General features: G+C 41.5%; 9 protein-coding genes across 10 annotated transcripts; 5 read left to right on the forward strand and 4 right to left on the reverse strand.

The window, feature by feature from the left end:
* Positions 1-1,974: 1,974 nt before the first annotated feature.
* Positions 1,975-6,949, reverse strand: cbx7a (chromobox homolog 7a). The gene is made up of 6 exons (XM_073495103.1): positions 6,611-6,949; positions 5,442-5,485; positions 5,190-5,255; positions 4,980-5,046; positions 3,680-3,989; positions 1,975-3,581 (listed from the first exon to the last, which is right to left on the reverse strand). Exons 1-6 carry the CDS (start codon positions 6,677-6,679, stop codon positions 3,043-3,045), a joined length of 1,095 nt encoding a protein of 364 aa, XP_073351204.1. The 5' UTR covers positions 6,680-6,949; the 3' UTR covers positions 1,975-3,042.
* A 5,915-nt stretch (positions 6,950-12,864) lies between these two features.
* top3a (DNA topoisomerase III alpha) lies at positions 12,865-30,787 on the reverse strand. The gene is made up of 19 exons (XM_073495280.1): positions 30,214-30,787; positions 29,241-29,300; positions 29,051-29,124; positions 28,887-28,962; positions 28,311-28,419; positions 27,316-27,459; positions 26,982-27,152; positions 26,764-26,864; positions 23,796-23,870; positions 23,531-23,613; positions 22,939-23,149; positions 22,325-22,510; positions 22,058-22,187; positions 20,506-20,619; positions 20,225-20,390; positions 19,920-20,066; positions 19,474-19,596; positions 15,662-16,401; positions 12,865-13,820 (listed from the first exon to the last, which is right to left on the reverse strand). Exons 1-19 carry the CDS (start codon positions 30,439-30,441, stop codon positions 13,657-13,659), a joined length of 3,102 nt encoding a protein of 1,033 aa, XP_073351381.1. The 5' UTR covers positions 30,442-30,787; the 3' UTR covers positions 12,865-13,656.
* A 964-nt stretch (positions 30,788-31,751) lies between these two features.
* On the forward strand, positions 31,752-40,502 carry smcr8a (Smith-Magenis syndrome chromosome region, candidate 8a). The gene is made up of 3 exons (XM_073494869.1): positions 31,752-32,923; positions 34,580-36,349; positions 37,866-40,502. The coding sequence occupies exons 1-3, from the start codon at positions 32,322-32,324 to the stop codon at positions 38,323-38,325; spliced, it is 2,832 nt and encodes a 943-aa protein (XP_073350970.1). The 5' UTR covers positions 31,752-32,321; the 3' UTR covers positions 38,326-40,502.
* Positions 40,503-41,192: 690 nt separating this feature from the next.
* bud31 (BUD31 homolog) lies at positions 41,193-43,914 on the reverse strand. The gene is made up of 4 exons (XM_073494313.1): positions 43,741-43,914; positions 42,811-42,933; positions 42,221-42,387; positions 41,193-41,691 (listed from the first exon to the last, which is right to left on the reverse strand). Exons 1-4 carry the CDS (start codon positions 43,832-43,834, stop codon positions 41,641-41,643), a joined length of 435 nt encoding a protein of 144 aa, XP_073350414.1. The 5' UTR covers positions 43,835-43,914; the 3' UTR covers positions 41,193-41,640.
* Positions 43,915-44,348: 434 nt separating this feature from the next.
* On the forward strand, positions 44,349-48,198 carry pdap1b (pdgfa associated protein 1b). The gene is made up of 6 exons (XM_073493586.1): positions 44,349-44,492; positions 44,790-44,881; positions 45,182-45,283; positions 45,502-45,623; positions 45,740-45,891; positions 46,886-48,198. Exons 1-6 carry the CDS (start codon positions 44,480-44,482, stop codon positions 46,939-46,941), a joined length of 537 nt encoding a protein of 178 aa, XP_073349687.1. The 5' UTR covers positions 44,349-44,479; the 3' UTR covers positions 46,942-48,198.
* A 395-nt stretch (positions 48,199-48,593) lies between these two features.
* Positions 48,594-54,099, forward strand: shmt1 (serine hydroxymethyltransferase 1 (soluble)). 2 transcript variants are annotated; one of them, XM_073493584.1, is made up of 12 exons: positions 48,594-48,714; positions 49,631-49,757; positions 49,914-50,059; positions 50,195-50,310; positions 50,507-50,667; positions 51,688-51,769; positions 51,935-52,147; positions 52,303-52,416; positions 52,525-52,647; positions 52,766-52,882; positions 53,043-53,153; positions 53,506-54,099. In XM_073493584.1, exons 2-12 carry the CDS (start codon positions 49,665-49,667, stop codon positions 53,676-53,678), a joined length of 1,449 nt encoding a protein of 482 aa, XP_073349685.1. In that variant the 5' UTR covers positions 48,594-48,714; positions 49,631-49,664; the 3' UTR covers positions 53,679-54,099. The 2 variants fall into 2 exon arrangements, with proteins under 2 accessions (XP_073349685.1, XP_073349686.1); XM_073493585.1 differs by having other exon boundaries at positions 48,696-48,727.
* Positions 54,100-54,794: 695 nt separating this feature from the next.
* cpsf4 (cleavage and polyadenylation specific factor 4) lies at positions 54,795-59,497 on the forward strand. The gene is made up of 8 exons (XM_073494740.1): positions 54,795-55,218; positions 55,406-55,456; positions 56,706-56,858; positions 56,959-57,054; positions 57,171-57,264; positions 57,395-57,467; positions 57,594-57,755; positions 58,639-59,497. Exons 1-8 carry the CDS (start codon positions 55,116-55,118, stop codon positions 58,705-58,707), a joined length of 801 nt encoding a protein of 266 aa, XP_073350841.1. The 5' UTR covers positions 54,795-55,115; the 3' UTR covers positions 58,708-59,497.
* Positions 59,498-59,608: 111 nt separating this feature from the next.
* Positions 59,609-61,988, reverse strand: atp5mf (ATP synthase membrane subunit f). The gene is made up of 4 exons (XM_073494741.1): positions 61,913-61,988; positions 60,590-60,697; positions 59,895-60,011; positions 59,609-59,766 (listed from the first exon to the last, which is right to left on the reverse strand). Exons 1-4 carry the CDS (start codon positions 61,926-61,928, stop codon positions 59,738-59,740), a joined length of 270 nt encoding a protein of 89 aa, XP_073350842.1. The 5' UTR covers positions 61,929-61,988; the 3' UTR covers positions 59,609-59,737.
* An 18,005-nt stretch (positions 61,989-79,993) lies between these two features.
* On the forward strand, positions 79,994-95,435 carry slc29a4a (solute carrier family 29 member 4a). The gene is made up of 10 exons (XM_073494891.1): positions 79,994-80,240; positions 83,806-83,937; positions 84,054-84,167; positions 85,082-85,210; positions 85,845-85,919; positions 86,031-86,299; positions 89,133-89,253; positions 89,441-89,628; positions 93,055-93,295; positions 94,979-95,435. The coding sequence occupies exons 1-10, from the start codon at positions 80,006-80,008 to the stop codon at positions 95,122-95,124; spliced, it is 1,650 nt and encodes a 549-aa protein (XP_073350992.1). The 5' UTR covers positions 79,994-80,005; the 3' UTR covers positions 95,125-95,435.
* Positions 95,436-103,490: the final 8,055 nt, after the last annotated feature.

Here is a 103,490-nt window from a genome sequence, read left to right on the forward strand (position 1 = left end):
AGATTCAGACATGTGAAAGCCCCTCCAACCCGTGTCTCACAATCTGTCCATGGCTTTAGGCTATTTGGAGTCACAAATAGCAGCTTTAAATTGATATAAATTCATAATAGAATATTGAAAGCTGTTAAATTGGCGTTCATTTATTGCACTAAAAAACTAACTGTTTATTATTGCCAAGAATTTGAGTCTTCACACATTTTCACTAATTTTATAAATATGCCTCCTCATCAGCAGAACATTATGAAGAAGCACTGCATGGATTACTGCTGAGTAAACCTTGATTTCCTTCTTCTGGCAATCAGTATTTAAAACCTTTATCAGATGTTTTGGAAGTATCCCTGGAGGAGCTCCACAAGATCTACTGGACATGTTAGTTGCTAGGCCTTTTTCCTTTAAAACTTTAAGCCATGGATTAAAGACTCAATACATCATTTGACACTGAAGAAAATTTCCTTTATTATAAGAGGATATGCTCTGAAATTGTATGCTAATGGCGCCACCGATATTTCAGCTTTGTTGTATGGTACCGTTATGTTATAGTAATCTGTTTATTTGTAACTTTTAAATTGGAATTAATTTCTTTTTATTGTTTTTTACCATTACTTTCCTACTTTACACTATTATACATATATTATTACTATCAATTTCTGTCACATTCAATTTATTTATATGTACTTGCATTACAAGTAAGTTTGATTACTCAACAGTACAAAAGGAATGGGGCTCTGTTGGAATAGAAACTTGGGGAGGGGGGGGGTGTATCGTGTTTATCCAACTGCATCTGTGATTTATAGAATTTTGTAGGATTTTAAATACTTCTTAAAGACCTTGAGCAAAATACAAAACACACAGCACTACAAAAAAAAACCTTGATTCCCTTCAAATGTTAGTGTAGGCCTACTTAATCCATAATCGAAGACATCAACTTTTTAGAAATATTAAGATGGTGTTAATTTGTTGCCTTAAAACTTAAGCAAAAGACAATTCATTCACCATGTAGAAACATTTGATTCGTAACCCTACACAGTAGATTCACCTTGACCCCACAAAGGTCTGATCCAGACCCCTGTGATCACAGCTGCTTTACATCACAGAGTTAAAAGGAAGAGCAGGACAAACAGCTGCAGCACCGACACGATGCTCACTGATCTTGTGATTCTACACAGGTGTATTTGTGGCTGAACAAGAAGCTTAATGTCTCCTAAATGATTCTTGTTAGTTCCCCACACACTCCACCCCCTCACTTCCACTGCTGCACAGTTCAAATACACTGAGCTGATGATTCACACTATTAACTTGATGGCGTCACTTACAGTAATATGTCTTTCCTGAGGGGAACATGCCCTCTAATGGTGACACATGGCAGCACGCTTGTTCAATATGAAGGCAGTAATAATAGATGGACAACACACTCAGTGCTTTTACAGATATTATCCAAAAGAGTTCAGTATTTTGTTTTGTTTTAAAAATATACTTAAAGTAAAAAGGTAAAATTAAAAAAAGTTATATGTCAGAATAGCAGGTTTGAAGAGAAACCCAGATGACTCTTCTCCTGTTTGCCGACAGATCATTGACACAGTTTAAAGTATCTGATGCTGACAAAAAGTGCGCTGTACTCCCACAGTAAAACCTCACTTGAATAAACTAGACTGTGAAGAAGCTCTCCCTGGTTGTGCTGCTCAAGAGTGCTCCAAATTATGATGAATAAAACAGAAGAAGTAGCTTTGGGATTTGGGGGCGCTGTTGACTGCAAAACAAACTCTGTGTAGCTTGCTCTGATGGGTTCATATATCAGGATTGCCTTCATGCTTCGGTGCACTTTGTCCAGAATCACCACACAATAAGGACTGTTTGAAGTAAAAGTGTCTTAAAGTTGTGCTGTGGTGGGAGGTTTCTATGTATTTTCTTCCTCGACCTTCTATCTGATATTTAATTTACATGAGAACATAATAAATATGCTCCAAGAGGCAGAAATATGGTTTTGTACATATTTATTGGAAATGCAATGAAAATAAAAATTCATTTTTAAAGAGAAGACATGTTTGACAGCTCATCTTTGTCAGAGAAAGACTGATTCACTGACACATTAAGTGACATAAGTTAGTTTAGCTTATACATGTGACATGCAATAAATAATAGCTCACTACGGTCTGACCTAACGTACATTTGCTTCCATTTGAACATTACCTTACACAGCGTGACATCAGCTCTTTTGAAATGCACAAAGGCTAGTGAAAAGAGTGTACTATCAATTGGTTATACAAAAATAGAACCAGGTACCATTTCATACTTGAAAAGTAAAAGGACAGACAGACAGACAGCAAACACAACTGTGTACTTCTTTTTGTGCATCCATCCTCCTTGAAATACAGAACTGCATCTAAGCGGCAAGCATTAACTCTCTCGCTTTGTTTTTATTCCTTTTGTGACAGAAATAAACCTCTTCAACAAACCACAGGACAGGGCTTTGTGCATGTGTGGCACAGACTGACAGGGCATGCGGTTGGCTCTGTGAAAATACTGAAAAAGAAAAGAGCAATATCTTTACAAAATGTTACTGGTAAGAAAGAGGAGCGGCTGAAACAGGGCCCCGAGCAGTGATCTGAGGGTGAGAGACCGGTGTCTGGCTGGAAAGCACTGAGGACGGCTGGAAAAAGTAGCTGCATGGAAGTAGTATTGTGGACTGTGACGTTTTGCTTCAACCGCTGTCTCACCATCTGTCTCCCGCTTTTGGTAAACCCAGCGGCCGTGCGGATGAAACCTGCCACTGAGATCCATTTAGTCCCCTGGATTGCAATGGATGATTAGAGCCCATTTTGGGGGCCTCAGGGTTCCTATCACAACTTATAAATGAGCCACAATGATAAAATTACCACTCATTTTTGGATTCAAAGGCAATAATGTCTTCATCGAACTCAGTAGGAAATGAGTTTATGTAAACATGTGGAAATATCTCACATACACGACTATTTACACGTACAAAATGAGTGGCAAGTCTAATTATGGTTGTTTTGATCTCCCTCCATTTTGTTTTGTCACCATTCAATATCCCTTAAAGAAGCCTTCAGCCACCGTGGCCTCTTTAAAAGTCACCGTCAGAGAGTTGATAGTCACGTTTGTCACAATCACCTTCCTAGCATGCTCTGCTGCAGCGGGAGCAGCCTGACTGAACGACTGATTGTCACCTTTCACTTCCTCCTTCCTCGCCTCAGCAGTGGAGCAGACGGTGGCGTCACCTGCCATCTCGCCGCTCCCCTGAACGCACACTATCACAGAGGTCTGACAAACGCACCTCTCTAATGTGGGACACTCCGACACTGACTCCGCGCCCTCCTCACCCAACCTGTCCCAGTCTGACCCGTCACCTACTGCAATCGCATCTCCTGCTTTGGCCTCAGGCGCCGAGGCATTGTCCTTTGATTGGTCACACGCAAGTGTCTGGTTCTGTCTTGTTACGGATGTCCCTCTGCCTGTTCTGTCACTCCATGTCTCTGTGCCCCCTGACAGGTCAGCGTCCAGCTTCTCCTCCACCTCTAAGTCCTGTCGCTCCAGCAGGGGTGGGGAGCTGCACTCTGACTGACCTGAAAAAGAGAGAAAGAGAAATGTACGTCATCTTTAAAAAGGTCAAAGTTCAAGACCAGGCTACTGAGTTTCTAAGTGATCAACTTGACAAACCAACCATATAAGCTGTCTTCATGTCTCTCCTCAGTGGTGCATTCAGACTCCTGCTTGTCTTCTTCGCTGGTGCGGCCCCAGTCCTCCTCCATGGGCCCCTCCTTCTTCCTCAGTGGACGGAGGGGTTTGTGTGAAGGTCCCTCCGACCTCCGTTTGGTTGCCCTCTGCCTTCTCTTCCTCCAGGCCTGACGAAGGGATATGCCGCCCCGCTCGCCCTGGTCCACATCTGTGCTCATGGCACGGGTGAGAGAGAGACGCAGGCGAGGCGGGGGCTTCTCCTTGTGGGCGCTGCGGAGGTCCATGGCAAAGATGTTCTGGGGGGGAGCAAAGGTGAAAGATTAGCTTTGTTCAATTTGAGATAACAGCTACAAAAGTTTGTCTCCAGGAACAATTCTGTTATCTGGGTTGGAGTTCTGAGGAACTGGCCACAAAAAATTTACTTGCTAAAACAACTTTGTGACAGAAATGACATTTATGGGAAATGTAGTCCTAGTCCTGTGATATTTTACAGTTTTCTTACTCTAAACAAAACCCACGAAAAAAAAATACTAAAATGAATGGATCAATTATGGACTGTAAATCAAAAGCCTGACATAGTTTGGTCATTGCTGTATTATAATCTGGAAACCAGACTAAACTACTGCGCCAAAAATAAATGAATAAAATAATAGCGACAGTTATATAAAATAGTAAGTGTTTCTCCTGCTAGCCCTGCCTGCGAGTTAACGCTCGGTCAAAGACTTTACAACGTGATAACATCAGTGGTGCCAGAACTCCTTTCATTAAACTGTCTTGAAGAGGGTGTAATCGGAGAGCAACAGCCGTTGTGAAAGTGATAGTAACACTGGAAGAGCAAGAGTGTCCGTTTTACCACACCCCTCGCTCCATAACGCTGCACTGCATTCTGGTCTATTGAGGCTGTTATTAGTTGTATAATGTCTCTGTGGTTCTGGAAGGAGTTTGCAAAGATTTAAGAAAATGACCCTGATGATATCATATTTTTCTTCAGACTTAACATTTATAACAGACACCCTGCATTAAACGTATGGGGTTTGAAAGAAGTTAGGAATAATCGAGCATATAGGGATACTCTAAAGTTGCATTTTGGGAAATGAATTTGACCCACACTGGGGACTAAAAGTCACCTCTGCTGCTTCAGTTTGACTAATCTTGCTTCCATCTGTCTACTGTGAGTCCCTCAATTTTATATAAGAGCACTACTAAGTCAATGGCCCTTCAGTGCTTCACACAAAATAGGATAGAACAAAGACCGGTGAGACAAGAAGAAAGGTAATTGTCGCTACCCGCAGGACGAGCCTCCTGGGTCTGAGACCTTTCCTGCGATAAGCCAGAGCTCTGATCTTCTCCTGACTGGGAGAGAGGTAGGAAAAGGAGGGGCAGGAGAGGACAGAGACAAAGTGACACAGGGAAACAGACTGTGAGCGAGAGAACAAAAAGAAAACTGAAAAAAAGTGCTTTGCAAGCATAAAAAAGAGCTTTCTATGATTACTCACTTCTCTTCGTAGGCCAGGACCAGGCGCGGGTCCAAAATATTGTCCTCTGGTTCCCAAGTACTGTACCTGCCAACACACACACAGAATAATAAATAATTCTATCTATCTATCTATCTATCTATCTATCTATCTATCTATCTATCTATCCTCACAAGACATGGTGTTCAGGTATCAATGAGCATGTTTTTAAAAGGCTACGGAGTGTATATTGAGGGGATGAGGTCACTGGATGATGACTCAAGGCTTACTCACTTTGGGGACCATCCCTGCCACTTCAGTAGATACTCCACATTACCCTGAGGACAGACGGACAGGAGGGGGCAGTTAGAGGAGATACAGCACACAGCCGGACACATTCACACAACCTGCGTCTCAGATCGGATCCAGCACGCTGCAGGAACAAGCTGCTCCGAGCGGCTGAGGGAGAAAAGGAGGACTGTCGCTTTAACGTGTGGAGGGAGTAAGGAGGGGAGGGTCATGGACATTTTTCTCCCTTTCAAACGGTGTTTTTCTGTGGGATGACGTCAATGACAGCGGGGCTGGGTGGCCTCCAAACACCAGCTTTTCTCCCGAGTCGCGGTGACGTGACCGCACATGGCCACGCGAGCCGGTCTCAACCACGTCGTCGGCCTGGATAGGTGGGGCATGAACATGTAAACAACGTGGCGTTGCGCAACGCTCAACCAGCGAGCCTGACACAATCACCACAGTCACCCCGAGTGAGAAACAACTGGAACACTCACCTGGTGTGGAGGAGAGCCGCTTGTTTGTGAGGACTCGTGTCGCTCACATGCTTTCAGCATTTTATAACATCAAACCAAACTTTATCACAGGCTCCTACGATCAGAGGCAGGGGACGACGCTTGTCATTTTGTGTTCGCATTTACAGGATGTACAGGATGTACACTATGTTCACATGCTGCGCCAAATACGCACTCCTCGCACTGTGGAGACAATCTGTTTGTCCACATCTCATCCACTGTAAACTCAGCTGGTCACCGTTACGCAGCAGTCAGTGACATTACGCAGCAGTTCCCCACAGGAGCCGCCGCTCTGCTCGCTGGCGCAAGTTAAATCAAGTGCGCAGCTCCCCCGGTCCTGACCGTACACACACCCCCTTTAACAGTTTACTACAGCTGCGTAGGCTCCTCCAAAACACGCTCATGCTGCAGCATCTCAGCGGCTGCACAGGACGGGTACAGGATGTGACTCAACAATGTTAAACTTTGGTGCAGTTAATTCAAAGCATAGACTGTTCGAGCATCTAATTTGCGTAAATAGTTGAGAAACTGCGTAGCCTAGTTTCGTTGCGCATGAGGACGAAAGGCGATGCTACACTGCACACCGCGCTCCGTTAGGACCAAAAACACACAGGGAGACAAGTTGCGCGTAAGTTAAATGAAGTGCAGGTGCTCTCTTACCTTTCGCACTCTCTTCTTCGTTATTGACTCGACTGCAAACACTTGGTCGCCAATCGATGACAGCTCCATCGCCGCGCGCTCCTCCACACGCTCCGAACAGGACACAAAGTGAACGTGTGGATGTGGATCTGCGCTGTTGTTGTTGTCGAAGAAGCGAAATGAAACTAGTTGGAGGGGACGAGGGGAAAACCCTCGGAGCGTCGCTGCAGCCGCTCGCTCCCGCTCTGAACACTTTGTTTTGAGCGCCGAGCCTCCGCGCTTCCTTCTCACCAAACTCCAGCTGCCTGCCTCCCTCACTTTTTAAATCTGCGACACATCAACACAGGACAACGCGCTGCTTTAAGCCGGGCGCGCCCCCTTTCCATTGCGTAGGGCCGAGCCCCCAATGTGCATGACCGCGCTCACGGGGCCGCGCACGCAAATTAGAGCAGAGTGCAGGAGAGGGACAGAGGAGGAGGGAGGAGGGGTCAGAGAGGCAAGGTTACATGAGACTGAAGTCAGAGCAGTAAACACTGAGGCACAATGAGGGACGGCACCAAAATTCCTCCATTTAAAACACGATTAATAATTGAATTGAGTGTCAAAGGCACTCTCGTTCACTCATATTTGTATTTCCTGAACTTTTCAAACCTTGCTCTTTAGCAATATGACTTAATAGTTGGGATGAGACTGAACAATCAACTGTATTTCCCCAGGGAGTTACATTTTGTTGCTTTAAAGGGGCACTAGGTAGTTTTGGGAAAGGAATTCAAACTCAGAATTTTTTATATTTATTTAATAAGCTGTTCTCAGAGGAAAATTAGGTCCTCAGAACGGGGTCCGCCAAATGTAAACAAAGTAAAACAGCATGAAACTTATTTTCCTTTCGGGGTGCCTCAGTAGCTCAGTTGGTGGAGCGTGCGTCCCATGTACAGAGCCCTTGTCCTTGCTGCACCAAGTCCAACCTGTGGCCCTTTGCTTCATGTCACAAAAAAATGTGTTCCCCAAAACTACGTAGTGCACCTTTAACGAAATTCTTAAAGAGTTTAGCTTATTCTAATTCATGGGGAGAGTTGAGAAGATCTATAAACGCGGGTTTACAGGGTAAATATAAGGTGGATACAGCAGCCTGTTAGCTTAGCTTAGCATAAAGTCAGGAAACCACACAAGAGTCTGGCCTGGCTCTGTCAAAAGGTAACAACATCGGCCTATTAACCCCTCTAAAGGTCAAGGTAAAGATGCTGCTGCTTGAAGCCATAACTCTGCAAAAAGGTAAATAAGCGTATTTCCCAAAACGTCGAACTAGTCCTTTAAAATATGAAACAGAACAGCATGCTGGTATGATAATACTATGATTGATCCAAAGGCGTTCTGCTCTTTCACAGGTGAAATCAGTCAATCAAGGTTGTGCAGTTGAGAAACTGAACTCCAGTGTGAGCTGAAAACAGAGTGTGAGCTCATGTATTTTTATGTAACACTAGTAAAGGCAGGACAGATCAGAATCTGCAATTGAGATGAAGGCCTTTCTTCACTCTCTGGTGGAAATGTCCACCCCTCCAGTTGTGTTTGATCCAAATATGGAACTAAACAGCTAAACTCTTGCTGAAAGTCTTTACATCTCGAATGCTAAGCAACACATCTGCAGAGAGGCGAGCTGGTACAACACAGATGAAGATCTCAGTAATGATAATGAATGCTGATATTCTGCAGCCGACATTTATTCATCACAGAGGACTTATTCTTCAGAATCTCTGTCCGGTCTTGTGATCACAGCCACCGGTCACATTCACATACACACTTCTAATTTTTTACTTGAACATCCGCTCGTCCTGCCCCCAGGTGAGACCAACTCAGGAAGGTAAAATGACTGCTGTGGAAAAAAGGCCCAGAGCCAATTTCCTATTGTCTTTTATTGAGGCTGGCGTGGATCAGTTTACAGTAAAACTCTCTGTAACTACACACACACACACACACACACACACACACACACACACACACACACACAGTCCCTCCACACGGTCCGTGGTCTCTCTGCACCTGGAACACTTGCATCACTTACGGGCATTGGGTGTCATGGCAACTGTTTCTACGGCGACCGGTGAAAAGCTGGGACGATGATGATGAGACAGCAGGAAGAGTTGATGAACAAGTCGGGGGTGAAGAGTGATCCACCTCCACTGACCCAACTGTGACCTTTGACCGCTTAGTTCTGACATTATGTAAGCAGCCCAAGCAGATACTCTTGAAATACCCAACGACATAAGTGGTGTTAAGTCCAGTAAATCAGTTTATAGTGATTACAGGCTTTAAAATAAAAAATCTGTAGGCGTCTGTATCCGTTCTGGTGAGGTAAGATATAAATTAGAGTGGCAACTAATGATTATTTTCATTATCAGTATAATCTTGCAGATATTTTCACAGCCCTGACCTGTTCCAGGAGTCCAAGCTGATCTATTAAAATTGTCTGCGACACAATTCCCTTCATCAAGCTTTTATTAGAACCCAATACCAAGAAAACCAGAAATATATTAACAAACATTAAAGAGGCTCTATGTAACATATTGTAGCAATTTACATGTATTAGTCACTATTTTATTGGCCATATGTGAGCAGATTGTAATGTGACGTGGAAAATGAGATCGTCACTCTCAGTTGCCTAAACAAGCCTGTGGATGAGTCATTTAAAGGGACGATGTGTAGTTTTGAAGAAGGAATTCAAACTCCGATTTTTAATATTTACAATATTAATGAGGTAATAATGCAAACTCAGAAATATATATATTTTTCCATAACTGAATAAACAAGCTGTTCTCAGAGGAAAATAAGGTCCTCAGAACACTGTTTGAAGCTAGAAAGGTGGCAGGGTCTGCCACATATAAACAAAGTAAAACAGTATGAAACTGTGTTGTCCTTTAAGGTCAGATTGTTTATTTAGTTTATTCAGTCATGAAAACAAAGAGAGTTTGTTTATTTAGTTTGTTTAGGCAGAAAAAATCGGTCAATGAAGATCTTTCTCTTCTGATTCATATTTCTTTCCCCAAACTACAGAGTGCACCTTTAAGTTGTTGACTTTTCTGCAACACAGAATTTCCACAGAGCCTCTTTACAATGTGGGAAACTGCAATCAGAATTTTGCTTAAAAATGACAAAAAATATGGTTAATCAATGATCAAAACAGTTGCGGATTAATTTTCTGACACTTCTTTCAGCTTTAATTTAAGTCATCATGCTTCAACTCTAATGATGTGACGTTATTCCTGACGGCTTTACAGTGTACATGGTGGCATACTGAATTGTTTGCTTACCTCACTGGTGTCTGCATCTCTTAAATGGGCACTCCGGTGAGTCAGTCACTTCCAGAAAGTAGTTAAAAACAACGAGAGTGAAAATCAATGCAGCGGAGCCGTGATTTAAAGTCCTTAGTATTGGTTACTCTCCAAAAACTATAAATCCTACATTTCCCACAATACAACTGGATAGTGTCTTTTATCAGATCCTCCCTGCCTGGTAAAGACCCACATCTTCCACGCTTCACACCTCCAGGTTGTGACACTGTCTCTGCTGAGGATTTTCTTGCCTCAAGCCTGAACCGATAAGACCCTGATGACATCACCATGACATCATCAGGGTTATTTTCAACAACTTTGCACAGCTCTCTTTAGCAGCACAGAGGACATAATGCAAATATTTTTACATGTAGCACTAATCTCGGGGAGAAAACTGAACTTCATGTGTAAAATTGGTGGAGTTGTCCTTTAAGTTGCAGAGAGTTGAGTGGTGGCATTAATGTAGACTATCTGACCAGAGATAATAGCGATCCGTGATGCTCTTCTTATAGCTCATATAGTCATTTCTGGTGATCTCATGGTGCATTATAGTGTAGTAGTGTAGTCCTATAGTGAGACCAGGGGGAGCAGCTTTACCGTATCAGTCTCAAATGTAATGCGGGATGTATAAAGTGTGCGTTTCCCGTCAGGAGGAGGTTATCTGCTGCAATTCAGAAAAGAAACAGGGCAATCACATGACTTGTTATCTGCCTGGATACTACTGTGGCGGAGTTGGGAGCTGAGGATGGAGAAAACAACACGGCAGGACGGATCACAGCGCTCACTCCCACCCACATGTAATGACTCACGTATGAGTCACCAAACGTGACGGTAAAATCTCCGCCACTTCTCTGGAATATCAACAGAGAGGGAAAAAAAACCATGAGGATAACTTACAGCCTAATGCCGGGAATCCACGCGTTTCTGGTTAAATTCCCTTTGTCCCAGCCTCTCTGCCCCGCGGGGCTTGCACATTATTTGGCTCGCCTGTTCCACAGTTACAAGCAGCACTTCTGGGAAAATCAAACCATTTGAAATCGTGCAGTGAAACACGAAGCTGCAAACTTTGTGTGAGAGGAGGCTTCAGATCTGATAACATGTGTGATCTCCAGACCGGTTTCTTTTTGTGCTACAGACTTATTAACATTCATTTGGTGTCAGTAAGACCCACACAGTGAGCATGTTCGCAGGAAAAATACAGGAGCAGTGGTGGAAAAGTACTCCCAGTATTCCCACTGATGCTACTTCCACCTCACCACAGCTCAGAGGGAAGTGCTGTACATTTAACTCCACCACATCTGACAGCTGTGGAAGATTACAGGTTTACATACAAAACACTGGATTATCATCAGCTGGAGCAGTAAAATGCTGCTCTAGCTGGTGAAAACACATGAATGCGTCAGTGCTAATAATGATCCGATAACACAACTCTCTCTCTCTCTCTCTCTCACACACACACACAATCTAGGGAACAAACAAAATGACTTAACTGCCATATGATGATGATTATTATTATACTTTTTAACTTGGCTACTTATATATAGGCTACTTATATATTTCAGTATTCATATATTCACTATACATTTTACATTTCATTTTAATGTCTTTACTGATTCAGATTTAGATATTTAAATAGAAAACTTACATTACATGTGCTGCAAACATGACTTTTAATGAGGCGAAACCACTGAAATACTTTTCTTCCTGCAAACTGGCACTAACTCTTGTGTGTTTCAAAAATAAATAAATAAATAAATAAACAAACATCCAAATAAAGTTTGAGATCAGAGATCAGTTTAAAGGTTATAAGACATTAAACATTTAAAAGGTAACTCCATCAATTCCTCACATTAAAGTGTCTACAGGTCTTAGGAAGAAAAAAGTAGTTAAAAGCCTTTTGTGGCTCCTGAGGAAGCTGTTTGTAATCTAATAAACTGACTCCGGCGATGTCACTCAGTGGCTGTGTTGCATTGTGGGTAATGCAGGCTATAACTCCTTATGGACAGTTTAAAAACAAACGATCAAAATCGACAGAAGAATCAGAGATATCACTTTTTTTATTACGTGTATTCTTCTTTTTCAAAACCTGGCACCTACATTACCCACAATGCAACTTAGCTACTGAGTGACATCACTGGAGGCAGTTTTTTCACATATGTTGTTGTGTTCCCCAAGATCTATGAACACACTGTGTAAAATTGATGGTTACCTTCAATACTGATAGTTGATGTTACTCTCCCCTCTGTCTGGGCCTCCTAGTGGTGAGGAAGCCCTCGTCATGTTCCTATAATCCCAGTGCCTTTATCCAGCTGCATTTCTACTTTTACTTTAAAAAGGATAAAGGATCAACATATCAGTACTTCTTCCACGTCTTGTCAGGACAGAAAATGTGATCATATAACTGCTTTCTGCTGCATCTTGACCATACTAAACTCAGAAATCAATGATGAGTATTAGTTATTGGAATCTGAATATGTTGTGCAAAATGCATTATGGGACAATGGGTTTTTATTTACTCATTTTGTTACTCACAGGTGTTTTGAGTTTGGTTTCTTTCCAAAGTTTAGCAGGCTGAAAGTTGTAAACTCAAAATGTAACCGAAACCAAAACCAGTGGAACAAAAAAGGGAAAATTAAAAAAAAAAGAAACCAAACCAAAACCAACAATCATATAAATAAACATGGAAGTTTACAGCATTTTAATTTTTATTAGCATCATCAATATTAAAATAGAAATCTTTGGCACTGGTAATTCCCCAGATTACCAAGAGAGGAGCCAGCCAATTAGCTTTTTTGTTTGTACTCATTATATTTAGAGAGCAAAAGCACAGTTTGCAGTTTCTTCCAACAAATCAACACATGTAAAATACCTGGCTGATCATTGAGACACATAATGATGTTATTATGAATACTCAGACCATTAGTTATGAATAAACTGTGTGCAAATAAGTTTGTTTTTTAAAATACACATTTATTCAGTCAAGACAGCTTCTGTGTCCAAATCACCCTCCTCCAGCTGATCTCAAGATTTCAGGATTATGGATGCAGATAAACAGAACAGACAGGGGATTCATCTGATCCAAGAGCAGCTGACTGGAGCTCCCATTAACTGTTCAGGTTACTGCAGTTGTTTCTTATGAGGTTCAACTTCTCAATGTGCTCCTCTTGCACTCAGACCTTTTCCTGTGGCAACAACAGACTTTACAGCAAATAGCACGTAGTGTTTATGAATGCTGCACTAAGCTTTAATGGAAAAGTTTGACATTTTGGTAAATATGCTAATAAACTTAACAGTCTGGCATAACCCCTCCTTGTGAAACTTCAGTATACACAATACATAAAGTCTTAGAAGTCCTGGTAGGCAATTCTTTCTTTTACTTTTGGACACCGCGTGGCTAGCTATTGGCATTGCTTCATATTTACTGTACAGACAAGATAGTGGTATCAATCTTCTCATCAAACACTTGGAAATAGACTGAATAATCGTAATTCTTGAAATGGCAAATGCACAACTGCAGGTTTGGGATATAAAGTCATTACAAGACCCCAGTCTTGTGCTCAAAGCTGTTTTTGCCCTCTTAGAACCATTATCAAAATGTAACTTTACAGGAAGGATACAGTCTTTGTTATATTTGTGAGTAGGTATTTACAGTCTGAGCTGTTGCATATTTGAAAAATCAAATCTCACTCCACACTTTCAAGTCATAGACTTTGATAACTCCACAGTGTCTCTAATGAGCCGTCACCGCTGGGGACAGGTGACTCGGGTGTGTCCCGGCATGTGGCAAATGCCGCAGGTACGAGCTTTCTTAGCAGCTGGGGGTTTGTTCGCCATGGCATCACCCATGATCTTCCTTCCCTTTTTCCCTCCATCGCCACCGCCATTAAATCCACCACCAAAACCACCTGACATGGGGAAAAGAGGTTGAACACAGCATGAGGCATTAGAGGTGACTGGATAAAAAGCACCAAAGATTTTTCTGTGTGCACTGGGACTGACGGCACTGTGTCAGCCTGGTAAGTGGATGCCTCAAGGTCTCAGTGGGAGTGTTTGTTTATGAGTCGTGACAGCTTTTCTTTATTATTGTGAAGTATGGAGGTGAGAAGGATCTGTCTCTCTCTACGGTGTTTGATCCGAGTGTACATCGTTTCACCTTTATGCGCTTGTATTAAAATATATTTAAAAAACATGATTTTAAAATGCATATAGAAAGCATCAGCTATCACCAGGCTCATGGTGGAAAGGTTTTGACAGCCTGATTAATGCAGTCAGGCACTGTGAATGTATGAACGGGTGTTTCCCCTAAATGTAAAACAGGACCCGCTTGTGCTGCAAGGGAAATTTCAGAGAAAGTAAACGGTAAAGAGTAAGTACCTGAGAAGTACTACAAACCAAAACCAAAAGAATATGATGAGGGATTTTCTCAAAGTTCCCTCTTGGTCAAAATAAGCTTAGGAGATGTACTAATACCAAAACTCTTATTTTGAAAGGAGGCTATAGTCCTTTATGCAACCAATGTGTTTCAGTGATCTATTTTTAATACAGTCAGAATGAGTAGCCCAGTTTCAACTCAATGTAGCTGCTAAACTTTTAAAGTAAATAAAGAATAACATCTCACTAAATAAGACTAAGCTGTCAAGGAGGTTATGTTTTCACCTGTTTGTTTGTTGGTTTGTCAGCAGGATTACACAAAACCTACAGAATGGATTTCCATGAAAGTTGCATGGATGATGGCTCTCAGCCCAGAATAGACCACATGAACTTTTGGTGTAGATCCGGATAAAGGAGCAGAATGAGGGAAGTTTACAACATTTTCATTGATTTCTCAGGGAATAATTCATGGATCTTAAAGGTGCCGCTAGCTACATTGCTAACCCCTTGATTCCAGTAGGCACGTCTCTGTTACCTGTTGTGTACACCGCTGTTTTGTTCTGTCCTCCTTGTGTCTTTTTATATCCCACCGGGAGCATTTCAGAAGTGGAGCATCATGCCTGCCTGATATTGCTGACTTGTCGATTTTTGTGCTTCTATTGTGGTTGAGAAGGCTACATAGGTGTGTCGTTTAGTTATTTGTCTGTTTTAAGTATGTTTATTGTTAATATTTCCCACTTTGTTGCGCTGTAGAGCCCAAGTCGGCACCGGGTGTTTCATTTTAAAATGGACGGATGCACTTTGCCGTTCCACTAACTGGCTAGATCTGCTTTGTGCAGGTTGATGTGGCTGCGGTCCTCTTCGGTCAAAAATAGACTTGGCGCGTGTTCTCCGCGGAGCAGAGCGGAGAGCAACTTGTGGGACACTGCTGAAACGCGCCATGGCGTAACAGGTGAAACATGAGCATTGTGTATCCCGGCCATGACGGGCCCGGTGGAAACTGGGGGTAACTGAGCAAATTAGCCGGCAGCAGCTACTACACAAAGCAGCAGTTAATGGCTACTGGTGATATGCTGCCTCCCTTTGAGTATGAATTTGACAGGTGGCCAATTCTTAAATATTACACCTTGTATGAAAAGAATCAGGTGTATTTAGGTGGCTGGTATTAATGAGTGAGTACAATTTGTTACAGATCCTAGCTCTGATGAGCTTAAATTAAGGTTAAGAAGTTATGGGTGGTTTAAAATTTTGAGTGATACAGAGCTATGAAGACTGATATTGGATTAGACTTGGCCGAGTACTGGAGATTATTATGTGTTTGTGTGTGTGTGTGTGTGTGTGTATGTGTATGTGTGTGTGTGTGTGTGAGCCCTGCCTGGTGGAGGTGCGTTCTCATCGGCCCACTGGAAGAAGCCACACTGCTGGTCTCTGGGTTTCCCGCAGGTGTGGAACATCCGGCCCTTGTTTGGACCGTCCTTCTGCACTGTACGCGTCACTGCCGTCTCATTACAGTTACACATCGTCTGGCCCACATGTTCCCCTGCACCCCCTTGCTGCCCTATGCCTCCTCCAGGGGTGTTCCTGAAACCCAAAGAGGGCCTCGGGGGCTGGGAGGTCTGCGGCGAGCCCTGCTGACTTGGCTGGTCCACCCACAGAAAGAAGTTGCAGCTGCCAGCGCCGCACTTGTAGAACTGGCGACCTTGATTAGGACCGTCTTTTCGCACGGTCAGGAGGAGTGCATCCTGACCGCAGTTGCACACGATGGCATCACTGTTGATGTCTGCAATAACACCTCCGCCACCTGGTGGAGGTCGCGGTTGCGGGGTCCAGGAGGGGATAGGAGGAAGGGAAGGTCGGGGATCTGAATTTGGGGCTCTGGGTGGCTTTGGTCTGGGGGGCCACGGAGCTGGTGGACGAGGGTCGTCTCCTCTTCCTCCCCCTCTTCCTCCCCCTCTTCCTCCTCCTATTCCTCCTCCTCCTCCTCCTCCTCCACCACCTCGGAGATATTTCAGGTCCAGCACCTCTCTGAGCGTCTCATCACATCCACCGATGCAGCCAACAAACTCTAAAGGCATCATGGGGGGGAGGCTGCCCCTGCGGAACTTGAACTTCAACCTGCAGAATGTAGGACACACGGGAGAGGAATGTTAAAGAAGTCAACCTCAACAATAACAAACCAAACCAGTCTACTTGAAACTGAAATTACTCTCTGATGCCACCTTGTCATAGATATCAGATACAGATACACGTGTTGTATTGATATCAAGGTATTTACATTATTATCATATTCTGACATTTCTGTCTCGAATGAGAAACAGTGGTTGGTCTTTTCTATTTTTTTTTTTAAACACGTTGTAGTACATTGCTGTCTAATTAACAGTAATTCTGTGTTACATTTTTTATTTTTATTTTGTATAATGTAACTGTTTATGTGACAGGTGGACTGTAAATTCACTGAGTTTTGGTGTTGGTTGAATTTGAATGAAAATATAATTCATGAAATTTGAAAGATTTTTAAAGAAAAATTCATGTCAGCACAATGCAAACTGATCCAAACAACACCCTGGACAGGTTCCCAGTTCATCACGGGGCAGACAAATAAGTGACAAACAACCATTCACACTCACATTCACACCTATGGGTGTCACCAATTAACCTGCATGTCTCTGGACTGTGGGAGGAAGCTGGAGTATTCAGAGGAAACCCACGCAGACACGGGGAGAACATGCAAACTCCACACAGGGAAATTGTAATATACCCTCATTTAACGCCCACAGTACATGCAGTAAACTCTGCATATATTGTGTAAAAGCAGCTTGTAGAAACCTGCTTTGGAATAATACTGTAAGTATGTTTGTTTGCACACATCCAATGTTAGCAGCATGAAGTTATCCAACAAGCTCAAACTGCTGGGTGAGACCTGATTAAAAAAACAGTGATATTGTTTTAGAGTAAGTGCTGTAGTTCAACTTTGAGCTTGGTACCAGATTGGTTGCTATGGTAACAGATGCTGGTGTGGAGCACTTTGGCTGGATGCGAGTGAGCGTGCCCTATATTTGGACTGAGCTGAGGCACGTGCTCAAGGGGTTAACGCCCACTTGTGTAAACAAGAATTTGGAGAAGTTTCTTGCACTGCCGAGGCCACTGAGAGTCTCATCTGGGTTTGCTGATGTGTTTGCACAGCACAGTGTGCAGCCTACATACACTTCTCATTAATCCGAGGCAGGGAAGCTGTGTGTGTGCTCATGGTAAAAAGCTTGGCTTTGAAGTGACCACTGACAACAAAATGTTTTCAAAGTCTGTTACATATAGTTGGTTTGGTTCTGAAATGTGCTGAGAGAAAATGATGTGGACCAAAGGATGAAAAATCTCTATCACACAGTATTTATAACACAGTGCAGAATAAGAAGAAACCAGGGCAGAAACATTCAAACCAATAACCATAAATTCTGCTTTATTTCCTGATCGGGTTAAACATGACAACCAGGGACTGAAAAAGGAGCGTTTGTTGGCTGATGGTCAACTTTTCAGAACTATAATATTTAGATGTCTTGCTTTTATATAATTCAATTCCTTCTCTTTAAAATGTTCTCAAGAGTTGCTGTAACAAACAGACTGTCGACTGCTGTCTTTCACTTTGTCATTTTATCTATTTGTTTATTTAACAGGGACCAGGCAGGTAAACATCGTTACACAAAGACAAGCAATTCAACGGATGTATGGCGTCTAGCTGAAGCTCATTTGCAGCCTGAGGCTTTTACATCTAGGTTATTACGGCCAAACAAATAAAACCATGAAGTTGGGGGATTCACAAGAGACAGATTAAACGAGAATAACCACCTCGCGGTTATATGCCTCCGCCAACCTGTCAAGTTGCAGTTTGCTTCCATGTCTGTTCAGACTCATATAGTATGTGGTAAAGACTTTGAAGGAATTTAATAAAAAAGTGTTTTCTGATGGAAATGGAAGTTAACACTATATTGACATGATTCCAGTGAGAGACATGTTGTCTTCATGTAGAGACTACCTTTACAGAGGAGTGCAGAGGACTGATAGAGAGCTTCATCACGTGGTGCATCAAAAGTCACCTGAAGCTCAACATCAGCAAAACCAATTAATCAAACTCCTTGTAAGTGTTTACATGCTTGGCCGATTCTGATAAAATATGAAGAAGCTACAAATTGTAAAATGAAAAAGCTTCACAGATGATCAACCTGGCAGCTCATTAGATTTAAACAATAACCAGTTTCAAGGTGGGCACCCAAAATTAGTGTCATCAAATCAGTAACCAACCAAATGTGAAAAACGGTCACAATCTCTCCCTCTGTTCATGAGTAGAGGCGTTGAATAATGGCCAGAAAAGTGCTTCATGATGTCACAGTGAAGCTGACCTTTGACCTTTTGGAACTAAAACGCCATCACTTTATGACCTTATCCTTTTAGACATTTTGTGTGAGATTTTGTCAAAATTAGCACATGAATTCCGGAGTTATGGAAAAAATTGTTTTGTAAGGTTACAATGACCTTTGACCACCAAAATGTAATCAGTTCATCCTTGTGTCCAAGTTGACGGATGTGCCAGATGAATAGAAAATCCCTCCAGGCATTCATTGAGATATCACTTTCACAAGAATGTGGCAGACAGACAGATGGTCAACCTGAAAACTGCCTCTGGCTACGACTGTCACCGCTACGGAGGCATAGAAATAGTGTGAATGCTGTTGAGTCTACACCTATTTATCTGCTCTGTGAGGCTGTACTTTGGCAGAGTGGTGCTTTCAGCTACATGCTAATGTGCTCACATTGCTAACACGCGGATGTTAAGCAGGTATAATCATTACCATGTTCACTATTTTAGTTTAGCATGTTAGCATGGTAACATTTTCTAATCGAATGTTATTTTTTCAAACTTTAGGCAGCTCCTTCCAGAGTCACAGCACACATTATACAGCTGTTTTCACAGGTTGAGGAGAACTTGTGATGGTGAGTGAACTGAATTTCATGTGTAATATTGGTGAAGTATCCAGATTACTTTTTTTTCCCATTAATATGCAGGTGGGACGAAAAATCTTTCTGAAAAATGTCAGGTGAAGAGTCTTAACTTCTGTTGATCATAAATGGTTGTGTGTCCGGCGTTTGATGTATAGTGTACAGCTGTGTGAAATTAAATTAAACGTTCACACTTACATGTGAACAGGATGCGGCTGACAGGTGGAACAAACGCTGCTGTCTCTGCTGACCTCCAGCGCCGTGTCAGGGAACCACACTGCTGTCTTACAGGCTGGGAAGCCCACGCAGGACAGGTACTTACTACAGGGGGACAGAGACATGGTGGAGAGGACAGAAGAAGCTGTGTTGGTTGTGGATGGGTGTGTAAGAATAAAACACAAGTTAGATAGACTGCTGAGGTAGAAGGGTGCTGTTGTGGCAGCACCAAAAAGGAAACACTACCAAAGTAGAAAATCTGACTTAAAACTAATACGTAGTTAATGGGAACAATCTTATGAAACCAACTGTATGGTCCCTTAATGTGTGATAAGTCAACAGAAACATAATATTTAGGAGACAGAAAGCATCTTTCTGTTCCTGTGATAATATAGTTTAAGGCTTTTTTGCTTTGGGTCTGGCCTCACCCGTTTCCCTCCCTCTTCGTCTTCAACACCATGTCCCGCCCACAATTAGGGCACTTCCTGACCGGCAACGGGATCTCCATATCCTGCTCCTCTGCTTCAGGGATCTCTTGAGCTGCACCCAGATATGGAGACAGGGCTTCATCTAACCTGGGGAGACAAAAGAAAACAACTTCTTATCAGGTTCACCACAACAACCAGCCTGCAGTGATTACAGGACAGGTGTAACTAATCCATCATCGTAAAATATGACACATGATTCTGCTCATTTTGGTACAGGCATCAAAAATTCTACAAATGTAACTAACTTCTTTGCCTTCCTGGCAGACTCGATGAAGACAGTTTTGTATTTCTGGATGTGATGCTGCAGCACGCTCCGTTTGTCCTTCCTGCCCTCTGATACCAGCTTGAGATCAGCCTCCAATTCAGCACGCAGGTTTGGTTTGGACATCTCATAGCCCATGGAGTTGTATCCTTAACACACATACATATTTGAATGGCAGGGATAGCGGAATAAGGGAGCCTCTCAAGATATGCATGTATTAAAACCTGCTGTATAATGTAGTATGCAGTGTGTGTGTGTACATACCCTCCACCAGTCCCATGCCGAGCTCTCCAGGGAGAAACCTCTGGTCAGCTGTCAAGCCCACATACATGCGACTCTTTATAGTCTCGATGTGCTCTGCGTGGGTTGCATCTGTGCCTGTCATATTCACAGTTCATATAAGAACACACATCGTCAGACACCGAACAGTTTGTCCTGAGCAAAACAATTCTATGTTGACTGGACAAAAGGGTCACTAATGGCTTGAACACACTACACGACGTCCTCAGATCGTCGACAGGTCAATGACTTATTAGCGACACACATGCGAGACGTGACACAGGAATGACGCGGTCCAAACAGTACAAATTGTTTTTGTGCTGATTTGCAGTAAAAAAAATAAAAAAACAAACAAACAAAAATGAAAGAAAAAGAAAATACAGGTAAAAACATTGATTATGATGCACAAAGAGCCAGGGTGATTTTTGTACTGGAAATGTACGATTGTCTGCTCGGGGACGGCAAGGCATCAGGGCTAAAATAATGTAGTTGAACTTGGTATAAGTTGTTGTAAGGTTGGCATTTGGTAAATGTTTTTCTGCTTTTAATCCAAAAGGTGCTGTAAAGTAAACCAAAGACACCCCAATGCACGTATAAAAACTTATCAGGCCATGCAGATGTGGACTGAAGTCCAGGGGCACATATGTGGTCCAACAGGGAAACATCTACAGACTTGAAATGATGGCCATAAGTGCAAAGCTGATGGGAATGTATTAAATAGTATTTATCGAATGTAGAGCACTTTTTGAATCAGTGTGATGAAATACGTCGACTTATCAGGTATTCCATTGACCAAAACAAAGTGCCTTTTTAAATGTAAATGTTTTTCTCAGTTAAATTTAAAGCAACAAAAATTTAACTTCCCGGAGAAAAATAATTGATTGTTGAGTCTAGTGCTGGTGCAATGTGGAGGATGTAAGATGGCTGCACTTAATCAGAGCATAGACTCCACTGATGAGCAAGCTGAAACAAAAAAAACCTTGCCCACGATCATCTAAAGTGTTCTAAGCAGAGACCGAACAACAATGTGCTAATGTGCTCTGCAAATTAGAAATGGCTTATCACAGCAGTACTCCCGCCATGCTCGAGCACTCGAGGCGGAAGCATCCGGGGGTGATTTTTCAAGACGGCAGCAAAAGCAAGATGGCACTGTAAGTCCTGTTTACTTTTTGTCCCCACCCAAACGTACTATATATTAGGATTATAAACACAAGGAATGCGGGGCTGCTGGTAGTAATTGATTTTCTAATGTTAGATTACCAGTTAAGACTGGGCCATTTTTTGTTGGGGAATAACGCCCTGCAGTGCATACTTTGGGCATACTTTGGGCTGCGTCCGACCTGGACTTCAACCCAAAGCGTTAGTATCAATGTGTGTCAATGTCATAATATACAGTATATTGATGATGTAAAACTATATATAAGGTTATGGGAGTCCAATTTTCGACTCTTAGTGTTCATACGCAAGGATTTGTAAGTGGTCGGGATCACACAAAAAAACCCACAGTTTCCATCTGTGTGTGTGTTTACACTTGTACCAATGCCATGCTTCTCCATCAGTGATATTAGGTCAGCTTCAGTGAGCAGCTGCGGAGGACTCGTCTGTCCGTCCACCATCTCGATAGCAGAGGGCTGGAACTGGGAGCCTTGCTCGTACACTGGAATCAGCTGGAACACACACACGGCAGGTTTACAAGGACATATCTCACAGAACAGAAAGATTCAGCAGGAAACTGGTGAATGTGTTCAAACAAAAACATCAGCATGTTGAGTGCATAGTCTATTATCAAACACAGACTCCATACCTTGGTGCTCCACTTGTCATACGGGTAAACATCCAGGTAGTTCCTTGCAATGATCATGAGTCCTGAGGCAGAGAACTTCTCCTGGGCAATGTCTATGTCCACCACGGTCTCCTGCCCCAAAGCATCCTGGGATACACAAGCCAGGAAGTGCCTGACAATGAACTCATACAGACGTCCTTCATTGCCCTGGACACAGAAGAAAAAGTAAGTCATTACTTCACACTGTCTGTGCTCACTTACGAATACCAGTTTGTGTGATATGCATAAAATATGATCATCTTTTCAAGTGTGTTTATGTTTGTTGAGACACTTCACAGACATTCAAAGATCACAAAATAAATTAAATCTTTTTTTAATCGTACATGAATACAGCTTTTGTGACCTTTGAGCTGACGTAGGCAATCTGTAAAACCTTTCAGCCAATTGTTTTCATCTTATTGTTAAACAAATAGCAACATTTGAGGGCATGACAAGGACTGGTTGACCACAGAAAGACCTGCCAGCAATAATTCACATTTTATTAAAACATTTGATTAAGATTCAAAATGGAAAAAAGGTGGAAAAGAAAGAAAAAAGGGGGCAAAAATTATGAGCTCATGTGTTCGCAGACTTACCTGCAGTGTGTTGCTGTACTTGGTGGGGTGTATGGGGGGATGGGCTTGGTCAGATTTCTTGCCTTGCCGTGGGTTGGGACCCCCAGGCTGGTCGAGCACCCGCTGGGCGAACGTCCCCCAGTTCGGGCTCTGTCTCTGCTGCTCCACCAGGGGGCTGAGGGCCAGGTTTTGGGGGAAAATGTTTGTCTCTGTACGAGGGTAGCTGATATACCTAAGTGGAAAAAATAAACACACACACACTGTCAAAAGCCATCTTCACACAAACAACGCAGAGTGAACGCTTTGGAGAAGTGACATTGCGGGTAAACACATCTATTAAACGCCTGCCAGATGGTGTCTTTTCATGTATAAAAATAGGCTCGACTTTGAGGTGGTATAACAATCCGGTAAACAAAAACTACATTTGACCGTTTCACTGACACCACAAAGCCTCTAATAAGGTGGCTGCAAGCCAGTTATCTGAGTTCAAATGAAACATCAGAATTACTGTGGGAGGATAAACTGATGAGGACATTTAGCATATGGCTGCACCGAGACAATACTTTGCTGTGTGGATAGCAGCATGCATTCACATTACCTAACATGCACTCACCCCTGGGTATAGAGTTTCTCTGCAATTTTCATGGTCTCTTTGGCACTTATTCTTAGCTTGCGAGATGCCAGTTTCTCCAGTTCCTGTTGGTCAGATAAAGGTAGAGGACTGTTCAGAGCTGGAATGGGTTCTCAATACAAGGACCCAGGACACTGAATAGGACAAAATACTGTTCTGGGAAAACACCTACACACACACTTTATACCATAAACAGATGTGTTCTGAGATGCAGCGTGTGTATTTGTGTTTGACTGTATATTCTTACCACAGTGTCCAAAGGCAGCGGTCTCCACTTGCTCTTGGGTTTGCTGGTTACTGAGGTGATTGTTGCTATGGGATCCTGAAAATGAATGAAATGATATTCTCTTGTGTACCTCTCTACATGTATGGCTTTTAGCCCACTTTATTGAGGCGGATCGACAACACATCCAAATTTACTGCTGTGTCCTCCCAAGGTTACAGCTGCAGGTGGAGAACAGGTTACACATGTTTGGATTTACTTACTAACACATACACACACACACACACACACACACACACACACACACACACACACACACACACACACACACACACACACACACACACAGAGTTTATTTTTTGCATTTATATCAAATAAATACACTAATTTGCATGATCAGGACAACCACACCACTCAACCACATCAATATGTTGTCAAGACAAATTCACTCTCCTGCTGCTTTGCTGCTGCTGCTGCGTTTCAGTATGAATACATTTTGCACCTGTTATGCAAGAGCTTTGTGGCTGTATTTGTTAGCAGTGGTGCTCCGTTTCCTAACAACAGCTGAACTTCTTTGAGATCACGAAGGGTTCATATGTGCATAATTTCACTCAGTGGTAACAGGATCTGTCAACAAATACATATATCTAAGACTGACCAGTCCAAAACATCAAAGAAGAGTCAGCCCTGTGGAAAAATCAGAGCCACCACCTTGTGACGACTGCCTCCTTAATGACTCTGTGGAGTATTTGACCACTAGTAGCCAGTGATACAATGGTTTTATGAGTGGGGGTCTGTTTTGTTTGAAATGCGCTGGTCTGACTCACAGGATGTAGGCTGTGACACGACACTATTTTGAAGGGGAACGCCGTTGCATTCCGGGCTTTGCGCCGCCCAAGACGATTGTGATTCGTTTGAAGAAAAACTAACAAGCCAAAATGTATTTCCCTCATTAGACCACTGGCACAGTGCTGGAAATAGGTCTGGCCATGTGAGACTAGAAATGCACAACATACGCGATGGTGATGCGATACACAATTCCTGCCAATGGTTTCATACAATTCACACTAATCAACAGGTGGCAGTATTGCGGCAAGAATTGCAGAAATGTGCCAGAAGAAGAATGCTAGCACAGAAATATGAATGGAAACTGCAGTTTTCAAAATGAAGCTTTGCAAATGTTTTATGGGAAATTAAGTACAAATTTGTTAGGCCTTAATTATACACACAATGTGTTTTGGTAAAGGCTAGTGAATGTAAACAAAAAACTCTGTTTACAAGAAAACTCTACAGGGAACCTCTAAAGTGCCATTATAATTGATTTAAAAAAAAAAGAAAATTGCCAGTTTGATACAGAAATGTGCTAAGTAGAGAGGAGGGGAACTGCATAGTTTTGTGAGGAACTACTTTGATCCACTAAGTGTAAAAACATTAATCGATGCAGCTTTAATCTAGAATTATCGATAAAAATAAAATATTAAATATGCACAAATGCACATGATAGTTTTATTAATATTTCAGAGTGTTAACACAAATATACACAATGTTGTTATTGTTTTCCTTCATTATGTATTACTCAAGAAACCGAGGGCAACAAGAAGCTCTTTTTCATCTTGTCGATTGAGCCCTGGTGTACAGGGACATAGTGTATCTTTTTTTGTCCGACCTGAGTTTGGCTCCTGACAGTCACATGGGTGAAGTGATAATTACACGCTCGTCAGCTATGAGCATCTCGGCGAATAATGAGCCAGAGTGTTTTGCAGTCATAGATTCAGACGACACCTCAATCCTGTTACCAGTAACTGAGAGCATGCAGGGTTTAAAACAAAAACACGTCGAGGCGAGATCAACAAACAAAAGATTTCTGAACAACAAAATGTACTGACGCTGTCAAACAAATCATAACAAAACCAAAATGTAATCATCATTGTAAATTATCAAAAAGTGTGTGTGGTTGATATTAACTGTGGCTGTGTTTTCAGACTTCAGTATAGTATGATAACAATTAAAGATACTGTCACACTTTATTATCATCATAAATGCAATATCACAAGAATAACTGATGTGCATAAATTAAGGTAAAAGATTTGATGAGATGATGGAATAATTGACTACTTTGTGAGTGTTTTGACCTGATTTGGCGAACATAGTTTTGCGGTGATCCTTAATGGTTTATTTAGTGTGTAGGGTTAGAGTTAGGTTTTGTTTTTAAAATGTTTACTGATCTTGAGATGATGTAAAACCTTCTTTCTATTCATCCAATATTTTGTCACTAAAACTTCAATGCTGTGGTAAAAATAAAATAAGGTAATAATTCTTTACTTCTTCAATGACGTGTGTTTGATGAGGCTAGTAGGTACATGTTGCGTATTCACAAAGATGTAAAGTGGTTATTTATTTCCAATTTAGTTTTGTAGAGGCAGAGTCTGCCCTGTGTTGTTGTAAACCAACATACGTGGTTACAGCGGGGTAGCATGCAGCTGTAAGCATCACTGAAGTTTAGGGAACGTTTAATTAGCATAGGGCAAGATCATACCATAACCTACTAAAGGATAAGGAGGCAAATAAAACAAAAGAACTTCAGTGTTAAATTTGCGAACATGAACCACAAAACGTTACATAAGAAGATTAATAACATGACTGTTTTTACAAGACTTATGATAGTCAAGAATATGGCCTCTCCTTGCACAACTCATTTGTGTTTAAACCTTTGCTCAACAGCACACACAACATATGAAATCAATGAAAGAAGCTCAGGCTTGTCCAGTTAACTGTTCTGTAGAAAGACAGCATCAGCTGACCTACAAGCGTACTAAGGCATCTTAGATATGCATGTGTAAAAAACTCTATTACATTAGAGGATCTAAAGAGATTTCTAGGCCTGATTTAATTCATTATAACGCTCTAAGAGAGCACATGACATAGAAGAGATTCATATTTACCCACAAGAATGTGCTCAGCATAAAACATACACACACAAACAGGCACATACCTCCATGCAGATCTGGTAGAGCACCAGGCAAGCTGTGTGGTTGAAGAGACGGTTTCTCTTCCAGCTGAATTCTACGGTGTCCTCCTCCACCTCGTGCAGCACTGACACAAAGACAGACACACAGAACGGAAGAAACGAAGACGAGTGAGAGTCAGTTTACAACCTCAATACTTGCATCTGCGTTGGATCTGTGTGTCTGTGCAAAGACGAGTTTGTACCTTTGATCTTGTAGAAAGTCTCGGGTATGAAAGCCTGTATGGCTTTGAAGCGCTCCACCACGAAGCCCAGAGTGGGAAACTGACAGCTGCCGTATGAGATCAGCTGATTGGCCAGAGACTCGGGAAAGATCTTCTGCAGGCGAAGCGTCTGGAATCGAGTGAAGGACGCACCTGATGAACATGAGAGATGGGGTCATATTAAGAACTTTCCATAAAGGTCGTCATCCAGACTTATATACTTATGCCATTATTTGTCACTATTTGTTGATATTATCTGTTGACAACACCCAACATTAGTGCATCCTGATGTACTCAGTACAGAATGCTACCGTACCTATCCGCAGGTCCAGCTCCTGACGCACATCGACAGCATCACTGATGTTAGCATCTGGCGCCATTAGAGTCTCACATGCTCTCCGAATGGAGTTGGGGGTGATCTCAGAAAACTTTGCCCGAAAGACTTGTAAATTGGGCCTCACTACAAAACAAAAGCACACAGACATACACACATTTTTAGCAGAGGCAATTTGTAGACATACACAAAAACTGCTATTTTTTTGGTTTACTCAGTCATAGGAGTGGTGCTAATTCCACATATTCATTTATAGTATAAACATTTTAATTCTACATGCCAGAATGTACATTGTTAAAGGGATAGTTCATCCTTTTGGGATGAGAAGATGTGAAGACTAATACCACTCTAGTGTCTGTACAGTAAATATGACACTACAGACAGCAGCCTAGCTAGTTAGCGTAGCTCACCTTACCTCAAAGTACAAAATAAGGAGAAAACTGCTGCCCTGGCACATAATCCTCAAGAAATTATAACATGTCATTTTTACTCTTCAGTTTTTGATCATATTAAACAAACAAGATATAACATTTTAAATACTGAGCTTTAGAAGCACTAGTGGGTGGATCTTTGTTGCAATTGGGCCGAGCCAGGCTTTCCACCTGCTCCAGTCTTTGTACTAAGCTAAGCTTACTATATCGACATAATCCTAGAATTTGGATATCACTATATAGCGATATGGCACAAGTTTTGTCTTTTCCTGGTTTTAAACACTGGATTACAGTAATGTGATGTAATTTTCTGAATTTACAAGACTGTTGTACTAATTGTTCCAAAACTTGCCTTTATATTAGCCACTAAGTCATTATATCCACGTTACTGGTGATTATTTATCTCATTGTGTTAATATTTTAGTACCAATAGTCAATCATGCAACATTGTCGCACTACTGATATTGAAGTATTTGGTCTTTAAAAAATGCACGCTCACTTGCACAAACACAACAACAAAACAACCCACACATATTACTATCATACCTGCTTTGCAGACATCTATGATTTCAAAGCCAATGTTTTCTCCCTCTCTGTCACAATCAGTCCAGATGACTAAGGCCTGGCACTGCCGCACCTCCTTTTCTAGTGTCCGCTGGAGAGGCAGAGAGGAAAGGGGAAAAGAGGGAGAAAACAATGTAAGAAGGAAGATTAGACAGAGAGTGAGGGAGTAAGAAAAATCTGTAGTCCTTTTCTATTCGCCATATTCATCATTATTTCCTTTGAATAACAATTCAACAAACACTCTGTATACATAAATGGTGTTGCTTATCCCGGTTTTATAACTATTAAGTAATTCTGAAACTGCACAAGTTATTTTGAGGGAAAAGTGTACTGAAATTTGGTTACAAGTCAATATGTGTCCAAATACTAAAATGACCACAATTAACATACCAATATCAATCAAACAACACTCTAACACACACAGTGGGGCTACAGACAGCGTGACAGATCCCATAGGTTCATCTAAATACACGGTAAAGATTTATTTTTTTATTTTTTTATTTATTTATTATTTATTTATATTTCTGTGATTTTTTAGAGGACAGTAAATAAACATACCTTGATTTGCATCATGTTATCTGGACAATACTTCTCTACCTCTGCATCAAATAACAGCACTGGATTGCAACTGTGCCTTTGGAGGGGAAAAGTACAAATAATATTGGCTGTTGTAATACTGTGTGACGCTTCAAAAAAGCGAAAAAAAGAAACCTGTCACTTACCATTTCTGGAACGGTGCTTTGAACTCCAGACCGAGTAAATGGCCTGATACTGACGTCATTGTTACTGTCACATTCTGGAGCAGGATGAAGACACAATGAAACGAGAAAAATCAGAGACAACATGAAAGACAAAAGAACAGACACACATCTGCATCTGAGCGTATCTTATTATTTCATAGGATTCACTCACCTGACCAAAGAGATGATATTCATACTCATAGATTTTGTTAAACTTTGACATCCCTTCCCTCTAAAATAGAAAAGAAGACAATCAGTGCTCGAGCAACCGAAGGGAAATAAAAGAATCTAATTCATTCATCATTTCTATTAATATCCGCTGTTTTCGGGGAAAATGGGAGAGTCTTTTGAGCTCGGTGGAAGGAGTGATCTGCCAGGTTATGATAGAGAATATTTAATATGGATGGTAAATGATCAGATTTCTATTGAGGGATGTGTGATCAGTTGTTTAGTGACAGAGGTTAGACAAAATAATTGAGACAATTTCTTAATTTATTTTCCCAGAAAAATTTCTAATTAATCTATAAATAAATCTATAATTACATAGACAGTAACTTTACATTTGCTGTGAATATTGATAAAGATAATTATGCATGTTAGGATGCAACTTACACTTGGTTTAACCAGTTTAATTAGCAGATTATTTTCTCAACTTATTGTTTGGTCTATAAAATCTACACTACAGTTTCTCAGAGTTTAAGGTCACAAACATATCATATTTGCTCTCATAGAGGACAAAAACAACTTGCCATTATTCACATTTCAGAGGCTACAACCTGTGATTCTTTTGGGCGTTTTTTCTTATAAACTAACTATGAAACTTTTTATCTAAATCACCCATTCCCATTGAGTGTTTGGGGGAGGATGTGACTTATATCAGTGAATATCAGTGAAAGCGTAGTGGATTTAGTATTTAAGTTTGCATGATGCATGTAGTTATGTCCGGGTATGAAGGTATGTAAAGGTGATCTTGCAGACAGTGTGGGGTGGGCCACAAATTGGAAAGGCTCACTGACACTGAGGAAACAAACTGCTCCCTGAACTGTCAGTCAGCTGACTTGGCAAAAGTAAGTCACCATCACAAGTTACACTATGTGCATTACGTGTAGGACAGTGCCCTGAGATGGTGTGAAGACATGACTGACCCTCCTGGACCTGCCGCTGGACATGATCTCTGAGATGCCTTTGGCTGCATCGTTCTTCTCGGCTACGCAGAGGACCCTCTTGATCTGAGTCCGGTTGCGGATCATGTCTGCCTGATGAGGAGTGTCCGTGTCCAGGACACTCTGCGCCGCACAGAAACACCTCCGTTGGAGCCCTAGCCGCTGTAGTCCCGATCGAAGCAAGGATCTCCCCAGTAGGTACACTACCATGCCTGGCCGCTCTCACATGAAGGAGCCGGTGTCCTCCAGCCAGCCTACTGAAGCTGTCACGCTACTCTGTTAGCACGTTACATTGACGTAGTTAGCTAACGCCATGCTCCCTAAAACTTTCACAGAAGAGCTGAAAAGTGGTCACCAGTTGACTAAGTTCACTCCCGATAAATTTAATAGAGAAAAGTAACTCTAAACACGTGAAAATGCTGATTTAAAACTATAATGAGGAGCAATATCGAGCTCTACAAGTGAAGCTGTTAGCTCTGTTTACAAATTCCCCGCCCGCCTGTCAAATACTGCCGTAATCCAGGTCGCAAAACTGTCGTAAAATCATGTCACCAGCAACACGTTCAATTAGAAAAGTATATAATTAAAAGTACCTAAGTTTATTTAAATTGACTATTGTTTAAACTCGTAGCACATGTCGTATCATTAAAATAATATAGTCATCGCAACAGCAATTATAATGTAGATAGTTGTGTTGAATTATAGTGTCAAAGAGAAAATCCACCCTAAATCAGAATCTTTCATTTTGCCATTTGAAAGTCTACAAACCACAAACAGATTGATTATATGATAATGTCCTCTGGGAATTAGGTGTTTAAGCAGTTCTACATTTAAAAAGATATTCATTTTGTTTGTCTACTTTCAGACATAGTAATACATTTGAATGCTGTTTGGCTAAATACATTATTTAGAGTTGCTCCATCAAAATGTTATCCTGACAGTGTGGAGAGAGCTCTGAAAAGGCCATCATTTATAGAAATAAAACGGTGTGAAATAAATGTAAAATATTTTCCAAGTCTGGGATTTCACAAGAGTCGGTAGAAGAAAAAAGCATGTAATGTAATACTTAGTAGGTTAAATTGTGACAATGTTTGGAGACAGGTTTTAGATATTTATGTAGCTCCGTATTATTGAATTTTTTAACTTGTTTTTGATTTCTAGAGAAGCGCCAGGACCCATGGAAATGTTCCACTTAAATAAATCTTGCAGAAAATAAAACAGAACTGCTACCTTAATAAACATTATGTGAAAAATCCACATAATAAAACATGTCAAGATGTATTTAGGGACCTCTATGAGCTATTTCTAAAATCCTGTACATGTCCACCTAAACTGGAAACTTGACAATGAATGACTAAGTGACTTAAAAGTCTTAGTGATCACATCAAGTATAGCGTAGTCGCCCTAGAAAAATATGTCAAATATCTGTTTTAGGGTGGAATTTCTCCAGATGGGGAGGTGGATTGGTCACCTGACAAGACTACAACCAGCTGGGTAAACATGGCGTCTGTCTCTGGATGTGAAAATTACATGTATATCGCTTCTGTCTGTTAACGCGGTTTCTGGCACACCGACGTCCCGCATTTTATCCCAGGACACAGTATCGCGATGGACGCCACGCATGAAGACAGGAAGAGCAGCAGGAGAGAGGCGCTTCACTGATGCTGCTTTATGTTTTTTCTCTCTGCACAGCATTAATGGTCTGATGCCTGTCCGGACTCTGTGATTGGCGCAGGATAATTGCTTTTGTTAGCAGACACTGGTTATTCATAATTTATCTGACAAATATCAGCACTCTTGTTCTGTGGTCTGGCTCCTGTAGGGACACAGCTGTATTTCTGGGCCCACTCTGCTCTGGGATCCCCTTTAAAATTATATAACCAGTTTAATTTTTTTGTGGACTCTCTCTCTCTCTGGTCCCCAGAATCAACAGCTATTTTAACCTCAGTAACAAATGTGCCGCAGAAGGGACAGTCTGACTGTGCTTTATGTGGCTGGCCTCCACTTCAGTGCTCTGACAGCTGATTTATGACTGCTAGCTGTGCTGCACTGTGTGTTGTGTCTCTCATGCCTTGCTCAACAACACCACTATGATAGGCTCACCTGACGTGGTGGCTTTCACTAAAGAGGATGAATATGGGGAAACAAGTCCCGACCCCTGGGATCTCCCCAAGGAGTTCTCTGTTCCTCTCCATCCACCTTGTGACTCCAACCCCTGGGCCAAAACCTCCTACGCCAAGTTCACCAAAGACTTCATCCTCATCTCTGAGTTCTCTGAGCAGGTGGGCCCTCAGCCTCTCCTCACCATCCCTGATGACCCCAAAGTCTGTGGCACCTTTGATCTCAACTACTTCTCCCTGCGCATCATGTCAGTGGACTACCAGGCCTCCTTCGTGGGACATCCACCTGGCACAGGCTACCCAAGGCTCAGCTTTGTGGAGGACTCGAGGGTGGTGCTGGGCGACTCAAAGGAGGGGGCGTTCGCCTATGTCCATCACCTTACCCTTTACGACCTGGAGGCGAGGGGCTTTGTGCGACCGTTCTGCATGGCCTACGTTTCAGCAGATGAGAGGAAAATCATGCTGCAGTTTCAGGAGCTGTCCCTCCGCTTCTCACAGGCCTCTGAGTGTCTGAAGTCTGGGAACAGGAGAGCATTTGCCAAGGAGCTCCAGAGGAAGCTCCGGGACCTGGAGTAAGAACTTCAAGTTTTTAACTGCTATTCCACAGTTTATCAAATCCAAATCTCATATTTTAACATGAATCCTCTGAAATATTTTGTTGAATTATTTAGGTAAATAATGAATAGACTGGATTATTCAGTCATGGAGCAGAAATCTGCTTTTGGCCCCTCTTCCTTACCCCTACCTCACACCTACTGTCCTCTGTGTATCGCACACTGCTATATACTGTACAGAGCAGCTTGACTGTATGTCTAGACACCAAGAGAACAACCAGGACTCCTAATAGGGCTTGAATAGTTCCACCAGACTCCAAGGATTTGCGTGTGTCAGCTAGTTTGTGGTAATGTATGCTGATGTTAGCATTTAGCTCAAAGTAGTTAGTTTCATAGAGGTACTAGCATGGCTGTAGGACTTAACGTTACTAGGGAAATTAATTCAGTAACCTTCTTGTCAAACTGATCTCTAATTGGTTATTTCAGTTTCTTACATGTCGATAAAATTTGAAGACCAAATTAAGAACACTGATCAAAAGTTTGGACACATTTCCAAAAGACAAATAAGTTCTGTTGTTCACAGCTGGATCACTAACTGAACTAAAAGTGAGCAACTTCCATGAGGGCCCAGAGGATTTAGGTTTGGTTTTGGTACTTTCTTTAAATGCAGTTTCGTTATGGCCTGTGCACCAAGGTACAATATCAAATAATACTGAAGTTTTATGAGGGAGAGCTCCTGTAACTGCACTATTATTGGCCAAGAGGGATACTGTGTCAGAATCAATTTTACAAGCTTTACTGTTTCAGTTTACAATATCCTCATATGGTGCATATTCCTAGATAAATCACTAACATGCTCATATTGGCAAAAGTGATGATTAAAAGGTCTTTTAACGTTTACCCTTTTCACAATTTTAGTTTAGCATGTTAACATTTGCTGATGGGAATGTCATTAGTTTTGGATGTATTTGGTAATAAACCAAAGTAACATAATTTTAGCCTGATGGTGACACAAAATGAACAGTCGGGGAATACCACAGGTATTATAAGTCATCATCCTTTGACATTTCACTCAAAGCCACAAATGCAAACTTCATGTTGGCACTAGAGGAAAAGTCAGAGGGATCGCCAAAGTCATTAGGATTCATCCTCTGGGGAGCATGGATATCTTTACCAAATTAATAGTGATCTATTGAATTGTTGTCAAGATATTTCTTGATAAAAGCCAATAATGTGAACCTGCTTGTGACTGTACAGGAAACGTCAGGGATTGCCCTGCCATCCGTAGTGCTGCTAGCATGGCTAACAACATACCTGGCTAATAAACACCAAGCCTTATCTAACAGTTCATGATGTTCCCTTTTTTTTCAGCGTTTCTTGTGTTGTGGTTTCTCAGTTACACTGACGTATATATCTCCGCCAAGGAGGTTATGTTTTCGCCCGTGTCCGTTTGTTGGTTGGTTGGTTTGTCAGCAGGACTACAAAAAAACTACTGAATGGATTTCCACAAAACTTGGATGGAGGATGGGTCTCAGCCAAGAACAGACCCATTAATCGGAAATAGGCTTTTTTTGATATAATATTAGGCCAGTTGAATTAAAGGGGACTGTTAGGCCTTGGCGGAGGAATTCGCTATACATATGTGAATCAGTAACTCTGTTTTCTTCCCCTCAGGTACACTCACTCTGTGCTGCAGAGGGAAGAAGGCCTGCAGAGAGAGGCAGGGCCTCAGAGCATGTACTCCGCTCATGCTGTGGAAAAGGCCAACGAGCTCGCAAACGTGGAAAAGAGCATCTATGAACACAGAGACCTGCTGAGACAGATCAGCTCCTATCATCAACGTCCCCGCCGAGATCTTCACGCCGTCACCTGCCAGAAGTGTATCACAGAGTGCGTGAGTGAGTGTGAGAAGCTGTTAGAAAAATATGCCAAACTTGCCAAACCCTTCAGTTACAGTGACAAAGGGGAGAAGGGGGAGGAAGGGCAGGGTCAGACTGATCATGAAGGAGGAGAAGAAGTGGACGAGGAGGAAGACGAGGGTGTTAAACGCAGGCCGTCCTACACGCCGCAGCTGATCAAAGCTAAGTCTGCGAAGTGTTTCGACAAGCGCCTGAAGACCCTGCAAGAGCTGTGTGATAATACATTCTACGAGGCCACTGTAGAGCTCCTGAAGGAGACGGAGAGGAGTTTCCGGGGTGACCTGAGCTACCTGCACACACGCCGCCTGGACAGGGCGCTACGCAAGAAACTAAGAGTTACCAACTTCCTGTTTGAGGAAGACCTCAGAGATGATGAAGATGAAGGGGGGACACTAAGACCATTCTGTGCTGTGAACCACGCTGTAGATAACTTTACACTCACTTTAAATCCACCTCCTATTGTTTTAGGACCACAACCTCTAGAACTAGATGCTCTGGAGCCTCCAGATCCTCTGGACCCAGCCTCTGAGACCAGCCATACCCAAGAGTCTGAGCTTGGGCTTGTGGAGAGCCATCTAGAGTCCTCGCCCTCCGACCAGACTCTGGAGACCCAGGAGAGCTCGGAAGAAACCAAAGGAAGCTTTAGCAGCGATAAGAGCGGGATGGGTCAAGCCGAGGGACAACAGAATCTAGCTATGACGTCAGAAGGTCCAGATCCTGATTCTGACCTGACCCCTGACCCTGACCAGAACACTGACCTTGAGAGGGAGAGCAGCAGTGAAGATATTGAGACCACTGCTGGGGAGGATGAGGGTGACCAGACACCTGTGTCTTTGCTGGAGGTGATGTCCGAACTGGAAGGCAGGGAGGATGAGTGTGAGGTTGAAACCGATGGGGCCTGTGAGATCGAGTCTGATTTGTTGGTTCCAATAGAAACAGCATGCTGTATGGCCCAAGAGGGTTTCCTTTACGAGGCTTCTGCCCCAGAGACGGTTCCTCGCCTTGGCCAAAACTCCAACCTACAACATGATCAAACTTTAGTGGTCAACCAGGAGCCTCAGGCCCTACTCCCACTCCAAGACGACTACGCGGTGGGTTCTGCATGCCTAGATAGCCCCGCAGCTGGGCTGGAGCTGCCTGTGGGCCCCCTTGGAGATGCAGTTTCCTGTACCTCAGTGGAGGATGGGTCGGACTGTACCATGAGTGCTTCTACTGGGTCTGATCGGGCTGCCTCACCTCTTGGCTATGGAGGGGTGGTGACCCTGCGTCAGAGGAAGAGGGCTGGACAGGGAGCCTTGAGGTTTGTGCGGCAGTACCCGTTTGCCATGCAAGCTCTGTGGTGTCTGCTGAGCGGGAGAACCCTGGTGGTGCTCGGAGCAGACGAGGGGAGAGTCCGCCGACTGGTTGCTGCTCTGGCCCTCTTTGTGCCTGGTCCTGGAAAGTGTGGAGAAAGGGTTCAAGCATGGCTGTCGTGTCCGTTTACCCTTACTGATCTGCAGAGGTGGAAACTCATTGGATTACAAAGGTATGTCCAATTTTAATTCATATTTTAAGCATTTATGGAGCAAGGTGATATATTTATTTATTTGTCATCATACATAACAAAATCCTGCGTTCTGTCCACTCTGAACATGGTCCGCCCGTCAAGTGCAGCAGCTTGATCTGGGATGTAGTGGTGGAGACAGATCTCTGTAAATATGTGGGCACCACTGTTTCTCATTTCCCGTTGCTTGGCCAGCTGAGTCCCATTTTACTCTTTCATTTACCTGCGACCGGACCTTCTTAAACCAATGATGATGTTACTAACATAGATTTACTAAAACATTGAGCTTGACACTCCATCAATGTGAAGTTGAACAAAGGTATATTCCTCTTTGTAGTTTGTATCACACTTAAATGCACTTGTTACTCATCTGCTCTGACTCAGTCCTGGATGACTCAAACAACCAGCTATTCAGCTACCAAACCTCAAGCCTAACGTCTGTCCTTGGAATCTTTTTCACTTCCACTCATTTTTCTTACGACAGAGTGGGCTGCCAGTTTCCCTAAAGACTTACACTTGTGGCTTTTATAAAAACATGCTGTATTGTTAGACACTGATGGGAAGCCAGCCTCCACCACTTGATTGTAGCGCCTCACATTATTCCCCTACGAGTTTAATGGTACATTTAAGATGAGAAATTAAATGCAATGAGAATTCTAAAGGCACTTAGCTGTATCCAAAATGTACTGAATCGTGACGCCACTTTTTTCTCCATCTTTACACCCCTGGCTTATAATTAATATCTGTGCAGACAAATCTGTATATTCATATATTATATATCCAATATATCCAATGTGCAGATTTAGTTAACTCTCTCATATTTTGTCACTGCCCTCCAGTGGCAAAGTTCTGGACCAAACATGGCTATAAAAAACGTAACATACAGATAGAATTGGACATACAGACTGTATTTATGGTTGACTTCAAATGTGCATTGGAGGAAAGTAATTAAGTACATTTACTCAAGTACAGTGCTTTACTTGTACAATTTTGAAGGTTAGGATTTTACTTGTTTTTTCATTTTCTGCTATTTTATATAACCTTATTTATTGAACAACTTAAGTTACTAGTTACTTTGCAGTTTAAGTGAAATAATAAAAAATATAATCAACAAATAAATTATGATGTATCCAGCAGGTCAACTATATATAGTAGTTTAATCACTGTTTACAGGTGAATGCGTTATATTCCAATAATGTACAGCTTTCTCAAATATGTCATTTTGCATATTGAGTACTTTTACTTTTTGTACTTTAAGTATATTTGATGCAAATACTTTAGTACTTTTACTTCAATAAATATTCAAATGCATGACTTTTACATGTAACATTAAGTGTAGTAAACATGTATTATTTCTAAACTGTGATGTTGCTACTTTTACTGAAGAACAACATCTTAGTACTGCAAATGTGCAAATCAAATGGTGATGAACCTGATAATCCTCCTTGGAAAAATATGAATTTCCCTGTTTGTATGTCTGTCTGTCTGTCTCCCACAGAGTAGCGTCCCCTGTGGGTTCCAGCATGCTTTACTCGCTGTCCCGCTACAGTCGCTACATCTCCATCCTAGATGCAGACCAGAAGACCTTGCGCTGTCCGCCCTATCATGGCCAACTCCTTGCCAACATCGCTGACCACCGCACCTACATCCGCCGTGGGTCCACCTATTTTCTTCACTTACAGAGCACGCTCTGTCGTCTGGCAGCCAGGGCCTTCCTGTTTACCTTCACCCACCACCTCCACCTGCCGGTCAGCTTCACAGAGGGGCCCGAGGTCGTGGAGGGCCGCCGGCGCTGCTTCCTGCAGGAGCAGCTGGGGCTGGGTGAGGAGGACAGCCAGATACTGCTCTACCTCAGCCAGCTCATCACTCAGCAGTATCTACGACCCGCCACTGGGAGCAGCGCAGCAGCTCCTTGTTTTAGTTTTAACTACACCACCAGCGTTTTTTACAAGATCTAATATTATATTGGGAGGAGGATTCCCACACACGTTTTAGCAGAAATCATCTTTGACGTCTTTGGTTCCTGGACCAAAGGGGATCTTAAAAAGGTCTTTTAGTTTCAGGACGAACTCTGAACTGGTTATTCTTTAGTCTCTCTCTGCCTTGCTGTCTTTTTCTCTCATCTTGCTCTTTCCTTTGTGTGGAGGAAAAAGGAGACAGAGCAAGTGGTGAATGTCAGTGAGTGTTTACTTGCGTTTATTTGTTCCAGAGCATGTGGACACTCACAAACACACATAACAGAGCGGACGAAGGTCAGCTCTATTTATTGTCCTGCGAGTCATTTGTGTGTGTTTTTCACTTCCATTGAAGGAAAATGTTACTTGTTTAAGGTCAGTCCCCTCAAACCTCCTCACCACACACGCACACACACACACACACATATACACACACACACACACACTTGATCTTACAAAACTCAATCCGACATGGCTGTCTTTGTGTCGCAAGTGCTGTTCTGACCTCAGGCGACCCGCTAACAGGTTTCAATCACAGCTCTGTGTTAACGCCCAGTGCTCACTGAGCAGTTATGTCAGCTATGATATCAGCTACATGTAAACATGTTTTTCAGGATTACTGAAACAAACTCACACATTTTCTGCCTGCTGCGAACAGATGATTCTCTGGATCTGTCCATGACACCTTATTAGCACCATGCAGGCTTGTTACAGCCGGTTTTGTGACATGCCTCGCTCTTTGAAACATACCACACAACTTCCAAAGGCCAAAACTGGAGTCTGAAGTCTATCTTTTTTTAAAATTATTTCTGTTCCACTTTAAGTTTTTTATTTCGTGATTCCAATTTAAGCCACATTCCTGCAGAAATGGATGAATCTCCAGTTTTATTCCAAATAGAGAACAGATGTTGGATTGAGTAGATTTGACCTTTGAGTGCAGAGTAAACATTCGCAGAGGTTGTGGTGCATGAGAGAGTGTATTGGCTGTGTGAATTGGACCCAGTCGGCTCCACGTTGATATTGCATGTGAAGAGAAGTAACGTCATCACGCGCACACTCACCCCACATAGGGCCAGCAGCAGCCAAAACCTGTCGATATCAGCCGCTGGCGAGCATTTTCATGGATATTACTCACTCGGTCAGGAGCATTAAAGCTACTTAACCTAAATGTATTGAATTTCACTGTTGTCTTACAGTTGTGTGAGAGTGTTGTGGTGTTGTGGTGTTAGCATGAGACTGTCTTGTGCCGGGGTGAATCACCGTATTGATATTTCTGTTTTGTTATATTTGGAGGAAGATGCTGTGGAGATGTTGCTGAGACAGTGATGTTATGTTTGTATAGACTTTATTATGGGAAAATTTGACTTCCCGTGCCATCAAACGCAAAACTCTAAGCTTGACACTCGAGTTAGGACAGCTGCCTATATTTATGAAACTATATCAAACTCAACGGTTCTATATTTATTGCGTCAAGACAAAAAACTAGCTGAGTACGCCCAGATTTCCTCTTTGTAGGAATTTCACAAGTACAAAACCTTTCTGTTTAAAGTTCTGTTACATGGACCTTTGAGAGTATTTTAGATTTTACTGTTCCTAATAATTCTGTGGCGTCAGTGATGGAGCTGAACTTGTGTATCTAGGATTGTAACTGTACTGCATGGTCAAGGTTTTAATGTGAAAAGGTCAAACAATGTGGGATCATGACTGCTGTCCTTCCTGCTACTGTACGAACAAGACAAGTTTTCATTTTAAGGCTTATTCTTTTACTTATTAACAGTAACCTCACAGTTTTAATTCCACCTACTGTATTACTTTATTGAACTGCATTTTGGGCTTTATGATTCTTTTTTTGCCACGTTTGTGTCTTTTTATTTTTTACTGCTTGAATAACATTTTTCTGCTCTGATGTAATTTTTTAGTTATTGTTCCTCTAATGCAAAAAGGTGAATGTAACCTGAAGAAGCCATACCACAGTGTGCTTAACATGTTGTCACTCAGTGTCCTTATGTTGCCATATCATGTCTACCTTTTGTATCTCATCACGAGGGGGCGTCGTGGTCGCTCCAGCCCTGTACGATGGCAGCGTTGCCAGTGGTTTTAATAAAGCACGTTGTGAATGTCTTGATGCTTTCATGTAATGTTGATGATATTCATTAATTCCATTAAATTATTTGAATCCATTTCTTTTGTGTGTGGATGCCTGGGTAACACCGGAGCTCAAGTGATCGTGATGATTATGCTAAATCTCACTGTGAGATACTGGAAGAAACAGACCAATCCAACCTACAGATCAGCATTAAATATTAAACAACAAATACTCAGACAGACTCGTGTCTGTGTGACTCACTGTGGCAATGACGGATGTGTGAGCATTTGAGGTGTCATGAATAATACATGCATATCTGTGAAAACATCTAATTGGCCTGCTGGAGCAGCAGAAGGCAAGGTGTCGGACTGAAGAGGAAATAGTAATTGAATGACACGAGAACATGTTTGAAACAGCACTGTTCACTCTTTACAATAATATGCAGGGAGTGAGTGGGCAGATCTGTGTGTTTGACTCATGACGCAAACAAGTGTGCCTTTCCACTTAAAGATACAAACGGACTATTTATGGGTGATATGCCAAGAAGAATAGAGACATTTAACTAAATGTACTTAGAAATTACTGTCCAAAGCCTTCTAGTGATGTATGATTCTTCACAAAATAGAAGTATGTGAAAATCCAACTCCACAGTCAACAATGGCCTTTTAAATATTCATCATCAAACATCCATTAAATGAAGTAGAGTAGTAGCTTAGAGATGAAGAGCACTTAAAAAAAAACAGCACACATTTTTATAATACAATACAAAAAGTGAGAGAGTAAGTAAATCAGGATGGTTTTATTTAAAATTAGACTACAAGAACAATAATGGAAAAAAACAGCACTATGGTTTAAAACAATGACGTTTCAAACAAAAGTCATATCCCTCCCAGCCCTTTTAATGAAATGAAACACATTCAAATTTAAAAAGACCTTCACAGTGGGTATGACTAGCTGGAATGAAAGGCCTGATCAAGAAACAGTTTCCATAACTGCCTACTTTTGGAGTTGAGGGCAATTATAATAATAATAAAAAAAAAAACCCTCAAATTTAAGTATACAATATGGCCCCTCTCAGTGGATTCTCCTTTGCTCCCCTGTGTTAAAGATATTAGAGATTTGTTTCTGATGCAAGTGACTGAAACAAGACAATGCTGCTCTGGAGATGTGAGAAATGGAGGCTGGGTGAGCCCCAAAGGCCAACAGAAAGTAGATCAGTCCAAAAACTGCACTTAACCAGAACATCCTCTGCATCCACAGTGGGTGCATTCAATGATCCTTCCCTGCAGAGAGAAAGAACAGCGAAACTTAAGACACAGGGACACACAATGAATGAACAGGCCATCCTATGTGCCATACTGTCTCCATTTGGGAAGGTTACTGGATAACTTTTACTTTCCTTTAAGAAATATCCTGTTTCTAAAGATTCTGCAACTTTAAAAAATGTTTTTGTATTTACTTTGCAGTGGCTTCCTGTACTGTCAATGATTAGTGAGTATTGACACAGTTACTAGTGAGCATTCTGGCTTCACTCATCCAATCAAAGAGCCTGAGATACTATCTGGTGGAATGAGAAATCTTTGTCAGAGTGCAGTGGTGAAGCATTGTGTTTACCTTCTCTAACTTAGGCTTTTTTTGCAGTGTGTTTCTCATGTACTGACTCATGTCTGTACATCAGCAGGAATATTGTTAAACAGAGGGGGCAACCTAAGCCATTCACACATATTTAATACAGCTCTCACTGGGATTGTTTTAAAAAATGCTTTAGGTTGACAACTTTAGCAAGAATCACAAAAATTATGTCACACTTACAACTTCCAGCTTGCTCTTGGGGACTCTGCAGATGCAGTTGGTTCCAAAGTTTGTGTCTCGAGTCTGGATGCAACGCAGGCAGCACAGGTTCTCGTAGCCCTGCTTCTTCCACTTGGCAATCAGGTTCTTGTCTGCATAGCCTTCCTTTATACAGTACTCATACAGCTCTGTCAGCAGACAAACATAGAAAGACAACATCAGTTTGCTATCTAGTACACAGAGTATACCTATAAATGGGTTTCATTCGTCTGGTCATGTGCAAATGAAAAAATACAAAAAAGGAAAATGCTTCTAGCAAGGGGATAAACATCTTAAATGAAGGGAGATGGAAAATATTTTTGCAGAAAAGCTAACAGACTTTACAAATCCTTTAGGGTCCGTCACAGACATTGCACAGATTAAATATCATTCAAACATTAAAGAACTGTTTTTTAAAATTTGGTGAAGATACCAAATATATCATGCTAGATTACAGAAATGGTTGTCTCAAATCTTAAAGTAGACAGAAGAGAAAAGGGGAATAAACAAAGAGGAAATCGGAAACATTAGATATGAACTAGTTCAATAGGTAGAGTAAAAACTCTGTCTACCTCTGCTGATGGCTTTCCTCTTGTAGAAGAGATCGTAGATGTATCGACTCCGCTGATGATGCAGCCTGAAAATTGGCCAAAGGGACTCCACCTTTCGCTTTCCCTCGTGAGGCTCTGTTTCAGCTGAGAGACAGAGGAAAATGAGATAAGTTAACTTTGGTAAGAAGATATGCAATCAATGCTTCACCTGCTTGTGGAATTAAAATGCCTCTTTGGGCTACATATAAATAGGGATGTGATATCAGATGCAACACATGAATATGCTGCTTCTGCTGCTGATTCCACTCCTCTGCGAATACCTGTCCGCAGGGATTTGTTGTCCCATTCACAGACAAAAGTGGTCGGCCATTGATAAGATTTGGGTCTCAGCTGACCTTCCAGTACATCTCAAAGGTGTTGGATGGGCTTAAGATTAGTTGAGTTCTTCCACATAACACTAAGAAAAACATTTCTTTAATTTAAAGAATTAATTCTTACCCCAGCTGTTCTTCTATAAAAAATAGAAGCACACTTACAGCTGTATACAATGACATTAAGATTTCACTTATTTGAATCCAAGTGGTAAAGCCCAAATCAGTTGTGTGTTGACAACATTACGGTCAAGTAGTTTTTGGCATACAAAATACAGAAACATCTAACATTGCCATCTGCCTGAGCTACAGCCGCTTCACCACCAGTGGAATTTCTGCCTGTTCATTAGCATATCGATGTTCAAAATGTCAACAAAAATAATAATAATATTAATAATTTCCCCAGGAGCACACAAGGACTAATCAGCGGCAAAACAAAACTGAATTGGTCATTTGTAAACAGTTCAGGACAACGCGAAGTGAGGGTTAAAATTACCGCACCACCACAAACTGCACAACATCGTTAATGCTAAGTCCCGACGGCCATGGGTTTGAGGACCATCATCTTCTACCGGCCTACCTTCTCTCATTTTCTGATCCAGCTCGTCTAAAGTGGGCTCAATGAGCTCCCAGCCGTCTGGAGGTGGCTTCCGACTCCTCTTCACTTTGGGCATTTTGCTCTGTTTTGTACAACAACGAACAAAAGCTAACGGTGTTTTCGTTGTGATTGGCGAACCTGGTCTCAGGCGCTACAATTTGACGTAATTTTGTTGCGGGGGTCCTTTTCACCCTGTCGTCTCTCGACCGACGTCACCACCTCAAATAAACATACTCAATTTATCGGCGTTTAATCACTTCTTATATCTTCTTTTAGACTAAAACACTGCATACGTTTATAAAAACACTTATTCAGGTCAGTTTGAAAATGTTCAGTGAGATTACGTAGAGGTAGATTTATTTCTGTCGTTCCTAGCATATTGCATCACTTAAGCACACTAGCAAATTGCCTGAAGATAAAAAAAACAGGATATAGGTTGTTTTATTTAAGAACTAACGTTATTTATCAAGTATCTGGGAATTATTTGGACATTTCTGCATTGTGTGTCATTTATAGTAGCAATTGTGGTTACTTAATGCTTGAAAATATCCTTTTATCAAAGATTTTGTAAAGGCAAATACTTGAACTACAAACAGTATTGTGTTACTCATCTCGACTGTGAGTTTAGCCAGCTGTCAGTTCGTGGTGCTGCCTTAACACTTGTGTTTTGTGTCAGTATTTTCTTGTCAGTGAGTTTATAATAAAGGCTTCTTTCGTCAAAATGCCCAGAGGAGGTAAGGAATATCTTTAACCTGCTACATTTTGTTGAAATTAGCTTTGGACATGTTAGCCTGCTGTTAGCCACCCAACAACAGGCAGCGATCCAGGCGTAACGCCTCTGTAGAGTAATAATAGCTTTGCTAACTTACATATCTCTGCTTTGGGGCGTATTAAAACACTTAACAATCACTGACAGTACGTTTATAAACCACTCTGCCACTCCTGACACCTGTCTGTTCGCTGTCTCTGACACCTGTCGTACAATGTGTACTCAAATCTGTGTGTGATGTTATTTTTCATCATGGTTGCAGGTAGGAAAGGTGGCCACAAGGGTCGCATGAGGACGTACACCAGCCCAGAGGAGATAGACGCCCAGATGAAGGAAGAGAAGGAGAGGAAAAAGGTTGGTACAGAGTGTACATCCACTAAGTATGTTCAATTATCTGCCATAACAGCCCAAATGTGTGCAGTAAACACTGAGTTTAACATTGATGGAGGGACCCTGTGAGACCCAAAACACTACCACTCCTCACTGCACTCATTAACACTTCATCAGCCAGAGGAGAGGGGCTGTGATGTTTGGATGGAGATAAATCCTGCATACTTAGTGTTTGAGGTATTCCCGCTTGTGTTCGACCTGTTGCTTTGTCCTAATATTGTTCTCCTGTGTGTGGTCTGCCTGCTTGGCTGTCATTATATAAAGCAAGAGCAGGAGGCAGAAGAGGCGGGTGCAGCTCCGAATGACACGGCAGAGGAGAAGCTACCTGGATCAGGATCAGAGGACAGCGATGATGAAAATTCATTGGTACGATGTCTCGGTCTCTCCCTTGCTCTGTTGCCACACACACAGTTCTATATAATAAAGTATTTATTGTATCGCTAGTACTGTATTTTAAGAAGAATCTCGTTCTGCAGTTTTTTCAGTGTGGCACATTCATAAAAGTGTTTGTGTATTTATGTAGTTGTGTGGTACATTCATAGCAATCAATTTATACTGTATAAGCTATTGTGATGTGTTTGCAGAGGAGGAGAGCAGGTGTGGAGGGCTTGATAGAAATCGAGAACCCCAACAGAGCGGCTCAGAAGTCCAAGAAGGTGACGCAGATTGAGCTGGATGAGCCTAAGCAACTATCTAGGAGAGAAAGGTGTGTCTTTTGTGTCCATGACATCAAGTTTCAATAATTCCCAGTCAAAAATGTTTGATTGTGACTTTTCTGATGTCACTTTCCCCACCTTGTCACACACTCAAATTCTGGCACAGAGAGGAGATCGAGAAGCAGAAAGCGAAGGAGCGCTACATGAAGATGCACCTGGCAGGGAAGACGGACCAGGCCAAAGCTGACCTCGCTCGCCTTGCCATCATCAGGAAACAGAGAGAAGATGCGGCAAAAAAGAAAGAAGAAGAGAAAAAAGGTAAGCAAAACATATAATAATAATAATAATAATAATAATAATAAGGTTAATTGTTGCATTAAACCGAGTATATATTGAGTGCTCTGAGCCAGAAAAAGGCTTCAAAGTTGTATTACCTGATAAGAACTCTGATGTGGCCATGAAGGCATATTTTCATTATTTTGAAGAAACTGAACTGTTCTTCACAAAATAGGGCAGGTCACATGGACTGCTGTCTCATGTTATCTTGTGGCGTGTGGGGATTCAGTATTCTCTTATCTCAAAAATGTGCCCCAGTGAAGCAGGAGGAGTTAAATGATATCAAATGTATTTGATTTATTTGTTACTTTTAATGACTGGAATCTGGGCAGTTTTGTGCGTCTCCACAACTGCAGTCTCAGTTTGCTATATATAGATATATATGTATGTACGAATATTTCAATATGAATAATGGAGCTTTACTTTTTGCAGTTGCCTGCTTGCTAAACCTCTACCCTGAGCAGCGATTGTCCAGTCATAGTTGAGCAAAGTAGAGCAGCTTTGCTCAGCAGGGTAATGTAAGCGGCTGTGTACTCCTCTAATAGATTTGAGGAAGTTAACACTCCAGCAGCCCCGACCAAACCTGTTATCCAGGGTTACGTTACAGTACATTTGTCAAACACATTATTGATCAGTCCTCATCATAAGGCCATTCTTTTGTAAAATTAAAAGTGAAAACACAAGTGTTTGAAAATACAAAACAATAAACCAGAAGTCTAACCTCTGTCTTGATCGTCTGATATGTAAGCAAAGCAGCCGAAGAAGGTGAATTTATGTTGACATCTGTCAGATCTTACTTATAACCCTGGTGTTAAATGTATGATCTATGATGTAACTGATTAACTCTTGAATGCAGCAACAGTAACTAACTTTTTACATGCAGAACTCAAACAGCAGCCACAGTCTACATACTACCACTGTATAAATGACTATGTCCAGTGTATTAAGCTGATGAGGTTTTCTTTTCTTCTTACAGCTAAAGACGCAGCGGCAGCAGCAGCCAGAGGAATAAACTCCCTCTCACTGAAATGATACACAGTATTTATCAGAGGCACTTTCACATGTTCATGGACTGGCGCAATATATATATCTGACTATTTTTAAAAGAGGAACTATGGTGTTGACATTTCTGTAAAATATGTCCATTTGGAAAACGTTTGAGGAGACACCAGTGGAGAGGGGGTTGTGTATATTTCGGCATGGAGTAAAGGCCACGTTGATCCCTGCTGGAAGTAAAGCTACATTTGATAATCTGACGGTCTTCGCGTACACTTGGAATGAACCTCTTCTAACCTATGACCTTGTACATGGTATTAATAATGATATACTTATTGTACAATTCCCACTTTGCTAACTGAGCTTTGCCACTTTCTTTATTTGGGGATCTAACATTGTATATAACAGACTTATGGAAATATTTCAGATTAATATGATGAAACAGTGAAATGTGTCCATTTCTTTATTTGCTTTAGTTCCCTGTGAGAAAACTGTTGTGACTGCTTTAAAGCAACCAGCTTGTCAACTTGTGTCAAAATGAGATGAGTCAATATAGCAGATGTTTAATTTGCAATATTAGAATGCGTCAGATGTCAGAATGTATAAAAGTATAACTGAACAGGTACAGTTATCGGTTAAATGAATGAGTTGAAAAAATGGCCCTGACCTCAGTAGTGGTATAATCAAGAAAAAAACAGAAGATTTAGATTTAAAGATGTAAATGTGCAGATGATGATGATGAACATATCAAGTGGTACATGAAGCTATTTTTTATTTATTTTCTCAGCCAGACAGGATTAAATGGTCGGATTTAGTCTCAGGGTCAGAATGTATAAAGCTTCTCAGAGTTTCAGTCAATAATTTTGCCTTATTCTTACAATTAAAAATAAATGCCTTACATAAATGCTCCTCAGTGTTAAGAATTGGTCTCAGCTACCAAATTATTTAAGAGAAGTCTCTTTAATCAGCTGAGATTGATCAGAAGCAACTACAGTGTCTATATTTTGGAAATGTATAATGATAAGTTAATAGAAGACAAAGTGGGTCTGATACCCACACTTCCTAAGCAGTGCAAAAAAGTTGGTGACGTTCATAGATTCAACATTGATACAATCAAATGTTAACATTAGTCAGATTTTTCTCGAATTTTCACATTCACCACATCCATATCGATTAAATGTGCAATATGTGTTTTATTGAATGAGCTGTGAAGAATTCAGTTGTGTGAAAGACAAAGAATTATAAAACAGAGAAATGAAAAATAAGTCTAAATAAATCATCTTAATGTTTTCACCCTTGAGTTCTCTATTTTGGAAAAAACAATCAATTAAACATATTATTATTTCATTTGTATACATTTGATAGGACCTCCAGGTATTATTCCCACTTGAAATGGTTATTGTTTCTCATTGTTTTTATTTTAATTTGTCAAGTTATGGAGTTTGATCTATCTACAGATGTCTTCATTATACTTTTTTTTTTAGATAAATGTTACCAAAAATGGTTTAATTCTGATAAAAAAGTTGCAAATAATATTAGCTGTGATTTCACTGTGTTATAATATTTGACACTGTTGCAGTATGAAAAGGGGGAAAGTGGGCCCTGGGCTGCACGCTGACCAGACGGAGGCGGTAATGCGCTGAGTGTGCTGGATTATCAACTCAAGAAGAAGAAAAGTAAGCGAGTTGATTGGTGGAAAGTTTGGCGGACTTTGTCCTCCGCAGAGCAGCAGCTTTTTTAGTTGCAGTCCCGCGACATGTTATCAGTCCAGCCCTACATGTGACAGCGGCCGGGTCCTCCACTCAACTGGTGAGTCAACTAGGTACATAACTAGTTAATGTTTCATGGGCACACGGGGATGTAAACACACTGGGGGCTGGTGTTTGTGCTGTCAGAACCTTTCAAGAAGGACAAGTCAACTTTAAACTGGTGTTTAAACTCTCATTTGTTTGTTTTCCCGCGGTGTTGTACCGCAGCACTGACAGGACATTTGTGTGCTAGCAGTGTGCAGGTGTTTCCTGTCAAAAGTAGCAAGCTAACGTTAGCTAAGTTAGTTTTTCTGGCTGTTAATATGTGGATATTTTTGACGCTAGCGGTATTTTTTCACAGGGCACCTCACTCTTAATGTTATATGTTTCAACATGTACAGTCGTTGTTGTTTTCCTTCATTGCTGCTCACTTTCTGGGTCAGTCGACCAGACCCATTAGCAGTAATAGGTGTCAGGCGCTCCGTGGGCATTTCTGACCTGCAATGACTTTAAACTTTACAGGCAGGTCAGAGCAAACTCTGATAAAGATTTGGCAACTGTAAACACAACTGTTAACTTCATGGAGTTGCGAATGTGTAATTTTGGGTTACCTAATAACCCATGTTATGAGTTTCTGCAGCTTATCAGCCCATGGACAAGTCCAAAGTTTAACCGATGAGACCATACACTGCCACAGAGAAAGAGTTGCAACACTGCTGCAGACAGCACAGATGATGCTGCATGTGTGCTCCTTTGTTTAAGGCTTAGGACTGTGATGATGGATCCGTATGGCAGGAGCAAGTTTGTCAGCAGCACCCATTATATTCTCTTCCATAAGGCATCCTCAATATTTTCTTAATGCAGCTTGTAGGAGACAGATTTTGCCTCACTTGGGTGTTTTTATGGCTTTATGTCTTGATTGTCTTGTCTTGTCTTCTTATCTAATCTCTCAATAAAAGAATTGTCTTCCTCTTCAGATTTCCACTTTGCGTGACCAGTGATACAGCAATCATGTCTTTAACAAATGGCCACGGTATAAGCAAAGAAACATGGGATTCACACAACAAGATGATGCTGGAGCCTCTGTCAGTCAGCGACTCTGAGGTTTGTGTTCACTGGACTTGAGAAACAGAAGGTCTTAACTGCAGTGATGACACAGTGATATCAACTGAGTTTTATATTATAATGCATTTTTTCACTAAATTGCTTGTTCGTCAAATTGTTATTGTCCCCTGAAATAATACAGTATTTGTGTTTTAGGTGTTTACCATCATAAAAAATGAGAAGCACAGGCAGACGTACGGTCTGGAGCTCATCGCGTCAGAGAACTTTGCCAGCAGAGCGGTTCTCGAGGCTCTGGGTTCCTGTATGAACAACAAATACTCTGAGGGATATCCTGGTCAGAGGTACAGGAGTAATCAAGTTTGTGCTTGAAATGCCAATGATTGGGTACATTTTATTACTGGAGCATTTTGCTTTATCCTGTCTATTTATTAACAAATACCAATAGCAGTATTAATCAGTATGATCCATGTGTTCAGGTATTATGGTGGTACGGAGCATGTTGATGAGTTGGAGAGACTGTGTCAGAAGAGGGCGCTGGAGGCCTTTGGGCTGGACTCCGACAAATGGGGTGTCAACGCGCAGCCATACTCGGGTATAAAATAGTGATTTAACATTTAAAACTGTTTCGTAGAACCTGACTGATGTGATCAATGTTTTAACTTTCTCATTCCTCAAACTCCTCAAACTCAAACTTCAGTTTCCTCTCATGTTGTTGTCCTTCTCGCAACTTCCTCATTCCTCCGTCTCTCAGTCATACCATTAAACACTTGTTTGTGCTTCTCTTTAAGGTTCACCTGCTAACTTTGCTGTCTACACGGCCATCGTGGAGCCCCATGGCAGGATCATGGGACTCGACCTTCCTGACGGTGGTCATCTGACACACGGCTTCATGACGGAGAAGAAGAAAATCTCAGCAACGTCCATCTTCTTTGAGTCCATGCCGTATAAGGTACTAAATAGTCGCATACAGTAAGTCCCAAAGAGTTGGCTAGAAATTCCTCAAAGATGTGAACAATAACTGTTCACATTTATTTTACATATATACTAAATACTAAAAAAAAAAACTGTTAAATAGATAAAAAACCAAGGCACAATGGTTTCATTGTGGAAGTAGTACAAACAGCATAGACTGAGAATATGTACAGTAAAACTTGTAATGGATTGTAGTCATACTTTGACAGGCAGTTGCCATTTCTCCTGTTTCAGATGTTACTTTAAAACTCTGTCCCTGTAAGTTTCATTGAGGTTATTTGTTAGTCTTCTAGAAAAGTTCATTCTAGGTTAAAAAGTGGCTTTCTGAAACACAACTTGAGTTTGGAGTAGTTGTTTCTCGATCATGGAGTCCAGGACGAGGTTAAACAAGATTATTCCTCATTAGTGCAAGTATGTGCACGTGGCATTGACCTGTGGCTCCTCGTGAGAGCTGGAGAGGGACGACAAAACGGCCATCATTTGACCATTTCGGGAAAATAACACAGACAAAACGGTGGAAACTGGAAAAAGAAAAAACAAGTTGAAATCAAACTTGAACTTGAAAACACCTTGTAATTATTCACTCTACATCTTCTGTAGGCAACTTTACATTATTATTTCACCAGGACAATGCACTCAGTATCAATGCTGCTTTCCAGGAAGTCCTTGAAAGCAGTTAACAAATATTATTACTATTACAGATGTTAGACTTCTCTTGGGAACTAATCTGCAATTGCAGTTTACATCTACTGATAACGCTGTAAAAAAAACTAAACTAAACCCTGCTTTTCTTGCCATGTGTGGATATGGTAGATATTGACAGTAACCATTTTAAGAAAAAGAGGAAGTGCTTTATTGATCCCTCCTTAATAACATTTTTTAGTGATAAGCTTATGGCCAAACCACAGATCTTGGACATATTGCTGTGTTGTGCTTCTGTTGTGTATATCAGGTGCAGTTTTGGTGTATTTGATGTGACTGGGTCTCCTGTTTTTAGGTGAATCCAGAAACTGGCTACATTGACTACGACAGACTGCAAGAAAACGCTCGACTGTTCCACCCCAGACTCATCATTGCAGGTCCTTTATCACACCCACACATGCACACACGATGCATGCCAACTTCTGCTATTATTTGTTAACTTACAGTTATGAAAACAAATTCAGTGAAATGAGGAGTCTATATCCAGAAACAACCTGTAAATAACCATCACATTCACCTTTTGTTTTTTTCCTCTTCTCCAGGAACGAGCTGCTACTCCCGAAACCTCGACTACGCCCGCATGAAGCAGGTTGCTAATGAGAATGGTGCCTATCTGATGGGAGACATGGCTCACATCAGTGGACTGGTGGCTGCTGGACTGGTGCCCTCACCCTTTGACTACTGTGACATTGTTTCCACGACAACACACAAGACACTGCGTGGCTGCCGCGCTGGCCTCATCTTCTACAGGAAAGGTGTGAATGGAATAATGATGCTTCTGCCAAAACAAGCCACTTACATTTTTTGATTCATCATCAATATTATTTTTGTTTGTATTACTTACTACTACTCTGTGATTTCTTTAGCTTCCCGTTTTTCTTCACTGTATCTTTCCATTACCCTTCTCCAGGCGTGCGGAGTGTGGATGCCAAGGGGAAGGAGATTCTGTACAACTTGGAGTCTTTGATCAATCAGGCTGTGTTTCCTGGGCTGCAGGGAGGACCACACAACCATGCTATTGCAGGTACATCTCATCATCTCCCTTTTAATTTGTCCACCTCGTTTCATCTCAGTCATTCGGTGATGTCAGCCTCAGCCTCAGTCTCATTTAGGACTTGTTTTTTATTGGCAGGTGTTGCTGTGGCTCTCAAACAAGCCATGACACCTGAGTTCAAGGCCTACCAGATGCAGGTTCTTGCTAACTGCAAAGCTCTTTCCAGTGCTCTTATTGACCATGGCTACAAGATTGTCACTGGTAAGTACCAGTGCATTGGCAGGTGATGAAAAATGAGTTGTGATGCCAGAGTTCTGGTTGCAGTTGTAAGTTTCATAGTCTCCGTAGTGTCTGATACCCGTTTTCTCTCCCTGTGTAGGCGGCTCTGACAACCACCTGATCCTGCTGGACCTGCGCAGCAAAGGAACTGATGGAGGCCGAGCTGAGAAGGTCCTGGAAGCCTGTGCCATTGCTTGCAATAAGAACACCTGTCCAGGTAGTTTGAGTGTTTAAGCACTGATTATTATATACACAGCTTTGTTTGCATACGAGTGTAGCCCCTAGTGGTTCCTTTGTCTTTATGACTGGTTCTTGTGAAAGTCCTTTTTTCCCTACAGAAAGCCATTCTTAATATTTCTACATCCATGTGTTTGTAGGGGATAAGAGTGCTTTGCGCCCCAGTGGTCTGAGGTTTGGCTCTCCAGCTCTGACCTCTAGAGGCTTGGTGCAGGATGACTTCAGGAAGGTGGCCGAGTTCATCCATAGAGGTAATCTATTTTTTTAAATTTTTTATATTCTCTGAAAAAAAATGTTTTGACCTGAGGTGACCATATCATTGAATGTGGGTGCCAAGGTATAAGGTTGTTGGTGTGGCTGTGAACACTTCCCGATATGCAGCTGACCTAAATCAACACCATGTTAAACAGAAGTGACTCAAATGAGCCTCATTGCTTTTAAACTGTTCAACCTTAATGTGCTAAAGACTTTTTTTTAACATAAAAACATAAGGGGAGAAGTCAACTACACGTCCCAAGCAGCACTATGGTAAAAAAACAAAACAAAAAAAAAACATCCAGTCACAAAGCTAACATTTCTGTGGTGCGCTCCCTTCTTCTGCAGCTATTGTGCTGACCTTGGAGGTGCAGAGAAGCCTGGATCCAAAGGCCCCTCTGAGAGAGTTCATCCAGGCTCTGGCTCAGGGAGAGAAGTTCCAGCAGCGAGTGTCCGAAATTAAGACAGAGGTGGAGGCTTTTGCTGGTCAATTCCCCATGCCTGGCCTGCCTGAGCTGTAGAGACACTGATGGATTCTTGACTGATGATTGTAATGATTGTGTTTTTTGTAAATTTGTTAAATCAATACATTTCATCATGACTTCACCACAGATTTAGATTGGAACAGATTTGTCTTAACGCAAAGATAGATTTCGGACCTCATTGTCCTCCTGTTATTGATGCTACAGTGCCTGTCCTGGTTTTCGATTGGGTTTTGTATTCGTCTGTAGCTTTGGTCTCAAATGTTATGATCTCATTCAAGCTTTAATCTTTGTATTACAATTACAATCCGAAGTTACTGTAGTGCAGAAAGAAGAACAAAGACTGACTGCTGTACATCATCCTGTGTCCATATACAGTATAATAAATACAATTTGAAAACAATAAAACCACAACTGTTAGATTTAATTATGGTAACCATAATAAACAAACCAACAGAAACTGTGTGTGATCTTTCAATTTTACTGCAAACTAGTGCAGACTAGTTCCAGTTTTCTATCCTGGATTGAAATATTAAGAGGCTGATCATTTTCCTGAATAATAAGTTAAATACATAACTGTTTCACAGCTGCTGAGATGCAGCATGTGCTAACAAGTTCACAATGATGAAGCTATACTTCTGGAGTGAAGAACCACTGTACTTGCAATTATTTTACTTAAATGCTGTTATCTCATGATCACAAGTGAATTATTTTGTTATCTTGAGAAAATGAGCCTTTTTATCTGCACCAATGTTTTTTTCCATGACACCTCTCAGGCTCCATATATTTCTTTGTGACAAACTTTTTCTCCACCAGTTTAGTTCCAAAACAAAATTAACAGTGAATCAAATATGGAAGATATGTATATTTAAAGAATATGAAAATATTAACGTAAGTAGAGAAAGATTAAAGATCTTATTCTGTAGTTAAGTTACTATGAGGGGCAATAAAAGCTTATGGAACTTGGAGGCTCAGTATTTCAGTATGGTCCTGTTATTTGTCTCCATAAAGTCTGTAATTGCATTTTTTTTTCAGTGTTAATTGCTTCCATAAATATTGAGACGCTTGTTTATATCAGCAGTGAGGCCACCATAATGTGGTGAGAGTTTATCAAACCGCTCGAGGATCGATTAGTCTTGCCTTATTCCTTCAGGTCAGAGGTCAGTGCGCGCGCCTCCAATCCATCCACAGAGAACAAGGAGCTGTTTGCGACTCAATAAAAGTTACAGATCGACCAGTATTCAGGGCTTTTCTTTAAAACAGGCCAGTAAAGCTACAAAAGAACAGCAAATATTGTGGCTTCTCCTCAGGGAGCTCGGTGGTTTGTTTCTGAGCGTATCGGTTAGCCTAGCTAGCCTCGTTAGCCACTTTAGCTGGCTGATGAAGAAATAGCTAACAACTAGCTTTAGCTTAACTTCAAGTTAGCTAACCAAAACTGACATTTCTTTGATCGGGGCACCGCAAACCGACGCAGACATGCAGGACCTACTGGCTAACGTGGATCACATCAAGTTTGACCTGGAGATCGCTGTGCAGCAGCAGCTAGGAGCGCAGCCTCTGCCTTTCCCCGGCATGGACAGTAAGTGTTGGGATGCTAGCTGGTGCTTACCCGCTGTAGGTGAACTATAACCAGACGTAACGGTAAACCTGATGGTAACTAACGGCAGGTTTCACAACGACACCTGAACGATGGTGACTATTCATGTTAGCTTTGTGTAGCCATGATCACATTTCATTATTAAGGTTGTGCTAATGTGTCTCTGCAGAATCCGGATCTGCTGTGTGCGAGTTCTTCATGAGAGCAGCTTGTGTGAAAGGTAAAAACACAACATCAGTGAAACATCTTCATACAGGTGTGCTGCACATTTTAGGCATTAGCAGTAGTGTCACTCATAATGATAGTAATATGATTAAATAAAGTCGACTGACATAACAGTGGGATGATAATTGACTGAACACTGGATCCTACATTTCCCATAATGCAGCCAATATCATCTTTTATCACAGATAAAAAACAAAACAAATGCTCCTCGATTTCATATCTGAATAAACAAACTGGCCTCAAAGGACAATACTATTTGTCTTACTTTGTTTATATGTGGCGGACCCTGCCACCTCTCTAGCTTCAAACAGTGTTCTGGGGACCCTATTTTCCTCTGAGAACAGCTTGTTTATTCAGTTATGGAAGAAGTAAATATTTCTGAGTTTGTATCATTACCTCATTAATATTGTAAATATTCTGAGTTTGAATTTCTTCTCCAAAACCACATAGTGCCCCTTTGAACACACTTGTCAGTGGTCACCAACCTGTCCCAAGTTTAGATAACTTCTTATGTTCAAACACAATAAATAAAAGCCTGCAGTAGGGCTGGGTGATGGGAAAAAACGTCAAATCCTAAGGAGTAGATCTGAAGAAAACGGGTCAATAGTAGTAATCTTTCACAGGTTTGGAAGGCTCACACTGTCTCACAGTGAAAGACAATGTGTTTTTGTGATTTGCACATTGTGGTGTGGTTTTCCTCCTAAGAGGATGTGCAAAATAGAAGGTGTTTTTATCTTGATGTGTAGGAGGGGTGTTAGATCTCACAATAATAATGACAATAGTAATAATAGTATCTTGCAAAGCACATTAAATATTTAAAACATTACCAATACAACATACAGAATAAAAATGTAAGATCTGACCAGATTGGATTACCCCAAAATAAAAGCAATATCTTTTTTTCAGTAAAGTTTGTAGTTCTAAGATCTAAAGCATGCTTTTAGCTTACTTTCACCCCGTTAAGATCAACCTAACCCATTTATATTTATAGTCCGATGAGTTAGTTATAAATTTTTTCAAATCATGTTACATATAAATATTCCAGCTGATTACAACACAGCACATTTTCTTTCTATTTTATTTACATTGCTTGTAATTAATCTAACACCAAATCTTGGCTGTAGCACACAACTGAGAATGGAGCAATAAAAAATCCTTAGTTCTGGCAGTGGTTTTGAGTGACACACTATCACCAGGAGAGTTGTGCCATCTGTCATGCTGTATCTTTTTGTTTCCACTCCCAGGTGGGATGTGTCCGTTCCGTCACATCAGCGGAGAGAAGACGGTGGTGTGTAAGCACTGGCTCAGAGGACTGTGTAAGAAGGGAGACCAGTGCGAGTTTCTCCACGAATACGACATGACCAAAATGCCTGAATGCTACTTCTACTCCAAGTTTGGTTCGTAGACTCGATGTTTCATAAAAATCACACAGATAAGCTTAATGACTGTATTCGTCCAGAGTGTACTCTGTTAATGTGCCCGTGTCGACCCTCGCAGGTGAGTGTAGCAACAAGGAATGTCCATTCCTGCACATTGATCCCGAGTCCAAGATTAAAGACTGTCCCTGGTATGACCGAGGCTTCTGCAAACACGGTACGTCCTGCTCTATGGTGGACATGAGCATTCCTGTAGTGATGATGCAGTGGTGATATTAACACCCAGACATACTTTTTCCTTTCTGTTGTTGATCTTCTTCCATCCTGTCTCAGGTCCTGACTGCAGACACAGACACACAAGAAGGGTGATCTGTGTGAACTACCTGGTGGGCTTCTGTCCAGAAGGAAAATCCTGTAAATTTATGCAGTATGTATTCCTTTTCATTTGATTCTTACATAATAGAAACATTTTAGTGTGTAATATTACTTTAGCATTAGCTGCCTTATTTCTTCACCTTACCGTTATGGAGATTTAACACTGAGATGCTCTTCTACAGCCCTCGTTTTGAGTTGCCCATGGGAGCTTCTGAACAGCCTCCTCTACCACAGCAAACCCAGAACCAGACAAAGGTAAAAGGATATACGCACAAACACCCACACATCTGTATGTATACACGATGGGCCGTCTCGTTCATTCAGAGTGCCGCGTCCGGTCAAAACTAAAAATGATTTCTGTGAGTGCGTTTCCCTCTGCAGCCTGTGCCCACCATCGGCCGCTCGTCGCTCTCTCTCATCCAGCTGACCAGCTCCAGTCCAGGCCAGCGGCCGCAGAACCACGCACCAATGGCGATGAGTCAGCAAAACAACATGACTGGCAACAGAGGGCCTCGGCCACTGGACCAGGTCACCTGCTACAAGGTGAGTCATCTGAACATTAGTGTGCTAACCTGCCAGTGTGTCATCAAAATCTGTTAGACACTCTACCGGATTTCTTGCTGAGAGTTGGATGACAAGATCGATACCATTTATATATGATAAGGAATATACGAAGCTGCCACCAAAGTTATTTCCACACAAAACAAAAAGGAAGTTAAATAAAATAAAATAAATGAAATATATTTTAATAAAATCCCAAATGTTTCCAACAATGTTCAAACCCAGAGAAATATGTAATTTTACTCAAGGTAACATTTCAAGGTAACTCATTGTGTTGCCTGTCGCTATAACTTCTGGTGAAACATCAGATGATGCATCACAGAGTGAGAAAGGAAGTTGGTGAATGTGACTTAATATAACTTGAATGAAACTGTAAACATTTCTGTCTGAGGCACGTCAGATAGATTTCCATCGGCAGTGGTGGTTAACAGCGAAGACAACATCTCCCATGATCCCGCGCTACTTCACAATGTCATCGAACTATGTTGTGTCTTTTTATCGTTCTCAGTGAGAGACCTCTAGTGGCAGAAATGACATACTGTGCATTTAATACATTTAAATACCTGTAAATACCTCCCAGCCCCAAAATAGTCTAGCACATAGCATCACATAAACTGTAAATTATCACTTTTTTTTTTAATTATAGAGTTTATTTTGTTGCCTGTAAACAGAGCAGCTAAGCTAATTGGCTGCTGGGCCAAGGATTTGGCTGCATTTGAGGATTTGCTTTTGCGCCAACTGGAACACACTTGACCATCCAGTGATGATTATTTCTACTTAAGATACGCACTCTCTCCATCTTTTCTGTGCCATTTCCAGCGTTCGTTTTAACATCCTCACTCTTCTTTCTTCCTTGTGTCTGCAGTGTGGTGAGAAGGGCCACTATGCCAACAAATGCACTAAAGGCCATCTTGCCTTCCTGAGTGGACAGTAACCTTCAGCCTCGAGGTCACCGCAGTGCTGTAGCTGAGCCCCCCCGAAGTGAGCTGAGGAGGAGGAGCAGCAAAGCAGAGGAAGCCTGTTTGCTCCACAGGCTGAAGTTGAACAAAGACTTTAACTGCCACTGTTGTGTTTACGTGACTACAGACACAGGCAGTAGGAAAAAACAAAGCTACTATTTCTATTTTTTCCATTATGGATTCATGACAATGACGCGTGGGTTAGTCTAGTTTTCTACGATATTTGTACTGTATAGCACACCGAATATTTAAATACACATCACACCCAGGGTCCAACAGAGGTGCAGTGCTTCTTACAGGATATCCACATTTCCTCAGGTCATGTAACTGCATCAGTGACACCGGACCTCTTCTATCCTGCTAAATGTAAAAAAAATCTGACCGTGTACATGGAATAATAAAAAAAAGTGGTAGTAGGAATGTAAATTACTGTTTGTACTCAAACTACTGTAATGAATCAGATCCCAAATCCATCCTGCAGTTGTTTGCATGTTCTCGCTACATCACCTAAAGTCTTCTGGTTTGTCAGCATCACACTAGACAAATTTTAGACTCTTACCGTAGCTACACATTTGTATTTTATATCCTGGAATTGTTCATTATTTTTCAGCTGTGTGTGGAGGACCTGTGTTAGATCTGAACAGAGATCCAATCAGATTTGACCTAAAAGGATGCGAGTTGGTACAGCAGTTTGTCTCGTAAAAAAAATAATTTCATTGCTGTGTGAATACAATCCGTACAAATAAATGTTCTTGTTACAGAGTTGCCCGTTATACTTTCATGTCAATACAACAGCGTGGTAGCATCAGTTTATAAAGTGTTGCGGGAGCTACACACCTGAAAGGTGAATCTTACACTCACACACAATATCCAGCATTAAATCTTCTTATTGTTTATTGGTCACAACAGTCATATATTCAACACAGAGAGCTGAGAGTAGAAAGAGCAGGAGGAACAAAGAGATTCAAGTTCAACCCCTGAAGGTCTGATGGCTGCTGAAGGGCCTCAGTGGTACTTCCTCCAGCGATCGTGTTCTGGAAAAAAGATGGAGAAAGTGTTTTGATGTAAACGTCAAGTTCACATTTTCTTGTAGAACAACAACTTTTTTGTATAATGTAGAACATTCTTAAACAAGCAGTGAGGGAGCGTTTGCATTTCTTACTGAGGTGGTCGTATTCCCAAAAGTAGCTGAGGGCCACGTAGCCAGCCAGCAGCATAGCTACACCACCGATGCCTCCCTTCCTCACGTTAATGTACTTGTTGTAGTATCTGTCGTGGCCTGGAAGACAAGAAAACAATGCGCTAACCACAGCTCTTCTTTATGGCCTCAATACAGAAGCTTCATGCACCGATTTTTTACATGTGAGTGAACACGGTGAAAGGGGAAAGTCAATACATTATGTTTATTCTTTGATGAGGTACTTCTACATACAACACTGGACAATCTAGAAGTCCCTCAACTTCTAACATTACCAGCTAGTTTTGGAGCTAAAATGCTTTGTGAATTATTTGTGTTTTTCTCCCAGGTGGGAACTACTTGTCGCTTCACAGTGTTTTGTCAATACAGCTAATGATTTGCCCTTAAACAAGATGCTGAACACACAAAATTTTAATATCAGTTACTAATAGTAGCTGGGAAAATTATGTTGTGCAAGCTGAAAAACAAAAACTATGTTCCCTTAATATCTAACATTTGAAAAAAGTCTTTCACAAATCACCTTTATTGTAAACTATACTAAATGTTAGTGAGCTTAAAGCAACAGGAACTAAAGAAAAAAATCACAACGAGGGAGTTTCTTGCTGAGTTACGTTTTCTCAGATCCACAACAAAGTTTCAGTCAGAATGGGTTTCCTCACCTCTGCGGGCGGATGTGATGAGGCCATTGGGAGTGAAGTCTCGACCTCCAAGCCAGGTTCCAAGCTCACCCAGTTTCACGTCCATCAGACGCTTCTCAACAATGGGAACTGGTGGAGACAACAATAACAGTTTGATTACACGTCGGCCATAATGAGCAAAACAATCTGTAGCTCTGGTAGTGTGTGTTCTGGTTAGGCAGGGGGTAATTTAACACTTAAATCATCAATAAGTCATAAAACAATATCTGCAGTTACAAAGTAAATGGGCTAGAGCTGAAATGATCGGTCACTCCATTCATTAGTCCATTGACATAAAATTAATCTAAAACATTTAAATTATCAATTAACAAGTAAAAATATTAACAATTCCTGGCTCCAACTTCTGAAATGTAAGCATCTGTGGCACGTGTTTGTCTTAATTGTGACTAACTGAAGAGATTTGTCTTTAAACAGGGAATGTGAAAGTCACCTTGGACCCGAAAGGGTTGTGATGGCATTTTTTAAAAAACTTTTTAATGACATTTTATAGATAAAATCTACCATTCTTCTATAAAAAATAATTTGCAGGCTTCTAGGTACTGAAAAGATGATCAGTTCAAGCCCTAAATAAAGCAAAGTAGTCAACAACTTCATTCTCTACATAGTTTTACAACAAAAGTATTTTAATTAAGTTGCATCTGCTCATATTTACACTTGAACGCACCAGCTGACTTGCATGTTACCCTCCACCTCTGGAGCCAACTTTACACTTTGGGGCCACATTTGACATTTAGCAGGTGTGTAGCTACAACATGAAATTATGAATGAAATACTCTTAGACCACCGTTTAAAACATAATGTAAATCAAAGCACGGCCTTTCCTGGTTATTTTTTTTAACAGTTAATTGGTTTTAGGATTAAATTAACCAGACAATCTCAGAGTTTGCAGTGACGTTAGACACCGTGTTTGCAAGCTACTGTGCAAGCTAGCCAAAAGAAACCGTTACATAACTTACGCAAAGACAGCTTATTTGTAATAACTTCGTCTAAGCTGGAGGTAAAAGTTACAGTTTCTAATGAGTGAACATGACATGTTAGCTAAATGTCCAAGAGCGGCACGCAGGTTAATGTTAACTTGAACACTGGCAATGACACGCAAAGTCCTTGACGTGACTCAAAGGATTGAGTGCGGCCTTCGGTCAGACGAAGAGCTTAAAATGAGTCATGAACTCATTGTCAGTTAGAAAAACACACAGCGTTTGTCAATATGTGAAAATATACCGACAACAAAACGCATTACAGAGACAAATTGTGATTTTTAAAGCAGAGGACACGATGTTTTACCTGGTCTGTCCGCCATCTTGACTGGTGCAGAGAGCTCGCAGCAGGGAATGATGGGTATAAAAACGGAGGAAGTGCATTATGGGAGAAGATGTAGTTTTTTCATCTATCCGCTAGAGGGCAGCAGAAGAAATGAAACCACACGGTTTAGGAATAGACCCGATGGCTTCATAATCACAACACTACATACAGAACAACCTGGAGCAACAACAAACAAGGTGTTTAAAGATCCCCTGCAGTCATGTTTTAAGAGTGGTCAGTTCATTAGTACATCTAGCTAAAACTAGCTTAAAACAGCCCTGCAATAAATCCTCAATTTATGGTTATAATGCTCAGTTTTTGTTGAAACTTTGTTAGAGAGGTGTTGCTTCATCTGTAGGGTCATTTTGGAGGATGTAGTTTGTTTTCTTGTTGAATTATATTACATTACACAGAGAGGTGTTTCTGTTAGCCTATTTAGGCTACCTTTATTTATATACATAGTTTGGGAAATAAATAATAAATAAAAGACAGTTTTAACAGTAAATCTCCACCATATGAGAGTAAGTCTTGCATTTATGCCTTAATATATCTTAAATATCATAATATACTGTAAATTGAAAAGACTTTAACCTAGGAATCTAAACAAACATGTTCTGATTCCTCAGTTTTTTGTGCAACCCGATGCTCAACCTCTCTCTCCTTTAACAGCATGACCTGAAGGGTTTACTACACTCTTGTCTCCTGACAATCTATCAGAGGAATACTTTTTTCAAGACTGAGCAGCCGATCAATGCACAACACAGCAGCCAGTAGCACTGCTGTATATAATATACCCGAAGATGTAGTTAAGAGCTTATGCAGGCTGCTGTTTGTGTTTGTGTGCGAGTGGTGGAGGTGGTGCTGCTGTGGTAGTTCAGGTCCCTTCTCTACACGCCCACCGATCAATACACCCTTCTCTATCTCATCTGATCTCTCCCTCTCTCCCTCTCTCTCTCTCTCTCACACACACACACACACGGATACACACACACACACACACACACACACACACACACACACACACACACACACACAGTGAATTACGGTGTGTAGTGATGGTTTTGGCCTTCATCCAAGACTGAGCAGCAACCTCTTTTCTTTATTAGACTGATTTTCCTGCTTCACTCTAATGACTTTCATTAGATGGAGGACTCATATAGATGTCCAACACCCACCCATCTGTTTTTTTTTCTCCCTCACCACACACACACACAGACATAGATTTGAGTATTATTCAACATCACTCTAATTTGATACATTTTTATAGTTACAGTAGAGTACATGCAGTTTATTTTGCGTGGCAGAGACGACCAGTGTCTCTGCGGTGTGTGTGTGTGTGTGTGTGTGTGGAGGGGAGGGTTATGTAGGTGGATACATGAGTACATTGCGTGTGTTGAACATGGATGAATCTTTACCAGGTTTAGTCTTTCATGTCGATGATTCAGCTCTCTTTCCTGCGTGTTGACCCAAATGTTTCTCCTCTTCTCTCCAGTGTTGCCAGTTTTGACACCAAACAGCCCAATCAGAGCCCTCTACCAGCCCAACTGTCGTTAACAGTAGCTCCAATTTTTTCGTTTCTATTGCAGATGGGTTTTTTTCTGTATGTGCCAGATTTCAGGCTCACACTTAGGTGAACCTGACACTACAGCGACTTTATTGAAAAAATGATCACCAGGAAATCTGTCAGATAATGTGACATTGAACAAAAACAATCTTCACTTATTTGAACAGATGGAAGCTTTTATTAAAAATGTATTATTAGAGAGCTACGACTTGGGACTATAATTAAAGGCCTAGAGCTAATGAATTGAAATTACATTTGGTTTTGCATGTTGAGCGCATCTAGCTTTCCTCCTCTTCCTCTTCTTCCTTCTTCCTCTTCTTCTTCTTCTACTTCTTCTGACTACTGTAAATCCAATTTTCACTGTCTGTAAAGGTGCAATTTGTGAGAATTTGTCCTCTTGTCCTTAATTATTTATTTAACAAAGAATGAGCACCACAATCTGCAGACTATGGGACCTGGGAACATAGCAAAATGTAGTTTCATTTATACACTTAGTTTTTTGGCTTATTCTTCCCTCCTAAGTGTTTCTCCACCAATGGAGTCTGTTGTCCTGCTTTCAGACAAGTGTCATACAGTTCACAGCTGACCAATAACATGAATTTCCCTATCTCGGACGTAGGCCTTGACCTTTAACTAACTCCCTATTATAAGATTTTTGCCTATGACTCATCCTTACTTTGCATAAACAAAGCATTTTCTCAATACTTTAGTACAATGACCCGTTTAACTAGAAGTGGACACATGAAACATCTGCCAGGCTACTTGGAGGTTACTTGAGGACAGACTGACTTTTGCCAGGCTTTGCTCAATATCTGAGGCCATTTAAGGCCATTTAATACATGCATGCATGAAATATAATATGTGTGTGTGGGTTTTATCAGTAACAAACATAGTAGGAATATGCATGTAATATAATGTGACCTGTGATTAATTGGGCTATAATATAGATTATACACTACAGATTTGCTACCTGTTGAATTCATACTCTAAACAAATAGGGGGCAGCATACCTCTAGAGTACAACTAACTGCTGCTAACTTTAGCTGCCATTAGCTAGTCAGCTCAGTTAGCTGTACAGCTAGCGGTCTGGACTGGGTGCACGGGAAGTGTAGTGTTTACATCACTAGCACGGGAGCTTTGGACCAAGACAGCCGGGGCTAGCTGGCTAGCATGCTTACTTAAGATAACTCTTTAGATATTTCTGCAACACAATACACAAACGTCCTGAACATCATAACCTTTTTTCTTCATATTGTAGTTGATAATTTCATGTATTATTATTATTATTATTATTATTATTATTATTATTTTAATGTTTTCATCTAAAACTTTTTTACATAATGCACCTTTAAGCATTGTTTTTGCTCTCCACCAACCCCCGAGAGAAACATCTATCTCTTTAGCTGCTAAATGCTCCACTATGTTTCTCTAGCTAGTTGCTATGTTTGCCTGCCAGACATATGGTGCTGAGCAGTTAGTGTACAGTGGGGGTTTTTTTGGACCTTTTTTTTTTGCTGAAACCAGCTTCCCGATTTAATTTACGAACCACACAACTAAACAGTGAGCTTGAACTTTCCATACCCTTGTACAAGTTTATAGCAAAGAGTAGCCGGGCTGTGCTGTGTATTGATAGATCCATGGCGCTGAAGTAGCAGACAGATTTTGCCTATACTGCAGCCTATATACTCTGTACAGTAGTGTCACCTTCATGATCAAAGTGACAAGTGAAGTCGTGGAAAACCGAGGATCATAAATAAAATAAAAAGCCACACAGTTGGACAGAAAACAGCCCAGTCTGGCAACACCACACCTCTCGTCTCCTCTCCTCACAAAGGTCACACTCAGGCACACACTTGGTCGAACCAGCATCTTGTGTCTGTCTGATTTACACGCGGCGTGGGCCAGAAGCTCTCATCCAATCTCACTAGGTGCTGTTGAGCAGCCAGCACACACCCACAGATGTGGCAGATTCCCAGGTGCACTCGTCAAACACCTACACACAAGCAGATCTACACATACAGAGAGGTGAACACACAGTGACAGACTGACACACTCAGCAGCCATGCAGAGAAAGACATGCACACAAACATAAACACACATACACCGATGCAGATTTATTTAGGCTGTAAAGGTTAGAAACTACACTGTAACATAATCTCATTTAGGGAGTAGACCCATAGGCAGAAACGACCCTTTGGTCCAGGTTCACCTGTTTGTTCATTGGTTGTGTTTGTTTGTTATAAGGCTGCCTAGGGCCTCACTGCACTTCAGAGTCTGTATCAGCTACACACACACACACGCACACAGACGCACACAGACAAAGGCACTAGGGGACGGTTGATTTTATTCCACCTCAAGAGGCAGGTGCCCTCGAGGTCTGCCACAGACAGCTCTTTGAAGCTGATGGAGGGAGATAGAGGGAGAAAGTACGAGAGATGGGGGGGAGGGAGGGATTTGGTTTGTGCAAGGGGGGAGGACAGACAGACAGGGAGAGGAGACAGGGATGAAAGAGGATGAGACTGTAAGTACAAAAGGGGAAACTGGCAGCGGAAAGAGAATGATGGAGGGAGGTGAAGGATAGAGGAGAGGAAAGAGGAGGGACTGAGCCCATGTCTCTGCACACAGTCCTCTAATACACATGACCTTTAAACAGCCACTCTCCACAGTCGCTCCCTGTTCATCCATCCTTCATGCGCCACATCTTCTTTCATGTCATTTTTCAGACTTCCCCCCTGTGTTTTCTTTTATAATCGACACTTTTTTCTCTACTCTTGTCAGCGATTTCTCTTCGACCCCATCTGTAACTGTCTCACACTTCCTGTTTCCTCTCTTTCCTCTCTCCCACATTGATTTCTCTCCTCCTCTCTATTCCTGCTCCTTTGCCCTCTCTTCTTTTTTCTAACTACCTCCTTGTCATGAATGTCATCTCCTCCCCCTCGTCCTCCTCCTCCTTCTCCTCTCAGTGACCTGAATGTTTCTTTTTCTCCTTCTCTGTCCTGGTCGAGAGCTCACAGGAGGACAGACGGGCAAGAATCAGACAAACAGATAGACAGGCAGTCAGGCAGGAGGGATGGGTTGTGGGTAATGGGTTTATCAACTCTCCTATTACTACAATAATCTCATTAGAGATATGGAGATCACCAGGGGAGCCGCTAAAAGGAGCTCGCTGGCCTGATGAGGGTCCCAGAGGAGATATGGGTCTGTGTGTGTGTGTAAGATAGACATAGAGGTTTGAAGAGAGAGAGAAAGAAGATACTACATGTGTGGAAACACTCCACAGGGACAGTTTCATTCCTCAACGATAATAGCTTTAGCCACTAAATCAAACTTTCCCATTCACATTCACTCACACACTTAAATGTAATGGCCGCTAATGGCACGCTGACTAATCGAGGCTACACTTCTGCAGAATATGAAACAGCATGATGAAAAGCAAACCTACAGTACAACTCAAACTTTGCTTCAACTGGGTAAAGATTTTTTTTTTATTTATTTGAAATGACACCCAGTTGAATTCTCGTTTAACCTTGAAAAAATGTACGTTGTTTGAGTGCACAAAGCCTCATTATGCTGCGTGTGAAACCATGTTACAGTTTTAAATTGATATTAATCTCTAATTAGGAGCTCAAGCCAGTAGGGGCTATGCTTAATTTAGCATAAATACTAGAAGCAGGTGGAAACAGCTGACAAAAATGATGCTATAAGTGCCAATAGCTTATCGCTGTGAGCTTGAAAAACCAAAACAATGTGCTGAAAGATACTATAAAGCTCCGAAGAGCTAAGGGGAACGCCAGCATTTTTATGGATCCCACTGATTTATGAGGTGTAGTTTCCCAGGTAAACACACCAAAATCTTCAGCATCCTTCCTGGTCTTCTGCTGCCCCTCTTTGGATAACTCATCCTCCAGAGCTGCTCTTTGCTGCCAGAGTGTCTCTGTGCTAGGCAGAGGAGACAGACCGGGCCCTGCTGCTGGCCTGCAGCTGTAACAGCTGAGGAGATCGTTGTGTTTACCAGGGAAACTACAGCTCACAATCCACTCTGCCGCTTTTCTTGCCTTGACCCATTGAAAAACCTTTAGCACAGAGTACAGGGACCACAAAGCTGTTAATGCTTTTGTCATACGAAAAACAATTGATCAAGCTAATCAGAGATGGAGTAGGATGGGTCTTGCAAGAAAGCCCGAGGCATCCACAATAACGTGAGCTGCAGAGTCAGTTTGGTAATTTTTTGGGAGTTCATCATGATGAGCGACCACTTTCACATTACACATAGTTATTTGATAAACTGTCCTTGTCACAAATATTGATTGTTGCTGCTGTAATTTACAAATTGATTAATAAGAGGGTTTATCCAAGGATGACTTTCATGGGCACAGACTATCACGTAAACTTGACTGAATGATGAAGGAATGTGTACAGTTTAGTGCGATTATTTCTTCTTCACAGTCATACAGCCACTGTATACTTATCCTGCCTTGCTCAAGGGCACCTCAGTGGAGCTAATGCTTCCATCACTGCAGACTGCATTTACATTTTGCATTAACTGTTCAACAGAGGATATATCAAGATTCATGATTTAACCAAAGCCCCAAAGTGGCTTATAGTAGAGTCACTTTAATACTTATCAATTATTCTGTAGCCACATTTCCTTTAAACATTCATACACGCATCAAGATCCTGTCACCACTGGCCTTTTCCAAGTAGACATCTTTTGTTTTCAAAGTGATCAATGGCCTTATTTTTATTTAAATGTCAAAGAATAAATTACTTTAATCATGTTAGATCGCAGTGCAAGTATCAAAGCTTAGAGCGTGTCCTGGGATCATGCGTTCTACTTTCTTCCTCAGAGTTAAGTTTCAGTTGATCTCATCCTGAGCAGAAACTGTCTGTGGTATCTTTGACCCTTTAATGTCCTTGCCCTGTTATTCCCTAAACCTAATGGAAATTTTCATTGATGCTGCAATGATGCAGTTATATAGCTCTATAAAACATAACTTCACAGACTGTTAGATAAAGAGCTGGATATACTATCACTGATTTTTTTATGGTTCCTACATTAAATCTCTAAATATTAATGTTATGTTTATGACAGGCATTCATAGAGACAGGTGTGGCTGCCTAGAAGAAAAATGGAACCCATTTCAACCCTCTATTTTGAAAAAGTGTTCTATTAAAAAAAAAATCCACAGTGGTGTCGATGCTCCAGGGATGGCAATGTGTTTGAGTTGGTCCACCACTTTGGTCTAGACTACAATATATTAACAACTACTGAATGGACTCATTGTACCCAGAGGATTATTCCAAATGACTCAAGCGGTCCCCTGACTTCTCCTCCAACACGATCATTAGCTTTACATTTGTGGTTTTGAGTAAAATGTCTCAACGACTAATGAATGGACAGCCTTGACACTTGGTTCAGACATTCATATGCCCCTCAGGATCAATTGTACTTTCTTTGTTGAACCGTAACTCTCCTCTAGCGCCATCATCAGATCAAAATGAGATCATCAGATCAAAATTTAAATTCAACCAATAGTTTTATGACCACTACTGGCAAAACTAATGATATTCCCACCAGCCTCAGCTGTACTTACTGCTAATTAGCAGATGTTAGCATGCTAGCATGCTAAACTAATTAAATGCTGAAAATGGCAGGGTAAGTGCTAATCATCAGCGTATTAGAAAATTCTGAAGCAGTATCTTGTTTCCTAACTGAACAGTGCAGGACAGAATGAAGTGGGAGAGCGTTGTCTGTATGGCAGGGGAAGGTGAAGTTGACCTGGCCTTAAGCCTCTGCAGCAGATTAGACACAGATTGGTGCTATTGCTTTACTGTGAAATACTCCAGCTGAAGACAGAGGAAAATAAAATTACAGTGCACACACACACACACACACACACACACGAAAATACACACTAAAACACACACCGAGGGTGCAAATTCGTGCACGCACAGACAGAGCTGTGTAATTGAAATGGTGAAGCGGCTGGTGGTTACATAGCAACCTTTAATAAACAACGGCTGTAAGATGGAGACAATGATAATGAGAGACACAGAGCGAGAGGAGGGAGTAATTGAACTCTGAGTCCACTAGGCTTTGGTGACATAGTGTTGAGTTTCAGAGCAGGGATTTGTTATGGATGTGTGTTTGCATGTGTGTGGGTGTGTGTGTGTGTGTGTGCGATTATACAGCGTGTTTAACAGAGCACTAAAAGCTTGAACTGAGTAAGAGAGAAAGCACACACATGCACACAAACAACAAAAAAGCACAAGCGCACACAGCAACAAACCGCTCCAGAGAGCATGGGTTTGATTTGTAAAGGAAACAGCAAAACAGAGCAGCAGAGCTATGAATAGAATTATCTCAGCCACTAAAGAGGATTTCTCTCCACAGCCTTCTATCTATCTATCTATCTATCTATCTATCTATCTATCTATCTATCTATCTATCTATCTATCTATCTATCTATCTATCTATCTATCTATCTATCTATCTATCCATCCATCCATCCATCCATCCATCCATCCATCCATCCATCCATCAATCCATCCATCCATCCATGCATCCATCCATCTAGTTTAAGGACTAGTTTGACTTTTAAGGAAATACTGTATACCTATTCACTTACCTTGACTAACTTGCTTAGCATGTTGCCAAAATGGATGGGTGGATGAGAATATGATGAGAAGATTTATACCATTCTAGTCAAGGTTCAAAGTTTCTATTGTCATTCTACAACACAGGCTTGTTGAACGAAATGTAAGTCTTAATGCTACAGTAGAAAAACAAACAAATTGTTTTTTATGATGGAAAGTTGAGGGTGAGCTCAGGAGCCTCACAGCCTGAGGGCAGAAGCTGTTTCGTAGTCCAGTGCTATGGCAGCAGATACTGCTGGCTTTTTTTTTTTTGCCAGACAGCACAAACCTCATTCTTATAAAGGAACAATAAGAAAAGAAAGATTTGAGGCATCCCCTCGCACCCCATTGTTAAGCTAAGCTAACCAGGTGCTAGATGGAGCCTTATATTTACTGTACAGACACGAGAGTTGTAGCATGTTATCATCCTTCTCTCTGCAAGAAGGAGAATTGGAAGTGTATTTCTGCAAATGTCCCTTCAAGTAACATTTAAGGCCATGGTAAGTTTATTGTGCGTGTAGAATTAATCTTAATGGGAAAAATATGGTTGAGTGTTGACATGTAGAGGAAGAATGTAGTCAATAGTTTATCCTATAGGAATACAGGACCTATATGTGTTGTTTGAATGCACCTGAATGTATTTATATATACGTATATGTATGTGTGTTTGTGTGTCAGAGAAGAAGACAGAGAGAGATGTTGGGCTACGCCTGTGTTGTCATGTAATTGCAGCCCAGAACAGATCACAGCCAAACATAACAATAGTGTGGATTTACAGTGAGCGCTTTCCAAGTGCTTAAGGCGCTTTCTAGTTCTCACAGCTACTTAAAGTGTGTCTGCGTGTGTGCACAGGAGTCTGTGTCTGTCTTCTGTTTGAGTGTGTTTGCATTTTTATGCGTACAGTCCTGGGAGAGAAAAAGATACAGAGATTATTTGTGCATGTGAGAGATTATGTGCCCTGTGTGAGTGTGAATCTGTGCAGCCTTCTGTATACAGAAATAGAAAGAACACAACTGTGTGTGTGTGTGTGTGTGTGTGTGTGTGTGTGTGCACACTAATATTACGCATATTTTGAGAGATCTGCTCCCACACTCAATGATGAGGATAAAAGCTGGTCCTGAAACTAATTCTGTGTGACCCATCAGATTCTGTGACGCAGTTAGGAATTTTAACCGTATTACCACTGCAAATACTTTTACACATATTGTATTTTCATAGCAGCCAGTATACCAACGGATGTTAAGCTAGCTGGTAACATAGATACCGATCATATATGTGAGCGTACCTGTATGCTTTTGTTAAGATCTTCCTCTGACCTAACTCAGAACTCACCTGGATCTTCAGTCCTTTCTGCTATTTCCCTCCAGTCTGTCTCCTTTTTCATTTCATCCCTTTCAGGTTTATGAAGCAGTTTCATAAAGCCCCGGGATGAGCGCAAAGATTTGCTCAAGTTGAGACATTCACAACATTCACAATTGTCGCGCCCACCTGTGTGAATGACCTGTGTGTTTGTGTTCAGCTCAGCCTCTGACTAAACTCAGAACTCCGCTGGATCTCCAGTTATTTCTGTTTTCCTTTTTTCATTAGTTTCTTAATGTTAATGATGCAGATTCATAAAGCCCTGTGATGAGCACAAAGGTTTTCATCATGTTGAGGCAAGTTCAACTTGTGTGGATGCCTCTGTTATATAATATTTGCCTCATTTTCCATCCTAACACATCTTCAAAGCTCACTAATTAACAGTTTATACACATATCATCTCTTTCATTTGTGAACAAACAATGTCTGTAAAGACTTAGTTAGTGAGCCTCTGACTTGCTGGTACGTGAATTTGTGCTAAGCACACACATGACAGCGGTACTGATCTTTTCATCCTGCCCTCAGCAGAAGAGCAAATACGGAAATGTGTCCCAAAATGTTAAACTATTCCTTAAATGTTATGGAGGAAACCATGTTTGGTGACAGCTATCAAAATAGAAGACGTGATAAAGTAATAATTTTTTTTAAAAAGGCTGCAGATTCTGATGGATGACAGAATTTGGTGTAACACCGGCAAGCAGTGGCTCAATCCTGACCTCTCTCTCCAGTCCACAGTGTCCATTTTCTTCATCTTCTGAGTCTCTTTGTCACATCTCTAGTGTCAATAGACTCTCTCTTTCTCCCTGATGCTTTCTCCCTCAGCGTACCTGTTCCCTCCTCCTCTATACGCCTCTTTACTTTCATTCCTCTCCATCCACTCGCAGCACACTCTGCTCTCTCGCTGTAGAGAAACACTGCAGTCTGTTACATCTTTCTCTACTTGCTCTTGTGTGAACTTCTCTCTCTCTCCTCCCCTGGAATCCCTTTCTCCCTCTCTCTTCCTTCGGTCTCTGCATTTGTAAGAAACTCATTTCTGTCTCTTTTCTCAGACACTGCAGCTATTCTCCTCTCTCTCTCTCTCTCTCTCTCTCTCTCTCTCTCTCTCTCTCCCCCTCTCTGTCTCTGTGTCTTCATCCACCCTTCAGTCCCCACATCTTCATCTCAGCCCGTGTGAACCTCCTCCTTCTACTTCACCCCCCCCTCGCACCCCTTTCCATCTGTCTTCATCCCTCGATACCTCTGCCTCTGCATTTACACCTGTCTCCTTCCTTTCATCCCTCCTCCTCTTCTTCTTCTTCACCTGCCTGCCTCGCACATCATTACATCCTCTTCTTCTCGCTCCTTTGCCTATTTCTCTGGCTTTTTCCTGTCTTCCTCTAACCGTGTGATAGGATTAAGGGCCCATCTGTCTCTCTCTCGCTCTTTGAATTATTTTTTTTGGGTCATTTTTGGTGGCTTTGCTCTCATTTTCTTGTCGTCATTTCTTTAATTTGCCCATTTCCCTGCTTCTCTCCCTCTATTTCTCGCTCCGTCTTGCTTTATCTCTCTCTCCAGAGGTGAGCGGAGGTGGCGATGGGCGGTAGTACTATCAGTATGCAGAGTCATGGTGCTGTGGCTCTGCCGTCATTGATTGAACCAGCAGCTAAATATAGACACTGTTGAGGCTCAGCATCTTTACCAGGCTGGAAGGAGGGATGGATGAGTGGATGGAGGGATAGACGCACAAAAACAAACACGCACAACTGTTTGAAACGCCAGAGACTACATAGAGGATACACAAATAATAAATCATTATGAAATGAATGCAGTAGCACACACATAAAAGGGTTGAACGGCAGCACTTTCACACACACTCGCACAGACTTACAGACACTTCTGTCAGTACGGTCCCGCAGGGTGTTGGTTGTACAGAAAAAATAATTCTATTTGAGTGAAGGAGGCGTAACATGGTCTGACCTTTTTACACATTCATAACAGAGAGCTGCCAGGGAACATACTTATGGGACACACACACACAGACACACACACCAAGAAATCAACAGTATCTCATTCTTTTCTGGACAGATTGCTGTGGGCTAAAACAAGATGACAAACTATTACTATTCAACACGCAGCATAAATCCAGAGCCGCAAGCCCCCCCCACAAGCCGAGCAGAGAAGAAGAAAAAGATAAAAACAGAGAGAGAGATAGAAAGGAAGGAAGGCAAGCAGCCAAATGGAGAGCTACACCGGCAGGATGACAAGCAGATAGACGGACATAAATTTGGCAACTCAATTGTAACCCAGACAGACAGGTAAAGTGAGAGGCAGACAGGTAGAAGAAGAAAAAAAGAAACCAGCCAGCTAAAGAGATAAGCAGGCAGACAACCAGAAACATCGCCCCCCCCGATCCAGAGGATTTCACGCAGATTAAATTCATCTCAAGAACGTGTTTCTGGTCCAGCGTCAAGACACCTGCTGTGTCACTGGATGCGTTTGTATGTCTCATAAAGAATAGCTCAGTTGATAAATCACAGATTAGTGTTGCCTCATTGTCCGGACAGCACTGTTTCAAGAAAGGTTGGCATTTCAAAGGATTTGTTTGTATTTCACTGCTGCAATTTTGGATCTTTTCGTCACTGTTACTTTAAATTGTGCTTCATTGATGAGAATTTAGACCAGGTGATTACCAAAGGTGAATTGAGAAGTATTAGTATTTCAGTTGCAAGTTCAGAACTGCAATTAAAGGTTCCATGTGGAGTTTTAGACCTCTAGTAGCGCTGTGGAGTGGGTCCCCATTTTGTTCATCTTTTGCTCGTGCACGCAGGTGTTGTAGTTCACAGTCCAGCCAACGGTTTGTCACTGTTCTGCTGACCAACAGGTGGTGGTCGCACACCAGGATATGCTACAATACACCAACACAGGTGGGGAAGAAGAAGATGGTAGTGAGCTGGATTTAAAAAATCACCTTGGCAAATGTTTTATGAGGGAGGAAATGCATGCTAACATACACACAGTGCTAACATGTTGATGTTTAATAGGTATACTGTTAACTATTAGCATGCTAACATTAGCTAATTAGCACAAAAAACAAATATCAGTTGAGGCTGACGGGAAGGTCATTTGTTAAACCAGGTTTTACGTCAATACACAGTATTTTTAAAAGTTTTACCCGACGATGGCAGCAGATATAAAGTCTCCAAAGTTACTAAAATATAATGTGAGGGCGGCCTGAATCCATCTAGTTGTCTAGTAATCCATCCTGACCGACCAGCACTGCCATATCTAGAGCCAGCTACAAACAGGAAGACACAGCTTGTTAAGCCACAGCAGGTACGATACAGTGTGTTCCTCTGAAGGGCTTCTGCAGTAAAGCTTCAAGTCAATAATGTAAAACTCCTGAACTGCTGCTAAGGTGAAACACTTTTCCTTCTAAATCTGCTGTCAAACTGAGAGAAAGTTGAACCCACTGTGTTCAAAGTGTGAAAGAAACAACAATGAAGCATGCAGTCAGGATGAAGCTGCTGCACACTGAGGAACAGTGACAACAGCACACTCAGTACCATAGTGTCTGCTGTCTTTCCAAAGCTGTGATGGCTTTGGAGAAGATGACAGTACTGGAATACAGCTTTGTCTTTTGCTCTACTATTGTCTTTGAGTCTTTGTCTTTTGTATATGTGCAGCAACAAAGTATACTCTGTATAATAAAGACATGCCAGTCGTCTTTATCTGACATTAACCTGTCTCTGCTCTGTTGTTGGTGTTTTAGGTTGCTGTAGCACAGTCATGTGATTTGAGTTGTATGCATCACTTTTGGTTAATTCTGGGTAAGAAACTTCTGTAAAGAGTCGTGTGTGGAGAAAAAGAAGATAATGAAAAAATTAGCATTTATATAAGGACTGTCGTTGCGTGGACATTATGTATTGTGTATGTGTTGCTTTGCTGTTTTTTAGTCAGATGTTTAGGAGAATGCTGCAACGCTGTTCTGCTGTGAAGCTCCAGAAATGTTTCTGTTGACTACCAAACTTCACCTGACTTTCCATCGACATTGGGGTGAGTAGATTCTGACTGATCCTTTAAGCATGTGCAGTATGCTGATACCTAGAGCTTGTACATTCATACACTGAATGAGTATCATCACCTTTTTTGCACATTTTAATAAATCTACATGTGTCTGTGCAGTTTCTCTTTAACGTTTACAGCAGTCGCAAGTATGCAGGATGTTAGAAATCCAGAGTATCGGGGGGAATGCTCGCTGTACATCCTCGTTTAAACATCAGCATGACATTATTTGTAAAAACTAAAATTCACAGAAGAGCAGCTTCAGTATTCTGATGAGACAAACCTTTTGCCTGATGCACTACATCATTTGACACGGTTGATCTTTGATGCGTTCTGTGATGTTGAGCCAAAAGTTACTACATTTTGCATCAGTGGAGTCAACACATCTAGCCTTTTTTATTTTTTTATCAGGCAGTATGCAAAGGGACTACAGGATTGAGATTCAAATTCACATCCCTCACAGCCTGTAATGCCGCTGCAGCAGCAGATCGTGGGTCTGTTGTGCTGCACACCTAAAAATCCAGCTCCACCATTTAGCTTATTCCCATCTGGCTCCGCTCCTCTATGGCAACAGTGGGGGTGTGCAGTATGACAGAGCTCCTGCCAATAATGAAGCATTAGCATATTGAACTGATAAAAGTGTCAATCACAGATTTTTCTCCCATTTATTATTATTTTTTTCTTCTTCCCACTGTTTTCCTTATCTATAAGCTGTGGCAGCACATGACTTCACATTTATTCCAATGAAGCCAACAGAATGGAAAATAATGAAAAAAAGACTCAAAAGAAGAAACACTTCATGATGTTCTTGCGGGAGCTCCTGGGATTCATGTGCAGAGCTTCTGTCATCACTGTAACATTCATATTTGATTTCTTGCTGTGGCAATAAGCTTTTTAAATATATTGCAAAGATAAGATTTCTCTCTGTGTAGGTGTACTGGGTGAATTATACTCTGCCGATCACAAGTTTTAACAAGTTTTTATTTTTAAACCTGTCACGGATTTGGTATGTTTCCTTCCTTTAAATGTTTTTTTTTAAAATCCCAGTGTGATTACACCCACTCCTTACAAAAATACTCTTAATAATTTAAAGCACGTCTAAAAAGTGTGTTCTGCATTAAAAGAACAAAAAAAAGTTGTTTCACATCCATTTCAAGGCACCATCCTCCACTCTCATGCTGCCTTTGAAACGACTGATTGGAAAAGACGAGCAGCCAGAGGCAGCACCCCACCCCCTCCTCCCACTCCTCCACCTCCCCCCTCCCTCACCCCTTCCTCCTCTCTCCCTCACCCCCCTTGTCCTCGCTCTCCTCATCCATCCATCCACGCTTCCTCTCCTCTGCTCTGCTCTGCTGTTGGATGGTGCGTTACAGGAGCGCACGCAGGACGGCACCGGGGGCTTCCCTTTCTGTCTGATGGAGACGGGCTGAGGAGGAGGAGGAGGAGGAGAGACCATCAGGTCCGGTCGGCAGAGCCCACCTCTCGAGGACCCTGCGAGGAAGGACTTCCCGCTCCCCCCGCTGCTGTGAGAGCCGGAGCAGCGGACGCGACACAGGGGAGCGAGAGGGGAGACACTGGAGGTAAAGGGGCCATTAGTAACCTGTTGTTTGTGTGTTTTTGTTGTTCGTCTGAGGGAGAACGCGCGGTGGTCGCGGGCGTTGCAGACAAAAACACAAGGACGGATTTAAAAAAAGCGACATTTTAAAGCTTGTTGGACTTGATTGGAGGTCGTTTTAAATGATGGTTTTGGAGAAGAATAAGTGAGAGAGCAGCTGTGTGTGTCCTCACAGCTCAACCGCCGTGTTTGTTGCCTTTAATTAACCACCATTTATAATTCTCACGCGCGCCTGTGTAGTAACACGTGAGCTTAATTGATTTGGAATTAACGCATTTACACCAAACATCTGGTTTTTACCCAGATGTGTGTTGGGAAATAAAGGTGCGAAAGTGATTTTTCTCACTCTGCGTGTTCGTTTTTTTTTTTTTATTCCGTGAGTGAGCATTACAAACTGCATTGTGATATTAGACCGCAATTCAATTATGGCTCTGTGGCTGGAGCCTTTTAATTTAAACCGAGGAGGGCCGAGAGCGCCTCCTCGAGTCTGGACACGGAACCTCACTGGAGACCACAGTGAATTTGGCTTCATGATTTGATTTTAAACTAGCACGCAATTCAATAAGCAGCTCCTCCACTGTTTCGTGTCCCGGAGAGGGAGGCTGTGTTTAATCACCTGTTCCTCTGCATCAGCATCAGGATGAGCGCAAATTACAGAGATGATAACCTTCTTACATCATCTCATCCTGCCACTTTCCACACAGCTGCGGGTTTAAAATAGGATCTCAGCTCTCGGCTCTAAAAAAACACAGCAGTTCCTCTCTGAGTCTCTGAAATGTGTCTCTCAGGTCATCAGGGGCCACACGGTGGATGAGCTGAAGTGTGTGGCGGCTCTGTGGCAGCACACAGGTCCACACAATAGAGGAGCTTTGTGTCTGTGTTTGCATATGGAGCAATGTCAATACCCATTTCTATTGATCGAGCTTGTAATAATAACATTTTCCTCAACAGTTGTTCCCTGTTGACTGCAGTTAATGAAAGCAGGTTATTGAGCCGTGTGTCAGCTGCTGTAATGACAGAAGGGAGAATACACTGTCAGCCATGTTTGGTGGGCGGGTAAAGATGGTGCATGACAGAGCTAAATGTTTAGTCGATGAATCAGTAAGACAGTTGATGAAATGATCAATTAACTATTTTCATAATCTATTCAAATATTTTCATTTATGTTAATGCAAATAGGCCCAACAGTCCCCTTTTGTTCTCACTCATTAGGCTTAAATTCTGAACATAATTGGTTTAAAACAAAATTCAAAAAAATGATAGATATCCATCTTCAGGACAGGGAGCTGATCAAACAAAATATCCAACGAGGAAGAGGAATGCATGACGTAACATCGCTCATTTGTTGTTGCATGTAACACCTGACCCTACTGATCCCATCCCATGTAGACAATTGACCTGCAATCTTCAATCAGAATGATTTCAATGGGAATTTATAAATATTGTTATTGTAAACATACAGCATCATCAAGAACCATGCAATATTCCCTGAGAGATTAAAGAAAATGTCCAAAAATTGCCCTATCTCGCAATGTTAAAGGAAGTGACAAAAAATTACTGGCTCCATCCCTTTATCCGGATCTGCACCAAAAGTTAATTGGGTCTATTCTGGGCCGAGACACATCCTGCATCCAAGTTTCGTGGAAATCTGTTCAGCAGTTTTTGTGTAATCCTGCTCACAAACCAACCAACCGAAAGAAATTGAATATAATAATCATAATTAGGTTTTTTATTTGTGTAATCACCTTAAACTAAGAATCGTTGTTTTGTTTTTTTAAATCTTAGAATGAGCTTTTTCTATCTACAGAGAAAATCTGCCAGGTTTTTACAGTAGCCCAGAACGGTCAAACCAAGCACGAGCTCTAGAGAAGGCCTTTCACATTTTTGGTGTTTTAGTGGCTGCTGTGTTCTTCTACATCCTTTGAAGGGAAGGGTGAGACGATGCCACTAAATCGTACACACTGGACCTTTAATTTCAGCTGCATAATGATAAATGTAATCATTATTACACACTGTTGGTTTTTATTGGTTACCTTCGCTTTGAATTTCCCAGAATTAAACAGCTTTATGTCAGCTGATTTATTTAAAACGACTTTATTGTTCAGCGTTCTTGCTCATTACCCTTTATACTACAAGTCTTACTCAAACAGATTACTTATCTCAATACTGTTATGTATGCTACAGGGCTGCAAATAACAATTACAGTCATTATCAATGAATATGATGATTGTTTGTTGGTTTAGTTTAGGAAGTGTAAAATATTCAATATGCAAAGTTATAAAACATAAACAAACAGAACGTTCTCACACAGGAGAAGCTCCAACCAGTAAATATGTTGGTTATTTCATCATCAGCACTGCAGTTGAATGATATTGTATCAGCTTGCTAACACATTTCCTCCTCTCTTCTACATTGCTCAGTGATATATGTTGTATATTGCAGGGCCTGTTTATTGAATGCAGAGCTGCATTCTCGCTCACCTTGTCTGTCACCCAGTCATGCATCCTTTGTCACTCTCCTCTTCTCATTTAATATGCCTCTCACACACACACACACAAACACTCACACAGCCAGCTACATTTCTTTGAGGTGTCTAACCTTGACTCTCATCACTTTTACCATGACTCTGACAGATTGTTTCTTTTTTTATTCTCCCTCTGTCTTTTACATTTTGATTCTGTTTCTGCGTCTGTTTCCCCCGCAGATCCTCCATCATCTGAAGGTCTCCTGCCTCTCTCCCACTGTGTGTCACCGTGATTGTTTTTAAAATGCACGCTCACAACATTGTGTAGCTCGCGGTGTCTAGTGAAGTGTGTAGCTTGTGTGTGTGTGTATTTGTGCGCATACTTCAGTCGCAAAGATGGGCTCAGTGGGAGCGGAGCGCCGCAGGCCCACGCCGGTCCAGACGCCCGAGGAGAGGGATGTGTGGAGGGATGGAGGAAGAGCTGGATGGAGGGATGGAGGGAGGGAGGGCTGGAGAGAGGGAAGAGAGAGTGGCGTGGTGCAGAGCTACAGCTTCGACTCGTACCAGCTGGAGGAGGAGGAGATCAGTAAAGACGCCCCGGAGCGAGGAGTGCTGGCTCTGTCCGAGCCCGGTGAGGGAGTTTCTATTCTGACTATATCTATTCACACTATGTGTGTGTGTCTGTGTGTGTGTGTACTGGTTTTATAAATAGACAGACACACACAAGGAAAGAAGGATAGAGGTATCAACAACAACAATTTATCAAGGTGAAAAACAAATCCCACACAGATATCCTTCTTCTACTCAACACCAGGAAAAACAAAGTATGTTTAGATAGATAGATAGATAGATAGATAGATAGATAGATAGATAGAACATTTTTGCTGTGAAATCAGTGTATATATACAGTCTATTCTTGGTGTTTGTTTTGACGTGTGTTTTTTAGGTGAGAACTATCATTACAAAATGAAATTCATTTTTCTCCAGTGACCTTGTTGTCTACAGTATTGTTCCTGTGTCTGTCTGTGCTATCGTGTGTGCAATATCTGTGGGCAGGCACCAAAATAGCTCCTAATATCACTTCAGGTTGTTTTCCAGGTGTTGAGGTTGAGGCTGAGGTTGTTAGCCGCTGCTTATAGTCGCATGTGCGATTTAACCACAACAACAACTGAACCCATGACAAAGAAACAGCAAATGCTAGCTAGCCCCCCTCCTTCAGGCGATATAATTCATGCTTTAGGCTGATGACTCAGCATGAAAAGTCATGTCTTAACTCGTCTTAACAGTGCAGAGTGCTAGCACCTGCCCCTGCAGTTCCTCACAGCTCTGTGGAGGATTTTAGCTACGTTCAGCTCATTGTTTTGGTTTTCCTGGGCTGCAACTCTATTGCATTACTGAAAAACCCCTACCAATACATTGCACTCTACCCTTGCAGCACCAAACAGCTGACAGTCAAAGTTAGTGACTGGCCTAGTTGGTGAACACAAAGGTACATTTAGCAGCTTAAGAGTCAGATATATCCTTTAGGAGTGGTTAGTGGGCTGATATTGGCCTATCACAGATATATCACTATCGGCGTGTGTATTGTCCAAACTTACAATGTGTAAACTAGTGGGAACCAGCGCTAACATTAGCATGCTAAGAGAACCGGCTTCATTTTTCAGGTGGAAGTTAGTTAGCCTAGTTTGCTAGCTCTGCCTTTCTGAGTGTGAGTGTTGTAAAGGGACAGACAGCTGATGAACGTACGACGTGATACAAAAACAAAGCCGTGGGTGCTTTTGTTGAAAAGGTAGTAGTAGAGAGCGCTCTCCTAGCAACACCCGTGCTTAAATGTCAATCAGGAAACACCCACCCGGAGGTTTGAAGCCATTATTTCCATAATTACGCCCATAAACGGTTTTATCTTCTTTTGAAAAGGCGGAAAATTACAGACAATAACTGCAGTAGCGTTAATGTTTATGTGTTCCTACTGTGAAGTGAGGAGAATTCAAATTTCAGTTCTACTTTCAAAACATCCCAGGAAAAACAATCAGAGAACAAGTCACACGTTTTTATAAGAAACATAAGTCAGGCTGAATTGTATTAAGGACGTGTTTTCATTGTTTTTGTAGACAGTGTTGGGGGCTGAGAGATCAAAACACAGACAGAATGAGGGAAGTGTATGTAAAAACAGGATGCGAGCCTTGTTAACAGCAAATTGCTGTGTTGCCTGGATACTCAGGTTGCACAAAGGGCATGTTAATCAGATCACAAGTGGCCAAGGATGCACAGCGAGGGTCCTCCGTCTGCTGCTCCGTCTCTCCTTCTCCTGTACACCATCAGTCTTCATATCTCAGTGTACAGACAACAATATAGCGTTCTCTACAGAGACTGAACGGAAGTGAAGAGGCAGACTCAAAGACTGAATTAATCCTAGACTGTCTTTATAGTCCTGCATGTATGTATACACAACAATCTGTGTGTATCCCAGGAACAGTATGAGGGGGTCAGAAAAGGGAGACGGTGGTGTCATTTTTATTTTACTGAAGGATGAGTAGTCTGACTATTTTGGGAGACAAGGATATTTGATTTCAGCGTTCTCTTGCTTTATAGTTAGTAGTTACACAAACATCAAAAAGACACCTTACATCACCGCCATTCAGCCTTCAAAACAATTTGAAACGGAACTCACGATGCTATTAAAGATACACATTCAGCCAGATTTTGCATCAGGTTTGTGAAAGAATAAGCCTGACACTGGAGAAATCTGAATATGGTCAAAAATGATTCATTAACTTGCTGTTTTTTAATGCTGTTACTCATCTTTGCAGGGTAAATACTGTGATATCAGAGAGTAACATGAAAAAGTTGCTAATCCTACCATCCTCTACAAGCTCTGTATCTTTAAAAAAGGATTTGTCCATCAAGTTGTTATCTATATGACCTTTAAAGACAAAGTGTGTAACATTTCCACATTAAAATGTGTTTGATAATTGCCTGAGTCACGTCAGATAGATTTTCATCTATAATGGTGGTTTGTTTGAGACAGCAACTCCCATGATCCTACACTACTTCACCAAACTACGTCTTTCATTTTGATTGAGAGACTCCTAAAGGCAGAAATTACATGTTGTATGTTTAGGGGAAGGGTTTTAAACAAAACATGAATAAACCTGTGGAGGATCTTGCTTTCCTCCTTCCTCACACATCCCGATCATTTTTGTACAATCCTCTAACATGAACGTCAGAAAGTCAAAATCAATCATAAAACACCTCCATGCTGTCGGTTTTTGCCGTCTCTGCACTGAAATGTCTGTCACACATTGTGGGCGGTGCTGCGTCTTCATTGGATTTTCAGTTAATGAGGTTTGAGTTTCTGCAGGCGGTGATCTTTCCTTCAGTCTTTGCAGCCATGGTGATGCTCGCCGCTCATGCTAACTCCACAGTTTGCTTTTTTCTGAGCAATCCTTCTGCTGAAAGCCGGAACTGCTTCACTTCCTTTACTTAACCCAGAAAAAAACAAAGCCACCAGAACAGCAGAAAAGGGAAAGCTTCCAGGAGCTGTGTCGTGTATGCATCGCCACTGTGTATATGGTTATAAAAATCAGGTTTTATTTATGAGAAAATTATATGTAATTGCAGACAAGCTAAGTGCAGATTATAAATCCCTTGGCAGACAAATAGGAAAACGATTTACCAGCCCCGGTTACCATAATAATAAATTACATAAAACATCAACAAGTGAAATAAACAGTCACAGATTCATGTTTTTTCCTCCCTGTTCGTCGTCAGTAAAATATGAATGCTCAGAAATGGTTTGGAGCCGTTAATAGTCGGCTCACTGGATTAGAAAAGGATTATGAGCAGTTATATAAAGAAGCTGCACATCACCCTTTAACCATTTAACTGAATCAGCTGCAGAACACAGAAGTCCAGCTTTCAGCTGAAACCAGTCGGGCAGCTAGTCCACCATCAGCACTGTCTCTGATCAATTTAACCACCAACACACCAGGAACAAGGTCCTGTGCTGCATTAGCTGCTCCATCAGTGGAGCCGAGGCGTCACTGCTGCCGCTACAGCTCCATTCATCCTGATTAGCTTTAATGAAGATCGAATGAGTCTGCTTCAGACCTAATTCAGATGTTTTGAAGTCAATTTTTACATCCCCACCGGTGTTTAAAATTCTCTAACCCTTCTCTCCCTCTCTTCCCGCTCAGACTTTGAGGAGCCGATTCCTGACGACCGTTACCATGGCATCTACTTTGCAATGCTATTGGCTGGAGTGGGCTTCCTGCTTCCCTACAACAGTTTCATCACGGATGTGGACTACCTGCACCACAAGTTTAAAGGTATGAATATGGATGAGTAAAGCCGTGCATGTGCTTAGAGAGAGGACATGAATTTCACAGACACATAAATACCAAGCTGCCATGAGTCATTGCTCTTGTGTGTGTGTGTGTTTCAGGGACGTCCATCGTGTTCGACATGAGTCTGACGTACATCCTGGTGGCTCTGTTAGCCGTCATCCTCAACAACGTGCTGGTGGAGAGACTAAGCATGCACACCAGAATCACTGTGGGTAAGTCAGGCAGGAAACAGCTCACAGAGGGAGCTCTAATTGTGAAAAATTTCTCATTATGGCAACTTGTGCTGTTGCTCATTTAATAATGGCCCTTTGGGGAACCTCAAGGCTGAAAAGACAGTATAAAGAGAAAGAGAAAAACACACTCTGCCATAATTCTCCTGTGTTTTTTTATTCGTAAAATGTTTCAAACAAACTTTGCCAAAGACTGAATTCACAAGGGGCCGTCTTTCCAGAGTGTGGGTATTTTTCCTTTCCTTCTCTTTTTCTTTTAACTTTTTCAAATCTTGTGTCATCTCCAGTTTTGTTTTCAGCCCTCTAAACATATTGAAAGGTAACTCACTATTCTATTTAAGATACACATTCAGCCAGATTTTGCATCAGGTTTGTGAAAGAGTAAGCCTGACACTGGAGAAATCTGAATATGGCCAAAAATTATTCATTAACTAGCTGTTTTTTTAAGCTGCTACTCATCTCCGCTGTGTAAATAATTCTCAGTAAGACACTGTGATATCAGAGAGCAACATGAAAATATTCAAGTTGCTCATCCTACCCAGCGTGAAAAATATTTTTGAGCAAAAAATGAAAAAAATCCTCTTTAAAAATGTATGTTCCCCGAGGAGGAGTTTGATATCTCTACACATATACGGCATGTAAGAGCAAGGTTCCACTATCATACCCTCTGCAGCTTAAAATAGCTCCTCTTGAATCCTTGAGGAAATGTCTTTTGAAGTTTGGTGTCTGCTCGAGAGCTGGAGGAGTTAATAAACTCGGGATCGGACTCCAGATGAAAGCCATACTTTCCGCACGTCTGGCCTGTCAAAAATATGGTCAGTCATGCAGTCAGAACGTGACCTGATTTAGTGGATTGTCCTCACTGTCTGTCTGTCTGTCCATCTCTTTCTCTGCAGGTTACATCTTGGCTCTCGGGCCGCTGGTCTTTGTCAGTGTGTTTGATGTGTGGCTGGCCAAGTTCACCACCAGGCAGGCATACATCGTTAACCTTGTGTCCGTGGGAGTGGTGGCCTTCGGATGTACAGGTACTACTAATAACAATGCTACCCGCCCGGCACCAAACAGCTGACAGAAAAAGTTAGTATCTAGCTGGTGAACATGATAATAAAGAGTCGGATAGTTCCCTCAGGAGTAGAGCCCGACTGATGGTCGATATTATCAGCTGATATCATCACAGATGAATCAGTATTGGCGTATATGTTGTCCAATATGGGTCGTTATGAACAATTTCTGGAGATTATAATGCAGAAAAAGATGCTTGGGGTGTCATTGCACTACAATGCAGTTTTTGACACTCTGTCCACCTCTTGTATAAATACAGTGTAATATAAAATGTCGGTGCTTTTGTTGTTCCAATGAAATATCACTCATAGCTGTCAAATGAACAAGCAACAGTGACAGGACAAGCACAGTTGAGGCTTCAGCCCTCAGCTGCTGCTAAAGTCTTGCGTACACTGAGCCAGGCCCCTTGTTGTTACTGAGTGTGAACACAGCCTGTCAGCCAGCAGCAGTAGAGCAGTTTAATTAGCTCAGGTCCAGAGGTCAGTCAGCTCCGCTTGAGCGGCGTGTGGAGGTTCAGGAAGCTGTGCTTCTAAATAAATGGTGTTGTTACAATGTTGACTGTTGGGCAGTGATAACCACTTCCTCTTCCCTCCCCAGTGCAGCAGTCCAGTTTCTATGGTTACATGGGGATGCTGCCCAAGAGGTACACACAGGGGGTGATGACTGGAGAGAGTAAGTACGCACACACACATCCCTGCTTTCGTTCTCTTCCCCTTGCATTTCTCACTTTTACATTTTCTCCTCATTTCATCTGTCTTAATCTCCTCTTTTATTCTCACCCAGGTACAGCAGGGGTCATCATCTCCCTGTCTCGCATCTTCACCAAGCTGCTGATCAACGACGAGAGGAGGAACACGCTCATCTTCTTCCTCGTCTCCATCAGCATGGAGATGCTCTGCTTCCTGCTTCACTTGCTGGTGCGCCGCTCCCGATTTGTCCGCTACTACACCAGCCACACCCCGGGAAAAGGTCCGGGCAAGTGTCATGACCCGCGTGACAACGGGGCCGGATACCGTGTTCACCATGATGTCACCGCAGAGGAAGTAAGATTTGTAAGTTTGTGGACAGGTTCTTGACTACAGTCAGTTTACTGAATATTTATTTGTAGTCATGTCACTAGTCTGGATCTATAAACTGGTTGGTCAGTTGGTGGGTTCTTCCTCTCCTATGGTCCAGACTGATATATTAAAAAAACTACTGTGGATTGCTCTGAAATTTTGTAGAGACATTTACGATCCTCGGAGGATGAATCCAACTGACTTTATTAATCCCTTCACTTTTCCTCTAGCACCGCCATGAGGGTTACAGTTATGGTTTTTGGTGCAATGTCTTAACATTAATACATACATTCATGTCTCCCTCAGGATGAATTGTAATAATTTTAAAGTCCACCTCGAGTCCAAAATGTGTTTTTCTTCTTATTCCTACTGTCAAATGTTTGAGCATCACTGTGTTAATGATGTCCGTGCAGAGTTTGACACTAGAGGGCTGTTTTTACATTCATTGCTTAAAGTGTACAGTTTCTCTGTGCTCATTGGAAATCAGATTTTAAGATGCGGGCCTACAAGCAGGATTTGTTACATCACAAATAGTTTGGGAGCCAATCCTGGTCCAATATTCAGCAAACACAAGTGAGATGTGGAAACCAGACACTGTGAATGGACTTTACAGTGGTGTAGGAGACATCTTGTGTCCAGCAGCCAAACCTTTGAAATTAGGAATGTTTTTGCGATGCTGTCATCTGCCCCCTTAAGTGGTTGCCAGGTTGTGCATTAGCTAATGCTGCTGCCACTGGCTAGCCAACGTTAACGTTGCTCTTGTTGCTATAGCAATCTAATGTTAACGTTGCTAATGCTAGCTACTACCTAACATTAGGGCAGTAATGTTACAGAATGCTTGGGGCATACGGCAACTTAGCCATTCCTTAGTTTTTTATCACAAACTGGCCACTATCGAGACTCAAGAGAGAATCAATTGTGAATGATTGTGAATTGATAATGTTGGTATTACCAACATTATTAATTCAGAATCATAATAATGTTTTTAAGGAAAGAGATTTATTCTGCACCTTTCTACAAGCTCTGTAGATGTGTTATTTTTAAAAAATAATTTTGTCTTTTTTTAGTTTTTAGCATGCTCACTTGTGTTGATGTTCATTATTAAGCACTCCTGTGTGTAAGTGCAGCCCCAAAGAGCTGCTTGCATGACTCATCGTCCATGTCCAAAAATTCTCTATTTACGTTACAGTGCACTATAATTCACCCCCACCATTTTATTTTAGTGGTCAGCCTCTGAAATCCATCATCCGTCCACCCATTAGCATCCATTTTGCTTCAGCTTACTGTGTATATTTTGCCGTTTTTAAAGTCAGATTGATAGATTGTACACGTGGAGGAGCAGATTCTGTCATTAAAGTCACATGTTTCATTCATTAAACCCTTCATAAATGCTGCATCAACAAACTGTTTCTGAACCAAGACAGTGAGGAAACGTCAGGCCTCTAAACTGCGGTGTCATGCAACTCCATTTCCTTGTTGGTTTCTGTGAGCAGTGTGTGCCCCTCTTTTGTTTTTAGCCCGGGTGTGCACACAAAGATTGAGGGCTGTGTGCGTTTTTAAAATGCAGAATCATTTATTTAAGATGCGCGCTGCCTTTTTGGCTACCACTCAGAAAGAGAAATATTGATGGAGGAAGAGAAAGAGATTTTGGGAGGGGTTAGTAGGGTTGAAGTATGTAGAGGTAGAGAGTTGTTATGCAGGGAGAAAAATGAAGACAGATGGAGTTTCAGAGAGGAAGGGAGAGGTTGAGGCCTCCAGCGAACAGAGAGAAAATGAGAGTCACGACACTGAGAAGAAAAAACGGTTGGGAGAAAACTGTTGAGCCGGTGAAACAGAAGGGGGGAGACAGTGGCAGCCAGGGGGAGGAGGAGTGAGGGATCATCACAAACATTACAGTTAAAACAGAAGGAGAGCAAGAAAGGAAAGGAGAGAAGGCAGAGAGCAGATCAGTCATGGCAATGAGAGAACGAAGTGACAGAAGAGAAGGTGAAGCAGCACTTTGTAGCCTGAAGACATGGAGAAGATCATCAGACCGTGTGTGTGTGTGTGTGTGTGTGTGTGTGTTGTGTGTGTGTTTGTGTTTGTGTTCAGAGCCATGAAAGGATGACACATCACCTCAGGCTCTCATCTTTTCATGTGTGCGTGTTTGTGTTTGAGCGCCGTTACGCAAAAGACAAGCGTGTGTCCCCCGGTGTTTCACAGGGGTGTGTGCGTGTGTGTTGGTGTTTGTGGATCTGAGTCTGGGGGCTGATTCAGGCAGCTCTTTGTTCTGGTTGCCGGGGGAAACCGAGGCAGCACTCTATATTATGAAATAATCAAGAGGAGTAGTGCCTTCTGGCCCGCAAGTCCCTCTAATCAACTAATGGATTGGAGTGTGTGTGTGTGTGTGTGTGTGTGTGTGTGTGTGTGTGTGTGTGTGTGCTTGTGCCTGTGTGATGTGCATATTAAAAAGTGTGTGTTTGGACAGAGACATATGGAGAGGGATGTGTCTATATGTTTGGATAAAGAAGAAATGTTTGTAGGCGTGTTTGTGTGTGTGTGTGTGTGTGTGGGCTTGCTTGCAGTCCGATCTGCAGTCTCATCATTACGTCAACCTGCAGCAACTTACAGCCATCCTCATAAAAAGCTGATGTCATGCAGCCAGGAAGCCATTATGAGTGGAGAGAAAAAACCTTGGAAAAGCTTAAAAAGTACAAACCAGTGCAAAAGAATATAGTTATTTACTGCGTGATGGCTACCTCTAGTGTTTTCTTAATGAACTGTTCATGTCCTTCAAAAAGCCTTGAAATTGTTTTTAAAAAATTGAATATCTCTGTGTCTTCCTCAGGGAAATGGTGGGACAGGACTGCCATCCACAGAGGAAAGCGTCGAGGACATTGCTGGTGGGACATACGTGCGATTCGACGCCCCGAAAGCCAAGATAAGGAAAAGCTGGCCCGGCGTCCGAGGTACTCTCTGTTTTAATCCCGTGTACTCACTGCTCAATTACCCTCTGACTCTCACAGATGGGTCTGAAATTTAAATGCATCCCCTGGTGATTGTAGGGAGGAGGGGGGAGTTCTTAGTGAATTAACCTGATCAAGAGGGAGTTTTAGGTTTTTTAAACATCAACCTGCCTGTGTCTCCTCTAACCAGACATGATCCTGCATCGTTACGTGGTGTCCCGCGTCATCTGGGCCTACATGCTGTCTATAGCAGTGACCTACAGCATCACTCTGTGTCTGTTCCCCGGCCTGGAGTCAGAGATAAAAAACCCCACCTTAGGCGAATGGCTCCCCATCCTCATCATGGCCACTTTCAACATGTCGGACTTTGTTGGCAAGGTGAGATGAAAGTGCTGAAGTTATGTTAAAAACATTTATGTATTGTGTTGTGGAGATGTGTGCTGAAGTTAGCATGCTAACCAGCTAGCCATCCTGTCAAATAATACCACTTTGTACCTTAAGAGGCCAGTTTCAGCTCGGAGATACACGCCAGTCATAGTCCTTACGTTTCACAAGCTTAGCTTAGCTTAGCTTAGCTTCACTTTTAGTGCAAGAAATAAACTCAAGAAATTAAATACTCATCTATGTTCCTTAATAAACAGAAGAATACAACCGTACACCTTCTGAATTCAAGTTTCGAGCTTAATTGTCTCATTAACAAAACCTGCAACCTGAATTTTTCCAGTTGCATAACAAAAGTTCAGGTGCTTTCACCACTAAAAGAAAGTGTATGATTTTATAGACAAATGTTACCGTTATGGTAACTAATGATGGCTGCTTTAAAGTCCCTGCACGCCCATGGTGAACACACAGATCTGTGTGGGCGTGTACAGACTGTGTTTGATTGACATGTCCTTGACTGTCTTTGTTGGACCAACACATGGAGTCCCGTGACTTCATGTCATTTCCAGCCCTCCTCCACTGGACTTCAGCCTGATTTAATTTAATCAGCCATAATAAATGAAAGTCTCAAATCTAAAGATGAATACAAGATGCAGGTGTCTTTCAGTATTATGTAGCATTTACAAAATCACACCCTTAGAAACCTTTTTGACCTTCATGTGTTCTGTAAATGTTATAAAACATGGTCTCAGATGGAGGTCTTACCTTTTATAACAATGATTGTATGGCTTTGGATTAATTCTGTTTCATTCTAAGAATAGAATGAAACGGAACTGATAAAGACAATCCTGTGCTGGGTTTCCAGTTTGGTTTCAAAGACAAAGTTAAAGCAGCTATCATCAATATTTCTATTTCAACAATGGATCAGACTCGTATATGAGAAGTGTCAGCTTCCGTTGGCTTTCTAGTGAGTTGTAGCTCATTGTTTAAACCACAATTTTACAGTCTTGATTCATTCCCATGGCTCTTATAGTATCTTTGTCCTTGGCTTCAGCAGACAATTATTTGTGAAAAAGCTCTGAAAAGCCTCTCTCACACTACCTGCTCAGCATCAAACAGCAGAGAGACACAGTCAGTGACAAGGTGCCGAACATAGCAAAGCATTTAGCAGCTACTTGGCAAATATTTCCCTCAGGAGCCGCTAGAGACCAAACACATTCGTTCTTTCATTCACTCAAACCTTTATTTAAACTCGAAGCCCTCATTTACAATGATGTCGAGTTACAGACCAAAAACAGACTCAAAAGACGATGAATATTGGACTTTCATTGATCGGTACCCAGACACAGGACTGCTGGATGTGTAAAAAGGCATCTCTTTGCAAACAGTCACCACATCCATTAACAGGGTGATAAAATGTCAGTGTTGTGTTCACAGCTTGTTTCTGCTGCCCCCAAGTGGCAAAACAAAAACAGATTTAAGAATTGCACAATGAGGTCGGAGGTTCCTCAATAACAAAAACTAAAGTTTTACAAGTGAAATAAATGTTATTTTCTTCATTTATATAAATGTATATCTTCTACCAAATAATAGATAATGATTACATTTGTCATCCTGGTTCAATAAAAATGTTACAACGTACAGAATAGATTTGATATGGTGCAAAAACCCAGTAACTTTCCTTGATAGAGACCTGACTCTTTTTCATAAATATTGTTATTATATCAAACTTCCATTTGAAATATTAAGAATGAACCTTTTATTATCTATCTTCACTACAGAGAGCATTGTCTTTATCTTTGATTGATAATCAGTTGTAGCGTAATTTTAGGCGAGTTATCTGTAATTAAAAATAGCTAATTGATTTTTTTTTTAACCTAAAAATTCAGAGCAGTTTGGGTAGTTTTTTTTCATCCCTTCCTCTCACGCTGCATACAACCCCACAAACTCCACCAAGAAGGTAGGGGAAGCTAGTCTGCTACATGAGAGAAAGTCTGTTAATCACTCACTACTGCTTGGACAGCTTAAAGGACCCTTGTTGTAGAAAGTGAGGTTTCCATGTTTTTTATTATAAAGCAGGTCTCGATGCTATATCAGAAAGTGTGCCTTCAAACAAGCCATCAGGACTTCTGTAAGGTTGTGATGTCACAACTATACGGTCACCGCCCTCAGTCATGCCACTAACATGGCCCTGGTTGCAAAAACAGCAGCAGAGCGGATGTGCAAACATGATGGGCGGTGCCTGCTCAGGCCTGTGAGAGCTGACCAATCAGAGCAGGGGAGCCTTAAAGAGACAGGGACTAAAACTGAGCATTCAGTCAGAGGGTGAATAGAGGTGCTGCAGCAGTGGACAGTATGAGAAAACATGTGTTTTTTGTGAGTGCGTTGTAATTACTGAAGACGACTCAGATGAACATTTTAACATTCTGATTGGATTAACTGGATTTTGGAGGTTTGACAGTAAGAGGACAGGGTTTAGAGGTCTTTCTAGTGAATGAATCAAATTGAAATTGTGAAAGTGAGGCAGACATTAATAGGATTTTGAACATTGAGGAGAACATGCACCCAACCCCATCCCCCGTGGAAATCATGTTGTTACATTCAAGTATGAAATACACTTGTAATAATGGGATGTCAACATCCATAATTTTCTACCTCATCTTTTATGTTCTGTCAAAATTAGTAGTAGTAAAAAGTAGTTCTTGGCAATCACAGAAAAAATGGTAATGACCCCATTTCATTTCACACTTACTGAGATCCTGGTATTTTATTGCACGTCAGGCTTGTCAGCACTTAAGAAGCCGAAAAGTGACAAAGTCACACTTTAACACAGCAGCTGACCTTGTGAGATTGTTAAAGGAGTCGCTCCATTTATTAAACCTGAGCGCAGGATGGGGGAAAAAAAGCCTGGTTTATTTTGGGATAATTGCACTTAGCTCAAAGGCTTTATCTGAATATTCAGAAATGAAACCCTTATCTGGTGTCCTGAAGTCATTATTTTGACTTTGAAGGGAAAAAAGTTGGCTGAATGAAAGTTATTCTGATTTTATTCTTTGAATTTTTGTCCTCACGGCAAATTTAGCATTTTGTTGAAACGAGGGGGAAAAAGATAAGAAGAGGAATAAGATAGACAATAGGAAAGAAAAATTAAGGTAGCTTAGAGGTTGAACAATAACAAAGAGCAATGAACAGAGTGGAAATAAATTGTTTCTGTGGCATTTAAACTTATTGTTGCTCTCTGAGGAGTGCCATTAGCAACTAGTAGACCTAAGGAGAATGACTGCAGAACAGGGTCTAACATTAAGAAAAGTGCAAGTTTACATTTCATTTCAACTATTCAACTATAACTTTACGCATTAATGACAAAGCAGAAGAGGATTTAACCCGCAGCATCACTAAAGCACCCCCCTGTTCTTTCCTCAGATCCTGGCAGCTCTGCCGTACGACTGGTCTGGAGGCCGCCTGCTCTTCTTCTCCTGCCTGAGGGTGGTCTTCATCCCCCTGTTCGTCATGTGCGTGTACCCGGCCAGCGCTCCCACCCTGTCACACCCCGCCTGGCCCTGTCTCTTCTCCCTCCTCATGGGAGTCACCAACGGCTACTTTGGGTCGGTGCCGATGATCCAAGCTGCTGGCAAAGTGCCGCCTGAACAGAGGGAGCTGGCAGGTGAGACCTATTCACCATGAGGGAAAAATAATTGTAGCTTAAGGAAGCATTGAAAGGATTTTGATTTCTTTGTCATCTTTTAGTTTACGTTCAGACTGAAACAAGTCAGAAAATAACACATCAAACTATAAGTGGATTAGCTGATTGACAGAAAATTGTTGAAGTAATTGTTCTAGTCATTTAGCGAGCAACAACCGAAAGCTTTCACTGCTTCCACCTTCTCAAATTGGAAGATGTATAGCACTCTTGGTTTGTCAAATGAAGCAGTCTAAAGACGTTGTTTTGGGCAAATATATTTTATGGCCATTTTCATTATTTTCTGACATTTTACAAACAAAAATTTCATATTTGTTTTGTTTTTAATTCTTTATGTTGCAACTTTCTTTAGGTTTTTGATTTTATGTTGCAACAATGCTGCGTTTATGGCCTGGTTAGAACAATAACCACTTTAATAAAAAAGAATGTTATGGCTTACATGCTTCTGTCCCCACAAACACGGCTGGAAATTGGCCCGATTTCTCATTAAAATGATCCAAATATCCCAAAATATGCAAATGTTGAAACACTATATCAAACAGTGGTCTCTGGCTTGGCTCATATAGGTTAGATGTAATGTGAATATGATATGACACAGATCGTAGAATTGTTAATATGATACGTTTGACATGTAGAAAATTGAAAGTATCCGTGGTTTGTGGAAACATAAAATGCCAATTCTGGTGACTGGGCTGGTTTACCTGTTTCTATTCTTTATGTTAAGTTAAAGGTTAACTCCACCAATTTTACACATTAAAGTGTATTTACAGTTCTTAGGGAGTACTATAGCAAGTAGCTCCAAATGCTGCTGCATGTAATCTGATAAATTGCTCAGAGGCTGAATTGCATTGTGGGTAATGTAGGCGGCAGGTTTTGGAAAGCAGTTAACTGGTCTAGCACTCACAAAACAAAACAAACAAAAACAGTTTAAAAACACATGATCAAAATCGATACAGAAGCTCCTTGTTTATTCCAACCGTTCCTCTTCCTTTTTAAAACCTGGTGCCTACATTACCCACAATGCAACTTAGCCACTCAGTGACATCACTGGAGGCAATTGATCAAACATGCAGCTTCCCCTGGAGCCGCAAGAGGCTTTGTACTACCTTTTTCACATATGCAGAAGCACTCCTCAAGACCTGTTAACACACTTTAATCTGTCAAATTGGTGGAGTTACCCTTTAAGCTAGCAAAAGTAAGTTAACTGGCTGCTGGCAGTAGCCTCATGATTACTGTGCAACATGAGAGTGATATCATTTAGCAAAATGTTTAAAAACAAACTGCAAAACATACCAACGGTAGAGACTTGTAGTTTGTGTTTACTGCTAATTAGCAAATATTAGCATGCTAACACGCTTGACTAAAAATGCATGGTAAACAGTATAACTTCAATCAGGTACAACGTGTTAGCATTGTCATTCTGAGCATGTTAGAACGCTGACATTAGCATTTAGCGTAAAAGCACTGCTGCAGCTAATTACAGTCTGACAGAGCTGCTAACGTGGCTGCTTAGTCTTGTTACTGTCTCACCCTTTCTGTCCCAGGGGTGTCTTTTGTTTAACACCATTCACTTTGAATAAGATAGCTCTTTATTCTCTGTCTGTATCAGCTCCACAGTCACTGTCTGCTCTCTGTGTCTCTCTCCAGGGAACACCATGACAGTCTCCTATATGACAGGCTTGATGGTGGGCTCGGCGGTGGCGTACGCAGCTTACAGCTTCACCGCTCCGGGATCAGGAACACGCTTCTCCACACTCAACATGCACATACCCGCAAACGGTACTGGGTATTGAATGTCCACATACAATAAAACACACACATAGATGTAAACACACACACACACACACACACACACCTGCAGCCATTTACACACATGAGAGCCTGGTCAGGAGGGGCAGCGCAGACTGATGGACTCAAGTCCAGCTGCAGAGGACAAGAAGACATCTGTAAAAAGTGTTAAAAGGTTCATGTTTATGTTCGGAGAGACTGATTCATGCTCTGATTTGGCACATTGGATATAGAAGAGAAAGAAATTGGACTTAGTAGTGGAGAAAACGATGTTAGACAGTAAAAAGCGTAGCAGACTTCTCCACTCTCACTCTCCAGCCAGGCGGTCCGGTGACCTTCAAATGTCTCGGCTCTGATGTGATGAACTTTTCCCTGGAGCTGAAGAACGGAAGCTCAGCGGGCCCTTTGGGTGTCTCACAGTGAAATTATCGTCTGCATGCGTGTGCGAACAGATGGGCTGACATTTGTACAGTGTAAAGTCAAGTGATGTTTTGCTGCAGGGGAGGAAGAGGACCTTGTGTCACAGGTCACACACAGTATGTTACATTTCATGATTTCTCAGAACTGTTGATACTCAGAAAAGAGAGATGAGTAGATCAGTGTGGAGTTTTCTAGATCAGCTGTTTCCTCATTATCATTGCCTCCGCTGAAAATATGATCAGGATTTTTGGACAGTGAGTTACAGACATGGTGATTTGATTCAGGTAATGTTATTGAAATCTGCACCAAAAGCAACTTAAAGGGAACCCCATTTAATTTACAGTAGAACAGAAGTTAGCACACGTTCAGCTCCTGTAATGTGACATATTTATGGGTGTAATGGAATACGTGGACTTTGAACTGAGCCCCAAACACCTCTGACCCATCACATTACTACGCTAGCTGCTATGACCCACAAGCCAATGTTAGCTAGTCACCCAAAATAACATTTGAATGGATACATTGATGTATATGGCTGAAATGTTTTATAGGACAAGAAAAGAGAGGGAAATTGATATAAATTGATTTTTGACATTATTTAACATATCAGAAGTGAGCAGCACTGCCAGCAGCCAGTTAGCTTAATTTTGCTATCTTAAAGGGTAACTCCCCCAATTTTACACATTAAAGTGTGTTTACAGGTCTATGGGAGGACTCCTGCATATGTGAAAAAAGTAGTATAAAGCCTTTTGTGGCTCCAGAGGAAGCTGAATGTAATCCGTTAATTGCCTCCAGTGATGTCACTCAGTGGAGAAGTTGCATTGTGGGTAATGTAGTCTAAAACACTGTTGGATTCATTATAAACAGTTTAAAAACAAATGGTCAATCTATACAGCAGATCCAGAGATATCACCTTTTTTATGTCAATCAATTTACTTGCTTTTCAAAACACCCACAATGCAACTTAGTCACTGAGTGACATCACTGTTTTACATACAGTTTTTCATTAATAACACATGCATCATACAAGATACTGTCAAAATAACTTTTTAAAACTAAAATCTTTCCAGTCCATCTTCAGCTAATGTGAATTGGCAAAGCTCCAGTCTTATATACATACTTATTTCAAATTATGAAGAGCATCATGAGCCTCATGTGGTATATCTGAAAGTTAATGTCAAACCGCTATGGAGTTATTATGATTCTCTGCATTAGCAGCTGCTTTGTTGTTTTTATTTTCAGTAATGCTAAAAGAAGATGAGAGTAATCAGAATTCTGTCTTCACATCACTTCCTGCTCCCTCTGATGGCTGTAAAGAGAACAAAATGTTGGTTGGCTGTGTGTTGCAGTTGTTTTTTTAATGGTTTGTGTCCCTCTGGGTCCCTCTGAACGGTGTCTGTGTGTAACATGTAATGATGTGGGATATTATGGGGAAACAAAATAGTGCCAAAAAGTCTGACCAGTGTTAGTAGCTGAGAAAACAGTGAATGTAATAAACAGTTTAACAGGATGAAAATTGTAAATATACAGATTGAAATCCACTCAAGGCAGTGAAGAGCTCTTATTTTATTCACGCAGAAGCCTCTGGAATATATCAGATTCATATTTTTTGTAGCTAGTAGAGGCGATCCGGAGAGCAACTATGTCCTTTATTCTCTCAACACAGCACTGAGCAGCTTCCACAGCTTCTTAGTTCCTCCACATTTCCCGTTGGATTTGATTAAATTTTCAGCGATAAAGAGGATCTCCCGCTACATCAGAGTTCAGAGTTGATACATTATGAAGAAAGCCGGCCTCGGTGTAGAAAACGCCACGAAGTGCACTACATTATGTAGGTGACGGCTCAAATGGAGCCTAATGCTGCCGCTGTTTGAAGAATGGTTGGGTGCCATTTGGGAGCTGACCTCATTACTGTATGTATGTCCCGCTGTGCTGACAGTGCCATATTGCCTGAGGCCTGTGTCCTCTCAGTGAGCTGCTGGATTTGAAGGTGTTTTTAGTTATTTTTGGTCAGATGTGTTGTAAAGGACATGGAAAGTCTCTTTCCTTCTCCCTCTCTTCAGTGAAGGGACAGTCCAGTTTTCACAAAATTGCATCTTTATGTTGAATCCAACCCTTCATGCTGATTTAAAGGATCAGTACACCCATACATGAACATTCAGTCATTATTAATCAACCTCATGTCGATGGGAAAGGCAAGTAAAGTTTAGTAGTCCACAAAACATTTTTGGAGCTTCACAACAAAAGAGCATTGCAGCATTCTCCTAAACAACTGAAGTAGATGGGGACTTGTTTTAAAACGATAAAAAACAGTGGCTCAATACAGTTCGACCTGTGCAACGCAAGTCTCCGGAAGTCCTGAGATCCCAAATTGATTTGAATAGACGATACCAACCTACTTCGGAGGGGGTATGTGCTAACACTTATAGCTTAGCAGCTACAGTGAAAATTAGGCTTTAAAACATATGTAAATAACTTGTGTAGATAATGACTGAATTTTCATTTCTGGGTGAACTGGGAGAGTTTGATGAGAAGATCGAGATAACCCATGTTTGTAAGGTATGAAGCTACAGGTAGCAGATGGTTATTGTGGCTTAGCATAAAGAATGCTAGCCTAGCTCTGTCCACATCCACCAGCACCTAGAAGTTCATGAATCACATATTACATCTCCCACTTTAGTTATTTGGGACCTTTAGAAGTGCCGGTAGCTGGATTTTGATACACTCAGACAGAGCTAGGCTAGCTGTTTCCCCCCTTTTTCATTCTTTATGCTAAGCTAAGCTAACTGGCTGCTGCTCTGGCTTTGTACTTACTGTGACGAGAGTGGTATCAATCTTCTCATCTGACTCTCGGCATGACGTGACTAAACATATTGCCTAAAAAGATTAATAGTTCACTGCGGTGATAGTTTATGTATAAAACAATGAGCAAATAGGTTAAGGTACTCTAACCAGGCTGTCCTGTCATGACACAGGTGTTGTTTTTTTAAACCAGCACATTTATCTGCCAGTGCAATGAATAAAAGCTGCACTGCAGAAAACGATTCATGCAGAATTTGACCTTAATGACACTTTGATCTGTTTAAAACTGACATTATAAAACCTCGACCTATTACCTACCTTTTTCCACTGCTGATGAATCATTTATCATTTCAGAACATATTTCTGGCATTAGCTGACGCTTTTATCCAGAGTGACTTATGATGAGTTTAACAGTATAAGCTTCACGAAAATGAGATCACCGAAAAATATCCACCCAAAGGGCAGAGCCAAGGCGCTCCAACAAAATCACTACGCAAGAGAAGTGTCACGAAACACATGGAACGAGCGGCAGAGGGAATGTTTGGATAGCAATTAGAGTGAACTAGAGCAGAGAGGAGAGACACTCATGAGGCGAGGTTTTCACCTCTGATGGGAGTTGGAAAGAGACTCCGGAGTTTGAAGGTTATTCCACCGCTGGGGCACGAAGTTTAATCTCCATTTTGTGAGTTGAGCGTGCAGCTGCATGTTAACTCACTGACCTGTTTTTTTTTTTTTTGTTATCTTTTCACTGCATTTTATCTAATCATCACGGTCAGATATATGTCAGTCTGCCGTGTGACTTCCTGTTTCTACTTTTTGAATCAGCCACAGACTTCATCAGAATTTTGTCGGAAACCATATCATGTTGATAATTTTAGACTCGACACTCATGTGACTGCACACTGTGAAATATTGGGATGGTGTGAAAGATAGCATACAGACGCTACTCTGTTTATTTGTATATATCTACTGTAACAAGATATTTTGGTGATGATATTTGAGGAAAAGAGAAGTTTTCGAGTCTCAGTGAGCTTCTCAAAAGTCTAAACTAAGAATTAGCAGCTAAGTTTGGCCCTTTTATGGGAGTCTGATCGGTTTTAATGGCAAAATGTGTGCATATATTAAAAGGATTCAACAACCAAACAGACCTGCCTGTTTCAGGAGTGGGAGGACAATTATCTTAAGCTGGATTAACCAGAATGGAGCTAATTCAACTCAAAATAAATTATATTCTTTGCTTAAAGGTGCAATATGTAAGAATTGGCCACCTCTAAAACACCAAACAAATAGGTGCAGCCTTGGTGCACCAGAGTAAGCACTTACTGCTGCTAACTGTAGCTGCTGTTAGCTATTTAGCTCAGTTAGCCGTGCAGCTAGTGGTCCGTACTGGGAGCTGGGAGTGGTATTAAGAAAAAGTACAGGCTAGCTGGGTAGCATGCTAACTTCAGTAGATATCTCTGCAACACAATACATCAATGTGAAATGACATTAAAACCCTCATTTATTTGCATTCTGTTGATAATTTTAGTAAATTCTTACACATTGCACCTTTAATGCAACTAATGTAATCCCCCAAAACCTGCAAATGTGTTAGAGTCCAAAAGTCTCCAATAATGTAAACTGAATTGTTTTAAAGTAAATATGTTAAATCAGCATTGTCCCATCATCAGAGCTTAATAAAACAGTTGTTCACATCTTTCTCTGCTGCCTCTTTTTCAACATGTTGTTGCCGTTTCTGCAGTGACGCATATTTACATGGAAGGAGAAGAGGTTTTATCTTCCTACATCTTACGATTTAGATCAGAGCTCATCTGTGTCTGTCAAAACAGGAAGCAACCACGTGTAGTTACTCAGTTTTTATCCTGTTCAAACGGTCGTGAGCGGAGCAGATCTGCACCACAAAACCTCACATCTCACAAAATCTTTTCCCTCCGAGCTTTTTACAGACGCAGCCCTCGTTATAAATGTTTGATCATCTTATTACTGAGAGTTTTCTGGGCCTGTGTGAAACATGAAAGTGTTTGATCTCTGAGCTTCTTCAGAGTTAGTGAGCAGGTTGCGATGGCCATGTTTCTCATCCTGCTGAAGTGTCCTTGAGCAAGAATCCGGCTGATGTCTCCCTGCAGGGCATCCAGTAAAATGAAATCTGTATTGACTGCGTCTATCCAGCAGAGAGAGCTGCAGCTCAGAGAACAACATCAAGGAATGAGCAGAACGAGGACTTCAGGTCCAAATGGATACTCCTGCTGTGCAGCATCTGTATCAGCGATCAGAGGTTGTGTCTTTTTCTCAGCTTCCAGAGAATGAAAGAAAGAGCTTTTAATGAAGTGAAATTCTCCCTTTTTGACCTTTCTGTTACAGCACAGCCTCTCCATGCAGGACACAACCACACGAGGCTGGACAACAATAACATATTCTGTCTTGTTCAGTGTTAAACAGGTCAAAGTGTTCTGGTGGAGCTGCTTCTCTTGTCTCTGCGTGTGTGCATGGACCTACCAATGAATATCTGGCTGTTTGTCTGTGTGCATTTGTGCCTTTGTGTATTCATGTGTGTGTGCGCGCGCTAATTTTGGATATGGCTGCAGGGAAAGAAAGTCTCTGGTGTGTGACTGAGCAACTGATCATTAGTCATTCTGCTCCACATACTGTAGAGAGGAGGAGGAGGAGGAGGTAGAGGAAGGTGGAAAGGGAGAGGAAGGGTAGTCTGCTTTACACTGTGTCTTAGTTTTAATGGTGCTGTGTTTCGAAGGTTACCATATGCTTTTCAAATGGATTGTAATGTCTCGGTACTGTAGATATTCAATATATCTCAACTGCATAACCACCTGTGATGAAGAACGTGTCATTCTTCGCCATAAATCAGCTTAACTTTGTGCCATAAACCATAACCTCTGTTATCAACTTGTTTGTCTGCATAAATAAAGGACAGTTGTTGATGTGAAAGTGCTGCATGTGGCATTTTCACATCGTTAAAAGATGTTCCTCTTCTCCTTTACTGTCTCCGTGACCAAATTCTATAAAGAAGGAAGGAAATCACAATACATCTAATACATCTTTATACTAATTTGTAAAAACTTGGATGATGCATTTTAAAAATGACCTATGAAACAGTTGGAAGAGGTAGTCACCTTCTTTTCTGTACATATTTATTATACTTGGCCTTTATATTGGTGATGAGAGATGAGAGGCCCCAGTGGTCGCCACCGTCATGGATGGAGATGGTTCGACGTCCGGTGAAAAGAGGAAGTAGTTTTGGTCGCCACATAAACAGCTGGAGATGTCCCCTGGTGTCCTTATAAATATCCAGTGGTGTGACTTGAACATCCCTCCACCCCCTGATGTGAAAGGTGGGTGATAAGCATGATATGTGGAAGTGATATGCCACATATCATTTATTCACCTTTGCTCTTCTCTAAAGTCAAGTCAGTTTTAGATATGCAGCCTAAAATCACAGCTCTGTCTCAGAGGGCTTCACAAGCTATAAAACATATGACAGTCTCCCTTTAGACCCTCGATTCAGCTTAAGAAAAATCCTATAACAAAACGGCTTTGACAGAGAAGCAGAAGAAGCTACAGGAGAGACAAAGAGCAAAAGAGAAAGCCCTGCAGGACAGGTGGACATGCAGGGAGTTACATTTTAAGACGGTGCATTTATGAACGTTGTAATCAGGGCATTACTTTTCTATTTTACAGTCAGAAATAAGTGACAGAGAGGGGAGCAGGGAGAATGGAAAGAAACACAAGTCAGAGAGGTAGAAGAAGCCATTGAGAGACAGATGAGATGAAGAAAAATGGCTGAAACATGAAGGTGTGGAGCGATGACAAGGGAGAGGAAGGAGAGGTGATGGATGAGCTGGGAGAAAAGAGAGATAACCAGAGAAGAAGGGATTGGCCAGAAGTACAGACGCAGGCATCCTGATAAGTGACACAATGCACAGATACGTGTCATAAGTAGGATGGATAGAGGATGATAAAAACTGTCCCTGTATAACAAGACATAAAAATGAATCATGACAGAAAACTTCCTGGGTGCTGAGTGTGGAACCCTCTCCTACAGGTGGCAGACTTGAGCTGGAGATGACTTCACTCTGTCTTTATTTTTATTCAAGCAGTGGCAAAGCAGGCTGGTCAAGGCTGATGGTGTAGTGAGCCATTTACAATGTACATGTAATACTGTAACTCACAATGTGAAAAAACAAACTGTGCATTGCTACACTTTGCTCTACAAAGGCAGAGAGCAGTAACGGGGATACAGTAAACCTGAAGCTGAGAAACAATGGTTTCAAGTTTCAGTCTGAATAAACTGTAATACATGAAGGATGTTATGACTCATCTTTTAAAATGTAATTATAGAGCTATTTTACAGCAAAAAAAAAAAAATTGACTTTTGCAAAAACTTCAGATAATATAAGTAGAAAGCAGACTGTCAATAGGCTATACAATTCCTCATCTTTTATTTATCAAGTGTATTTACCTTCAAATGAAGGTAATCAATTAATATACAATGTAATGTGTTTGATATGCGATTTAAACCACACTAGAGTCAAAAGCTTTAATGGCAGCTACTGCTAAGTAGCTCTGCTAAGCTATGCTGGATTTTAGCAGGACTAATTTAGCTGTTTTGATCCTCCATGACTGGATTTAGATACTACGTCATTCATGTGAGATAACTGAGATAAATAATTGACATGTTGGTTCATCAAAATTGTTATATTTCAATTACAGGAAACAGCTAAAAGTATGTGTTTTTACCTGAAGCTAAGGCTTTCACTGGATTTAGCTCTCTTGCGTTAGCTGTGTAGGCTACCTTTAAACAGGGCTAATTTAGCTGGCTGGATTTAGCTAATTTATGTCAGTTATGAACTACATCATTGACATGTTAGTTCATTAAAATTGTTCTAATTTAATTTCAGGAAACAGCTAAAAGTAGGCTTTGTGTATTTAGCTAGAGCTACAGCTATCTCCACTTGGCTTTCACTGGATTTAGCTCTCTTGCTTAAGCTGTGTAGCTAGTTTGTTGTTTTTAGCTGTGTTTGGTTCAAACAGCACACTTAACATGCTATTTTCTTTTAAATTATACATTTCTATGGCATAAAAGATTTATAGACTGTACAGCCTGTAAGTTGTATTATTTTCTGGGGGTGTTTTT

Source organism: Pagrus major, chromosome 23 (assembly GCF_040436345.1).
Source record: "Pagrus major chromosome 23, Pma_NU_1.0".
Taxonomy (NCBI): domain Eukaryota; kingdom Metazoa; phylum Chordata; class Actinopteri; order Spariformes; family Sparidae; genus Pagrus; species Pagrus major.

Bases quoted from the DNA above. Each gene is read 5' to 3' on its own strand.
- cbx7a (XM_073495103.1), bottom strand. From the start codon at position 6,679: ATGGAGCTGTCATCGATTGGCGACCAAGTGTTTGCAGTCGAGTCAATA. The intron at 5,486-6,610 runs GTAAGAGAGCAC...GTCTGTCCTCAG, and splicing joins CGAAGAAGAGAGTGCGAAAG to GGTAATGTGGAGTATCTACT. The intron at 3,990-4,979 runs GTAGCGACAATT...GCTCCCCCCCAG, and splicing joins CCAGGAGGCTCGTCCTGCGG to AACATCTTTGCCATGGACCT.
- slc29a4a (XM_073494891.1), top strand. From the start codon at position 80,006: ATGGGCTCAGTGGGAGCGGAGCGCCGCAGGCCCACGCCGGTCCAGACG. The intron at 83,938-84,053 runs GTATGAATATGG...TGTGTGTTTCAG, and splicing joins CCTGCACCACAAGTTTAAAG to GGACGTCCATCGTGTTCGAC. The intron at 89,629-93,054 runs GTGAGATGAAAG...TTCTTTCCTCAG, and splicing joins TGTCGGACTTTGTTGGCAAG to ATCCTGGCAGCTCTGCCGTA.
- pdap1b (XM_073493586.1), top strand. The intron at 45,284-45,501 runs GTACGATGTCTC...ATGTGTTTGCAG, and splicing joins GCGATGATGAAAATTCATTG to AGGAGGAGAGCAGGTGTGGA. The intron at 45,624-45,739 runs GTGTGTCTTTTG...ATTCTGGCACAG, and splicing joins CAACTATCTAGGAGAGAAAG to AGAGGAGATCGAGAAGCAGA.
- cpsf4 (XM_073494740.1), top strand. From the start codon at position 55,116: ATGCAGGACCTACTGGCTAACGTGGATCACATCAAGTTTGACCTGGAG. The intron at 55,219-55,405 runs GTAAGTGTTGGG...GTGTCTCTGCAG, and splicing joins GCCTTTCCCCGGCATGGACA to AATCCGGATCTGCTGTGTGC. The intron at 55,457-56,705 runs GTAAAAACACAA...TTCCACTCCCAG, and splicing joins GAGAGCAGCTTGTGTGAAAG to GTGGGATGTGTCCGTTCCGT.
- top3a (XM_073495280.1), bottom strand. From the start codon at position 30,441: ATGGTAGTGTACCTACTGGGGAGATCCTTGCTTCGATCGGGACTACAG. The intron at 29,301-30,213 runs GTCAGTCATGTC...TTTCTATTTTAG, and splicing joins CCAGCGGCAGGTCCAGGAGG to AGGGAAGGGATGTCAAAGTT. The intron at 20,391-20,505 runs GTATGTACACAC...ATGTGTGTTAAG, and splicing joins CGGCATGGGACTGGTGGAGG to GATACAACTCCATGGGCTAT.
- bud31 (XM_073494313.1), bottom strand. From the start codon at position 43,834: ATGCCCAAAGTGAAGAGGAGTCGGAAGCCACCTCCAGACGGCTGGGAG. The intron at 42,934-43,740 runs GTAGGCCGGTAG...TCTGTCTCTCAG, and splicing joins GGATCAGAAAATGAGAGAAG to CTGAAACAGAGCCTCACGAG. The intron at 42,388-42,810 runs GTAGACAGAGTT...GTCTGCTGACAG, and splicing joins GAGGAAAGCCATCAGCAGAG to AGCTGTATGAGTACTGTATA.
- atp5mf (XM_073494741.1), bottom strand. The intron at 60,012-60,589 runs GTGAGGAAACCC...CTTGTCTTCCAG, and splicing joins CATCACATCCGCCCGCAGAG to GCCACGACAGATACTACAAC. The intron at 59,767-59,894 runs GTAAGAAATGCA...TCTTTTTTCCAG, and splicing joins TTGGGAATACGACCACCTCA to AACACGATCGCTGGAGGAAG.
- smcr8a (XM_073494869.1), top strand. From the start codon at position 32,322: ATGATAGGCTCACCTGACGTGGTGGCTTTCACTAAAGAGGATGAATAT. The intron at 32,924-34,579 runs GTAAGAACTTCA...TCTTCCCCTCAG, and splicing joins AGGAAGCTCCGGGACCTGGA to GTACACTCACTCTGTGCTGC. The intron at 36,350-37,865 runs GTATGTCCAATT...TGTCTCCCACAG, and splicing joins AAACTCATTGGATTACAAAG to AGTAGCGTCCCCTGTGGGTT.
- shmt1 (XM_073493584.1), top strand. From the start codon at position 49,665: ATGTCTTTAACAAATGGCCACGGTATAAGCAAAGAAACATGGGATTCA. The intron at 52,148-52,302 runs GTGTGAATGGAA...ACCCTTCTCCAG, and splicing joins CCTCATCTTCTACAGGAAAG to GCGTGCGGAGTGTGGATGCC. The intron at 52,883-53,042 runs GTAGTTTGAGTG...ATGTGTTTGTAG, and splicing joins CAATAAGAACACCTGTCCAG to GGGATAAGAGTGCTTTGCGC.